Raw genomic sequence first — 121,896 nt, forward strand, 5'->3', positions numbered from 1 at the left:
TTGCTGTGGTTCTATTTCACCAAACAAGAGGGGGTTTTCATGCCAAACTGGCTCCCAGAATCTATTGGCCCTCTAATAATGAAAATCCCTGGAGCCGAGGTAGACTGTTTCTAAGGTGCAACACAAACATTCCAAGTGTTTTAGCCAGGGCAAAATTAAATTCCTCAAATGATTATTGCTCAAGTCTTTTTTTCTCTTCTGGTGCACTCATAAAAGAAAAGGCTTGCAGGTGCAGGAAGAACATTCTTCTATCATGCTATCGTTTTGAAAAGGGAGTTGTTTTCCATGATTTCTCAGTACTCTATTCCTGTAGTCTACGGAGTCCGAGCCAGATGGAAGGGTGGCGTTCCACCACGCGGCGATCCAAACCAAACATCTGCCTGGCAACGGACGAGGCCCTTTCACTGAGACAAAACACAGGCTTGCTCAGTGCGATACTATTACAAATGTTTTCTCTGTTTGATGGGGAAGTGCTGATGCATGATGCTTGTGACAGCATGAGGATGGACGTGTGTGGGTTTCACAGGAGTGGTTGTTTCACCTCACAGAGCATTCGTACAGATAAAATCCTGTAACCCAGCCATCAGTCGCCCCGCTCTCTCCTCTACACACTGTAACAAGCACCCCACAGCCTCATTCACAAGTGTGCTGCTCATCTGCTCTCTAGAGGTTAGTGGTGGGAGTTTCAGCTCTCTTCTGTGATCCGGCTCATTTGGCTCGGCTCAGCAAAAAGAGCCGGCTCTTTATTCCCCAAACTGCTCTTCATTCAGGTACCAGTTTCGCTCCATTTGACCTGCCAGTTTGAGCGATTTTATTGCATATGATTGATAATTGGGCAAGTATTTTACCCCAACTATGCTCAGTTTATAAAACTGATGAAAATATCACCCCCAAAACACCTTGTTGGTCTGATAACATCTGCTCACTGGCTGAGATGTTTGACAAACCTAACAGAAGACATGAGTCCTTAATGCATGGTGTGTCTGTGGTAGAGGGTAAAAGATCATCCCTAATAATCAATCCGATATCACAGACACACACAAACCTGTATACAATGATAACAGTAATAATTGTACTAATAATAATGAATGAAAAAATATAAAACAGCTCTATAACTGGATCTGGCTCTTATCGTTCACATAAATGAGCCGGCTCTTAGAACCGGCTCGTTCATGAACAACCCATCACTACTAGAGGTGAACTCTAAGTCAGGGGTTCTCAACCTTGGGGTCGGGACTAGGGGTGCAACAATACATGTATCTGTGTCGAACTGTTCAATACAGTGGTGAACCGAACCGAGACCACTGGATCCAACAATACGCAACTTTATATTTATTTTATCAACTTCTGATGAGGCGCTCTGTGCTGAAAGCTCCGTGGATATGCTCTGCAAAGCAGAACATGTGTCAGGTATAGCTGCACCAGGTACATTTAATTTTTCATAAGATGTTTTTTAAAATATTCTTATAGAATCGACACCACAGAACAGTGGTTCTAAAATTGTTTTCATGTCAGGGATTGTCAGGGAATGATACAGTCCTGTGTTTGGTTGATACCGTGTTGTTAGGATGTTTCAAATGTTTCAAAAATATTTAGGGAGCAATTTATTTGTAACATATACTCTGCTGCGAAGAATGCACCACATAAGATGGGTGATTTCTCCATTAGATACATTTGTTTATTTAATATCATTCTTATTTTTACATGCTGCTGTTTTTTTTATATGGTGCTAAGTATGCACGGCAGAACATGTGTCAGGTATAGCTGCACCACATACATTTAATTTTCAATAAACAATTCAAAAAGGCATGAAAATTTCTCTATTTTTGTATCAAAAAGTATCGAACTGTGACAAAAACGTATCGAACCGAACCAAACTGTGAATTTTGTGTATCGTTGCACCCCTAGTCCGGACCCCCTTGAGGGTCGCGAGACACTGAGAGGGGGTCTCCAGATGGCTTTAGAAATTAAGAGCGTTTTTGAATTACACTGTTGCCACTTTACACCAATTTTTACCCAATTTTAACCCGTCTTCATCACTTTTTTCCACCAATTATGCCAATTTTAACCCATTTTTGCAACTTAAAACCCATTTTTTGTCAATTTGAAACCCTTTCCACCACTTTTTTCTGCCTGTTTTTGCCACTTCTAAACCAAATCTTGCAACTCTCCGCCTATTGTTGCCTCTATTTACACATTTTTCCACTGTTAAAGGTGCAGTGTGTAGAAGTTGGCAGCATTTCGATGAACAGAAACGGTGTACATGGGATATAATGTTTATATATCTATGTGAAGTATGTTAAAATAAGTGCAAAATCATCCCCTTTAAACTTTCGTTTTCTTTTTACAAAATTAGAAAAAGCTTTTTAAATTTACATTACCGCGGGTCGCCCTCACGCAGGCTGACATAACGAACCGCCATGTTGTCTACGGCAACATTTTGGGGACAGAAAGGGCGAAACGTGTTTTTTAAATACGAACCTGCCCGCCGGTCCTGAAATCTACCTGGAAGGCAGGTGGAGAAGAAGACTGACCTATAATCTATAAAAATAATGGTTAATAAACCCTCACCTCATCACTGCTGTGAATGATGTCCGGCTCATGATCCTGTCTGGTCTTCACAGGCTCTCGTCGCTTAGTGATGGTAACAGATCAGCTCATTCTAAAATCTGAGCGCTAGATGTCGCTAAAATTCCAATTTCTACACACTTTTTAACCCTTTTACTACTTTTTAAGCCACATTTCACAATTTGATATGCCCATTTTTGCCAGTCTATGAGTTTTTCTTCCTCAGCTAATCGTTTTTTAGCCAGTTTACCAGTTTATATCAATTTTCATCCCATTTCACTGGATTTTCACCTATTTTTGGCACTTTAACACCATTTCAGCCTTTTTTAATCCCTTTTTACCACTTAATATGCCCATTTTTGCCACCTTAACCAATTTTTGTCATCTTTTGTTTTTTGCCACTTTTATCTAATTTTTGGCATTTCCAGCCCATTTCTGCTACTTTTAAAATCTAATTCCACCTCCTTTCCACCAGTTTTTGCCATTATTAACCCATTTTAGCTCTTTTCAACATAATTTAATTCTGTTTTCAACAAAAGCATCTCTTTTAAGAGGGCTACTTACTACACAAATGAATTAAAATGTGTTTCTTTGATAAGAGTGGTTTTTATTCAGGTTAAACAGAAAACACCACAGCTTAACTTTACAATAGACCAGGATTTTGCTGGCCCCCAGTTTGGCTGGGCCCCAGAGAGCTCTCTCATTTCCCCCCTCATGGACGGCCTTGTCTCCAGATGGCTGTTCTTGAATGTTCATGGCTGTGTTCAGCCACGTTCAGGTTCAGTGGGGGTCCCGATCTCTGGCACCTTTATTTAGGGGGTCCTGGGCTGAAAAGGTTGAGAACCCCTGCTCTAAGTCATGATTAAAATGTCTCTACTTTGGACCTCACAGATTTAACATGGCTCATTACTCTTGATTAATGATTTCAAAGAGCTTAATATTATAATCCCTGTGTTTTCAAAAGTAAAAGCAGTAGAAGAAGGGATGGGGGTTGACTGATTTCTTCTTATCAGCTCAATTCTTTATGGATTCCTTCCTGTGAATTTTCTACTTGGAGGAGGTTTTCACTGTTAACTTAAATTCTATTGACTAACTGCTGGGGTCAGCCCTACTCAGGAGTCTGTATGTGACTGAGTGACTGACTCTACTTTCAGAGCCATACATTCATGATTTCACCCATGATGTCATGTGGGGAGTTAGCCCCGCCCCCAGGTTCAGCTGGCCCTTCCCGCTTGGAAGAACGCTCCACCCTCCTCTCCTGAGCCTCCTCTCAGCTGTTGAGAGGAGGCTCAGGAGAGCCACATCCATTTCCTGAGAGGGGCGGAGTCAGACAGCTCATTAACATTTAAAGACACAGAAACAGCTCGTTCTGAGCGGGGCTGAAACAGAGACATGCAAAAATCCAATACTGGAGTGTTTTTACAGCAACAGACTTCACGGGCATGTTTTGGGGACCTCTGAGAACGATGTAAACTTGTCTTAAAGGGTGAAATATGTGACCTTTAAATCCTAATGGAGCTCAGGTTTAGCTGACCCTGCTAACGAAACACCAAACTCCCAAACATTTGACAAATCTAAAATGTCAAACTTTAGTATATCTTTACATTGCATGCACACATCTGGAAAATTCTGACTAAGTGTGAATAATTGGTATTTTTCTTTAACAGATGATAGCTGCTGCCTGGCATCCCCCAGTTTTAAAGGAGTGCCCTCTTCTGTTATACAGCGTCATGGTTCTATTGATTCTGCTGCGATCAGATTTAGTCCCTACTCTCTGTTCACTAATGACATACAGTGAAATGCAGTATATTCCACTCTACACATGCAGAAAGGAACATCATGACTAACACCACACTGATGTTGCATTAGGGCACAAAACTTTAACACATTTTACATGATGCACCATTCTGTCAAATATAACAGATCCAGAGATTTTAGTGGCTGTGATTAGTGCCCTGCAGAGTTCTGGTCTTAGGACCATGTGTTGGTGCGGCTGCAGAGGCTTGGTGGCACTGACGTACCAGGAGCCAGAATGAAAAGAATGTTCTGTTATTAGTGGAAAAGCTCCTGTTATGTGGATTAATCTACAGCTTCGACTTTGATCTCTTGACTCACTCTAAGCCACTTTGCTTTGGAGAGGAATTGGGGCCAGTGCAATTTTCAGACACACACAGCGTACATGCTGAATGAAACGTCCATCATGAGTCACATAATCTAAGTTGAAACTTTAATTAAGTTTCAGAAAACAAGTCAAAATAATCAGCCAGTTCCTCATTATTAAGTTAATTTGGTGCCAAAATGTTGACTAATCTCTGTGACTCTCTGACACTGATACTTAAAATCAGTTAAATAAAACCAAACACACTTCACTGAAACTACACATAAATGTTCAGTTGTTAAATCCTAAGTCTGATTAATGATAGATTTAGAATTTAAACCATTTAATTGTAGTTTTCTGCATGTATACACAAACATACACATATATAATGAAGAGCTTTTTAAAAGAACTCAAATCTTTGAATCCCAACACTGTCCTGAGCTTTTAATAGGATTGAAGTTTGTAATGTAGATGTTTGATTATATCCAAATCCCATGTGGAGGCAAAAGACAGAAAAAAAACACTTGATTCCTAATATAGATCTAATCATTACTGAGGTGTTGAAGGATTAATGATGCTTAAAAATACTGTACTTGTAGTCAGGGTTCATTTTGTCGACTAAAACTATGAACTAGAAATGTTCGACAGCCTTTTGCTTTGCTGGTTATCTGCACAGAAAAGGTCCTGACTTGCTCGTTGTCCCTCACAGCAGGAGGCGTTTCCTATAGACCTTGTCTTCACGGAGACCAAAACGATATATTTCCATTTTGAAAACGTTTTCTGTGAGCACGGATCGTTTCAGGAAATGTCCGCATAACCACCGAACACGCTGTAGTATATATTCCAAGCCTGTAAGTGGCGCTGTGATGCTGATGCAAGCAACAACCTCTGAACCTGAAAAATGAAGCCAATGCGGAAGTGCAAAAAATTGCAATACTGTGAGTGTCCACTTGAGGCTGCAGGAACACCAGAGGTCCCATCTGGACGCATGTTAAACAGCCGGTTTTTACACTAGAAATAAACTGGTTTACAGCCTGGTTCAAAAAACCAAACGTGTCTCATTAACTAAGGTCTTCTTGTGCTCTCACTGTACGGGGATGAAGTTTTTTGTAGATTATATTTAGGAAAAACCTCACTGAGCACTGACTGGCGCGTCTCATTTGATTGACAGATAGCTCGACAGGCAGAAGCTACCTTTCTGTCAACCAGAATGCTAGCTAGCTAGCTGACAGGAAGTTGCGCTTCGTGGGCGGGCCGTTAGGTTGATCCAAAGTTCAGTCGAGACCGCAATTTCAATATGGAAGCCTCCATGGACTGGCTTCAAGCGCTGTTTGAGTCCGCCTATTGTAAGCAGACGACTGACGTCTCACAGGCTTTGTCCAATTCTTTCTACAGTCTGCGGTAAACAGCTTTTGTGCTCTACACAGACACATGTAAGAACATCTGGTGTCTGCTGTTCTCTGTGGTGGTAAAGAAGCATCAGATTTAGTTGTAAACGCCTGAATAAGCTCAGTAGCTTCTACTGCACCAACAACCCTGTAATCTGCCATTGATGTTTTGGTTCGACATGTGCATGAGGCGTAAGTGGGCTATGCTTTGACGCAGTCGCTTCAAGAAAGATGCGGCTGGCTGTCCACACGGAGACAAAACGGTAGACGTTTACAGATTTGTTCACTCTGGGACCCGGTTTCAAAAGGTAACGTTTACTGCCTCCTAAAACACTGTTTCCGTGTGGATGAAATGTGGATATGACAAAAAACTTTTGCATATACTCCTGAATTCATCTCCATGTGGACGGGGCCTTAGTTTGCCTGTAAATCATGGGAGGGGTGGCTGAGGTGAAAATATGAGGGGGACAGCAGGGAAATTTCAGGGTGAAGTTTGGGTAAAAAAGCTTGTCTGTTTGCATTCACACATGCAATCCACACAGGAAAGAAAACTTTCCAAAGTTTTGTGCAAGTGTGAAAAAGGCTGTAGAGATGCACATACAGCTGTATGCAGAGAGAGCCAGAGATTAAGAGGATTGCAACAAAATGTTGATAAATCATTAAAGCAAACCTACAGCCTACAGGATTCAAAGAGACTCTTCACCAACCTAATAACTGCCCTTAAACAATGTTTAAATAAATGCAAAAAAAAAAAAACATAAAACATTGTGGAAAAATGGGCAGTCTTATCACAGAAAAATCTGAAGCTTGAACATCAAAGTTTATTTCTCTTTCTACAGATGAAACCGTGCTGGATGTGGCACATCTGATCAGCCTGGATAAACTTCAGACCCTCCAGAATGTGAGCTTGATTGTTTCTAAAGAGCTCTCATGTTGTAAAGAGATGAAACTGAACCAGTCTGTCCACCGTTCAGGGTAAGTACGAGCACACATCCAGGTACAACACCGCCGAGCCTTCAGGCCTAGCCTCAGTAATGACTGATAGTTTAAAGTCAGCAGGAGGTGGGCTCTGCATCACTTACTTTGTGTATAAAGATTGAGATTGTTAAAAATGCACTGCAGTTATCTTTGTGGCTATCAGCTAAGATTCAAGTTTGATATCATTTTGCAAAGAGGATAAAATTAAAGTCATGGAACTGAGGATGAATGAGAGTAGACCCAGCTCTTCTCTAACCTTGCAAAGCAGACGGATCTGCCCTTTTCCTTGTTTCTCATTGGTGAATCCATCTTGTAAAGCTCCTGTCTGAACTGTTTGGGCCTGGTTAGAAGGTGACAGGACCAATCAGCGACGAGGGGCAGTACTTTCAGTCGTGACGTAAGCAAGCAGCAACAAGAGGCCGGTGCAGTTATGGTGGATGCTGCTAAAGCACCAGTTTTATCAGAACTTGATGATATTTCTTCGTTAAAAGAAGAACAAAGAACAGCAGTGGGTTGTTTTGTTTTCAAAAACCACAAAAGTCGTGTACTGACACGTCTACAGTCGCCATGGTTCGTGGTATGCAGTTCTCCATGGAGTTTACTCCTTCTGTTGGGGCACACCTCTGTCGCGGCTACGTCACGTGTTTTGTTGCTCTGATTGGCCCGTAAAGATGTGACAGACAGAATGTTCATCCAATCACCCTCCGAGTTTTTTTTTCAAAGAGTCTGCCCTTTCCCAGACTCTGTCTATGGGAGGTTTCCCAGATGGATGTGTGAAACTAATCCATCTGGCGTGCCAGGTTAGCGCTTCTCAGCTCCACCAATCTTCACTGTTGGACTTTTTGTTTTGAATGAGGACTCTGGTCATATACTAAACAGTAAACCAGCTCTGATTTTATTGATGAATTTCACATACTGAGGGAGAAATTCCACATGTAGTGCACTACCGTGCTTGCAACGCTACTCGCAAAGCAAGCAGGCTTTCCTCCCCAATGGCAGACACTTTCCTTTACAGTTACACAAACTAAGAATTTCTCTGTTTTTTAAAGATAACTGAGGAAATGTAGAAACTCAAGTAGGAGTAGTTTTTTAAACTAATATAGACATTTTACAGCAAAAATTCTACATATTGTAGCTTAAAATCAAGCTATAGCCATGGCTTGACTTCACTGTGCATGTAAATGTGTACAACTGGAGACAATTTATCCCATGGTGATGTTTCAAATACTGGCATGTTTCATTCGCATGTCTGAGTTGACCTCCCAAGGCCGACTCAGATTCCTCCACATCTGGGAATGCCTAACTATTTCCCAACAAGAGTCAGAGGAATTTTTATGTAACGGCCACGCTTCTCCTGTGTTGTCAAAACACTGTGCATGTCCATGTGTTTGTGTGGCTGACCCATTTCAGTGGGAATCATCAAGCTGTTTCTGTTGTCAATTGCATAACTCTATTACACATAAGCTATGAATGCAAACAAACATAGCAGTGGGACTTAGCGGTCATCAGACCAAGCAAAGGCCTATGCCTCTAGAGTTTGTTGGCTTTCCTAGAAGGCCCTCTCTGAAAAAAAAGGTTTCTACCAGCACACCGAGACTTTCAGGAGAAATCCTCGGTCCAAATAAAGTCAAGGTGGACTTTCAGACATCAGACGTTTGTAAAAGCCTGAAGAAGAGCTTTTTTTAGGACATTAACTCAAACAGCAAGCTGGAGTGAAAATAACTTTTAAAGCAACAAGATCAGCTGCTTCTCAGACTCAGTGTCCAAGTACACCACACCTCTGCCAGAGTAGTTAGAAGTGAGTTCATGTGTATGCATGGACGTGGTCGTACTGTAGAGCAGTGGTTCTCAACCTTGGTGTCGGGACCCCCTTTGGGGTCGTGAGACACTGAGAGGGGGTCTCCAGATGCCCTAAACAAAACCTAAGAATATTTTTTATATTACACTGTTGCCACTTTACACAAATAAAGCCAAATTTTAACCCATTTTCATCATTTTTCAACCAATTTTTACATACTTTTGCCAGTTAAAAACCTATTTTTTTGCCAATTTTAAACCCTTTCCACCATTTTTAAATCTATGTTTTTGCCACTTCTAAACCAATTCTTGCCACTTTCTGCCTATTGTTGTCTCTGTTGACCCATTATTGCCTCTATCAATCCCTTTTACAACCCTTTTTTGCCCATTTTAACTACAGTAATCCATTTTTGCCAGTTTAAATCAAATTTTTATCCCAATCCACCTAATTTCCATCAATTTTTTGCTCTTTAAAGCCATTTCAGCCACTTTTTTATCCCCTCTTACCACTTGTTTTGCCTGTTTTTTTCCACTTTATCCCAAATATATTCTTTAGAAATCTAATTTCACCATCTTTTCCAACTTAAGCCAAATGTTGCCTCTGTTTACACATTATTACGTCCGGAGGCGGAGGTCTGCTTTTCTAGTTACCAATGTTAACCCCATTTTAACAGTTTTTACGCCCAGTTTTTCCCATTTTAACCACATTTCACTAATACGCCCATTTTTTTTGCCAGTTTAACCAATTTCTGCCAATATCTGCCTTTTTTTCTCAGTTAACACTTTTTTCACAGTCTATATCCATTTTTATCCCATTTTATCAAATTTCCACCCATTTTTGCTCATTTGAAGCCTTTTCAGCCACTTTTAGCTCCCTTTTACCGCTATGTATGCCAATTTTTGCCTTTTTCTTTTTCAATTTTAATCTATTTTTTGCCACTTCTAACCCATTTCTTCTACTTTTTAAATCCATTTTCACCTCCTTTTCTGCTATTTTTTGCCATTATTAACCTATTTTTGCAATTTTAAACCCATTTTAATTTTTTTTTAACAAAAGGGGTTTGCATTTTTAAGACTTTGTACTACACAAACGATTAAAAAGATAATTGTTTCTTTGATAATAGTGGTTCATTTTCAGGTTAAATATAACATTTGGATACCACAGCTTAACTTTACAGTGGACCATGGTTTTGCTGACCTCCATGGGTCCCCAGTTTGGTCTGAGCCCCAGAAAGCTCCACCCTTTTCCCCTCTTATGGACAGCCTTGTCTGCACATGACTATTCCTGAATGTTCATACCTGTTCAACCACCTTCAGGTACGGTGGGGGTCCCCGGTCTCTGGCACCTTTATTTTGGGGGTCGTGGGCTGAAAAACTTGAGAACCCTTGCTGTAGAGGGAGGGAACAGCCGTTAACTTTGTCCTGACACATCTCTGCTTACCAATTACCCAGCTGTCTGAGATTTTCTGCATACTCTATTTCTGACCTCGTTTTACTGCGGGGCAAAACTGACTAAATGTTCACAGAAAAGCAACCGTGACGCTTGAAATCAGCTGTAATCTGGCTAAAAATGGCTGAATGCTCACATTTGTTTTGCTTGAAGAAAGCTTCTGTGCTCGTGCACTGATGTCAAAAATACTATGTCTTGTTTAAAATGTTGTTTGAAGCCAGGGTTGGCAACTACTGTGCACAAAAAAACAAAGAAAGACAAACACTACACTGTAAAAAAAATTCCGTTAAATTTACGGTAAAACGCTGGCAGCTGTGGTTACCAGAGATTTACTGTAAAAATTACGGTGAGAATGTATGAGAAAAAACGGTGTTTTCATTCTACAACTGTAAATATTACAGTTCAAACCTGTTTTTTTTTAACTGTAAATTTCTGTTAAAAAAATACAATATTGTAACCGTTTATACAAGGATTTGCTGTAAAAATAACAGTTATACTGTAACCATATTTACGGTAATTTGCTGTACAACTTACTGTAATTTGATGTAGAAGTTACAGCTCTATTACAACATTTTCTACAGGGATTGGCTGTAAAAATAACGATAATGAAACAAACCTGTTTACGGTAAATTACTGTAAAAACACCAGAAATCCTGTAAACCTAAATACAATCTATCTCAGTAATAAAAACAGTAGACCCGTATAATGTTAAACGGTATTTTATTATAACTACTTAAATTTTACAGTAAATTACTGGCAGCTGTGGTTACCAGAAATTTACCGTAAAAAATACAGTACAAAACATGAGAAATTACAGCTGATGTTTGCAGATTTTACGGTAGTAGCAAAATACTGCCCAACTTTAAATTTTACAGTAAATTACTGGCAGCTGTGGTTACCAGAAATTTACTGTAAAAAATACAGTACAAAACATGAGAAATTACAGCTGATGTTTGCAGATTTTACAGTAGTAGCTTAATACTGCCTTACTTTAAATTTTACGGTAAATTACCAGCAGCTGTGGTTGCCAGAAATTTACTGTAAAAAATACAGTACAAAACATGTGAAATTTCAGTTAATTTGCTAGATTTTTGTAGTAGTGCCCTAATACTCCTACTTTTAACAAAAGATTCAAGCTCTCTGATAAACAATAAGAAACTCTGCAGTTATATGTTTGCTATAAAAAACCTTTCAACACATCTGATAACTTGTCTGTAAACTCACAAAGCAGTTTAGATCTTGGAAAAAAAAGCTTGTGTCCATATGTATGACAGGTAGTCCTTGGTGTAATGCATGAAGATGAAACAAAGTCACTTGCCCCTAAATGATTCAAGAGTAATGAGTCCAGTCTTGACTGAAGAAGGCCTTCCACTTGGGAAGCTTCACATGGCCAAGAAACTTCATCTTCTTGAAGACTCGAGCACAGTTCATCAGGTGTTCTACTTTGGACTGGCTCCATCCTCTCTGCAGGAAGTACATATACAAAACAAAGTTAGAGTGATTCAGTGCTTCAGTTTAATGCCTACACAGATGTAAATTTGAAAAAACTAGGCTCTAATAAGCCATGCTTACAATCAGCACAACAGAATAAAATAAACAGTGTGTACAGTACATACAGATCATTTCTATAATAGAATATGGTGAAGAAACGCAAATGTACCCACAAGTGACAGCTATTAAGTCAGCAATCACCTAACAACAGCCAATTACTTTTTCCGTTATTGATTATAATGAGACAGTTATGACATATTAATTGCAATTTGCTTTTCCTTTATAGTTTAGAGCTGTGGTGCCCAGGCTTGTATCCACTGAGCTCCCCCCTCCTTCACATATCCAAGAAGATATGGACCCACACAAAAAAGTGACATAGCTATTGCTGTAAAAACTAAACATAAATTTGAATTGATGTCATTATTTAAAGCAGTTTTAATTTTGGCAGATATTTTTAATTTTAGTCTTAGTTTTAGTCTTTAAGTGAAATGAATTTTAGTTTCAGTCACATTTTAGTAATTTCTGTCCATTTAGTTTTAGTCCATAAAAAGTCCTCACATTTTAGGTTTTACTTTTAGTCCAAGCATTTATTGTCTTACTGAAATCTGGTACCAAGTCATAGTGGGATGTTCTCTGCACCCTGCCAAACCTGGGGTCCCTGCTTTCTACAGCTGAGAGACAGAAGAGCTACAGCTGCATTGTTTTTTGACAGAATTACCCACAGTGGAGAGATATCATGGATTTTGAATGTCCGACGAAAACTACAATACATTCTAGTCAAAAACTAAACTTAGTTTTTGTCAGTTTTAGTCATCACAGATCTATTTTTGTTAGTCTTAGTCTAGTTTTTGTCATGGAAAACAAAGCTGTCGATGAACATTTTTAGTCATAGTTTTAGTCGAAAATTAACACTGGTTTAAAGCTACACACCATAGCCCAAACCACAAGTGTTAGCAAAAGACCTTGTATGAACCATTCATAAGGGTTATATTGTGATTTTAGGTAGTTGAACCACAAGATAAATATTTGCAAACTATGCTCTTTATTTATATATTTACTTGTAAGACCACCCAAATAAATATAGAATTTGCTTTTACATGTAAATATAATATATAGTTTTATATATAATTTCTATATAATTTCCCTTCGGGGATGAATAAAGTTATTATTGTATTGTATTAGGGTAAGCCTACCCATTAAGCCCAGGCACCATTTAAGCCCACTTGTGACTTTGAAGTCAATTTAAAAAAAAAAAAAAGAGGGCCCTGTCTTATGCTATACATTATTTTGTCCAATCACACAATTTCTTAATTATATGTCAGTTTTTGTTTGACACAATCACATTTGTAGATATTGAAAAAGGCCCGCCTACATTTGTGCAGTCTCAAGGAGGCTCAGATAAAGTCGCCTCAAAACTTTGGTGTTTTGGGACCCCTCAGAAAGAACCTCTTTTCAACCATTTTCAGCCACTGACTTGTTAAGTACATTCATATTATGTAATTTGAGAGATTATTGATTTGTTTTTTTGTGTATAAACAGGTAGTTTTTTGTAATTTCTTACTATTTAGTTTTATGTGAAAAGATGAGTCATGCTAGCTAGCGTAGCGAGCTAATCACTAGTCAATACATGTAGCCCTACTGATAGATAGACTGCTTAATGATTAAAAATGATAAGTACACAAACTAAGTGTTTTCTGATTCATTTTACATAAATCTTACATAAAACTTTGAACAAGAATTCCTTGATAATTCAGAAAGTTTGGCAGAAGAGGAATAACTGTGATGGCAAGTTTTGCAGCATATTTAGCCTACAGGCATTTCTTTAAACATTTGTTTCATTTTGGTGAGAACATATTATCTTCATTTCCCTGGTAGTCACTGTAGAACCATTTAAGCCCAGTGTGTTCCATTTAAGCCCATCTTATGTGTTTCAATAGAAAAAAATGAAATTTTGAGGTTTGATAGCTTTTTGCTGTAATCCTGTGTTGGATGTTGTTATACTAACTTCATTAACATGAGTACATCACAGATCACACACTGACCAGAAGAATTGTTATGTCAGTTAATTTTGCATAATCATTTGTTTATAGTGAGAAAAATGCCAACAAAAAAGAGGAATTACAGCAACTGTCCTAAAATCATCATTGTTACAGCCAAACATTAAATCCAAGTTCAATAAGATATTGTTGATTCACTGTAATGTCATTTAATACTTTTAAAAACAAACACATTTTTTTATTTTGTCAATATTGAATCAAATTTTGTCAATATTAAATAAAATGTTCAATGAAATGTTAAATACTGAAGCCAATGAAAATTAGGTTTAGGCCTACTTAGTCATGTTTGTGGTGGTCCATTGTTACAAGCCAAACATTAAAGCCAAGTTCAAAAAATAAATTGTGTTTAACATGTATAACATGTTACTGAATTAATATATGTTTACTACTTGAAAAATGTAATAATTTTTTAAATTTCTGTCAATAAACGTGGTTGTGGGCTTATTTGGAACACACGTGGGCTTAAATGGTACTTAGGTACCAATTAAGCCCATGCCAGACTTTGACTTTATTCATAACATTTCTTTAATTTGTTCTCTAAAATATGCATAAGTAAATAAATATACCTTCAAATGAGGATTAATCCTTCATTCTAACAAATGATCATGTTTATAAACCATCTTAGTATCTATGAAAAATACGTGAACTTAGATTTTGGTGGGCCTAATGGGTACACTTACCTAAATGCTACAAAGGATTTTGCTGTAACAAAGATGATGGGCGCTGAATTTTAAATCAATCATAATGAAAACATATGACTCACACAGAAAACTGTATTGGCCCCCATATGGTGTGATCATCAGAACACTGAGAACAAGCTGGACAAAGCAGTGGCATGGCAGTATTCTGGGTATTTCTACATGACCAGATTAATGCAGTGCTTGGTGTAAACTACATAAAATAAACATAAAATGGCTTCATGTTGCTTAAAGAAAGATTAATCTAAAGAATTTATTGAGGTATGTACAAATGCTGTGCAAGGCTTACCATTATTTTTCCTTGATAACTGGCGTCTTTTTAGAAGAGTGGAATACCGGAGACAGTATAAAGTAATGGAGTCCTAGTCACTACTAGCAGAAGAAACAGGACCTTAAAAAAGAGTAAGGAAAAATAGAAAGACAAGGTAAAGCACCAAATCATGTCAACTTAGAAGTTTTGAACACTCATGTATGCACTGATTGCAAAGTACTATCCAATTTTTGAATTCACTCAAAAAGGAGGGACCCAATCTCTTCTTGTCCCGTGAGCTGAATGTCTTGTCACATCCCTTGTGTTTTGTGGCAGAAGCTACAGCAGACACAAAATGCAGACATACATGTAGAGTGATCCAGCTGTTAAGCAGTTATCAGACGGGTGTTGCTGTGTTTATATGTTCTTCTAAAATCAACACTAAGCTGTGACTGGTGCTACCCTCTCCACTTAGAGTGTGTGTTGATCCCACAGCTCTGTATGTCATCTTGCTTGCCCTTGCGCTTTTTCTGCTCACAACAGTTTTGGTTTAGAAAAAAATGCTGCACATCTATTTCTTTTTTGTTTTTTAAATTTGAAAATTTGGATACCATCAAACCTAAAAATCTGAACCAGAATCTTTATTGTCATTGTACACAAGTACAACGAAATTTTGCACAGTTCCATTCAGTGCAATTATTATTACCTCTGCCAAGGAGGTCATGTGATCGCAGGGTTTGTTAGTTTGTTTGTTGGCAACATAACCCAAAAAGTTATGGATAGATTCTGATGAAATTTCCAGGAATGTCAGAAATGGCAAAAGGAAGAACTGATTTGATTTTGGGACTGATCCAGATCATCGTCTGGATCTAGGAATTTAAAGGACTTTTCACTATTGGGAGATAGGGCTAATGGCGGAGGTCTGCGCTCTCTGAGTGCTTTTCTAGTTTATTATTGCAACTGCTCTGGGATATGTGCTGTTTTTCAGTCTGTTAGTTTTGGCTCTTATTGTTCTGAACCGTCTTCCTCAGGATAGCAGTTGTTACAGGTGATAACACAGTTATAAAAATAACTGATATTGTATCATATGATGCACACGGCTGGAAGGAAATAAAACATTTTGCCAGCATTACACTATACCATATAACTACCTCTAAAGAGGAAAAATTATTACCTCTGTAGGAACTCCTGAGTGGATCCCAATGCTGGTCAATGCATAGCATGAGCTGCCTTGAAGCCTAGCAAGAGGCTCCTGGGAGGATGATAAAAGTAGAAAAGAATTACAAGCAAATCATCCATTACCATCCAAATGAGTCTTTAAAGTGTTTCTGAGATCCACTTACTACAAAAAACAATACATGGGGCAGGCTTTCCACTGGTACCCCATCTGGCAAGAATGTTTCAACAAGGCAAAAGAGGTTGTCTTCTTTTTTGTCGAAACAGGAGAGAAGCCCTTTATGTCCTCTGAGCAGCCCTCCAACTGTCCTCTCTGAATCTTGAGCTTTGTGGCATCCTGCAAAAATCAAGTGAGCTATTAAATCTTTAGTGCCATGACACTGACGTGCACATATCCCCATTGTGCATTTAGGAGGTGCTGGAGCCAACAGGTAGTGCCCAGGACCACCACAGTCCACCACCACACTATCCCCCTTATTCCTGGGGCCGCTACTGCAAATGTGAATATGGGCGAAACTTCCGGTGCCAAAACGGAAGTAGGCTACATTAAATACATGTATTCTAGTACAGCAGCTAACTATAGACGCTAACAAAGAACCACAGTTGTTTCAATAGGAATTCTTCTGGAATTTGTAAATATTTATATTTTTGTTATCACATGTTCACATTGTTTGTATTATAAGCTGTAGATAAGTAAATAAGGTGGATACCACATTATTCCTGGGGGTCTACTGTAGCTATGAATGGAAGTGGAACTTCCAGTACAGTAACAATAATAGCAAAAACATGATTTTTCCAAAGGCTTACTAAAGTGATTTAGTGTCAACAGTGGTTGTTCTGAAATAAATAAATATTTGCTGTAATAAATACTGCGTTTTTGTTAAATCAATGAGCTGAAATGTTTTAATCATATTTTCTGTAATGCTCAGTACCTGTTGCTATGTTCATGGTACTAATATTATGACAAAGTTAAATATGTCTCTCACAACATGCTGTCCACTGTCTAAGTGCATCAGGGATGTGATTCTTTTAGTATTAATTTATCATTAATTCTTAATACAAAACTTGACATTTACCAAAATGAAGAGCTGGCAACTTGAGTCATGGATAATTTTATAAATATAATTCCCATATTTAAGAGGATTAGTTTGTAAAATGAGAATTTCAACAACTCCACAAACTAGAAATGTATCTTTTTATACCGATATAAAGCTACTAAAGTTAGCTAAATATGCCCTTGTAGGTTATCTAAAGTAATGTCATCAATTTGAACTCTCCAGTAGAGGCTAGAGAAATAATAATAATATTATCCCGTCTGAGGTGAAGCAGTCTTAGTTTATGTAGTTTGGTATTAAAATTGCTTTAATAGTCACGTTTAGCATCTGGTTTCTATGCAAAGTCCCATTTAGATAGAACGGAGCGGAAGTTGCGCCCATATCCATGGAAGGGTAGGAATAAGCTGGAAAGCCTGCCTCAGGGGACTCTGAACACAGATATGAATATGACTCTGAACACAGATATGAATGTGACTCTGAACACAGATATGAATGTGACTCTGAACACAGATATGAATGTGACTCTGAACACAGATATGAATGTGACTCTGAACACAGATATGAATATGACTCTGAACACAGATATGAATGTGACTCTGAACACAGATATGAATGTGACTCTGAACACAGATATGAATATGACTCTGAAGGGGAAAAATCCTTCATCTGAAGCATCAGTGCTGCGGTGGGACTCTCACTTTTTGGCTAGGGGACATCACGGTCCTCACGGTCACTCCCACCTCATCTGGAAAACTCCGTCCTTTTTCTTTCCCTCTTCCCAGTGTTCCCAGTATCCAACCGCCCATTTTTTGTGCATTTTTCAAAAGTCTGAAGTGGGCGGAGTTAGCTCTGAGCTTGGGGTTCACTTATGGACCCCAACAAAGCAAGTGTTAAACGTTCTCCACGCTAAAATGACAGCAAAAAATACAAATCAGACAGCAATGTTGGCTGGTCTAGAATTGAAACAAAATGCCTCCTGACCCATTTAACTTCTACCTATAAACACGTGGTGTTACTGAATGAAAAGAACTCAAGAAATATTTGACACTACGACAAAAGAGGTTCTACATACCTTACCAATAGCTCGTAGGCTGATGCTCCGGGTGACGTCGAATTAATACACGCCAATGTCCTGCTTTGTATTCCATCTTCGTTTGCAGCCCGTTCTGCGAGCAGACAGCAACTTTATGAAATATTTCGCGCACGAGACCACAGAAGACACGAAAACGCTGTAGTTTACCAGGCAGCCGTTGGCGGTTTGATTTTCCAACGAACCACACACGCATGCGTATAAGGTCCATTCTTTCCCGCGCCTGCGCGAAACCGTGTCGCGCATGGCAATTGACTGCAACCACAGTGCGCAAACGCATTTCGAGAAAGCAGCACTGTTTGTGTGCGTGGAGGAGGTGACTGAAAACTGTTCACTCTGTAGCTCGTTTCCAAATTGTTCCATTTTTAAACACCCAAATCGCTGTTCTAGTACAGACAGAATAGAAAACGTTCCTGTGTAGACAGGGTTGAATGGCGATGGGAAACAGTTTTTCAAAATTATTTTTATATATTTATTTTTTATATTGATACAACTTTATTGAACAGATTCCAATAGTTAATACAGCACTGGCACATGAAACAAAACGTATTTTCTAGACATAAATAACCCCACATACAGGTAAAGAGAAGTTTAGATTAAATTACATAAGGTATGAGAAGTAAATTAAAATTTCAGAAACTAAACCATGGTTTCATATTGTTTTTTTTTTAAGAATTTTTTTTCCCTTAGAAATCAATTTGATAGACTATATGTACAGTTCCCATTCATTTTTAAAACTGATTATGGAGGGTTTCTTGTCATTCTATTTGCATTCATGTTTAAGTTATTTAACCAGTAAAAATAACTATTGTATTTATATAATGTATATACTATATATTCAACTGTATTATATACATATTATATATACAGTATGTATCTCTCTCTCTCTCTCTTTATGTATATATAAAATAGTTCTTTCCAATTACCTTGTTATATTTCCTATCGGTAATATGTGTCATCCAATTTCAGTTCTGAAAGATTGACTGAAACATTAAAGTACATCAATGTATTTTGTGTTAGATGCATTAAAGGAAGTGGAATGGCTTTACAAATGCAATGGCATTCTTTGTGAGAGCAATTAACATCATTCTTTTCCAATAAATCAGTTAAACTAAAATAATTGACCACTTTCATCCATCAAATTAAGAACAAACAAAATGATTTTTGGTACCATTCTTGTTTCAATAAGGTTTTCATATTCACTGTAACTGTCCGTTTATTTCACAAGGCAGCATCATGTGGTGTAGCACTGAGAAACAAATGTGAACATAACAACAAATTGGTGCTTGTTCACAGGTTTTGCAGGTTGACAGGTTTTTACTGTATTTTCTACAGAACTTTCCTGATCATGCAGTATTTTTAACCTCTTGTCCCTGCTAAAATTACGGTATGTGATTGCAATTTTTTTCACAGATTTTACTGTGAATTTAAATGTACATGAGAGAAAAGTCTGTAATTTTAACAAAATACTACTGTAATTTTTAGAGTAATTGCCCGTCTTGAAGATTACAGTATTTTTCCTTTATTTTCACAATCTTCTTTCGTTTAAACGGTACAATTTTGTAATTATTACGTACTTTAATTGTAAAAATTTATGTTTCATACCGTTGCTTGATTTACAGCAATTCTGTGTATTTTATACAGTAATATATGTTTATTTGTTTTACGGTCTTTTACTGTTGCTATTTGACAGTCTTTTGCCGTATTTTCTACGGACATTTTTTACAGTGTATTGATTTATGTCCTTTTGGACAGATTTCTTTTTTTCTGGACTCCCAGAATAAATCTACATGGCTTCCTGGTAAGTTTGAACAAATCTGACAATATCTTGCCCATTACAATTGTTCAGTGTCTTTGGTTTTCATCTGTTGGTGATAATGAAACATTACGCTACTGATGCCATTTTCTGTTTTGTACTCATGGAAAGAACTGCTTCAAGAACATTTACAGGTGCATCTCAGTAAATTAGAACATCATCAAAATGCCAGTTTATTTCAGTAATTCAATCCTGCTCATGAAAACCCAAAATTCAGGATCTTAGTGAATTTGAAAGTTGTGAAAAAGTTGAATATTGGAGACTCATGTCGTCACACTCTCATCAGCTAACTCCAGACAGGTTTCCTGAGCCTTTAATGGTCTCTCAGTCTGGGTCAAAAAGGACCGGGCTGTTGCTCAGTGGTCCAGAGTCCTCTTTTCAAGTGTAAGTGAATTTTGCATGTCATTTGAAAACCAAAGTCTCAGAGTCTGGAGGAAAAGAAGAGAGGACCAGAATCCATTGCTTGAGGTCCAGTGTACAGTCTCCCCAGTCAGGGCTGCCATGTCATCAGCGGCTGTTGGTCCGCTGTGTTTTATCAAGTCCAGAGTCAACGCTGTCAGCTGTCTACCAGAATATTTTAGAGCACTTCATGCTTCCGTCTGCTGAAGCTTTATAGAAATACTGATTTTTTTTCCAGCAGGACTTGGCACCTGCCCACAGTGAAGCCAGAATTGCCAGGAACTGGTCTGCTGACCATGGTGTTACTGTGTTTGACTGGCCAGCCAACTGGTCTGACTTGAACCGCATAGTGCCTTCAGACAGACATGGTTCTGGTTCTGTCCTGGTTTTCAGAGCCTTGCGAACCAGCCCGTGTTCAGACGAGTTTAAGCAGAACCAAAGAGGGAGGACATGATGGTCATGTATCACCACGTCCAGCTCTACTTTCGCCGAGTCTTTCCTGCTGTCCCGGTATCCCTTCTTCAGTTTCTTGAGCTAATTAATCGTTTGGTGTGGCGTTCAGGTGAACCCAGCCTTTGCTATCTCTTCTACGAGTTCGGTATTGTACTACTCTCCAGCTTCACCCAGAAGTCTGTCAATGCCCAGGTCACGACCAAAGCAGACCACTTTTTCACCCACTGATGATGTCACGGTTCCCATGTAAGAACCAGCTAGAACCGTCGTTTCATCGGACGGCTGGTTCAAAATTAGGTTCAGGAACCGGAACTGGCACAGAGCCCTGCCAGTCTGAAAGGCCTTAATAGAGAATCTCTGTGGAAGTGTCAAGAGGAAGATGAGAGATCCCAGACTCAACAATCCAGACGAGCTGAAGGCTGCTCTCAGAGAAACCTGATCTTCATAACACCACGGACTGATGGCTCCATGACGCGCAGAGATGCACTAACGTGCAAAAGGAGCTCCAACCAAGTACTGAGTGCATAAATGAGCATCATTTTCCAGGTCAGTATTTCTGTGTTATAAATCCAGTTATTGGACTGAAGTTTTGTGATATTTTAATATTTTAGGATTGTGGATTTTTGATTTGTGTAAGCTGAAAACCGTAATCATCAACATTTAAACCAAAAAGTCTTGAAACATTTGACTACATAAAAGATGAATGTTGAGTAAAAGCAAGTTTCACTTCTTGAATGAAATAATAAGGACAACTTCTTAGTGATATTCTAATTTATTTTAGAAGCACAAAACAGCTAAACTGATATTTTCAGTGGCTTTGGGGTATGAGTTAATGTTGGCCAAATAATGACAATATTTCAATTCAAACAAGAGCTGATCAAATAACCATGAGAAAAACACACAGCAGTGCTGGATTTGAGGACATGAACTAGTCTCTCTGACATGTTTGCAGTGATAGTGAGATAATGCATGTAACTATGGTTTTAGAGCTAACATCTTGTGTTAGCATTCTCACACACGTTAGCTTTCATATGAGCGTCATCAACTCTGCATTTGTTTCATTAAACATATTTCCCTGAGTATTGTAATTTATCAAAGCTAGGGGAACATAAAGCCAATTAAAATTAGGGATGTTCTACCACTTTTTCTTTCCCGATACGATTCCGATACCAAGGTGCTGGGTATCGGCCGATTCCGAGTATTGATCCGATACCAGTGTGAACTTTCTGGACTGACTGTGCAGACTGGCAAATCATTTTAGACCTAAATTTGACTCAACAACTAGAATCATAATGTACAGCATCTCTGTGAGCCAAAGCTGTTTTTCTGCTAAATATTAAAGTAACAATAATACAGAGGGCTGCATCACAGGCTCTCTATCCCTCTGTATATCATGCTGTATCCAGGCAGCATCACGTGATTACAGAACAGCCTGCTATTGGCTGACGACCCCCACAAAGAGTACACAATATGGCGGTTAGCATTCGAGCTAGCGGTAATAAACGCTCATAATTTGATTAGATTAATCTCAATGTCGCGTTTTCTGATGTGGATTTTATCATTAAAGTCCCCAAAAGTCACAGGAGTTCCAGGCTCTCTGAAAATGCTGATACCGTGTTTCTTTTTTTAACTACTACTATTATTAGTAGTAGTAGTGGTATCATTTGTGTACAGATGGTGTGTGTCTGTGTGTTATTTGTTGATTATTAGAGATGATCTTTTGTCCTCTACCACAGGCACACCATGCATTCAGGACTCATGTTGGGTTAATGTTTACGGTCAGGTGTGTTATACACCCCAGCCAGTGGGCAGATTTCATTGACATTAGAGTTTGAAAAATTACATGATACTGACGAAATACCTGACGAAATATCAATCATATGTTATAGCACTGCTGAAATTAGCAGGTCAAATGAAGCCAGACTGCTACCTAAGTGAAGAGCCGTTTGGGAGCCGAAAGAACCGGGTCTTTTTGCTGAGGTGAACCAAGTGAGCCGGATCACTGGAAAGAGCTGAAATTCCCATCACTAGGTCCCCCACACTGAGAACCACTGCTCTAGGCTACCCTTCAGATGGACAGAATTCTCCTCTATAGGGTCTGTAAGTGTAGACTGTACAATAATGATAATAATAATAAGAAGAAAAAGAATATGTGTTATTAAATCTTAATCAGAATGTCTATTTCACTAGAAATGTATGAAAATGTTTGTGCTAGGGTGCGCCACAGCAAACAGTAGGTTTTTTTGGGGGCACCAGAAAGAAATTTCTCAGGTGACCCCTTAGTTGGCCAGCCAATGAAAAGCTATTTTATGAAAATCGATGAATTTTGATGAATTTTTGAACTAAAATTTCCCTAATAAGCATTTGTTTTACTATGGTTGAATTAAATGTGCTTGTATTATTTCCTCACATTTGTTAATGTGTTCATTAGCCTGTTCCAAAAATATGAGAAAATAAGCCCCATATTAGAAAAATGCCTTAAATACTGCATAATGTTCTTTTTCACTTCTAACTTTATCCAGCTAACACTGTGGTACTTTAGAATTTATTTTCCCTGCTAAAATAAAGGATAAAAAAAAAAAAATCATAAAAAAAAATACACTTGGCTCTTTACAGTGCTTTCCACATTATTATGCAAATGACATTTTTCTCTTATTTTCCGAAATATTCATGCAAATGACAGAGTATTTTTCAAGTCATCAGCCATTAGAGCATGATATAAATGTTTTTGAAAAAATCTCACAATGAAAACCATTATTTAAAAAATAAAATAAAAACCTCAAAATGCTCTGTTCCACATTATTAAGCAGGACAGAGTTTCAGAACATTTTATAGGTTGTAAAGAACTGAAAATGCTCATGTGTTGAATTTACAGCATCAGGAGGTCATATTTACTGAAATCAAAGCTATTTCAATCAAAAACATCTTAACAGGACAAGTTCCATGTTAACATAGGAGCCCTTCTCTGATATCACCTTCACTATTCTTGCATCCATTGAACTTGTGAGTTTTTGGAGAGTTTCTGCTTGAATTTCTTTGCAGGATGTCAGAATATCCTCCCAGAGCTGCTGTTTTGATGTGAACTGCCTCCCACCCTCATAGATCTTTAGCTTGAGGATGCTCCAAAGGTTCTCAGTAGGGTTAAAGGTCAGGGGAGGATGGGGGCCACACCATGAGTTTCTCTCCTTTTATGCCCATAGCAGCCAATGACACAGAGGGATTCTTTGCAGCATGAGATGGTTCATTGTCATGCATGAAGATCATTTTGCTACAGAAGGCACTGTTCTTCTTTTTGTACCATGGAAGAAAGTGGTCAGTCAGAAACTCTCTATACCCTTCAGGGACCCTAAAGGGGCCTACCAGCTCTCTCCTCATGATTCCTGCCCAAAACATGACTCCACCCCCTCCTTGCTGACATCACAGCCTTGTTAGGACATGGTGGCCATCCACCAACCATCCACTACTCCTCCATCTGGGCCATCCAGGGTTGCACAGCACTCATCAGTCAACAAGACTGTTTGAAAATGAGTCTTCATGTATTTCTGGGCCCACTGCAACCGTTTCTGCTTGTGAGCATTGGTTAGGGGGGGCTGAATAGTAGGTTTATACACGACTGCAAGCCTCTGGAGGATCCTACACCTTGAGGTTGGTGGGACTCCAGAGGCACCAGCAGCTTCAAATACCTGTTTGCTGCTTTGTAATGGCATTTTAGCATCTGCTCTCTTAAGGCCCATTTATACTCCCTTTATGTATGAAAATGTGTACATCCTTTTCAAACAATGTTACCGTCATTGCTCTCACATACTTCCATGCGTCCTTTACGCTGGCATGGATGTTAACCAATCCATAAGCTTTATGGAAACTATGCAGAAATACGGACGAAATGCACGGACAGAAGGCTCCGTCTGGATCTGGATCTGGATCCGGATCCGTATTTAACGTTGAGCATAAATGGGCTTTTAGTCTGATGAATTTGTCTTCAGAAACCTTCCTCATTATGCCTTTACCTGCATCAACCTGTCTGTGCTCTGAATCAGACACTAATTTCTTCACAGTACGATGATCACAATTAATTTTTTGTGAAATATCTCATGTTTTCATTCCCTGTCCAAGGCATTAGACTAGCTGACACACTTCAGCAGCAGAGATCCTTTTTCTTTCCCATGTTGCTGAAACCTGTGGCCTGCTTAATAATGTGGAACAGTGCATTTTGAGGTTTTTATTTTTGAAAAAATAACGCTTATCATTATGAAGTTTGTTCAAAAGCATTTGAATTATGCTTTAACGGCTATAAAATAAGCGTAAATGTCATTTGCAAAATAATGTGGAAAGCCATGTAATGTTTGAACAAGATGCCAACTGTTCAGTTTTATTCGTCTTGTTTTCTCGTGCTCACTGACATTTAGGTGCTCTGGTTCAATTGTGACACAAATAAGACATTTAAAATAATAAATAAAATCTTTTTTATTCCAGGCTTCTGTAGGGCCCACCCCCCGTTGGCCCCTCTTATTACGCCCATGCACCTTCACATTTAGACTAAACATAAATGAATTAACCAAACGAGCATATTATTGCTGTAGGAAGTATTTGTGCCTAGCTCTAGTCCTGACTTTCTCCTGCTAAAACAGTTTAACATCGATCTCATCGATGGCTGCTTGATTGGAGGAAAGCCTCCCCAACGACAGAGTCCTGCTCGTTATCTCGGATCAAATCTTCCCATATAACTGACAGTCGATGACTGCCCAGCTCTAAGATAGATTAGTGCTTCTTGTGCAACACGTGAGACTCCAGCTGACCAGCTGCATGTTAAAAAAAGTAGATTTTTTGCAGTGTGTGGCTAAGAGCAGGGCGGGGCGGAGAGAGGAGGGTTCGTTCAGAGAGAGAGAGAGTGTGTTTGTGAGAGAGAGAGAGAGAGGTGTCAGCTGGTCGAAAAGTGCGGGTTGAGATCAGCGCATGTATGCGTGTGTTTGGATGTGTGTAAGTGTGCGTTGACGTGTGGGTGTGTGTGTGCAAGGAAAGCATTTCGGGGGTGGGGGGTGGGGGGACAAGGTGTAGACAACAGAAGAGAGTTTTTGGGGTGAAGCAGTGTGAGTGGAGATCCAGACGGGGACAGTCGAAGCGCCGGGTGCTGCTGGACTCGTGCTGCCCTTTGATTACAGTAAGCACTCTTCTTTCCTTGTTTTGAAACTCAGCACTGAACGTTCCTACTGAAAGTCTAATGCTCCTCCTGCATGCTAGTATCCATGCCTGGGGATGCACAGGAGACTGCTGGCACCTTTAACTCCACTCAGTGAAGGGGGTTTTGTGTAATTTGGCTTTGGAAGATAGAGGGTTTCTTCAGCCCACAAGAATATTTACTTACACATCCTGAAAATCTGCACCTGGAGCCCTGATTACTCTCTTATACTAAGTCCGTGCAGTCAGTGAAATATTTTTTAGAAATGCTGGTTTTGTCTTTTAGGCAAACACAAACAAACTCATTCTTTAACATATTGATCCAAGCCGGAGTGATTCATTCTTTCCAGAAAGCCTTTGCAGCTACCGTTTTATTCCCTCTCTGTAGCTGTACTTCAGTTTCTTCCACTACTTGCTATCTCAACATGCTGCACTTAAAGGAGCCTCAAAGAGGATAAGCTGGCTGAGTGTGTGTACGTGGGCATGCTAGTGTGTGTGTGATGGTCTGTCATAAAGCTCCATTAGCTGTGACTTAATGTAGGCTAATCTCTGCATGCAGTTAAACTTCTTCCTTCCTTCCTGGTGCATAAAGAAGACTACAGGTCTGTTCAGGATCAGGTAACATGAAGGCCTCTGAGAGCTTCTAATGTGTGAGAGCTAGGCTACAGGCGCAGAAGTGCATCATTAGACTAAACCTGCACTGTACCGTCAGCATCTGAGCCCATGAAAGATATAGGTAGGGGTGTGACGTGCCAAATCCACACGTGGTATTATTAACTTGTTCACAACCCCTTTTAATTTTCTAGAGCCCCCCTGTATGACCAGTAAAGCTCCCTTTCTCTGCAGGAGGAACCACAAATGTCAGCAAATGTCAAGCAGTTGGAGCTTTGGCTTTGCTTTCAGGCTTATTAGCCTCACATACAGCCAGCCCTACTTGCCCCTTTAGCAGCGCTTAGATTGTTGTAAGCATACAAGTCAAGTAAGCCTTTGCAATAATATGTGAGATATAAAAACTGTTGGGGGGGGGGGCAATTATCAGCAGCTGAGAGGCTGGCATTTCACTGTGCACACACATTTAGACACAGATTCTCAGTCAGCAGAGTGACCTAAAGATAGCAGAGCCCCAGTGGAAACAGTAATTAGTGGGGTGAAAAAGAGGGAGAGGGAGAAGAGAGCAGGAGGAGGAGGAGGAGGAGATATTGTTTGAACCATCTGATATCTGTTATATAATGACCTGTACAATGGAGACATGCTGGGAGAGAAAGTGAAGAGAAACCAGCAGAGTCAAAGAGTGAGAGGAGCTGAGGGATTGTGTGTATGTGTGCAGTTTGCAGAACCTTTGTTGGGAGCAGTATTGGTTGCAGCACATCCCTCGAATTTGAAGTGGGCTGGAGAAATCTTGAAAAATTTCCTCCTGCATTCCATTTTCTACACAGACAAGTGAAATCTTCTTCATTGAGCTGAATATAACTGAAATAATTTTGCAGCATTTTCATCCTAAAGGAAGCAGTCAGGTATATTTTGTAGGGGTGGGTGAAAAAATCGATACAATATAGTATCGCAATATTTTGTCTGGTGATATGTCGAATTATCTCTTCCATCAAGTATTGATTTTTTCAAATTAATTACTGATATGAACTGGAGTCTATGATAATGGAAAAATTACCCAGGGAAGGACATTAGGATTATAAGTAGGGATGGGACTGATCCGATGCAATATCGGTATCGGGTCCAATATGGACGTAATTTATAGATCGGATATCTGACTGATGGGGCCGATCCAAGTGACCGATCCAAATCCATCCTACAGTTTGTGGTAGACCATGAACGCACCGCGGTCTAACACGAGACAGTCTGTGTAGCTGAGCTAGTATTAGATGGGACGTTCTTAACCGTATAATTACCGAGTAGATTAAACGTAAACCTATATTTAGGGTCAAAACTAGTCTAGAGATGAGAGAACACAAAGAAGAGTGGGTGTGACGTTAGCCTGATGACGGGCGGCGCTAGCATTGAAAGCTGACTTCGTTCCTCTTAACAGATTAATATGGTGCTTTGATATTTGGCCTCTTTTCACTTTGGGTGAGTAGTCATAGGTGAGCTTATCCCTCGACAGCCCACATACCACTTTATTTCTATTTACTACTTGGAAAACTGTCGTACCGCGGTCTTTCTACTATACGCTAACAGCTTAGCCACCGCCGTCCTTCTCATTGTTTATATCCGGCGGTGAAGGGTCAGAGAGGAAGGCTGTGGCCATTAACTGAAGCTATGGCGGTCTCTAGTGGCGGGAGGTTCATTAAAGAGCATTATAGACAGGGATTTATAACTTATACCCAGTTGTTGTTGTTTTTTGGATAATGATGATATTTTTTAGTAGTAGTAGTAGTTTTAGTAGAGCTGGGTGGTTTACTACAGCCTCATGTAACCTCACACATTATACCAACAACAATAATAATTGTTAAAAAAAAAAACAAATATATATATATATATATATATACACACACGTCGGAATCAGTATCGGTATCAGCACATATTTATCGGAAACAGATTGGAACTGAAACAAAAGTGGATCGGTGCGTCCCTAATTGCAAGCAGGGCATGAATGAGATGGACATGACACATGAGGTTTGCAAGAAGAACATGAAAATAAAATACTGTGGAAATAGGACCAGCATAAGAGCAAGGCCAATGCTAAATCAGCTAAACAGTTGAAAAAACATGGTCTAGATCGCAACACATGATATCTCAATACTCGCTGTATTGCAAAATGTTTAAAATCGCAATATCAAATGGTGGCCCAAGTACCGTGATAATATCGTATCGTGAGGCCACTAGTGATTCCCACCCCTAGTATTTTGCTGTTGATTCTGGATTTTCATCAACAGGAGGATGAGTTTTTGTAGCCAAACCGATGAAACAAGATGGAAATTGTGCACCAAACACTGGTAAAGGTCTTGTCAAATATTAATTTTGTTGACTCAAAGTATGATTAAAGTTGTTTAGGCTCAACTGATGAGACTAAGACTGGCTAAAAACAGATCTTTGCTTCCTTCAACTCTAACCAAAAGTACATTTAGAGTTCGTCAAGGAGACTATAACGAGACTGAACTAGTGCTGCAGTTAACTTGTCACAATCACACAATCAGGCTGTGCCATTACATAATCGCATCAATTATTTTTGTAGTAAATAGAGATTGAAAGGTTTTACAAAAGTGCCTTTAAAGTTTACAATAGTTCCACTATTGCATGTTATAGAACTTTGATTTAAAAAAGGAAACACCTTTTAAAAAATAAAACATCAAGTTATTTTGAAAGCAGTACTGTAAAAACTTAATGTAATGCACATTTTTATGCTAGTTTAGGTTTGTATGTTTAGAATTGAGAAATACACACTTTCAATTAGTGCGTAACGATTTGCAAAAATGGTATAATTATGATTTTTTAAAATAATAATATTAATATTACGATTGCAATTTAATACCCAGTTTTTCTTTGGTTCGTCATCGTATGTGTTTTTCAACAAATTCAAGCAATACATCATTCTATATCAGGGGTGTCCAAGCTTTTTCCATTGGGGGCCACATGGAGAAATATACATGGATGGTGGGGCCACTTTCATTTACCTCACCTTGATATTAGAGTGAGTAAAACCAGTCTCATACAGGTTAAGATATGCTCAGTGATTGGGTATGCTTAAATGGCTAATTGATGGCTGACAAGGCAAATAGCCGGTCATTTTTAAGTATTTTTTAAGTAGTAGCTCTGGCTACCACTGGCTCCGCCCCTAGAACATCATTTGTGCAGCTCTTTGCTGCTGTAATCCATTAGGATGTTATGAATCAAGATATCTTTATTATTTAATTTAGTTGCCAATATGTGGAGTGGAGTGGAGTTTTAGGCTGGACCAACAGACCTATGGCAGTTGAGATCTTTTTCTTTATTCCTTCTCATTCTTTGAATTTTAAAGTGTTTTTTAAGAAAAAAAGTTTGTTTCTTTTTTCATCCTCAAACCTGAAATAGTGTCCGGGGCGCGCCGGTAGTCGAGTGGTTAAGGCACGCACCATGAGCGCAGGCGACCCGGGCTCGAATCCGGCCCGTAGCACTATTTCCTGCATCTCTCTTCCCTGTTTCTGACTCTATCCACTCTCCTCTCTCTAATAAAGGCACGAAAAAGCCCAAAAATAAATCTTGAAAAAAAAAAAACTAAAATAGTGTTCAAAGGACTGAATTTTTTGTTATGTAAACATATTTAAATGTCAGTATCAATATCTGTATCTGCCAAAATGAATCTGTAAATATCGGCATAACAGCTATCGGCAAAAATCCAATATCATGCATCTCTAATGACAGCGTGTACTGAATACAATAAAATTAGTTCAAAAGCAATTCATCTATAGCAGCATGAATCTGAAAATGAGGGTGCAACAAGCTTTAAGCTATAAAAGAGGCGGCTGGGGTGGAGGAGGTGAGGCTGGCTATCAGCTGATCACAGCTGGGGTATAACTTTAGTGAACTAACACTGAGCTCCATCAGTTTTAGACTGAACTAATTATGTTTGTTCATATTGAAAATCTGATGTCAGTTTCCTTATTGAAGGGCATTCTCATTTTTATGTCACTCATTTTGATTAAGGAAAGTAGGATTTTTGTACACCATTGTAAGATATTATACACTTGAATGTTTAAAATCTCTGCCGCTGCAAAAATGATTTGTTAAACTGTTATTTTGACACATTTCAGGTTAAAGAAATTTTGCAACTTGTGCGATTTGTAAATTGCAGCAGGCCATATTGTTATTTAATCTAATTTGCCATTTATTGCCCGCCCTGCTTCAAAACTATCATCATTCTCTGCATTCTCCTTTATCAAAGCAGCTAGACTCCTGACACCATTTATGTATTTTTTCGCAATTTTGTCCAGTAAAATCACAATTGCACATCATTACAAAATCACATCACACGAGACTGAAATGCAATTAAGTTTACATTAGACAGGATATTTCTCTAATGTGGGTAAATCCATTGAAACAAAACGCATCTGAAGCTCTTTTGCCTCTCAGTTGTGGAAAGCAGGGACCCCAGGTTTAAGGGGCTGCACAGAATGCAGATTTAAGGCAAAGAGAATAAATGTATTTGTCGGACAAAACTATACTATAAAACTTTGAAGGAAAATGTGACAAAAACTAATGGGCATTTTAATTCTACAAGAATATCTTTTTCACCTTTGCATGCAACTGAAAGGTTGTTCTTTGCAGCACAGTCTCAAAATAAGTGCCCATCTATACATCCAGTGCTTTATTACTCTAAGCACCAGTTAAAGTTGTTGTAATGTATAATTACTGCATGTCATGTCTCTAAACATGCACAGATACACATCTCTCTCTGCTCACTCACAGCAGACAATGCAGCCACAATGGCCGACTCCTATTTCACGCTCCTTTAGAAGAGCTCCTCTCTCCTTTTACTCTCTCCATTGGTCTGCAGGTGCCGAGTGCTCATGTGTGTTGCCAGCTTGGAGACGTTTTCTTGTTTAGTCTTAAGCCCCAGGCTTTGTTTGGGAACTGGCGAGTGTGTGCGTGTGCATGTGTGTGTGTGTTGTACACAATGGCTGTGTTTACACTGGATTTGGTGTGCACAAGCTCGTCCATGCACGCACATTCATTTGAGCGTACAAGCTTTGTTTTCTTGTAAGCAGAGAGGTGGGTGTTGGGTTTTTTCTATCTCAAGCAGATAGGAGTATTAAGAAAAGGTATGTAGCACAGATCATTAAACTCAATCAACAAATCACTTTAAAACTTCCACCTGCTAGTTTTCTTCAAGTGACTTTTTTCTTTTGTGCTAAACACCAAAATCTCTATGTGCATCTTTATCATTCAGTTCATTGTCAGCTACTTTTGTTACCTCCTGTACTTTATCTTTAGTCTAGATAGAGATCAGTTCTTCTTTCTGTATTCAGTCTCTGTGTCTTCTGTCATGTTCAGGGTGCTGGTGAGACCAGTGGGTGACATCCCCCTCAGAGGGAACCCTTAAGGAACACCATGGCCCTGGCGGAATGCCCTGACTACTTTTTACGGCACTCAAACTACCAGGTAAATGCTTTGTGGTGTGTGTATTTGGGTTTACCCATGTGAATGTATAGCTGGTTTCACACTCACACAGAACTCCTGAAAAACTCCTGAAGTTTCAGCAGGAGCTGAACAGCCAACTTTTTTACTCAAGACTTTATCCAAAGTTTCCCCTGCCAGCCCCCTGGGAAATTTTCCGCCTGAAGTCCAAGTAAGCTGATGTGAGAACAGCAGGGTATAATCAGGAAAATTCACTGCAGGCTATAAGGAGGGGTGACCATGGTGTTAATTCCCTGTGATCAAAGCGTGGTCATAGACTGTATGCACGCAACAGGTACGATCTCTGCTCATAATGATATTGCGTTATATTTTCTGTTCACCAGTATGCTCTTTTCTGCTCTTTTGTGATTATGTCCAAAGACTTGTTGAATAGATGTTAAGATGTAAAGTGGACTGTATTGCTTCTTCTGCCACCTCTGTGTCGTTCGTCCACATCTGGCCTCATACCCACACCCCACATCCAAAAATCCTGGTTGGAAGCTCCATGAAGCAGTGTGGCCTTCTGACAGTAAAGCAATGAACTAAAAGATATTTAAGCACAGTTTACGCTAAGATTGGCATTGCTTTTAGGTCGACATTCTCATGATCAGCTCAAAAACATGGTACAAGCAGTGGTGCAGTGCAGGATGAATGTAGTATACACACTTATTTTTTAGTCTTCACCGAGTAAACCAACCTCTAAATACAGAATATACCCAAAAACAGAGCACATTAATTAAGGGTATACACACTTCTGCACTCACCACTACACACTAGGGCTGAACCATTTGCAAAAATAGTCTTATTGCGATTTTTTCCCCAAATATTGCAATTTGATAATCTTATGTATTTTTTTACAAATTCAAGCAATAAATAATTCCATAAATAAGACCATGTGTATTTAAAAATATGAAATTATTTCTGAAGCAATTAATCCATAGCAGTATGAATCTGAATATGAGGGTGCAACAAGCTTTAAGCTATAAAGGAGGCAGCTGGGGTGGAGGAGGTGAGGCTGGCTACCAGCTGATCACAGCTGGGGTTAAAATTTGGTGAAGTAACGCTAGGCTTCATCCGTTTTATTTAGAATGAGCTAACTATTTTTGCTCATATTGCAAATGTGACATCCTTTGCTTTGTTTAAGGGCATTATCTTTTTTATGTCACTCATTTTGATTAAGAGAAACATACATAAAACACAAAAAGGAGGATTTTTGTAAACCATTGGTATGAATTTCCCATATGACCAAACAAAAATATTATTGTGTTTGGCCTACTAGTCAAAAGTCAAACAAATACATTCTGTCAACCAGCGTCACACTGCAATGGTGCAACGATGTCACGGCATAACTGTGCAAATTTGGTTTGCAGCATGTGTAAAGTCTATGGTCTACAGTCTACGAACAACTTTGTCCCCACAGTCTAGATCAACCATCTGTTTTCTGCACAGCTTATCCCGTTGTGGGGGGGGGGGGTGACTGGAGCCTATCCCAGCTGTCATTGGGCGAGAGGCAGGGTTCACCCTGGACTGTTCGCAGGTCTGACATATAAAGACAGACAACCAGGTACACTCACACTCACACCTATGGCAAATTCAGAGTTACAAATTAAAGGGATACTTCAACATTTTGGCAAATTTGCCCATTGCCATAATCCCTATAGTCTAAGTAACATGTTTGTTTCTTTTAGTGTCAGTGCAAGCTATTTTTGCTAGAGGTGCACGATATTGGATTTTTGCCAACCTCCTATATGCTGGTATTTACAGATTCATTTTAGCCGATATCGATACGATATTTAAATATGCTTTTCGGACAAATAATTTCAGTCCTTTTGGACACTTTAACGTTTAAGGATGACCAAGAAAACAAACTTTAGTCCTTAAAAAACACATTAGGGTTTAAAGAATGAGGATGAATAAAGAAAAAGATCTCACCTGACATAGGTCTGTTGGTTCAGACTAAAGCTCCACTAATTAATTAGTATATATGGACAAAATTAACAGTCGATAAATGCTGAAATACACAGGCAAAATATCGGCAGAAATTTTGATATCTGCCGATACCAATATTTGCCTTTTTAAGCTAATATCTGCCGATACCAGGGCCGAGAATATCGTGCATCCCTAATATTTACAACTCCAAAACGCTCTCATGGACAAGTTGTAACCTGCACATTCACCACGCTATAAAATAGTAACATATAATTATGTAACATTAAGACACATGAAGCAAATACTCAGAACTATTTCTTGAGTAAACCACTGGGCCGAGTGACACAGTGCAGCAGCCATGTCTGGAGTGTAGTTCCAGCTTTGCATTTAACTTTAAAACATCTCCGTCTCGTAATGTTCCATGATTATTTCATAGCGTGGTGAATGTGCAGGTCACAACTTGTCCACAAAAGTGTTTTGAAGTTGTTGGATTGTGTGTTTGATGAGTTTAATGAGGAAAATCCATAATACCGTAAGACTCCATTGAGTTGGCACAGCAACTCCGAACTTGGCAGCGCAGATCTAAAAATAGCTTGCAGGGACAACTAAAGGTAATGACAATGGGCAAATTTGCCAAAATGTTGAAGTATCCCTTTAACCTAACTGGCATGTTTTTGGTGGTGGGAGGAAGCCGGAGTACCTGGAGAGGACCCACACATGCACAGGGAGACATGCAAACTCTGCACAGAAAGGCAGGGAACCAAACCCCTGCACCACCGTGCAGCCCTTATCTAGTTCAAAACAGAGCTAAACCTGAAAAATTCTCCATACACCTAAAGGAAAAACATTTTGAGGAACTATTGAGAGTTTGTGAAGTAGTTTGTAAGTTTTTCTGTGTGGTATGTTCATATCACACGCAGTGAGAAACTTTGAATCAGCTTACTAGTTGACGAGTAGACGAGTTAAATGTTTAGTTTCGGGATGAGGAAAACCTGGAGTTGGAGGAAAATCTGATGCAATTTAGTTCAGAAATCTGTGTGTGTGTCACCATGTGTACAGTGGCCCTGTGAGTCTATTGCCTCACAGTGAATGACTCCCAGCCTAGTTGGGTGAACCAGGGTGTCTCTGCAACACAACAGACCCACTTCCACTGTCCAACTCCTGCAGAATGAGCCCTTTGTTTCTCGGCTCAGATTTTCTCCTCTCCGGCTCTCCAGTAACCTAAAGAATTTGGGCAAAGAGCATCATGGAGGTCTATAAATAGAGCGCTAAACAAACAACAATAACAAGCAGGGGGCTTTATTGTGTGACAGGCCTGAAAGCATGGGATTGATGGCATGACGTCTTACTGGGACCGATGGGGCGATGGAGGTGACGTAGCCTCAGCTGCCTTATTCCTCTTAGTGGAGGTACAAGAATGCAGCTCTCTACTAACCCAAACCGTGGGACCAATGAGCCCCTGTCGAGCTGACATGAAGTTGGATTGGTTCACATTAGCTTCCAGGAAAAGGTTTTGCACCAGCAGAACTGCACTGAATAGTGAATTGAATCCCCATAGAAAACAACATTCCTCCACCCTGCATCTAGCAAAGAAAAAAACAGAGTTTGATAGTTCGAGGGAGAGAAGTGGGTTACAACATTTGTGTGTCTGTGTGTGTTACGTAAAGCTTACCAGTTGACATGACACAGCATGACACACACTCACACCCCATGGAGTCTTCCAGCAGGCAGTTACTGTAGGTTTAGTGTGTATAGATAAGGTGCAAATGAGCTCTCTTTTCTGCATACTTATATAACGCTATACATAATGCGGGGCATGTGTGTGAATCTGGGCAGTGTTCCAGACCCGTCTTCCAAAGTCTGTGTGTAGATGTGTGTGCGTGTCTGTCTATCTTAGTAAAACGTTGGATCCTCGCCAAAGATGTCTCAGAGTAAGCAGCCTGCAACTCTCACTTTCTTTCTCCCTTTTCCAATCTATCTGCAAGAGTTAATGATTGTGTTTTTCAAAGTGTGCTGGATGTAGAAGTACTGAGCACAAAGACTTCCACGTCCTAAGACTCCAAGCTCAGTTGTGTTATCACTTGAACCAGTCTGAGGAGCAGAATAAATGAAGCATTTAACAGAGCTTCTCCCTCAGACATGAGTCCTAAACATGACTGTTTCATCTGAAAACATGCAACATGCATGCCATTAAATTCATAAAGGTAAATGGTGAGGGGCTGCATGCAGCAGTTATCACTTGGCATGCTCTGTCAGTCAAGCTCAGTGCTTTCGAGGAAACGCAGCCTTTGATGCTCTGAGGGAAAGAATGTTGAAATGCTGAGATCTTAATGCTGAGGGCCATATGGAGTGAAAGAGAAGTTTTTTCACGATGAAAGAAACTGTCAAGATATGGATCTTGAAAACTCAAAGCCTTTTTCCCACGGTTCTGATGATCTGAATTCTAATTTCTCCAAAGAAGTGCATCTTCTGGACCATTTTATTAAGAGAAATGACTCACTGGATACCAAGAGCCCTGGAGTAGGGATGTTCTTAAGAGTACAATTTCCCATCAGATCAAATGCAAATTATCATGGTGTCTAAAGTCAAATAAATAATTCCTCTTCACTCTAAAATGGTAAAACCATAACAATGCGAAGTTGGTTATCAGGATCTTGCTAACATTAGCAGGGCTAGTTTTGCCGGTCTTCAGTCCTTTTTGCAGGTCAGTTTCCACAATCCTTAGCTGAATATCGTCACTCGCTTTAGATGTGAGCTTTAGCAATGTAGGCTTTAGCAAACAAAGCTAAAGCTAACGTAGCTTTGAGATAACATACCTACGTAGCTTACATAGCTGCTTTGTGAGCTTAGCTTTAGTTAGCTTTAGCAATGTAAGCTTTACCAAACAGCCATAACTAACAGAGCTTTGAGATAAAGTACCTCCGTAGTAAACATAGCCGTAGCTAACGTAGCTTTGAATTATTATACCTGTGTAGCTTACATAACTGCTTTGTGAGCTTAGCTTTAGTTAGCACTAACAATGTGAGCTTTAGCAAACACAGCCAAAGCTAATGTAGCTTTGAGTTATTATACTTGTGTAGCTCACGTAGCTGCTTTTGGAGCTAAACTTTGCCAATGTTAGCTACATAGCTGCCTTAGTTACATAGCTACTTTATCTATGGCTAAGTTACCGTAAGCAACATGAGCTTCAGCAAATATAGCTAAGCTAACCTAGCTATGTAAACAATGGAGATACAAAGCTTGAATAGCTGCTTTGTGAGCTTAGCTTTAGATAGCTTTAGCAATGTGAGCTTTAGCAAACACAGCTATAGGTAATAGAGCTTTGAGATAACATACCTACATAGCTTACATACAGCTTTGTGAGCTTAGCTTTAGTTAGCTTTAGCAAAGTGAGCTTTAGCAAACAGCCATAACAGAGCTTTGAGATAAAGTATCTGCGTAGCTTACATAGCTGCTTTGTGAGCTTAGCTTCAGTTAGCTTTAGTAACGTGAACTTTAGCAAACAGCCACGGCTAAAAGAGCTTTGAGATAACGTACCTATGTAGCTTACATAGCTGCTTTGTGAGCTTAGCTTTAGTTTGCTTTAGCAACATGAACTTTAGCAAACAGCCATGGCTAACAGAGCTTTGAGATAACGTACCTATGTAGCTTACATAGCTGCTTTGTGAGCTTAGCTTCAGTTAGCTTTAGTAACGTGAACTTTAGCAAACAGCCACGGCTAAAAGAGCTTTGAGATAACGTACCTGTGTAGCTTACATAGCTGCTTTGTGAGCTTAGCTTTAGTTTGCTTTAGCAACATGAACTTTAGCAAACAGCCATGGCTAACAGAGCTTTGAGATAACGTACCTGTGTAGCTTACTTAGCTGCTTTGTGAGCTTAGCTTTAGTTTGCTTTAGCAACATGAACTTTAGCAAACAGCCATGGCTAACAGAGCTTTGAGATAACGTACCTGTGTAGCTTACTTAGCTGCTTTGTGAGCTTAGCTTTAATTAGCTCTAGCAAAATGAGCTTTAGCAGCCAGCCATAGCTAACAGAGCTTTGAGATAACATATCTATGTAGCTTACATGGCAGCTTTGTGAGCCTGGCTTTAGCTACGTTAGTTATGTAGCTCCGTTAGCTCCTGTTAGCAGATTGTTTACTCTGCTTTATTAAATGTTTTTTCAATCAAGTTTTGCAGGTCATGTTTTTGACCTTGATATTTTGCTATCCTAACCCTTACCTGAACGCTTACTGTCCCCTTAAATGGAGGGTCAGTCTATTGAATTTAAAAACTTTTAGCTGGTTATTTCCTTTCTGAGATATCTCAGATGAACTGTTTGTGAGAGAGGCCTTCAGAAATGAGTGGTCTGCAGCCAGACATCACTCAGCATCATTGTAAATGAGCGTTACCACCTCAATGGTATCTGAAGTATAAATAAAGGTTGATTGATTTATTGATCAAAGTGTTTATAAGCATTGTGGCTGTCATTATCTTCCTACAGTGGCTTTGTATAGTAGTGCTGCGTTCTTGAGAAAAACACAACAGAGAAAGAAAAAGTTCACTAACAGTTTTTTAGACAAACTGTCTTTTAATCCACAAGAATATTCCAACATATGTAAAAGGCATGCTGTTCATTTAGTGAGCGATGCAAAAGCACCTAATTAGTCCTCCATAACGCCCCCAGGGTTCATGTTGTCTCAGAGAGGCTTGGTCACAAACTTATTTTTAAAACATAGATTACGTTTTTTAGAAGATAAGCTTGATGGATGGATCTGTTTACCTCTTTTTCAGCGTATACTTTTCCATACAATACTTCAGTGCTGCATGCAGCACAAATCACGACAGACAGGGTAGTGTTGTTCAAAATTGTGCACCACAATTTTGCACTTAACCAGAGGAGACAATGATTTAAATGCCTCTTTTCCTAGCATGCCTCTTTTCCCATATTGTAGCTTTGTGAAGTAACTTCATACTATAGCTTTGTGAAGTAGTTTTATATTGTAGCTTATTAAAGTAGCTTCGTATTGTAGCTTTGTGAAGTAGTTTTGTGAGCTTTATATTATAGCTTTGTAAAGTAGCTTCATATTGTAGCTTTGTGAAGTAGTTTTGTGAGCTTTATATTATAGCTTTGTAAAGTAGCTTCATATTATAGCTTTGTGAAGTAGTTTTGTGAGCTTTATATTATAGCTTTGTAAAGTAGCTTCATATTGTAGCTTTGTGAAGTAGTTTTGTGAGCTTTATATTATAGCTTTGTAAAGTAGTTACGTTGGGTGATTATCACATGAGATTGATAGTTGTTTTTACCCAATATTAAATTCATTAACTTCCATTTTATTTCAACATGAAGACCTCGAAGTAAATAAAAATATTTTTGTGGCTGTTACACCTAAAACTTCAACAACATACTCCCTCCTCATACAGGCTTAATACACCATGGTATGGTAGCTTCACAGTTTCTGTATATTTTCAGTATATGTACCATGCTTTAAGCAGAATCTTATATAGTGAATTATATAATATATTATTAGCTAATATATTCACAGTAGCCAGGTTGATATTGTTCCCTGCTTCCACTGTGAAATTGAGAAGTTTGTGATGAGTCTTCCACTGATATAGCATTTGTTGAAGATGGCTCCACGATCAAGTCGTGGATGGTTCTGAGTGACCAGTAATATACGACATGTTTACATGCCTCTCAGGTGAATGCACTCTTAAAATTTTTCTGTATTTAGTACTTAGTTAAAATTCTACTATACTGTGTTAACACATTTCAATAAAACACAAAGGACACTGTTATGAACTAATTGTAGCTTTGTGAAGGAGTTTTGTAAAGCTTTATATTCCAGCTTTGTAAAGTAGCTTTGTGTTGTAGTTTTGTAAATCTAAATAGTGCAGCTTTGTAGAGTAGTTTTAAAAGCATAATATTGTACCTTTGTAAAGTAGCTTTATATTGTAGCTTTGTAAAGTAGCTTCATATTGTAGATTTGTAAAGTAGCTTTATATTATAGCTTTGTAAAGTAGCTTTATATTGTAGCTTTGTAAAGTAGCTTCATATTGTAGCTTTGTAAAGTAGCTTTATATTGTAGCTTTGTAAAGTAGCTTCATATTGTAGATTTGTAAAGTAGCTTTATATTGTAGCTTTGTAAAGTAGCTTCATATTGTAGATTTGTAAAGTAGCTTTATATTGTAGCTTTGTAAAGTAGCTTCATATTGTAGCTTTGTAAAGTAGCTTTATATTGTAGCTTTGTAAAGTAGCTTCATATTGTAACTTTGTGAAGTAGCTTTATATTACGGCTTTGTAAAGTAGCGTCATATTGTAGCTTTGTAAAGTAACGTCATATTGTAGCTTTGTAAAGTAGCTTTATATAGTAGCTTTGTAGAGTAGCTTTATATTGTAGCTTTGTAAAATAGCTTTATATTATAGCTTTGTAAAGTAACTTTATATTATAGCTTTGTAAAGTTGCTTCATATTGTAACTTTGTGAAGTAGCTTTATATTATAGCTTTGTAAAGTAACTTTATATTATAGCTTTGTAAAGTAGCTTTATGTATAGCTTTGTAAAGTAGCTTATATTGTAGCTTTGTAAAGTAACTTTATATTATAGCTTTGTGAAGAAGCTTTATTTTGTAGCTTTGTAAAGTAGCTTTATATTAGAGCTTTGTAAAGTAGCTTTATATTATAGCTTTGTGAAGTAGCTTCATATTGTAGCTTTGTAAAGTAGCTTTATATTATAGCTTTGTAAAGTAGCTTTATATTATAGGTCTGTAAAGTAGCTTTATGTTGTAGCTTTGTAAAGTAGCTTTATATTGCAGCTTTGTAAAGTAGCTTTATGTTATAGCTTTGTGAAGTAGCTTTATATTATAGCTTTGTAAAGTAGCTTCATATTATAGCTTTGTAAAGTAGCTTCATATTGTAACTTTGTGACGTAGCTTTATATTGTAGCTTTGTAAAGTAGCTTTATATTATAGCTTTGTAAAGTAGCTTTATGTATAGCTTTGTAAAGTAGCTTTATGTTAAGCTGAGTAAAGTAGCTTTATATTGTAGCTTTGTGAAGTAACTTTATATTGTAGCATATTAAAGTAGCTTCATATTGTAACTTTGTAAAGTATCTTCATATTATAGCTTTGTAAAATAGTTTTATATTGTAGTTTTGTAAATCTTAATAGCGTAGTTTTTTTAAGCTTTATATTGTAGCTTTGTAAAGTAGCTTTATATTGTAGCTTTGTAAAGTAGCTTCATATTGTAGATTTGTAAAGTAGCTTTATATTATAGCTTTGTAAAGTAGCTTTATATTGTAGCTTTGTAAAGTAGCTTCATATTGTAGCTTTGTAAAGTAGCTTTATATTGTAGCTTTGTAAAGTAGCTTCATATTGTAGATTTGTAAAGTAGCTTTATATTGTAGCTTTGTAAAGTAGCTTCATATTGTAGATTTGTAAAGTAGCTTTATATTGTAGCTTTGTAAAGTAGCTTCATATTGTAGCTTTGTAAAGTAGCTTTATATTGTAGCTTTGTAAAGTAGCTTCATATTGTAACTTTGTGAAGTAGCTTTATATTACGGCTTTGTAAAGTAGCGTCATATTGTAGCTTTGTAAAGTAACGTCATATTGTAGCTTTGTAAAGTAGCTTTATATAGTAGCTTTGTAGAGTAGCTTTATATTGTAGCTTTGTAAAATAGCTTTATATTATAGCTTTGTAAAGTAACTTTATATTATAGCTTTGTAAAGTTGCTTCATATTGTAACTTTGTGAAGTAGCTTTATATTATAGCTTTGTAAAGTAACTTTATATTATAGCTTTGTAAAGTAGCTTTATGTATAGCTTTGTAAAGTAGCTTATATTGTAGCTTTGTAAAGTAACTTTATATTATAGCTTTGTGAAGAAGCTTTATGTTGTAGCTTTGTAAAGTAGCTTTATATTAGAGCTTTGTAAAGTAGCTTTATATTATAGCTTTGTGAAGTAGCTTCATATTGTAGCTTTGTAAAGTAGCTTTATATTATAGCTTTGTAAAGTAGCTTTATATTATAGGTCTGTAAAGTAGCTTTATGTTGTAGCTTTGTAAAGTAGCTTTATATTGCAGCTTTGTAAAGTAGCTTTATGTTATAGCTTTGTGAAGTAGCTTTATATTATAGCTTTGTAAAGTAGCTTCATATTATAGCTTTGTAAAGTAGCTTCATATTGTAACTTTGTGACGTAGCTTTATATTGTAGCTTTGTAAAGTAGCTTTATATTATAGCTTTGTAAAGTAGCTTTATGTATAGCTTTGTAAAGTAGCTTTATGTTAAGCTGAGTAAAGTAGCTTTATATTGTAGCTTTGTGAAGTAACTTTATATTGTAGCATATTAAAGTAGCTTCATATTGTAACTTTGTAAAGTATCTTCATATTATAGCTTTGTAAAATAGTTTTATATTGTAGTTTTGTAAATCTTAATAGCGTAGTTTTTTTAAGCTTTATATTGTAGCTTTGTAAAGTAGCTTTATATTGTAGCTTTGTAAAGAAGCTTTATATAGTAGCTCTGTTAAGTAGCCTTATATTGTAGCTTTGTAAAATAGCTTTATATTGAAGCTTCATTAAGTAGTTTTGTAATCTTTATATTATAGCTTTGTGAAGTAGTTTTATATTGTAGCTTTGTGAAGTAGCTTTATATTGTAGCTTTGTGAAGTAGGTTTATATTGTGGCTTTGTGAAGTAGCTTTATATTGTAGCTTTGTGAAGTAGTTTTATATTGTAGCTTTGTAAAGTAGCTTTATATTATAGCTTTGTAAAGTAGCTTAATATTATAGCTTTGTAAAGTAGCTTCATATTGTAACTTTGTGAAGTAGCTTATATTATAGCTTTATAAAGTAGCTTTATATTATAGCTCTGTAAAGTAGCTTTATGTTATAGCTTTATAAAGTAGCTTTATATTGTAGCTTTGTAAAGTAATTTTATATTATAGCTTTGAGAAGTAGCTTTATATTGTAGCTTTGTGAAGTAGCTTTATATTATAGCTCTGTAAAGTAGCTTTATATAGTAGCTTTGTAAAGTAGCTTTATATTATAGCTCTGTAAAGTAACTTTATATTATAGCTTTGTGAAGTAGCTTTATATTATAGCTTTGTAAAGTAGCTTTATATTACAGCTTTGTAAAGTAGCTTTATATTATAGCTCTGTAAAGTAGCTTTATATAGTAGCTTTGTAAAGTAGCTTTATATTATAGCTCTGTAAAGTAACTTTATATTATAGCTTTGTGAAGTAGCTTTATATTATAGCTTTGTAAAGTAGCTTTATATTATAGCTTTGTAAAGTAGCTTTATATTGTAGCTTTGTAAAGTAGCTTTATTTTGTAGCTTTGTAAAGTAGCTTTATATTGTAGCTTTGTGAAGTAGCTTTATATTATAGCTTTGTAAAGTAGCTTTATATTATAGCTTTGTAAAGTAGCTTTATATTATAGCTCTGTAAAGTAGCTTTATATTGTAGCTTTGTAAAGTAGCTTTATATTGTAGCTTTGTAAAGTAGCTTTATATTATAGCTCTGTAAAGTAGCTTTATATAGTAGCTTTGTAAAGTAGCTTTATATTATAGCTCTGTAAAGTAACTTTATATTGTAGCTTTGTAAAGTAGCTTTATATTATAGCTTTGTAAAGTAGCTTTATATTATAGCTTTGTAAAGTAGCTTTATATTGTAGCTTTGTAAAGTAGCTTTATTTTGTAGCTTTGTAAAGTAGCTTTATATTGTAGCTTTGTAAAGTAGCTTTATATTGTAGCTTTGTGAAGTAGCTTTATATTATATTTTGTAAAGTAGCTTTATATTATAGCTTTGTAAAGTAGCTTTATATTATAGCTCTGTAAAGTAGCTTTATATAGTAGCTTTGTAAAGTAGCTTTATTTTGTAGCTTTGTAAAGTAGCTTTATATTGTAGCTTTGTAAAGTAGCTTTATATTGTAGCTTTGTGAAGTAGCTTTATATTATATTTTTGTAAAGTAGCTTTATATTATAGCTTTGTAAAGTAGCTTTATATTATAGCTCTGTAAAGTAGCTTTATATAGTAGCTTTGTAAAGTAGCTTTATATTATAGCTTTGATGATCTTTATTTCCTAGCTTTGTTGAAGTAGCAGAGCTTTCAAACACTAAATTCCAGTATTGCAGTCACCCTTGTCTGGATTGCCACAGTGTTTTTTATTAACATTTACAGTCAATAGAAGATGAAGCCTGCTGGCTCTGATGTTCTCCTGATTCTCCCAGTTGTGCAACAGGCAAAAGGACATTTGTGGCATTTAGTTAAATGTCTTAACTATTGAAGGGATTGAAAAAATGTAACTGGCATTCGTACCCCACTGTAAAATATATTGTTACGTAATTTAATCATGTTACTTAATAATAGAGATCTATCAGATATCAGTTACATAAGGACCCATTCATGACCTTTCTGGCCAACCAGATATGCTGAATGATGCTGTTGTGAAAGTTAAAAAACACAAGACTACAAGACTGACTCACAAGCCAAAAGATTTCTAGAACAAAGCCGCCCTTCATTTACGGCACCGCTTTTACCCTTTGGAAGCGTAATAATAAGTTGTGTCTCTTTTGTGTTTATAAGATTCTGTCCCTAAAGACCTAATGAGCAGCGGTGCCCGTTTATTTCAGGCTGAATAGTTTGAGAGGGATGTGTTCACAATATTGTTCTCATAAGACTGTAGACTTTACTGTCAGAGAGTTGCTGAGGGGAGGGGAATTTCCCCGAGTTTACATATTAACACTGCTGCTACAGATATCTGTCACTAGAACTAGGACACCATCCTGCCTCCAAGTTGTTACTGTGTACACAATCACACTCTTGTGTTCAGGCAAAGGCACTTTCCAAAACAGTACCAGATCCTCAAACCCTTGTAGTTTCTTAAAACCTCTAGGCAATGACACATGATCTCTACTTGTCAGTGCAGCTACATTTGCAGAAGAGAGAGTGATCAGGATACTTCATGTCTCCATTATAGTACTTACCATCAAATATCTCTCCAGCATATCTCCCTTTATTAATGTAGCTGGATTCTTCTGTTGTCTTCTGGGATCTGTGAGACAAATTCTGATATGTACAAAAATCAATACCACTCTCATCTCCAGGTGAAGGTTAAATGACTTGCCAAATGTGTGACACTTTTCCTGCAACAGTATGTGCAGCTTAAGAGGTTAAAGCAAGATTCCCTCATTAGTTTGTGCAGGAGTCAACTCTTGAGTTGCATAATGCTTATTGTCATAGTGCATGCTGGTCTGCATTGTTTCACATGAAGAGAAAGATATTCTCCATATCACAGAAGGATTAGTGGACAAGTTGCTCCAGCTAGTCAGCTCTAGCTGAAGCCTGCAGACTTTCTTTGTCAGCCCTCAGGCCCTTCATCCAAGTTGCCTTCCTTGGAAAGCTTTTGGCTGTTGCTTCTCAGAGCTATAAATCTTACTCAGGGCATTTATGGATGTTTTCGTAGCACAGAGGGGAGCTGTGAGTGTGTGTGTGTGTGTGTGTGTGTGTGTGTGTGTGTGTATGTGCATACATGCACAACAGGACCCCTGGCCAAGAGCAGTTCCTGGAAGCAATGCTTCCGCGTTCTTCTTTTCCTAGAAAAGATTGAAAATTTGTTTGGCCTTTTTCCCTCCCTTTCTCTTGTGCAGTTTTTCTTTTTCTTTTTTCTTTTCTTTTTTTTTTTTTTTTTTTTTTTTTTTTTACCTCGAGGCTGCTTCAAATTAGACAATGTGTGAGGAACTTGGCAGTGTCTGTGTGCATCTCCAGACGTGTGAGATTGTATAAGTGTTCCTGAGCTGGTATGTTTTTGCTCTGGAAATGGATTGATCTGTATTTTTTAAATCAGTACCGAATGTGTTTTGCATTTAAAGGTTTGAAAAATGAGAATGTTAGAGAGAGAGAGAGAGAGAGAGAGAGGCCAGGGGGTCATTAAGGCACCGTGCCACGGGGTCAAAGTGTCTGAACTTGATGCCTGGTGTTCCTCAAGAGCAGAGGCATGAACCCAACCTCTGTCTGACCCTCTGAACTCTGGAAAATAACACATCTTGGTGCTAACTAACATTTCTGACATCTTGAATACACTGCATGTTTTTATTGCATGGTCTCTGCCTTCTTATAGAAAGATTTTTTTTCTGACTTTCTTGACAGGAAAGCGTGGACCGCACTTCTTCACGCAGGCCTGAAGAGCTGATAGTTCCAGGCTTTCAGAGCTCAGCCAATCAAAATTTGCCTCATCAACATGGTAATTCACCTTTCCTCACCGAAACTATACTACAAAACTGTTCACAGATCTCAACCAGACAATGTTTTCATAGTACTGTTCAGTGATTTTTTATCTTTATTTTTAAGTTGCTAAAAACTTTGATGCATGTTATTCATGTTTTTAGATTTCCCGTTTTACTCTTTCTAAATGGAATCTGCCCCCAGCCAACTACTGGGCCTCTGAATGCTCGTTCTGTCTTCCTAGAAATCTCCCCCTCCTCATTCCTATCGCCATCTTCATCTAGGACATTTTCTCCCTTCATCACTACAAGCTGGGCTCTTCGTGTAACCTCCCCCCCACCTTCCCTTTTTTCAGCACTGCTCAGCACTTTTTGAAAAACCCCTCTCCTGATATGCACACACATGCGTTAACCTGCTCCTAATATATTCCCAGAAATCCCTTCAGCCATCATGGAAAGTCATGGGAATCCTTTTGGAAAGCAGCCAACTTGAGGAGAGGAGATGTTGTAAATTTTCCCTCCCTGGCCTCATTTTTTCTCCCTTTGGTCGGTGGTTAAGTTGTCTGCTGGGCTGATGTGTGGTGGTCATGCTCGTGTAAGAGAATTAAATATGGCTTCACGTGAATGGGGTGAGTGGTTGGGGTGTTTTATATAGGCCTGTGGGTCAGTCAGTGCCAGGCAGAGGGGAGTTTATAGAAAGTAGGCCACAGGCCTGTGAGGCAGGGTTGGAGAGTTAAAGGTATGCAAGTTGGTACTCAGAATGCAGGCAGCCACAGATGATCTCAGGGTTATTAAAGGGAGTTTTCTACTTTTCTACACTAATATTTAGACATTATTAACTATCTAGATTATTAAGTGAGCTATAGTTAGCAGCTCTTTGCTGATAGTTCTGTAAAGACCTCAATCAACACGGATGTGTCCGAACAGCTGAAGGTTTAAGATGGTTTCTGTATCTGTATAAAGACTCATCCTGCCTACCCTTTATTCATGCTAGCCCTCACTTTCTGTTATCTTTCTTAATACATAGCACAGTGATGACTGACGGTAAACAAACCAGTATACACTATATTGCCAAAAGTATTGCATCATCTGCCTTGACTGGCATATGAATTTAAAATACATCCCATTCTTAATCCATAGGGTTTAATATGACATCGGTCCAACCTTTGCAGCTATAACAGCTTCAACTCTTCTGGGAAGGCTTTCCACAAGGTTTAGGAGTGTGTTTATGGGAATTTTTCACCATTCTTCCAGAAGCACATTTGTGAGGTCACACACTGATGTTGGACCAGAAGGCCTGGCTCTCAGTCTCCACTCTCATTCATCCCAAAGGTGTTCTATGGGGTTGAGGTCAGGACTCTGTGCAGGCCAGTCAAGTTGATCCACACCAAACTCTCTCCTCCATGTCTTTATGGACCTTGCTTTGTGCACTGGTGCACAGTCATGTTGGAACAGGAAGGGGCCATCCCCAAACTGTTCCCACAAAGTTGGGAGCATGGAATTGTCCAAAATCTCTTGGTATGCTGAAGCATTCAGAGTTCCTTTGACTGGAACTAAGGGGCCAAGCCCAGCTCCTGAAAAACAAGCCCACACCATAATCCCCCCTCCACCAAACTTTACACTTGGCACAATGCAGTCAGACAAGTACCGTTCTCCTGGCAACCACCAAACCCAGACTGGTCCATCAGATTGCCAGATGGAGAAGCATGATTGGTCACTCCAGAGAAGGTGTCTCCACTGCTCTAGAGTCCAGAGGCGGCGTGCTTTACACCACTGCATCTGACGCTTTGCATTGCACTTGGTGATGTATGGCTTGGATGCAGCTGTTACCATGGAAACCCATTCATGAAGTTCTCTGCCACTGTTCTTGAGCTAATCTGAAGGCCACATGAAGTTTGGAGGTCTGTAGCCATTGACTCTGCAGAAAGTTGGTGACCTCTGCACACCATGACCTCAGCATCCACTGACCCTGCTCCGTCATTTTACGTGGCCTACCACTTGGTGGCTGAGTTGCTGTGGTTCCCAATGGCTTCCACTTTGTTATAATACCACTGACAGTTGACTGTGGAATATTTAGGAGCCAGGAAATTTCACCACTGGACTTGTTGTACAGTGTAACGGGATTTGCCGGACCAAAGGACCCAAAAGCAGACACAGGAATCAAGCACTTTCAAGTCCGTTTAATCAGGAAAAAGGTTCGATACACGGGAGGTCAAAACAAGCAGGCAGAGGTACAAAAAACGGCAGGCTAACTCGGAAACTAGGACGGGAAACTGGGTCAAATAAATCACGAAGGTCAATCAGAAGTAAGGCTCGAAGGAATTGGACACAAAGGAAACAAGACGATCTCGCACAGCAGACAGGGAGTGAATGAGCTAAATACACGAGGAGGGGAACACTCAGCCGGGGATCACCAGGTGCAGTCACTCGACAATCAACACAGGTGAGACACATGAGGATGATCAGGACACAGGGAAACAGGTAGGGATGGGCAGGAAGGAGTGATCTGGAAAAGAGACACAAGGTAAGTATCCAAAATAAAACAGGAAATGACAGACTAGAAACATGAGGGAAAAAGTAACTTAACTAGGTCAACCTGGAGATGTGACAGTACCCCCCCCTCCACGGCTGGCTCCAGACGGCCCAGGAACATCAGGATGTTCATTGTGGAAGTTTTGATGAGCTCTGGGTCCATGATGTCTCTAGCGGGGACCCAGGAGCGCTCTTCAGGGCCATAACCCTCCCAATCCACCAGATACTGATAGCCACGGCCTCTTCTTCTGGCGGCTAGCAACTTTTGACGGTGTAGACTCTTTCTCCATCAACTAAACGGGGAGGAGGGGGCTTGGTGGTGGGGACCAGAGGGCTGGATTTGGCGGGTTTAAGTTGACTGACGTGGAATGCAGGATGGACTCTCATGGTTCTGGGTAGTTTTAGTTGGACAGTTACAGGATTAATAACTTTGGAAATAGGAAGCGGACCAACGAACCTGGGAGCGAGCTTCTTAGAATCCAGACGCAGAGGCAGGTTTTTAGTGGATAGCCAAACTTTGTGTCCACAGTGATACTTGGGGCCTCAGACCTTTGCGATCAGCCGCCGCCTTGTGTCTGGCTGAAGCTCGGAGGAGGGCTTGTCTGGCTCGCTCCCAGGTCCGCGACAACGTCGCACCAGGGTCCAGGCAGAGGGACAGATACCTCCTTATCTAGGGCAGGAAAAAGAGGAGGTTGAAAGCCGTACACACACTGAAAGGGGGACATGCCAATTGATGAGTTAATAAGTGAGTTATGTGCATATTCTACCCACACGAGCTGGTTGGACCATGAGGAAGGGTTCTGGGAAGCCAGAATGCGCAGGCCCGTCTCCATTTCTTGATTCATCCGCTCAGTTTGTCCATTCGATTGAGGGTGAAATCCAGAGGAGAGGCTCACAGTGGCTCCAATCAGCGAACAGAATTCCTTCCAGAACCTGGAGGTGAACTGGGGCCCCGGTCCGACACCACATCTCTAGGGAGACCATGTAGACGAAAAACATGGTGCAGCATAGCCTCGGCTGTTTCCTTGGCAGAGGGCAACTTGGGTAAAGGGATAAAATGAGCCATTTTAGAAAATCTGTCCACCACTGTGAGAACAGTGGTGTTACCTTCTGAGGTGGGGAGTCCCGTGACAAAGTCCAGGGATATGTCGGACCAGGGCCTCTTGGGTACCGGAAGAGGATGGAGCAGACCTGCCGGATGCTGATGGGAGACCTTACTGGAGGCACAGGTGGGGCAGGCTGAGATGAATTCCGAAACCTCCTTGTCCATAGAGGGCCACCAGAAACGTTCTTTAAGGACCCCCAGAGTTCGGCTAACACCCGGGTGGCAGGAAAACCGAGAGGAGTGTGCCCATTGGATAACCTGGGAGCGGAGCTCAGGAACAACAAACAGGCTACCAGGTGGACAGTTCACAGGGGTTAACATTATGGATGGCCTCCTGGACTTTTCTCTCTATCTCCCAAGTAACATTAGCAACAACACAGGAACGTGGGAGGATCAGTTCAGGTTCTGCTTTTGCTCCTCATTAGAATGGATTCTAGAGAGAGCATCAGGCTTAACATTCTTATTACCAGGTCGATAGGATAGGGTAAAATTAAAACGATTAAAGAATAATGCCCACCTGGCTTGCCTGGCATTCAGTCTCTTGGCTGTTTGAAGATATTCTAAATTTTTGTGGTCAGTCCACACCAAGAAGGGTTGAGAAGTTCCTCCAGCCAATGCCTCCACTCCTCCAGTGCCACTTTGACTGCCAGCAGCTCCCGGTTGCCTACATCGTAGTTGCGTTCAGCTGCAGAAAGCTTGCGTGACAGGAAGGCACAGGGGTGGAGACGATCATCCTTGGAAGAACGTTGAGACAATACAGCTCCAATGCCTACATCAGATGCGTCTACCTCAACAACAAACTGATTGTTAGTGTCAGGCAGAATGAGGACAGGAGCAGAAGAAAAACAGTTCTTAAGTCTGACAAAAGCTGCATCAGCAGCAGAGTTCCACAAAAATTGCCTCTTAGAGGAGGTAAGCTCATGCAGGGGTGAGGCAATAATGCTAAAGTTCGAATGAATTTTCTATAAAAGTTGGCAAACCCCAGAAATCTTTGAAGTTCTTTATGGGAAGAAGGTACTGGCCAATCTTTGACAGCACTAACCTTTTCAGGGTCCATCTGGATCTGACCTTCTGCAATGATGTATCCTAAGAAGGTAACGGAAGGTCTGTGAAACTCACATTTCTCGGCTTTGAAAAAGCTGGTTCTGAAAGAGGCGCTCCAGGACCTTTCTGACATGGCTGATGTGGGTTTGCTCATCCGAGGAAAAAATTAGGATATCATCCAAGTAAACGAATACAAAGTCATTTAACATATCCCGCAGAACGTCATTGACCAGGGCTTGAAAAACTGCAGGAGCGTTAGTAAGGCCAAAGGGCATAACTAAATATTCGTAGTGACCCGTGGGAGTGTTAAATGCTGTCTTCCATTCATCCCCTCCCTTATTCTGACTAGGTGATAAGCATTTCGCAGATCCAGCTTAGTGAATATTTTAGCTTCACTTAAGTGTTCAAAAGCAGATGAGATCAAAGGGAGGGGGTACCTGTTTTTCACGGTGATGTTGTTAAGGCCCCGGTAGTCAATGCATGGCCGAAGCGATTTGTCCTTCTTGTCCACAAAGTAGAAACCAGCTCCTGCAGGTGAAGAGGACGGCCGAATTATCCCTGCCGCCAGAGACTCCTCCACATACTGCTCCATTGCCTGTCTTTCGGGAGCAGAGAGAGTAAAGTCTCCCTTGGGAGGAAACTCCAGGTAAGAGATCAATGGCACAGTCATAAAGTCTGTGTGGAGGTAGGGATTTAGCTTTAGCTTTGTTGAAAACTTCCTTCAGGTCATGGTAAAAGTCAGGAACTTGGGATAAGTCAGGATAATCAGAGTCAGGGTGAGGTACTGTTACCGGAACTTTCTGGGGTTTACTATGAAAACAAGTCAGACTGCAATTTATTCCCCAGTCAGTTATTTGTCCTGAAGCCCAATCAATCTTAGGGTTGTGAATCTCGAGCCAGGGTCTCCCTAAGATTATCTCATGATTGAGGGAGTCAAAAACATGAAAACTGATTTGTTCACTGTGTGAGTCAGGAAAACGAATGGTCACAGACTGGGTGCGGTGAGTAATTCTGCCCATTGAACTGCCATTAACCGCGCAGACCTCCAGGGGATGATTCAGGTTGAAAGTCGTAAGGCCGAGTCTCCTAACCAGGAGAGAGTTCATCAGATTAGCATCAGATCCTGAATCAATGAATGCTTTCACAGTCTTAATGTCTTTGGCTTCAATGGAGACTTCAGGGAGTAATTGGGCAGGATTGTTAAATATGAGGTTGCGACTCACCACAGTCTGTAGTCTAGGGGATCTCCGTCTGATAGGGCAGTCAACCAAAAGATGACCCAGTTGTCCACAATAGATGCAGCGCCCTCCTTCATTCGACGGAGACGCTCATCTGGAGTGAGCCTGGTGCGGCCTAGCTGCATGGGTTCCTCAGGTTGGGCATCGGTGACCAGCGGGAGTGAGGCAGGTCTTCTCCCGGCCTGGGGAAGATCAGCTGGGCTGGACCTCCTAGTGTAAGCAGGATAAAAACGTTCCCGCTGCCTGCCTCTATCCTTCTCTCTTTCTAAGAGTCTCTTATCAATTTTAATGGCCAGAGCAATCAAAGAATCTAAATCTTGAGGAAGATCAAAAGTCACTAGATGGTCCTTTAATTTCTCAGATAAGCCTTCAAAAAAGGCATCAAGCAGGGCAGTGGAATTCCAATCACTTTCAGCAGATAATGTTCTAAATTCAATGGCGTAGTCAGACACATTTCTACGCCCCTGCTTAATTCTAGTTAAGGCCCTGGCTGCTTCTCTGCCTGGCTGAATGTTTTGAAATACCTGAGTAAAGGCTTTAGTGAACGCCGCCAAGGAGTTACAGATGTCCGATCTCCTGCCCCACTCCGCAGTGGCCCAACGGCTGGCTCTGTCCGTCAGGTGAGAGACGATGAAGGCGATCTTGACCCGGTCCGAGGGGAAGGCAGCTGCGTTGAGTTCAAGTGAAGCTCACACTGTGTCAAGAACGTCTTGCAGTCGCCAGAATCCCCGGAGAATTTCTCTGGTCTGGAAAGCTGGGGAACGAGTGAGGGAGACGCTGCAGGCAGAGAAGGCTGGGTAGCCGGCTCAGGAGGCAGAGGAGGAGCGTTATCATTTTTCGACAGGTTGATCTGGATCATCTGCGTGATGGTGCTGAGCTGTGCTCCCAACTCAGCCGTGGTAGTCTCTTGTCGTCCGGCCAACTGCTGCACTAACTGTCCAAGCGCTTTAATTTGCTCATCCTGTTGAGCAAGGCGCTGACCCTGCGCTTTGAGCGCCTGTCGCAGCGGGTCAGAGTCTGCTGGATCCATTGTTGGCGAGATCGTACTGTAACGGGATTTGCCGGACCAAAGGACCCAAAAGCAGACACAGGAATCAAGCACTTTCAAGTCCGTTTAATCAGGAAAAAGGTTCGATACACGGGAGGTCAAAACAAGCAGGCAGAGGTACAAAAAACGGCAGGCTAACTCGGAAACTAGGACGGGAAACTGGGTCAAATAAATCACGAAGGTCAATCAGAAGTAAGGCTCGAAGGAATTGGACACAAAGGAAACAAGACGATCTCGCACAGCAGACAGGGAGTGAATGAGCTAAATACACGAGGAGGGGAACACTCAGCCGGGGATCACCAGGTGCAGTCACTCGACAATCAACACAGGTGAGACACATGAGGATGATCAGGACACAGGGAAACAGGTAGGGATGGGCAGGAAGGAGTGATCTGGAAAAGAGACACAAGGTAAGTATCCAAAATAAAACAGGAAATGACAGACTAGAAACATGAGGGAAAAAGTAACTTAACTAGGTCAACCTGGATATGTGACATACAGGTGGCATCCTATCACAGTACCACGCTGGAATTCACTGAGCTCCTGAGAGCGAGCCATTCTTTCACTAATGTTTGTAGAAACAGTCTGCATGCCTAGGTGATGATTTTATACACCTGTGGACATGGAAGAGATTGGAACACCTGATTTCACTGATTTGGATGGGTGAGTGAATACTTTTGGCAATATATTGTATCTATCCAAGATTTAAATACATTGTTAATTGTCATCTCTATGATTTCATTTTTGTGTGGTGTCCTCCAAAGTCACTCATATTAACTACTATAATTGTCTGTGTGTCTGTCTCAATTTGTCACACACTTGCTTTGCTCCAGTTGTCCTTGATTCCTCTCAGAAGACTTCTTGGGTGTACTGGTTCAAAACTGGTGCCATAGAAAAATCACAAATATGGACAGATTTTCCAAAAAAAAATCCAAAATCGTTGCGCCTTTTGCTTCAGTTTGCCCCTTTCCGCATTCCCCATGATGTCACTTCCCTTGTACGCATACGCTCACTCCACCACAAGGCCGAAGAACAGACAACACTCGCTTTCAAACAGGGGCGGACTTTACCATTAGGCTAAGGCAGGCGATTGTCTTGTGAAGACATAGTTCACTTACTCCTCTCTCCTGCACTGCCGGTATTCTGGATGTTTGAATTGAGGCGTTTCAAAGACAACACCTGCACACTGTCCAGCTTGCAAAGAAAAGGGGTATTTATTTGCAGTGTTTCAGTACTAGACCTTCATCAGGCGACCTGTGTTTAGTACCAAAGCTTTGCAAATAAACACCGCTTTTCTTTGCAAGTTGGACAATGTGCAGGTGTTGTCTTTGAAATGTTTGCTGGATACCTTGCCCGCCGATGCACCTGTCCTTAGAAATAGATGTACGAAATAGGGGTGCACGATAACTATCGGGCCGATAGTTATCGTGCCGATAACAGGAAATTATTATGTCATTCTTATCGGTCCGATATCATTACGCCGAGCCCCGATAACATATATATTTTTGTCAGCACGGCAGTGCTGGCGTTTGTTTTCTTTCTCAGAAGACTACACATTTCAAAACAGAAGGTGGCGCCGCAGTACACGACCTGCTATTAAAGCACCAAAGAAGAAGAGAAAGTAGCAGCCCCTGTGCTAAAATACTAACAACACGGTGGTGTTATTCAGTATTTACGGGGAGGATAACATGACCGTGTGTGTAGAATTTGCTCTGCAAAGGTCGCAAAGAGTAGAAAGAAGTCCTCGACGGATCTTATAAGTCACTTCAGAGTCATCATCCTAGCGACGTTAAAATGAAGCGGCAGCAGCCACTAGCCTTAGCGGCGAGCATTAGCAGCGAGCATTAGCAGGCATTGAAAACTGCAGAAAGTTTACCAGAGCCAAAAGGCGCAACGCTATAATAACAAAATCAGTCTGACAGTCTCCTGATCCATCGCTACTTTCAAAGACGTGTACCTGCCTGCTCTGTTTGACGTGGTTTCATTCAGTCTGATCGACGTTAGGGACAGAAGTTTAGCCACAGACCACGGTGGACTTTACATTCTTAACCTATCTCTGATATGACTTATGTCAGTGCATATTTTTAATCTTTATGTAAAACATCAGCTCGCTTTAATTCTGGCTTAAGCAAAAAAAAACAAAAAAAAAAAACAGACCCCCAAATATCTCCATTTGTTAAGCATAACAGCCTGTTATCATTTGGTTTTATGTCAGTTGTTTGTGTATGTTGTACTTGGTACTCAAATGTTTAACTAAAAAAAGTGAACTATAATGACAGTTATAAAGTCAGAATGGTTCTTCGTGTTTTGAAAAACATGAGTGATATTAGTTAAAATTAGTTATAAATATCTTTGCTCTCTACATAGTAACCCCTTCTTACCCCCAGATGTGCATAAACACATCAAATAAACTTCTTTTGTTAAATCAACAATTGAAAAAAATATATCAGTTATTATCGGTTATCAGCCATCAGGAGTAGGAAATTATCGGTTATCGGTATCGGTTCAGAAAAATAGTTATCGTGCATCACTAGTACAAAGTAACCTTTCAAATGTGAATTTAAGCGTTTAACACTTATTAAAATCATTAAATACTGAGTAAACTTTCACATTAAAGATTGTTACAAAGTCCAGCAGTAACAAAGAAGACACTTTTTTAATCTGTGAAGGGAAATTCACACTTTACACTCCACATCTATTAATCGCAGGCTGAGTTACATGCAACCACACACTGACAGGACAGATGTCAGAGTGTTGGCCTTGCTGCTGGGCACTTCCATAGTACTTGGGAAATGAACTGGCACCTCTCTGGCTACCGGGCCAGTCCAGATATGATCTGAACGAGACTCAAACCGGCGACCCTTCGATTTCCAGCCCAAGTCCTTACAGACTGACTCACAGAAACAGAAACTAGTCATTTAGTTTGAGAAAAACACAGGACAAAATCAAACTGTACTGCCTGCCTTCTCTGTCAAATAGTGGTCTGAAAGTCAGGACTAATCCTGGTAATCCTGGTATCAGATTAGGGCAGGGCAATTAATCGTAATGCCAAATTTGTGTCAAAATACCAGTATAAAACTTTTTCTTTGCAGCAGAATGCTGTCATGCAATCATTCTATTGCCATATTTTTAGAATAGTGTACAAAAAAGTCAAATTTTCTTTATTTTTGTATGTTTATCTTATTAAATATGAGAATCATATAAAAAAATACCACTCCCATTAGTACAACAGTTCATATCCAATTGCTCGTTTTTGTTGTAAAATGCATGAGATGAGGAACTAAAGAAATAATCGCTTATTAAATCGCAATATTGGGTAAAAAAAGTCGCCATGAGATTATTTTCCCAAATCTGGAGCCTAATATCAGATGAAGATACAGGTCCAACAAACAAACCAGCAACTCATGACCTCATTTTGTCCGAAAAGCCAGCTAACTCTAACGTTTATAGAGAAAAACACCATAAAAACGCAGATTATCTTGTGTGTTTTGGTGTGTTTTGGCAGTAAAGCAATCAGGGCTTTGTTGGCTATCGGCAGGTCTGCTTACAGGTTTATTTGTTCATTGTAGTCTCTGCAAGTAATGTATAATTTATTACTCAGACCGTTTTGTTTATGTTCTTTTAAAAAAAAATTGTGCCTTCTGCAAAATACTATATACTATAGCAAAAAAAAACAAGAACAAATGCAAAATATAGCACAGTGAATTTTTATCAGACTGTTTTTAATTGCTAACAAAATAACCAAATACTTTCTTCGTAAAAATGTCAACCAGCTGTGTTTTATAAATGCTCGATTGTTGTCAGAGACAAATGATGGCAGGTTTTCATGAGACAAACTCACTCTGAGATCTTGCAGGAATTAATTTGCCATGGTTTTATTGTGAGTTATCATTGCCAGATGCTACCAAGAATTCCTTATCAGTTAATTTACACACAAAGTTGCAGAAGATAGGCTGGAAAATGTTGGCATGCTACACGCCCTCTGGCTTCACCAACAAATGCCAACATTGCAATGAGGCCAAGCCAGCAGACAGAGGAGGGGGAACGCCATCATATCACCATCGTCTCCTCTAGCCTAAAATACTGAATGGCTTATCAGAAGAAGCTTCCTCTCCCAGAGTTAAGAGGATAGAGGCTCAGCAGTAGAGTCCATCATCTTGAACGGTCCCAGGTTTGGTTCCCAGTGGTTGCATGTCAGCGACAGGCGTATGCCGTGCAGTTTCAAGCCAGCTCTACAGCAGTTGCGGTGGAATGTCGGCTCACGCTGTGTGACTGACACGTTTATGACGTTCACGAGCTGAAGCTCACACCGCAAGAGTGAACTCAGGACAGACTATGACATATGTCTATGGACTTAGCTTTGAAAAAGTCATAAAAAGGCATATCCTCTCTGTCTTTCTCTCTCTCTGGATTTAATTTACAGTTGGATTTATTCAACAGTTTCATTTCCAAAGAAATTTACAAAAGTATAATACTAATAATAGTAGAAAAAGTGTTAGAATTGGGATCAAAAATGGGTTTAACTTTAGTTTAACTTTAGATTGTACAGATTCTGTTTCTTTTTGAAATTTGCAGGAATCCATATCATGGTGATGTGGGGATTGAGGATCTTCAGCTCATCTAATGTGCTGCGGCATTTATACAGTGTTGACCTTCACCCAGCAGATATGGAAGCTTCTGTTCATTGCTCATGCAGGTGAATTATTTTAGTCTGCTGTTGAAGAGTGGAAAGAACTTTTCTCTGATGTACAACAGGCAGGTGGCTGGAAAGTGCAGCTCTGTTTCCACCTTCTGTTGGCTGCAGTGGGTGCACAGATCCAGCTTTGATTCAGATACATACATTGAGTCTGTGCATCGTCATACAGTTCCTCAGTCACAGTGTTTAAGGAATCTACAATTGCATATTCCCTATTTTGGGACAAATAGAATTCCAGTTTGCTTTGTTTTTGGTCAATTCTTGCCAATGAGTGAACTAGTTCTTTGTTGTTGAACATTTGGGTTTAAGCTGGTTGGTTTTGGTTCTAAGGACTCTGTGGGTGAGCAAAGTCTCTGTACTGGCTGTCTGAGGGGGGCGCTCTCAGCAGTCTCTGTGGAGGTCAGGGCTTTATTATGGAGCATTTCTTTCAGTACAAAATTTGAATGCTCTCTTTTGTATTTTGATGAGTAATGGGTATCATCCTTATTCTGCTCTGCATGCATTACTTGGTGTTTTCTGTTGGACACCAAGGATGGATTTACATAATTCTGCATGCAAAGTCCCAGTCTGATGTTTGCCCTATTTTGTAAAGTCTAGGTTTGCCCTCACAACCATCTCTCTCTTTCTCGATATCTCTCACCACCCCTCTAACCATCTCTCAGTCAAACACACAAACAGCATCACTATCCCTGTCAACCGAAGGTCTGCAGGTAGGCCTATTTCCTGCTCGTTTATTTCCATTATTGTAGTCAGGGAAGGCACATTTTCAAGGCATGCCTTTGAGTGTGGGCAGGCAGTCAACCAAAATATCAAACATGCCAGAGATCCATCCGACCAGTCAGTGAGACTTCCAAGTGGGTGTTGTGACTCAAAATTTGTGTCTAAATTGGATGAAATTCACACAGTGGATGCCAGGCTTTAGCGTTCTTGGGCAAGACACTGAAACTGCTCCCAATGCTTTAAATACTCATGGACACTTGACGTAGAGGCCTCTGCCACCAGTGTGTGAATGAGTGAATGGGACCTGCAGTGTAAAAAGTGCTATGCATGCTCTGGTCCATTCACCAATTCCATTTCTGCCCTCACTAAATTGCAGAACCCAGGTGAAACTACTTCTGATATATGCACAGAGACTGATCAGCTGGTAATCCAGGGTGAAACAAGACCATTCCCTAAAGGTGATTGGAGGAATGTTCTGCCTGTCACATTCATGACGGGCCAATCAGAGCGAGACAAAATAACATTGTGTGCATGTGCTACTCTTAAGCTGACAGGCTTCCACTCACCTTAGATAGTTAAGAGCAGAGCTTCTCTGTGAATAAAAGTGATGTGCAGAAACATTTTCTCTGCCAAGACAAGCTTTAGGTGTGGCTCTCTGCTCTTGTTTTAAAGAATCGGTTCCAGTTCTGATTAAACTGCTGCTTTCCTACAGCTACATCCGAGCTAATAGCTACCGGCTAACCCCACCTGTCATGATCGCATACCTAGACCGAAGCAGACCAGCAGAAGATTCTTGTCGTCCTTACAAATAAAGAATGAGGACTGCGAATGACGGCATAAGTCATGCTCATTTGGTCCATTAGCTGCTCTGTCTCAGTGTCTGATTTAAAAAACATACCACACTAATAATCTTCAAGCTCCAACATTCCTATAGAGCGTGGCGGCTTCATGCAGTTTGCTCTTGACTTGTGTCTGAATGTAGAGATGAGCTATCAGCGCAGAGGTGAAACGTCAAAATCCTTAACATTAATGGGATATTTTCCTTTGTTGGCCATTCATGTTTATTAATGAAGGCTGTTTGTTTTCTTTGAGCATATTCACCTATAAAGCATGTATTATTCTGCCTTGGATTAGTCTAACTCAGTGGTCCTCAACCTTGTGGTCCGGACCCCCTTTGGGGGCGCAAGACACTCTTAAGGGGTCACCAGATGCCTTAAAAAAAACAAAGAATATTTTTTTAAAATTACACTGTTGGTACTTCACACCAGTTTTACCAAATGTCAACCCTTTTTCATCACTTTTTAACATCAATTTAGCCAATTTTAGAACATTTCTGCCACTTAAAACCCATTTTTATCCATTTTAAACCCTTTCCGTCACTTTTTTCTGCCTCTTCTAAACCAATTCTTGTCACTTTCTGCCTATTGTTGCCACTGTTGATCCATTATTGCCTCTATCAATCCTTTTACAGCCCATTTTTGCCAGTTTATATCAGATTTTCATCCCATTCCACCTACTTTCCATCAATCTTTTGTACTTAAAGACCATTTCAGCCACTTTTAATCCCCTCTTACCACTTTTGTGCCTGTTTTTGCCACTTTAACCCAAATCTATTTTTCAGAAATCTAATTTTACCTCCTTTTCCACCTTTTTTTTGCCATTATCAACCAATTTTAGCATTGTTTAAACAATTTTAATTATGTTTGTAAAAAAAGTTATTTTCACTTAAAGTTTATTCACTACACAAAGAATAAATAAAGATATTTGTTCCATTGATAAGAGTGGTTATTATTCAGGTCAAATATAAAATATGGTTTTCACAGCTTAACTTCACAATCAACCATGATTTTGCTGACTTCCATGGGCCCCCAGTTTGGCTGGGTCCCAGAGACCTCCCCCTTTTTCCCCCCTTATGGACACCCTTGTCTGCAATATTCTTGAGTGTGCATGGCTGTGTCCAACCACCTTCAGGAACAGTAGGGGTCCCCGGGCTCTGGCACCTTTATTTTGGGGGTTGCAGGCTGAAAAGGTTGAGGTACCCTGGTCTACCTAACACTAAAGGTGGCCTACCAGAGAATCTCACAAAGACAACCCAAGTAAATACAAAATTCAGTTTCTAGATGATGATTTTATTTATTCAGGTAAATAAATCCAAACCTATCTGTCCCTGTGTGAAACAGTAATTTCCCCCTGATCCTAATAACTGGTTGTTCCATCCTTGGCAGCAACAACTGAAATCAAGCGTTTGTGATAACTGCTGATGAGTCTTTCTCATCTCTGTGGAGGAATGTTGTCCCACTCTTCTTCACAGAATTGTTGTAACTCAGCCATATTGGAGGGTTTTCCAGCATGAACTGCCCGTTCAAGGTCACACCACAGCATCTCAGTTGGATTTAAGTCCAGACTTTGACTCGGCCACTCCAGACTTGCTGGTGTGTTTCAGGTCGTTGTCCTGCTGTATAACCCAAGAGTGCTTGAGCTTGGGGTCATATACTGATGTCCAGACGTTGGCCTTCAGGATTTTCTAGTAGACAGCAGAATTCATGGTTCTATCAATCACAGCAAGTGGTCCAGGTCCTGAAGCAGCAAAGCAGCCCCAGACCATCACACTGACACCACCATGTCTGACTGTTGGCATGATGTTCTTTTTATCAGATGCTGTTATTTTTACTCCAGATGTAATGGGACACACACCTTCCAGAAAGTTCTACTTTTGTCTGGTCAGTCCACAGAATATTTCCTAGAAGTCTTGGGAATCATCAGGATGTTTTTAGTCAAATGTGAGATGAGCCTTTGTGTTCTTTTTTGTCAGCAGTGGTTTTGGCCTTTGAACTCTCCCATGATGCCATTGTTGCCCAGTGTCTTTCTGATGGTTGAGTCATGAACTCTGACCTTAACTGAAGCCAGTGGGGCCTGCAGGTCTTTGGATGTGGTTCTGGGTTCTTTTGGGACCTCCTGGATGAGTCGTCATTGCACTCTTGGAGTCATTTTGGTTGGCTGACCACTCCTGGGAAGGTCCACCACCGTTCACAGTTTTCTCCATTTGTGGATAATGGCTCTGACCGTGGTTCTCTGGAGTCTCAAAGCCTTGGAAATGTCTCTGTAACCTTTTCCAGACTGACAGATTTCAATCACTTTGTTTCTCATGTGTTCTTGAATTTCTTTGGATGGTGGCATGATGCGTTTCCTTCTGAGATCTTGTTGCCAAGATCTGACAGCTTCTATTTAAGGGATTTCTACATTCAACTAATCTGGAGGTAATCAGGCCTGGGTGTGGCCAGTGAAACTGAACTCAGCTTTCCAAGAACTGTAGTTAATCACAGTTAACTCATGATTTAACAAGTGGGGAATTACTTTTTCACACAGGGACAAATAGGTTTGGATTTTTCCCCTTAATAAATAAAATCATCATTTAGAAACTGAATTTTCTATTTACTTGGGTTGTCTTTGTGAGATATTAGAATTAGTTTGAAGATCGGAAACATTTAAGTGTGATAAATATGCGAAAACATCAGAAATCAGAGAGGGGGCAGATACTTTTTCACGGCACTGTAAATGCTGGCTCACTGTGACATTGCTATGACTTACAGATAGCCATGGTTAATGTTGTTAGTTACGATGGAGCTTTTTCTGCCATGATGAGTCAATATGTCTGTTGTCAGAAAGGCACAGTGTATTTTTGTGCTTGCGTAAGAACCATCTCTGGCTGTCCCCATGTGCTCTCCTCGTCTCTTCCAACTGTGTCTGCTCCCCCTCTGTGTCACCCCAACCCTTGCCCTACTCATGAACCCCAGCATCACATGACCTTGTGTCCCAGACTGTCCTTTATGTGTGCATATGTCAGTGTGTGTCTTGCATAGCTCTTTGTGATTTGAGATCAGGTGGTCAGTTCCTGCTGTTTTGTGAAGTGAGTGGTGTATGTGTTTAAAAGTAAACAGAGTGCTGTGCACTTCATCTTTATGATTAAATACACATGCTCATCAGTGCTGCATAGCGTACATGGTGTCCTAGGCTCTCCTGTCTGAGTGCATGCGTATGTTTGGGTGTCCTACTTTGTCCTGATCATTTGGTCACCATATGCCATGAACAGGCTGGTGAACGCTCCCAGAGTGCTGTAATTTCTTCCTGCAGGAATGTCAGGAATTCTGTGTGTGGTGTTGGGGTGGGACGCACATAGGACCAAAGGGCTTTGGACACACATATCCACACACAGATTCAGGAGGACAGCACGTACTGCGCTCCACTTGAGAGGAGCTTTAACAAACCTACTGGCCAAGACTTATTTTAATTTTGCCTTCAAGCTTTGAAAGAGGGATTTCTATCCTGCTTCTGCACTTTTTATTGAACTCTGGTTCTTAAAGCGTTAGTGTAGGCCACATTTAGCCCTCCAAAGTTTAGTTAAAGAACGATTCGATTAGTTGGAATACCAACACTGCCTTGCAACAGCCTTATTTGGTGCTGACAGAGAGCCATATGAAGGCATATACTCAGCAGCCCTCATGAGCAGAATGCTGGGGCGACGTAGAGGCAGTTACAGAGGCATGATGAGTGGAATGAGATGGTAATGTGTGAAGCTCCTGCAGTATGCTAACTAACATGCCGTGCCTCTCGTGCTTCCCAATCCCCATTGATTATAGTGAATTTATACCCTTGGGCACAAGCATTGCACCGTTAGAGATCGAACATTTACAGTTTTTTAATGATGATTTTTATTCAGTGAAAAACGCCATCCAAACTTACTTGGCCCCATGTGAAAATGTCATGGCCCTCTTAACCTAATAACTGGTTGTGCCATTCTTGGTGGCAACCACTGCAGGTAAGCATTGGTGAAAATGTCTTTCCCATCAATGTGGGGGAATTTTAGCCCTCTCTTCTTTGCAGAATTGTTTTAATTCAGCCACATTGGAGGGTTTTCCAGCATGAACGGCCTGTTTAAGGTCATGCCAAAGCATCTCAGTGGAATTAAAGTCTGGACTTTGAGTCGGCCGCTCCATTATTTGAGCATATGGAGTACAAAAGTAGAAAACATGACAGTTCTGTATAAACACTGAAAAAGTAAAGTGCATGTAAACTTAAATAGTATTTCTGTCCTCTTGGAAATTGTGATAAACCTCACATAACCTGGTTATGGTTGGTTGTTGTTTGGTCAGTGCGGCCTCCGTCCATACAATGCGAATCACACGCACAGCGGCCCCCACTGGCCAGGAGGTGAATCGATTCAGAGGATTTGCTGAATCGATATTGAATTGGGGGAGGAAATATTGCAATGCATCGATTAATCGATATTTTTACCCACCCCTAGTTCTGGGTTCTTCTGTGACCTCCTGGATGAGTCGTCATTGCACTCTTGGAGTCATTTTGGTTGGCCAACCACTCCTCGGAAGGTTCACCACTGTTCCAAGTTTTCTCCATTTGTGGATAATGGCTCTCACTGTGGTTTTCTTGCATCCCAAAGCCTTAGATATAGTTTAGTAACCCTTTCAGGACTCTCGGTTTCAGTGGCTTTGTTTCTCATCTGTTCTTGTATTCCTTTGGATGGTGGCATGATGCATTGCTTTTTGAGATCTTGTAGCCTACTTCACCTGGTCAGATAGCTTCTATTTAAGGGATTTCTCCATTTAAAGGCTCTGGCAATAATCAGGTCTTGGTGTGGCTAGTGAAACTGAACTACAAGTGCTCATTTTTAATTTTAAACATTAGATCAAACCTAATTAAAGGAACTTGTCATTAAGTCAGGGGTGTTCAAACTATAGCTTAGAGGCCAAATTTGGCCCACTGTCCACTAGGGGTGTAAAGGTACGTGTATTGTACCGTACTGATTCAGTACGGGCCTATTGGTACCACAGAAAATGACAGCAACAGCCTGAATATTCCCAGATACAAGTGTCCTGTTTAGGAACACTTTGTTTCCCAGTCAAATACAACAGTGGACAAAGACAACAACTGTAGCGCTGACAATATTCAGCAGCTGTGTCGCTGACAGCACGTCATCCAGCGGACCAATCAAAGCATCTGAAAAGCTCCACTCACACAAGAACATCACTGTAATGAGGAGGAACAATAAAAAGTCTCACCAGCCAGTTATGAACTTCCCATAATTTTAGATCTTTTTATTATAACAATGGTGCTCTGGTTTTATGAATCAAATTAATTCTACCTTCAACTATCAGCCTGAGAGGAGGGGGAGAGGGGACTCCATCATGTCTGCAGCTACGTCATAGGTAAAGTTATCCTCAGATTTCACAGGGCTCTAACCTCTTAAACCACCTAGACGGGCTATGAAAAGTTCTCCCAAACTTTGTAGTAGGTCCCATTGGTTAAAAAAGTAATCCAGTGCTGAAGTCCGTGTTAAAATCGGCAGGAAATATGCTAATTAGCATACTTAAAAAGCTAAAGCACGGTTGTATGATGATACGTTCAAGTTGGCTGGGAAATTTTAGTGTTGAAAGAATGGGTATAAATATGTCAATATATCAATGAAAATAACCTAGTAATTCAAAATGTGTTTATTTATTTATTAGTATTTTCATTTATTGAAGACCTTTTGGAAGGATGTTGCAGCATTATTGATAATTTAAATGTAATTTATTCAGCCTATTTATTGTAATACAATTTAATACACTTAAAAAATTGTAATCTGGGGGTGCGCCGGTAGTCGAGTGGTAAAGGTGCGCGCCATGTACACAGGCAACCCAGGTTCAAATCTGGCCCGTGGCACCATTCCCTGCATGTCTCTCCCCGCTCTCTTCCCTGTTTTCGACTCTCACCGCTGTCCTATCAAATAAAGGCATAAAGGCCAAAAATAGATCTTAAAAAACATATAATCTGTCATTTACTTGCTTTAATCGTACTGAAAATGTACCAAACCGTGACTTCAAAACCGAGGTAGGTACTGAACTGAAATTTTCCCATTCTGTTACACCCCTACGGTCCACTATTGAATGGCCCACAGGTAAAATTTTACAGGTAAAATGAATCTGGCCCACGTTAGAACATGAAACTTTCGCCTGACCCGACTGTACTTCTTTGTTTCAGTGCGGCCATGCTAATTCTCTAGACAAACATTCTGACAAGAAGAATTTTTCTTGATGTTTTTTTTACATTTCTGATTAAACTAAGAATAAACTGTAAATGGTAAATATATTGGAGACCAAAATAAAAATATCTTTATTATAACGCCCTAGTTGATTACCACAGCAGATAGCACAACCAGTAGAGTTCCAGGTACGTAGCCAGTGCTAGCCGGGGCCAATTAGGGCCCTGAAATCTGATTGGCTTCCCTAAAATCCTGAAATTGGTTGGCTTCTTGTCTTTTCAATCACTAATTAGACATGTGGGCATACTTAATCACTGAGAATATCTTAACCTGTATCAGATTGGTTTTTCTCACTTTGATATTGTCATAGAGCGTTAAAAAGTTTGGACACCCCTACAGTAGGCTACAGTAAATACAGGAGCAGCAGATTAATGCAAAATCAGCATTAGAATAAACAGATTTCAAAGTCTGAATTCATTGCTATGATAAGAAAGAATATGTGCATGGTTCACCTGCTGAATGAAGACCATCATTACAAATTTCTTTTAGCAGACTCTTTAGTCTTGTTTGACCTTTTCTATCAACTTCCCAGATCAAGGAAATGATACGTTGTTTTTCTTCTTTAGAGCTGTTTCATAACTCAGCAAATTCACTTATGTCTAATCTGATTTGCGGAGAATGTTACAGGCATGCTCGATTGAGAATGAGTTTTAATGCTGATCAGCCGCTGAACACTGGATTCACCAAGGCAACACCTTTGGGATATTTCTGCCCTGTAGCTTTGATTGTGACCGCCATTCACTTTCTCCTTTCACCCCCCCACAGACGATGACGTGGACCTGGAGCAGCTGGTGAACGACATGAACTCCTCCATGGAGAGCGTGTACTTGACGCAGGCAGATACTGCTCTGCTCCTCAATAACGGACACATGCACACCCAGCATCACCACCACCAGCACGTGCACCCTGTCTACCCAGGACATGGGCAGGCCCAGCGCCGTCATACCCCACCCTTACCGCCTTCCTCCCCCTCCAAAGAGAGACCTCGGCACTCCCAGCCAATGCACATTCAAGCTGTCAGGTAGATGCCCCTGCACCTTGCACTGATATCATTGTTTTATTCTTGAAGAGCTCAAAATTCTACCTGGCTAAGTGAAAAACACTAAAGAAGACCTTTGTATCACCTCAGGGAGAATACTCTAGAGCAGTGATACTCAACCTGTGGCTCTGGAGCCACATGTGGCTCTTTTGTGATTATTTGAGCCTCTTTTATGTCTTCATTTTAAATGATATTCCCCAAGAAAATCTTAAAAAAAGGGAAACTTTTCTGCCTTTTTTCACCATTTTTTGCCATTCTTCACCTATTTAAGCTACCTTTTGCCATTAAATACCACTTTTTTTGCCACGTTTTACCCATTTTTTGCCACTTTTTTCAATTTTTGCCACTTTTATTCAGTTTTTGCCCATTTAAGCTAGCTTCAGTCATTAAATACCACTTTTTTCCTAGTTTTTGCTCATTTTATCCACTTCTTTTCGACACTTTTATCCCATTTTTGCCCCTTTTCACCATTTTTTTGCCACTTTTTGCCCATTTAAGCTACCTTTTGCCAGTAAATACCACTTGTTTCCTCTTTTTTGACCCATTTATCCTGCTACTTTTTGCCACTTTTCACCAATTTCAGCTACCTTCTGCCATGAAATACCGCTTTTTTGCCCATTTTTGCAACTTTTTTTCAATTTTTGCCACTTTTATCCCATTTTTGCAACTTTTTTTCAATTTTTGCCACTTTTATCCCATTTTTGCCCTTTTTTCCACTTTTTTCTTCCCATTGTTACCCATTTAAGCTACCTTTTGCCATAAAATATCACATGTTTTCTATTTTTGCCACTCTAGACTGCTTTTTGCTCATCTGAGTCATTTTTTACTGATTTTTTTGCCCTGTTTTTGCCACTTTTGGGCCATTTCATTCTACCTGGTACTCAGTTTTTTTGTCACTTCTAACCCATTCTTGCTTCTTTCTGACCCTTTTTGCACCTTTCCTCCCCATTTTCACCCCTTTTTATTGCTTTTTGACCATCTTTGCTACCTTTCACTTATTGTTATTGCTACTTCAAGCTGTTTTTTGCCACTTCTCACCACTGAGATTGTGGCTCTTGCAAAGGTATTCTTCAACAGTTTGGCTCTTTGGCTGAGCAGGGTTGAGTAACACTGCTCTAGAATGTCTTTTGCCCTGTATGCTTCTGTTAGTTTTTTACCATCTCAAACATAATTTAACAACCCTAAAAAGTTTGCTGCATTGCAGACTTTTTAGAGTAGAATGATAGCCTTCATCAAGCACTCACAGTGTTATCTTTCTTTCCCTGGCTACAGTCTGTAACGGTGTGTCTCCCTCTGCAGGTGCTTGCAGGAAGAGCAGCATCTGCGTCCAGCATCCCTGCCGGCCATTCCCAACCCTTTTCCTGAGCTCTGCAGCCCAGCTGGCTCTCCCATTCTCAGCCCCATACAGACATCCGACAACTACGTAAGCACACCCACCCTCACTATCTGCCATGAAACACAATCTCTCTATACAACCAACTGGAGAATATCTGCCCGTAAGTCTTCAATGCTTTCTAAATACATGGGTACCCTTCAGGCAGTGTGTGAGGGCGAGAAAGATACAAAAGGGTACCTGCTGTATGTGGCGGGACACCAGTACACTCAAATTGCAGAACAGCTGTAATAAAGTTAGCTTAATATGGACGACCTTATGACACAATTTTGCATTTCCTTCAGTATTGGACACATGACTTCAGGGGCAATTTGTTTTGTTTTGTTTTGTTTTTTTTTACTTTCAGGGCACCAGAAATAGCACTTTACCAACCTAGAGGGCACAAAAAAGGGTACTTAATTATTTTTTCCTGATTATAGAACACCATAGAAGGTGCTTTGTCAAATATGCCCACTAAGAAAGTCCTCAGTAAAACTGTGTCCACTAGTAGGGCCTCCTTGAGGGTATTTTATCGCATTATTTTACCATAAAATGTTTTAAATAGATGCTTTCCCTATGCGTTTTCAAATGTTGGGGCCAATCTCTGTGTCCCTCTGTGCTTTCAGGGCTAGTAGAGGTTACAAAGAGCCTAAAACTATTCTTAATGAACATGCTTAACCCTCTGAGGGTGGCGCACACTGCTGTGTTTTACTTTGTTTTTAATAATATCTTTGTTGTTTTACGCCACAGAAATACGTCATTTAAACACTTCTGTGAACTGAATTATCTCATCTTTTACTTCCGTCGTTATTTGCCATCCCACGTGATTCCCCCATGGAGTTACAGGGCCAATAATAGAGCAACAGGCACATGTCACCTCTCACTTCGTGCCATTGTCCGTAAACTTTTGCCAACCAATTGACACTCTGGAATCCTAAGGCCCTCCCTATCACAGTTTTTGCTGAAGAGGCTAGGAGAGAGAATTAGACCTGTTGATCTCTGATGATGGTGAAGTGAAGCTGAAGTTATTATTCAGCCTCATTTATCTCATCTGAGACATTAGTAGAAAAATAGAATGACAGAAAACATTTACGCTCAAAAAACAACAACATGACAAAACGTCACTTTAGACATGTTCTCTGAACTTACCTATTATTTTATTTATATATTCTGCTACTTTTGTGAAGCTCAGACTTTGGTAAACCTATTTCAAACACCAAAACATTCGAGAGGGACCTGGATGCAGCCGAGGACCTCCACTTCACCTCCAGAGGTCAGACGAGCGCCGCCATATCTCATCTTCTAATACCAGAAGTCAGTTGAACTGAACATCTTCTTCATTATCTTCTTTGTGCATTGCCACCATATTGATAGAGGAGTTTTCAGATTAACAAGCCCAGTGATTACATAAGATTAGTTTTTATAAATCGATGTATGATCCAAATTCACGTATCACTGAGCAACATGGCGGCTACATCGGCTCCCTGCCAGCCAGCCAATTATGTCTGTGCTCAGTGATATGTGAATTTGGATCATAAATAGATTCATTAAAATAAATGTAACGTTATCGCTGTTAGTATGAAATCTTGCATGATTTCATTTACTAGTATTTCTTTATCTGGCGTACTTTCCTCTATTAACATGGCGGCGACACACAGAGAAAACAACAAAGAAGGTGGTCAGTTCAAGTGACTTCTGGTATTAAAAGACGAGATATGGCGGCGATTTTCCGACTTCCGGTGTGAAGTGGAGGCCCTCGGCTGCATCCAGGTGTGTTTCCTCAAGAGAGTCAAACATTTTCAGCTGACAGATCTCAAAATTCAGCATTTGGGCTGAAATAACTCTTCACACAGTCCTCTAAGACAACAATGGGCCTCAGTATGCATAAAGCTGAGAGTGTCCTTAAAAAGGTGAATGACAAAAATAAAGTAAGTATTGAGGAAATACCTTTAGACCTCGGGGAGTCTAGACATACCAACATAGCTTTTATGGCATTTACAGAAATGCACTAGGTTTTTTTTTTGTTTACTGGACAAGGAATGGTCTGATAATGTGATAATACGTTATCCTGTTGTATTAAAAGATAGCTATGGGGTTTTTTTTTTATTACCATGATGCAGACAGTGCTGTTTAATGAGCAGATACTAATGATAAATTCCTGAAGAATGTGTGTGTTTTCACCAGCTGCCCCACTGTCTGTGTGTGAAGATGCTTAAAGAGTAGACAGAATTCCTGTCTACTGCCTACACGCCAATTTGTCTGTTTTGACCATCTCAAAAAAATTTGAATATCTTAGAAGTTCACTTTTTCTAGTGATTTAATTCAAGAAGTGAAACTTCCCATACAATGTCAAATATTTCAAGACTTTATTTGTTTTAATGTTGATGATTAAAGCTCACAAAAAATCCCCTGTCGCAGAATATTAAAATATTTCAGAGCTCAAGTCTAAAAAATGAACATATGAACATGTGCAGACATTGACCTTCCATAAACACAGGAAGTTTGAGTCAGATTGGACAAGGCACAGCTGAGTTATAAACAACTTCCTGTTTGGCCAAAAATATGCTAATTTGAGGGCTCGCCACGGCCACACCTTTCAACTGATGATAAAGTCCCGTACATCTTTTCATCATTCATGTCTCATCTAGCAGTATGCCAAAGTACAAGTCGATGGGATGTAATCCCTCGGAGGAGTTCTTCCAGATATGACCTCTGGAACAGGCCAAAAACGCCTCCTTTTTGGGATAATTTATTCAAAATGGCAGATATCCTGTTGGAGATAGAGATTTGCTACAGGAGACTTTTTTGTCGAGCTCCCTGAGCCGAATCTACACACCAAAATTCATGACTCTAGGTCAAAATCCCTTTTGGGGCTGTTCCATAGAAGCACAAAAAGTGGGGCAAATGGGGCAATTCCTGAGGGTCATCTGTGAAACCTACATCAACCTCGCATTTCGCACACCCTTCATATGTGTGCCAAATTTCTTTTTTTGAGGATGATAAGGGGACCAAAAAGCCTCAAAATGCATAAAAAAATTAATAATGACAAACCCTACCAGTTTCAACAGGGTCCTCGCACCCTCTGTGCCACCTTCTGTGGCTTACCCTCCTTGTGGAGGATGGCAACAATTGTTTCCTGGACTAGAGTCCAGTCAGCAGTCTTCTCAATGATTATGGTTGTGTGTACCGACAGAGTGAGAGATTGAAGGCTCAGGAAACCTTCCAACCACATTATTCTAATGCTTAGAGAGTGAATTTTTGTTTTTCATGATCTGTAAGCTGTGATCATCAAGATTCAAACAAAAAAGCTTGAAATATTTCACTTTGTATTAGATTTATCTAGATCAGCGGTTTTCAAACTTTTTTCACCCAAGGCACACCTAAGATTGAGCCAAAATCTCAAGGCACACCATATTCATATCAATACAAAATAGACTTTTTAAATAATAAAATGGTCAATGTGGCCCATAAGGGGGATAAAGGGGGCAACTGGGGGTGGCAAAAGGTGGCAAAATTTGGTTCAAAGTGATGAAAAAAAACATGGCAATATTGGTCAAAAAGTGACAAGACAGAGTCAAAAATGGGTAACAATTGGCATTTGGGGCAGAAAAAAGGGTGAAAAGTGGCAAAAACATGTTGAAAGTGGCAAAAAAGTGGCAAAAAATGTGTTACAAGTGGCCAAAAAGGGTTAAATGTTTTAAAAAGGTAGCAAAAAAGGGGTTGAATGTGGCAAAAAAGTATTTTAAAAAGTTGCAAAATTGCAAAAAATGCAGCAAAATAAGTGGGGTAATAGGTAGAAAAATTGGTTAACTCTGTTAAAAGCAGCATGAATTATTAATTTCAACACCAATTTCAACTCAATAATAGCTTGCCAAATGAGGTAACTGTTAGCCAGGATGCTACTGATCCAACACTCATACACTGATATCAATAAATCACAGCTGGAGAGGACCCGTTCTCTGGGGTTTTTTCAGGGGCCCAGCCAGATCCCCGCGGCACGCCTTGACTTGCCTCAGGGCACACTGGTGTGCCTTGACACGCCATTTGAGAACCACTGGTCTAGATATATAGAAGTGTAACTTTCTGACATGAATCATCTGAGAGGAAGGGAGGGAAGGAAAAGAGAGGGTCCTTGTGCCATAGAAGGAGAGGAAAATATCCAGAAGCATCATGTGACCCTCTGCGCTGATGCAAGTCAGTTCACCTGTGAAGTCTGAAAATAATGCTGCTACTTTAAACTCCAGCGTCTGTAAATGTTGCCTTATAAACATCCGTTTTAGAGCTGAAGCATTGTGTCGAATGAAGCCCCTGTGTCCTGTGGTTTTTAAACACCTGGGGTAATACTGTATACCCCGGTAAAATCTGGGGAGGCTTTGACAGTATCAAAAAATGACAACCACAACCATAAAGAACGTGTAGGTGTGTGTGCATGTGTGTATGGGCGTGCTTTATGTGCTGACAGGCCTGTTAGGTTCAGGTCAGATCAGCATTTGGCTGGAAGCTGCCTTTCCTTTTATTACACAACAGCTCACCCTGGGTTATCTGGCTTTATTTGTGTGTGTGTGTGTGTGTGGGTGTGTGGGTGTGTGTGTGTGTGTGTGTGTGTTACTGTGGCATCATTATCTCATGCACATACACACTCATACAGGATGACAGACATGTTTTGTTGTGGAAGGAGGTAAGCAATGTCTCCAGGATGCTGCAGACAGAACGCAGACTTCCTCAGCGGAGCTGGGAACACGGCTGGGAACGTCTGTTGGTCGGATCTCTCTGAACCCTCTGAATCCGTCTGCTAGCCCAGCAAGACAGGCGCCCATTTCCGGTTCACACGCTTCAACCCGGGCCTCGCCGCGTCACTGTGTGCATGTGTGTGTGTCACAGCCGTGCCCTTCCTTTCCCGGTAAAGCCTCCTGTCCCAGGAATGTTCCATCCCTCCCAAAGATGTTTTCAGGATGCCCATCCTGAACAATAAAAGTTATTTTAGACACTCTTTCTTGCCTTTTAGTTGCTCAGGTGCCTTTCTTCACTTCACACTCACATGTTCCCTTGTGATAAAGCGAAGCATTATTTTCACATTTTGTTGACATCATCTCACAAGGTTTGGAGTCAGAGAGCAAGTTTGCAGTTTGTACAAAGGGGCTTTTGTGTGTTTGAGTGTCTGAGACTTGACTCCATGTTGCATCATGTCTTGCTCCCAGAAAGTCTTCATTTTGTTCACTTTGGTTGTTTAGTTAGAGGTTTGTGTGTCTTTAGAGACTTTAATCTACCAGTTCTGGCTTTAGAGAGGGTTTGTCTGGACTTTCTTAGAGCTACTGAACTTTTGTATTTTACTTTGATACCTCATTTTAGCTCTCGTTTTTACAGTGGGGAAAAATTTGGCTTAAAGTTAACGACTTTTTGAGATGATTTGTGGTTCTTTTATGTCTAAATTTGAAATATGATTCCCCCAGAAAACTTTGACCTTAGAAATTATCCGTTACAAGTCATTTTAATCAGTTTGCACTTTGAACAGTAGGATTTAATTGTCAACCTTTATTTTTTATTTTTTTGTATCTTTCCATTGCCCTTGTTTGCTGTTTTTGCCCCTTTTCTCATTTTCTGCCATTTTTAATCTATTTTATTCCCATGTAAGCAACTTTTGCCATTACATTTATTTTTTTCCTATTTTGCCAATCTCTGCTGGGTTTTTATAGCTAATATTTCCACTTTTTTGCTGATTTTTGCTCATTTTAGTCATCAGTGACTCATTTTTCATCACTTCTCACCCATTTTTTCCACTCTCGGCCCTTTTTGCCGCTTCTTCTCCCCACTTTTGCAACTTTTCACTGAGGTTTTGCCATGTAATGCCTATTTTGCTCCATTCACCCATCTTAGACACTTTTTTGCCGCTTTTGGACAAATGTTGCCACCTTAAACTTGTTTTTATTGCCCCTTAAATGCATTTTCACCTCTTTCCACCCATTTTTACCTCCGCCAAGGAGGTTATGTGGTCGGCAGGGTTTGTTTGTTAGTTTGTTTGTTAGCAACGTAACTCAAAAAGTTGTGGTTGGATTTTGATGAAATTTTCAGGAAATGTCAGAAATGGCATAAGGAAGAACTGATTAGATTTTGGGAGTGATCTGGATTTTTTTAAAGGACTCTTATATTGGGAGATAGGGCTAATGGTGGAGGTCTGTGCTCTTCGAGTGCTTTTCTAGTTGACACTTTTTTGCCACTTTTTAACCATTTTTGCCACCTTTAACTTATTTTTATTGCCACTTAAACCCATGTTTGCCACTTCCCACCACTTAGATTGTGGCTTTTACAGATGTTTTTTTCACAAATGTGGCTCTTTGGTTGAGCAGGGTTGAGTAAAACTGGCCTAGAAGCACAAAAATATCAGTCCAGCAGTTAAGTGGTGTCTTGTTTCTTAAGGGAAGGTTTTCACCCCTACCTCTTACAGCTCTGTTTCAAGGGGAAGGGTTAAGGGGTAAAATGGGATTGGCCCTTAGACTAGCAAAAAATTGCTTCTTGATAATAAAAAATGAAGTTTTAGGTTTAATCAAGGAGACTAAAACGTTAGAGCTGGACTGTTGGACATTTAGAACCCATGATAATTCTCTAATGCGCATCTAAGGTGGCTTTCACCCTAGGGGCCCGGTCCTGGACCTGAGTGCACTTGAGACCAAAGTCTGAATTGTTTTGGTGAGTGTGAATGCAAACGAACCGCGCCGGGACACCGGGCCCACTTGAGGAGATGTTCTCGGGTGCAACTCTGGCACGGTTCGGATTAGATGTGAATGCAACCGCACCCAGATATGGGACAGAGCGCCGTATCAGCTTTATGATGTCATTGTAAAAACGTAACTTCTTTCCACAACGCAGCAGTTTGTTCATATTTTTCCTCAATAAAATTTGGAAATCATAAGAATCCAGTCAGTAAACGGTCTGTTGTGGAGTAAGATGAGATGCAAAGGCAATAAAGGTGGTCTGTCACCTCAAAAGCTGCTGTATCCACGCACTGCAAGCCCATTAATCCTCTGAGCTGTACGGGGATGGGAAGATATGAAGAGCGACGTTACTGGCATCTTAAAAGTGAATTTAAATCATCCATGGCTGCAGGATGAACTTTTTGTCAGGTTAAAACAAAAACAATCTTCACTCAGGTCATGACCCCAGTGGTTGCCATGGCAGCTTCTTCTTTCTCCTCCTTGGCAGGTTGTAAACCAGCTACGTGCATACTGCCACCTGCTGTTTCAGACTGAGTAAATACAGAAGTAGGCCAGGCATGGATGGATGTTGCTAGTGTGAAAGCACCCTTAGGTATCCCACTATTTTCATCAGTGTAATTTGAATCAAAGTTTTGATAGTGCATTAATCTGAGTGTTTTTCATTGTGGTGTGAGCCAGATAGACTAGTGAGATGTTATTGTTTTGTCCTCCATTACTTGGATTTTGAGGTGTACTGCCTTTTTTGAAACTCTTGTTTTACACTGATATTGATTCTACAGTTTGGCTGATCACAATACAAAGAGAATAACTACTTTCCATTCATACAGGGTTGCACTATGGGCGGATTTTAGTTGTACAGAAAGCCGTCTTTAATGGCTGCCTCCACTGTGGTGATTACCTCAGGTAAAGCTTAGGCACTGCAGCTGTTTTACTAGAACAGGACCACGTTTCTGTAAGAAATAAAGAAAAACAAAACTTAAAGCTTTTTTTTATGCTTTTTGTTTTCGCTCTTCTGCCGACCTGCTTCGGCATGAGTCTGTGAAAGAGTTAGTTGTTGCGAGTCTGCAAGGCCTGCAAGTGGAGGGATTAGCTCGGACTTAGCCACAGCGGCACTTTGGTCAGAACTGGACAGCATTTCTTTATCAAAACAAGGGCAGAGAGCCACACTGAAAGCTTGTCAGGTTAGCTGTTTCCTGCCTTACAGGGCTTTATATTTTAAACTTTAAAGGTCCTTCAATTCTCAATCCACAGACATAAGAGACAGCACAGTTACACAGCCTGAAAACCAATCACTCTGCCAGAACACACACTTCAGACGGGCATTTCAAAAGGTATCCCAGGTAGATGCGGTCGGTCATATGCTAGGTTTAACCTAGTCTTGTTGTATGATGCCAGAGGTGTCAAGTAACCAAGTACAAATACTTCATTACCTTACTTAAGTAGAAATTTTGGGTATCTATACTTCACTGGAGTAATTATTTTTCAGCCGACTTTTTACTTCTACTCCTTACATTTTCATGCAATTATCTGTACTTTCTACTCCTTACATTTTAAAAATAGCCTCGTTACTCCTATTTCATTTCATCTTGTTTTCATTCCGGCTTGTCATCGTTCAGAAAAAAAAAAAACTGTCCGGATAAATATAGAGTGAATTTGATTGTGGTTGGATGAGAAGTATAAACATAACACCATTCTGACACCCTATTGGTTTGTATGTGACCACGTCACACTCCAGCAAGGAAATAGCAGACGTATGCTTGGATGAACATTTACATTCCAACAAAAGCTATTGATAACATGCCTCTGACGTTTGACTTTATGCACCATTACAACACTTACAGTAATTAGGCAACTAGTCATCATATCTTCTGCTCCATAAACACACGTTAATGCTCAGTAGTTCACATATATGGTTCTTGAATGTATTTGCATTGTACTAAAATGCGTTCATTTTCGATGGGCATAAATGAAACAGGTGCATCCCAAATGTTTCAACATTAACATTTTAATATAACATTATAGTCATTATGGCCTTTAGAAACATGTTTTTGGGGAGGTGGGGTAGTGCTCTATAGGCTCCTGTGGCATGGCCTAAGCTTTTGTCTTTAATGGCGTTTTTTCCCCTTTACATGACTTTTACTTTTATACTTCAAGTAGCTTTAGAACCAGTACTTTTACAATTTTACTTGAGTAAAAAGCTTGAGTTGATACTTCAGCTTCTGCAGAAGTCTTTTTAAACCCTAGTATCTATACTTCTACCTGAGGAATGAATGTGAATACTTTTGACCCCTCTGTATGATGCATCACAAGATCAAAATTTTATTTGCTCAACATTTGAGGCAAGGCCAAAGCCTGAAAATCCAAGATAGTCCCATCAGACACATCTAAACTTGGCATTTTTTGCCAGTTAGAACAAGATCCTTAGCTTGCCCGTACTGTGGTACTCGTCCAACATTAACATGTTTACAGCATGATTGAACACAGATTAGATCCTTCGCCGCATGCGTGAGGACCCATGTTGTACTTTTATCCACTCTAATGCTTAAAATGAGTCTGACTAGTCTTGGGCTGATTAAATAAAACCTTCACTGATCTGATAACTGAAGTTCAGCAAGACAAGCAGCAGACTGGCCAAGATGTGGCCTTTAGCTCCAGTGCTACTGCTGACATGCAGTGTTGTGTAATGTCATATGTAAGCTAACATACAAGCTATGGGAGAGGAAGGCTGTGAAGTGTATGCATGCATGGTCACTTCAGTCATTGTCTGAAAAGCATTGAGAACGGCTTACACAACAGCGCAGACAAGACTTTCAGACATGCCGTGCGTTGGTCTGCAGAGATAGTTGCATTGTATTTGCATTGGCATGGTTTTATCAGAGGATCTCTCTCCCTGCAGCTGTAGAGCTGGAATCTGAACATTCTTCACTAAGCTCCAGTCTTTCTCAAAGCTTACATTATGAGTCAGTAAAACTGTGTATGTGCGTGACATGACAGGTTTATGGCCTGCTCTGCCTTTGATGACATAAATGGATAAGTCCTTAGGGTATAATGAACAGGCTACCATGAATAGATGTGACTCTGCATTTCTGTCAGGTTTTAGAAGCAGTCCAGTACAGTAGTAGATTACATATGTGTCTTTATAGTGGCTCCAGCAGATGCTCATGCTAAAGCTTATTCAGTCCATCATCACTGGCCTATTAGATTTGCTTTGGCAGCCGTTTACATTTCCTGATTTTATTAGTAGCATTATTAACATGAGGGATGATGGTGAGCTCTGAGTGGTTAGAGCAGTGTTACTCAGCCTGCTCCACCAGAGAGCCAAATTGTTGAAAAATACCTTTGCAAGAGCCACAAACTAAGTGAAAGTGGCAAAAACAGCTTAAGTAGCATTAAAAATAAGTTAAAGATGGGAAAAATGGTCAAAAAGCAACAAAAATGGATGAAAAGGGGCTAAAATGGGGAGGAAAAGTGGAAAAAGGGTCAGAAAATAGCAAAAATGGATGAGAAGTGAGAAAAAAATGAGTTACAGGTGGCAAAAAATGATTGAAAAGTGACTAAAATGGGCAAAAGCAGTGAAGAGTGGCAGAAATGGGCAAAAAAATAGGAAACTAGTGGTATCTAGTGGCATAAGGTAGATGAAATGGGTGAAAAGGGCAAAAATGGGATAAAAGTGCCTTAAAGAAGTGGCAAAACGGGCAACAAAAGGGAAACAAGTGGTATTTAATGGCAAAAGGTAGCTTCAATAGGCAAAAAGTGGCAAAAATGGTGATAAGTGGCAGAAAGACGTGGCATAAACAGGCAAAATGTAGGCAAAAAGTGGTTTTAAATGACAAAAGGTAGCTTAAATGGGTGAAAAGTGGGAAAAATGGTAAAAAGGGGCAAAAAGTTTCTCTTTTTTAAGGTTTTCTGGGTGAATAATATTAAAATTAAGACAAAAAGAGCCAAAAATAATCACAAAAGAGCCACACGTTGAGTATCACTGGGTTAGAGACTTTTCTCAAGCAGAGGACTAATGTTCAGACCTTCTCTGTTAATTGTTGGCCCTACAAAGTTATAACTGTCTTTCCATTTAGCAATATTGTGTATATGCAGATAGAAAAGATGCAGAAATGTCCCTTGTATTTTCATTAATTCTGTAACTAAATGACCTCCCTAACTGACTCAACTTCCTTTACTTTAACTTACTTTAATTTAAATGCCTTACCTCTTGCGCCTTTGCATCACCATGCAGGCATAGAGATGACCAATTAGAGCTTAAAGATTAGATATTCCTTTATTAGTCATACAACCGGAAATTTTGACAAAAGCTGACAGCAGCAAAAAGTGGTGTAGACAGAGCAAGAAATAGAAATAGAGGACAAATTAAAATAGTGTAAAAGAGAGCATACTATTGAAAACAATGAATTATTATTGTATTGAATATAAAATGTCAGCTTAAAAATACATATTGGAAATAAATCTGTATTCAGGCCACTGTGTTATGAACCCCTAAATCAAATTTCAGTCAACTGAAACATCTCTAAGTTTATAAAATTAAGCTTCAAAATCATGAAAAATGAGGCAGTAAAATCTGCTCCAGGATGGTGTGGGTGTGTCTGTTGAATGAGCTGAAGCCACGCCCACTCAGGACACTACAATCTGACTGGAGGAAACACCATTATTCTGACCCTTGACCTCATGTTGACTTCATGATCCGAGCCTGGCTGCCTGGCTCTGGTCCAGAGAAGAGACAAAGTCAGTTTCTGTCTCAGATCCCTGTTCTGATGCTTTTAATGATCCATAGACCACTGTGGCTGATAGACGGGGTAAATTTACCTCACAGTGAACAGAAAAACAGCATTTAACTGACTGTTAACTTTCAATGAAGGCACATACACATTTTTGGTTTCCACTGAAATATCTGAACAGCTAGTAGACAGAGGCCCAAACATTTGGTACAGATAATAATTACTACTACTACAGTAGTAGTCATATTTAGTCATTTCTACCCTTTTTAGGATTAGTCTAGTTTTAGTCGATGAAAACTCAAAATGATTTGAGTCCAGTTTTAGTCCATTAAAAGTCCTCACATTTAGTCTTATCTTTTAGTCCAAGCATTTATTTTCTTGTCTAAATCTGGTACCAAATCATGGTAGTGTGTTCTCTGCCAAACCTGGGGTCCCTGCTTTCTACAGCTGAGGGGCAGAACTACTGTTAGACTCAAGATCACACTATCAGACACCAAGACCTGCACGAGACCAGAGCGCACCAAGACCATAAAAATCCATTTTAAAAAACCATGACAAGTTTGAACAGTTAAAGAGCATTCTCTCTTTAGTTTTAGTTTTCTTTTAAATCAATTTAACAGATAAAAAATAGACGTCTGCAACTCTTTCAAGTACAACATGCAAAAATCTCATCCATTCATTTTCTATACCACTTATCCCATTCAGGGTCATGGGGGGATGGGAGGGTGGGCCATCCCCGCTGTCATTGGGCGAGAGGCGGGGTACACCCTGGACTGGTCACCAGCCAATCACAGGGATGACATACAGAGACAGACAACCAGGCACGCTCACACTCACACCTATGGGCAATTTTAGTGTCATCCGTTAACCTAATGAGCATGTTTTTGGTGGTGGGAGGAAGCTGGAGAACCTGGAGAGAACCCACACATGCACAGGGAGAACATGCAAACTCTGCCCAGAAAGGCCCTGACCGGTAAGCGAACCAGGGACCTTCTTGCTGTGAGGCAACAGCGCTAACCACTGCACCACCATGCAGCCTGCAAAAATCTGAAATCTTAGCAAATTTGTTCAACTAACTTGTAAAAAATCAATCCTTGTATGTATTTAAAAGCCACTGACAATTCTGGAATTATTCTAAATATGTGAAACTGAGATGTTTATCTAGATTTTTCAGGTGTATGAGGCCTAAAGTGAGTGTTCAGAGGTATTTTTGACTAGAAATAAGATGGACTGATGTCTGAGTTTTTGTTGTTTTAGCAAGTGCTTCTTCTTATGATCAGATTAATAAAGTTGAAGAATAGCAGATCAGTGCTGGTCTGGAGCGGTCACGACCACTTCGAGACTGAGAGAAGACCAAGACATTCAAAATGCGGTCTTGAGACTGTTCTTGAATACTACAACACTAGGCAGAAGAGCTACAGATGCAGGGGCGTAGCACAGGGGGGAAAAGAGGACTGATTACCTGGGCCCACAGTAGGGAGGGGCCCTTAAGAAGCCTGCAATGGTGTTTTCGTATATTTTTCCTTAGCATTTAGTGTCATTATTGATTCAAAAGTCACTAAATAAATCGGTCAACAGACTGAAATTAGTATCAAATAGAGTAAAATACAGTACTGGGGGCTCCTAACCTTGCAAAGCAGATGGATACGCCCGTTTCCTTGTTTTTCACTGGCGAATCAGCTAGATAGCAGCTACGTCACGCGTTTTGTTGCTCTGATTGGCCTGTAGAGATGTGACAGACAGAACGTTCATCCAATCACACTCCGAGTTTTTTCAAAGCCTCTGCCTTTTCTCAAACTATTTCTGTTGAAGCTTTCCCAGATGGACGTGTGAAACAAATCCATCTGGCATGTCAGGTTAGGGGGCCCCTGCTCTTCCCTTAAAAATGTCCAAATGGTGTGGTCCAGTGCTGCAGAGTAATACAAGTAAATTTAGTAAAAATATTGTCAAAAATGGGGAAATTATGGTTCAAAAATACATTAAATGCAAAGATATTTGTAAAAATGATGCAACATTTGCTGCTTGGCTAGCTGGTTAAGGGGGGCCCTGTGTAATATTCTTTCCAGGGGCCCTAAATCCCTTAGCTACGCCCCTGTACAGATGTATTGTGTTTTGACAGATTTGACTGGTTTTGACGAAAACTAAATTACATTTTAGACTAGTATTTGTCATTTTGACAGAACTAAACTTACATTTAGTTGGTTTTAGTCATCAAATATTTGGTTCGCCTTAGTCTAGTCTTTCTAATGGTAAAAAGGCTGTTGACAAACAGTTTTAGTCATCCTTTTGGTCAACGTAATAAACACTGGTGGGCGGGACCAAGTGTCGGGGTCAGCCACGTGGGCTCAGGAGGGAGAGGTGGAGGTGGCCCTGATGCAGGCCTGGATGATGGCCAGCAGGAGGCCAAAGCAGTACGGGGCCAAGGATGGCGTGGCAAGTGCCAAACCTTGTATATGCTCCCATACCTGACCTGACTCCTAAAAAATCATAGTAAAGTGATAAAAATGTGAAGGCAATATAAATGATAAAAACCATGTGATTACCAAAGGTGCAATGGGGGAGCAGTGGAGTTATGAAGGTGTATGCAAAAAAAGCAAACCAAAGACATAGGTAAGCCTCATGGCTAGTTTGGTTGGTTATAGATCAGTGTTAGGAGTTGATTGTCTCTCAGTTGAATGGTTGGGGGTCCGATCCCCCAGCTCCTGCAGACACATGTTGGGCTAAAACACTGAGCCACTGCAGCGTCACAGCAGTGTGTGAATGTGTATGAATGAGATTATTCTGAGGGACTCTTTGCATAGCTGCCGCTGCCATCAGTGTGTAAATGTAGTTGAACAGGTATGTGTGGTCTGTGGTGTAAAAGGGCTTCTAGTTGACAGACAACCAGAAAAGTTCTGTATAAGCTCAAGGCTATTTCCCATTTAGCTGCTAAAAAGGCCGGTGGTGTCAGTGTGCTGGTTAACACACTGATGTGAATCTCACGGAGAGATTGTCTGATTGTCGTATTCTTTTCTAATCATCATATGTTTAAGGGTAAAGTTCAATGGTGTAAAAACTATGAGTTAAAGTGAATTTTCTATTTCAAGTTTTAATAACTAATAAAGATGTAGACATTAGTTCTTGCATGTTCTTAGATAATATAACCTGTAACTGTGTCATGAAAACAAATGGAGGGCTGAAGCCCTGAGTCACACACTCTCTGTTTAAGACTCCTACCTCCCTCTGTGTCTGTGGTCAGCTGATGTGCCTCTGCACGCAATGGTCTGCTGACCCACTGCAATCAGATCAGGTGCATGTCTGTGTGTGTGTCTGTGTGTGTGTGTTTGAAGATGACATGCAGAGTATGTTGAACAGAGCAGGATTATAATTTAATAGATATAGCAGATGAATTAACGCAGGCAGAAACTAGATTACAGTTATGAGTTGTCAGTACAGTCCAGGATGTTTTTGTTTACTCAAAGGGAGAAGGATTTACCTGGGCAGAGAGCTTGATCATCAGAAATGAGGTGAAAGTATTAATAAGACCGTGCATGTGCGTGTGGTGTATATGTGAGTGAGTCAGAAGGATTTACTTTTGAGTTTCTGCCAAGAACTAAATGTTTAACATTCCCCGCTGATGCGATGATGTAATTTAGCGGTTTCTTAGCCAGTGTGTGGGGCTTTGAGACTCACATGCATGAATGTAGTAAGAGCTAGACCTTGAGACCACTCTACTACAAAATACAAACCCAACTCCAGAAAAGTTGGGACGCTGTGGGAAATGTTAATAAAAACGCAATGCAATGATTGGCATAGCTCATATTCTCAGTAGAGCATAAACAACATTTTAGAGACAATGAGACATTTTACCATGTCATAAAAAATATCAGCTCATTTCGAATGTGTTGGCAGCACTACATCTTGAAAAAGTCAGGACAGGGCCATGTTTACCGTTATGTAGCATCCCCTTTTCACTTTAATACATTGATGTTTTTGCAGCAGCTTTACAAGTTTAACCTCCTCCACCCCAGCTGTCTCCTTCATAGCTTAAAGCATGTTGCACCCTCATATTCAGATTCATGCTACTATGGATTAATTGCGTCTGAAGGAATTTCATTTTCTTCAGTACACATTGTCATTTATGTTTCCATCCATATGGGGGTTTCTGCTCCCTGGAAAGTCAAAGCAGCTGCTTGACTAACCCAGGTAACATCTTTAGAGCAGAGCCTTCTCTGCCAACTAAACCTGTAGTAGATCCATTTTGCAGTAAAATGGCTAAATGTATGATGAGTGTTCCTGGCTGAATGCAGGTTAAAATACTGATTTATTGATTGAATTTGTTCAAAAATACAGTGATCTTATAATGATCACATAATAAAGGGCAATCGCAATATCGGTAAAAAAATTTGCAATTTTGCAAAAATCGTTCAGCCCTATATGTAACACATAACACCTCTGATGCTGCAAAAAAGTTTTAAATCAGTATTTGGACGCAAATTTCAGGTTAAGAAATATTGTAACTTCTGCAGTTTGAAAATTGCAGCAGGATATATTGCGATTTAACCTAATTTGCAATTAATTTCCCAGCCCTAGACTGCAGGCAGGTCAGTTTGGTTTAGCATTATCTTGCTGAAATCTGCAGGGCCTTCCTTGCAGAGATGTCGTCTAGGTGGGAGCATATGTTACTGGAAAACCTCTCCCTGCTTTTCAGCATTGATGTGTAAACCATAGGCACTGAATAGGCAACCCCATACCATCAGAGATGCAGGCTTTAGAACAGTACATGGTCTTTCCTCTTTAGAACATCAGAACAGTTTTCCATGTTTCCTCAGTCCATGTTAAATGAGCTTTGGTCCAGTGAAGACGGCGGTGTTTCTGGATCCTGTTCACATATGGCTTCTTCTCTCCATGATCCAGCTTTGACTGTCATTGGTGGATGGCACGGCCAACTGTGTTGACAGACGATGATTTCTGGAAATGTTCCTGAGCCCATGCAGTGATTTACAGTACAGAATCATGCCTGTTTTTCCTTTTTTTTTTTTTTTTCTTTTTTTAAAGATTCATTTTTTGGCCTTTACATGCCTTTATTAAATAGAGGAGGACAGTGGATAGACTCGGAAACAGGGAAGAGAGCGGGGAGAGACATGTGGGATAGGGTGCCTGTTTTTAATGCAGTGCAGCCTGATCATGAGCATCTAATAAATCTTTGCAACTTCGAGGTAACGATCATTTTTTCCTGAAATTGTTGCACAATTTTTAGACACGTTTTTCCAGATTGGTGAACCTGACTTTACTTCTGAGAGACTCTGCCTTTCTGAAAATGCAGTCATGTTACTGGCTTGTTGCCATTTAACCTAATTAGCTGCATAATGCCCCTCCAGCTGTTCTTCATCAGTAACACTTTCTTTTCCAGCCTTTTTTGCCCCATCCTTACTTTTTTGAGATATGTTCTTTTGTGAATGAAACATATCATTGCATTCTGTTTCAATTACATTTTAGACAGTGCCCCAACCTCTTTGCAATAGGAATTGCACAATCAGATAATTCAAAGGTCCTCAGAATAAAAGGTGCATTAATGTCCAAGTGTACTCCTGCTGTAGACCAGGGGTCATCAACTCCATGTTGACAAGGGCCAGCGTTTTCCTGACCAATGCTGTGGGGGCCAGGCATTGACATAAACACAAATAAAATCAACATTTTTGTCCAATTAACATATTCTTGTAAAAATATCATTCCACAATGAATGGAACTTAAAGCCTTTAACAGTGAGATCAGTCCCTATCACCTTTACTGCAGCCCGCCACAAGGGGGCGATTGAGATATTTTTAGCCTAGAGCCCTGCACTGGAGCCCTGGGCCCGAGGGGCCCGACAGCCCGACTGCCCGAGGGCCAGGCTTCGGGCCAATGATCATATCATTACCTCGGACACGGGCCGGGCTCGGGCTCTTTTGTTTTAAACCTGCCAATTAGAGCAATGTGTCGTGTTTGTGTTTAACCAATTTAAATGGCAACACTTGAACGCAGCAGCCGCTCTGCCCCCTCCCTTCCTGCTCTACGTGTCTCAGCCAGCGGTAGCAGCAGCGAGTGTGCTTTCAGCGCAGCTGGAAGAGTGATGAAAGAAAGGAGGACTGGACTTGCCTCTGAAACTGTGGATGCTATTCTTTTTTCTGCATGATACCAAGTAAACAGACTGTTCTTCTTGTGGTGTTTAAAGAACAGAGTTTGCCATGTTAAGCAGCTCACTGTTGTTGAATTGGACGTTGCCATGTTCAGAATTGATTAATAGTTCTACTATAGAATAGAATAGAAGTGTTTATTTGTTAAAAGGCCTACAATTGCTGCGATATGCAGCAAGTCAGGCTTGATACGGGTTGGGGGCTGATAATTCTGAAAACCTGTCAGGCTGGGCCGGGCTAGGGCTCCACCCCCTCGGGCCCGGGCCGGACTTGGGCCCAGATAATAGGCCTGTGCAGGGCACTATTTTAGCCACATATTTCTGTAGCCATCTTGATGTCTGTCACTGAGTTTGATGCAAATATGCTGTGTCGTGATTGGCCAAAAACATGCACAGGAAACGGATGGTCTGTGAAGGTTCTAAGAAAGGAAAATTGCACTTTTAAAGAGCTTTTTGTGGAAAGTTGATGCCAAAAACTGCAACTTTAAACAAGATAACAATGATAAGTATGTGTTTACCGTGGAAGATTACAGAAATACTACTGTGCTATTTGTCTGGTAAGCTGCTGGGTTAAAGCAGCGGTTTTTAACCTTTTCAGCCTGCGACCCCCAAAATAAAGGTACCAGAGACCGGGGACCTCCACTGTACCTGAAGGTGTTTGAACACAGCATGATTTGGAATAGACAGGGCTGTCCATAAAGGGGGATAAATGGGAGAGCTTTTTGGTGCCCAGCCAAACTGGGGGACCATGGAGGTCAGCAAAACCATGGTCCATTGTAAAGTTAAGCTGTGATAACCCTATTTCATATTTAACCTGAAAAAATAACCACTCTTATCAAAGAAAAAAAAGTTTTTTAATCATTCGTGTAGTAAATAGCCTACTTAAACATGTATATCCCCTTTGTTAAAAAAGAAATGGGTTAATAATGGACAAAAAATGCTGGAAAAGGTGGAGAGATTGAATTTTAAAAGTAGCAGAAATGGGTTCTAAATGGCAAAAATTAGATAACAATGGCAAAAAATGGGTTAAAGTGGCAGCAATGGGCATGAATAGTGGTAAAAGGGAGTTTGAAAGTGGCTGAAATGGCTTTGAAATGGCAAAAATGGTTGGAAATTTGGTGAAATGGGATGAAAAAAATTATAAATTGGCAAAAAATGGTTAACTGAGAAAGGAAAAATAGATATTGGCAGAAACTGGTTAAACAAGCAAAAATGGGCATATCAAATGCTGAAATGTGGTTAAAATGGGAAAAAAATGGGCGTAAAAAGTGGTTAGGAGTAGCAATGATGGGTCAACCGAGCCAACATTAAGCTTAAATGGCAAGAACTGGTCGAGAAGTGGCAAAAACAGGCAGAAAAAAGTGATGTAAAGGGTTTAAAATGGACAAAAATAAGTGTAAAACTGCAAAAAATGTGTTAAAATTGGTGTGGAAAAAATGATGAAAAAGGTTAAAAGCAAATGTGACAAAATTGGTGTAAAGTGGCAACACTGTAATTTGAAAAATATTCTTAGCTTTTTTAGGGCAACTGGAGACCCCCTCTCAGTGTCTCGTGACCCCCAAGGGGGTCCAAACCCCAACGTTGAGAACCACTGGGTTAAAGGTTTTATTTAAACTTCAGGGAAAACAAAGTTAAACAAAAGCACAGCATATTTTGCCCTCTGGGGGCCAGATGGGAAGCCGTGAGGGGCCTGATGTGGCCCCCGGGCCTCCAGTTGATGATCACTGCTGTGGACTATTATGTTAAAGTTTTGGTGCCCAGTTTTTAAATAGAACACTGTTGCTGTAAACACGAGTATATTGTTTTTCCTTGCATTTTATCAAATAAGATCAATGACCTCCTCTTCGCTGCCATATATGCAGCAGTGGTTAATGCTGCTGTGGATTTGGGGATGAGAGCTTGGAGTTTCCTGCACTGGCAAATAAGATGAAAGATAATAAGTGGATGAGATCCTTGCATGGAAAAATAAATCACTGTGTTAACATTGCTGCCTTATCTACTCCAGTTTGTTTTGCTTTAATATTAATATCTACCCAGTTTAAATGTAGTTTATTTTGCGTTTAAATGGATTGATCTGGCCCACACCCACATGACTTTATTTAGTCAAATGTTCAGGTGATAACACTCCTGACATGCGTGGGTGTGAGTGTGTGTTTAAGTGAGACGGTGGCCCGTCAGCGTCGGGAGGTGAGCCGCTCAGTGAGGCTTTGTGGTGGCGCTCCTCTGAGGTGAAATTGAGTTTGGCCTGTCTGCAGAGCTAATCAGCTCTGTCTGGTTTGAAACCTGACCACTCGCAGACATGAAAGACGGCTGATGATGTAAGACAATGGTGGGAAGTCAAACAGCACTCAGAAGCTGACGTTAGTGATGGCTGGGTTCATCTGGAAACTTTCAGCCAGCTGTGGCATTAGTTTGACTTCTTTAAGTGTTTAATAATGTTGTAGAGTTGCAGAATAATCTAAGAACTGTCAGTGTGTTTAAAAATCTACAGCCACACTGAAAAAGTTATCATGAAATGACCTGCAGATTGACTTTTGATTCTCCATATTTATGTTCTTCCTTGCAAAGCAGAGGGTGAGGGAGTGTGCTGTGGCGGATACTGAAGAGTGTTTGATAGCTCTGACTGTGAGGGCTTTAAACACATGTACAGTAGTTACCATAGCGTCCTCATAGGGGAGACGTAAATACTAAGTAAGCATTTCTATTGGATTAAACCTGAGAGGCACTCTGTGTCATATATTCTTTACATAATCCAGCTTCTAAAGTGACACATTAGAAGCTGTTAGGATTTTTAACTGAAATTTTTGGCTTCTGGTGCCCAGACAATGCAGGAAGTCTTTTATTTCTTTACTTTTTTTTTTTAAATGAGTGTAAATGCTTCCTAGCAAGCCTTTATTTACATTCTATAAAGTAAGGACTTGGAGAGTATACCGAGCATTGGTTTGGCCTAGTCAGTAGAACAGGTGTCCATAAACAGAGACTGTTTAATTCCCAGTCCCAGCATGTTTGGTGCATGTCTTCCCCCAAATCTGTCTCCCTATATTTCAGCGACCATCAACAGGCGGCCTGGGGGCCACATAAGGCCCGCAACAGCTTCCCATCCGGCCCCCAGAAGATTTTCAAAATCAGTAAATGTGCAAAGGAAAAATATGGTGTGGTATTTAGGGTATGGTATTATTTTAAATCCTGATAGGCTTTGATGTTGGCTCAGTGTTTGAACCATTTTACAGAAATCCACCCGTCAGTCATTATTAGTGAATATGATGCATGATAAAGACACAGTCATGAATTTGTTCTTGATTAAAGCGGCCGTTCGCTAACCTTGTAAAGTGTCACTGGCGAATCCATCTTGCAAAGCTCCCATCTGAACCGTTTGGGCCGGTTAGAAAATGACAGGACCAATCAGCGTTGAGGGGCGGTACTTTCAGGTGTGGTGGCTGTCTATGAGAGGTTTACCAGATGGATGTGTGACACAAATCCATCTAGCGTGTCAGGTTAGCTGTTTGCCATTTTCAACTTTCCAATTCAGGCACAGAACCTCCAGGATGGACCGGTGTTTGGGCCATTTTCCCCTCCAATCACAACAAAGCATTTTAGCATCCAACCCAGTGATGCCAGCCCCAGGAATATATAGCCAAAATATGGCAATTGCCCCTTAGTGGCAGCTGCAGTTTAGGCCTTTGGCACTGATCTCACTGCCAAAGGCAAAGACTTATTTACAAAATTAAACAGTTATATGTTAACTGGGCCAAAACATTAAGTTAAATTTAGTTTTTGGGAAACCCGGCCCCTTCAGTGTCTTCATTATAAAAAATGGCCCTTGTTCAAATGTAGCTGATGACCCATGCTGTATTTCCTGTCTCTCCTCAGCTGTCCTATCAAAATAAAGCCCCCAAAATAAACTTATAACAAAGAAAGCAGGATGACTTTTATACATGTGCAGCATAAGATCAGCAAAGTGTGAACTATATCCACAGGTGGCACCACTCTCAAACTTCCTCCTAAGAGCTCTGAAATCTTTGTATTAGCCTCTAAGTCTGACACTAAATCTGTGCCAGTGGTTTTCAGGCAGTTACAGAAAAATGCCAAACTTCACAAAAAACTTCATTTGTAGTTTCTTTGTTTTGACTCCTTCTAGGGTATTTGTATTTAGTTGGGATGCTGAGTAAGCATCCACACTATTGATATTCGTGTCGGCCATTTTTTTTTCTTTATTTTTCTTTATATTCTTCCGTATGTTTTTTGCCACATCTCCTCTCTCACACTTTGAGCTATACTCATCATTCTATCATTCTGTTCAGCTCTTTCAGGACGTGATGGCTATGACTTTTCTCATTTATAACTTTTGTAATTTTAAAAATATTTAACTTTTTCTAAAAAATTTTTCATACAAATGAATGGGGCTTTTCTGAAAATTTGCACTTTCCTCAACTCTTCATAATGTTGGAACTCCTTGTGCAATTTTCATTATTCTACTTTCATACTCTTCAGCTTCTTGTGCCATTTTCAGCTACTTTTAGGCTATTTTCAGCTATTTTTCTGCTATCTTCAGCTATTTTTAGGCTATTTTTAGCTATTCTTAAGCTATTTTCAGCTATTTTTAGGCTACTTTCAGCTATTTTCGGCTTTTTTGGATACTTTCTGCTATTTTTTTCCTCTTTTAGCTACTTTTATGTCATTTTATGCTATTTTTATGCTATTTTTTATCTATTTCAAGGCTACTTTCAGCTATTCTTAAGCTATTTTTATGCTAGTTTCAGCTATTTTTGGGCTATTTTCAGTTTTGTTTTTTGTTTTTTTTTGGCGACTTAAACTATTTTTATCCTTTTCAGCAATTTTTGTGCTTTTGGCTATTTTCAGCAGTTTGTCCACAATTCAGCTCTCAGCATCCCTATGTAATTTCAGCTAAAATTGCAATTTTGATCTAGTTTTCTATAATATCTGTCTCTTTTATTCTAACTTTATGTGATATTTAATGTTTTTTTTACCTTAAGACAATGAATAAAACATCCAAAAGCTGATCAGATGTGAAGACAAACACTTCCTATGATAACAAAAGGCGTTGGTGGTCAGCGGGGCTAACCTCCGCTCACGCTGAATGGATGAGGATTGCTTTTCCCATGACTGGGTCGTGTTACTGTCGGACAGATCTGCTCAGGGTTAGAACAACCAGATCACTTATGTCAGTGTGTGTGTGTGTGTGTGTGTGTGTGTGTTTGGTGTGTGTGCTAGCTTGTGTACTTAAAAGTGTGTGTATTTGTTGTGTGTGTTGCCTGATAGGTTTAGGGGCCCATAAACCTCTTGGTCAAGTGGGCCTGACCCAGGCGCAGATTATTGTGTTTGACCTCTGACCCGTACATACTGTGCCTGTGTGCATGTGTGCCTTTGTTTATAGGCATGCAGGTGTCTGTCCATGACCCTTCAATCCAATCTGCCGTGGCTCCAAGCCCTCTTTACTCCGTGTGTGTGTGTGTGTGTGTGCATGTTGCTGTGAGCAGCACAGGAGACCAATAACCCTGTACATTTCTACCCCTCACCCTCCTCTGGAGGAGACATGGAAGGAAGTGGGGGAAGGGAAAAAAGAGGGGGGAGGAACGCGCCAAGGTGTGTTGAATTTCATCATGTTAAGATAAAAGCTTGTGGAGGACGTATGGCAAAGGATGCTGGGAGTTAAAGGAAAAGAATAAAGAAAACTACAGGCAAATGTACACACAGTCATGACTTCTTCACATAAATGAACCAGCATTGTTCTCAGAAACACTCAGCAGTGTTCATTTTGTTTTCATTTTAGTCTCAAAATTCAAATGTTCAATAGTTTTACTCACATTCTGGACTTTTCTAGCCTTTATAGTTTCAGTCCAAAGAAAGCATTTGTTCATTTCAGTCTGCAGGTTCAATCAAGGCCTTTATTCTCTTTAAAGCAGGGGTGTCAAACTATTTCACCAGTAATAAAATGTGAAGAAAAAACTTAACACTGATGATAAATGATTTTGACATTTAAAAAGTTAAAAAGATAAGTTTAAAGGCTCAAAAAAGTAAATTTATTAGTTCAAACAGATCAAAACATGAAATTGATAAATGATGTTTTAAAAGGCAAATATATTATAAAGAAAGTCAAAATCATGAGTTTAAAAGGTCAAAATGTGATTAAAAAATTTAAATTGTGAGTCTAAAAGGTCAAACTTTGGGATTATGAAGTCGAAGTTAGGAGATAAAAATATGAGATAAAATACAAAATAATTAGTCAAAAAGGTCAATTTATGACTTAAATTTTAAATTATCAATCTTAAAGCTTAAAATATTTTATAAGATGTAAAAATTATCAGTTGAAATGTATGAAATTAAAGTATGAAAGTATGAAATTAAAAGTCAAAATCCTCAGTTTGAGTCCTGATTGTGAGATGCTAAAATGAAAATGTGAAATTAAAACACAAATTAATTTCTTTTCCAACATTCCTGACTTCTTATCTAAATATTTTTACTCCTTACTTTTTCAGATTTTGTGACTGAACAAGGATATCTGAAATCATCTGGATAAGTTCACATTTTTATACTTGAGGAAATCTGCAGACCTCAAACTGATGGGCAGAAATATTTGTCTTGGAGGCTGGATTTAACTGTTCCACATGCCGGATTTGGCCCCGGGCCTTGAGTTTGACACCCCTGCTTTAAAGTGATATAATCAGCCAAGTTATAGAATTAATAGAAATGTAAAAACCTTAGGTTATGCGCTATAAATACACTATCAGTGTTACTGATTTAAAGTTCACTCATGAAAATCCTGAAAAATCGTAGATGCACAATAGAAAATAATTATGGATGTTTAATGTGCAACAATTCTGCTCCAACATTTTAGCCTGAAAAACTCATTGAACTTTTTATCAGAGTTTTTATTTTCAAGGATACATTTTTAGCCAGTCTTAGTCTTGTCATTCTAGGGTTGGGTTTTGTTTTCCTGATTCTGGTGCTAAATTGCTATTTTTTATACAGTGCCTAAATTGATTCTTTTTAGAGAAAAGGTGTTGATAATCAGCAGGAGAATAAAAGCTGTCTGGGTATCGTGATGATTTGCAGAAACATCTTTATAAGACGTCGAGAAAGGAACCCTGTAACTTCCAGAGCATTTTTCTCTTGGTACCAGAACCATGTCTTGGTACCAGATTTTGATACTCATCCCTATGTCTTCTAACCTGGCATGCCAGATGGATGTGTGAAACACATCCATCTGGCAAACCACTCATAGACAGCGTCTGGGAAAGGGCAGAGCCTTAGAAAAAAAATTTGGAGGTTGATTGAATGAACGTTCTGTCACATCTTTACGGGCCAACCAGAGCAACAAAACACGTGACGTAGCCACTACCGAGGAGTAAACGCCATGGAGAACTGCATAATGTGAGCCATGGCGACTGTAGACATGTCAGTACACGACTTTTGTCGTTTTTGAAAAGAAAACAACTCACTGCTGTTCTTTGTTCTTCTTTTAGCAAAGAAATATCATCAAGTTCTGATAAAACTGGCCCTTTAGCAGCCTCCACGCTAATCTCTTGTGCCATAATTGCACCCGCCTCTTGTTGCTGCTTGGTTACGTCACAACTCCGCCGCGGCAAAAGTTCTGCCCCTCATCGCTGATTGGTCCTGTCACTTTCTAACCGGGCCCAAACTGTTCAGACGGGAGCTTTGCAAGATGGATTCGCCAGTGAGAATTCCCACTTTTAGTTGGAGCTTTGCCATAAGAATGCCAGTAAAAAGCCAAATTCGGCCGAATCTCAATCTCCTCCCTAAACCCTGAGCCCTGTCGGACTTAACTGACTGCACCTGGAAAGTGACTGAATGCATGAGGCTGCAAGGGCTCAAAGCGGTAGAAACAGGAATGGGACAGTCGGCATCCATCAGAGATAAAAACAGGCGTGCCCCACCTATAGACAGATTTACTGAGTGGATGAAAGCTGTTTTATAAAATATACTTACAGAAAAAAAACTTATCTTTTTTGTGTGGCGTCCACACTTTTTGTGCCTTCCATGTTTTTTGTTTACTATTTTTGCTCTTTTCACTTTGGTTTTATAGTGTTTACTATCTGGCTTCTCCAGGGAATCTTTGTCATATGTCACAATGCTATGAACTATGGGTAATTCTCTCACGCTAAGTCTGCAGATATGCCCACTCAGGGGAAGGTTGCATGAAGGGCTCAGAAAGTCTATAAGAGATCCCTCACAGACTGGGACAGCCCTAAGCACACATGAGCCGTGTTTCCATCAGGGGGTCCGGTTTGACTCAGTTTGGTTTGGTATGGTTTGGTACGATAAACCCCCAAACAGTTTGCGTTTCCACAGACACCTGTGCTCTCACTTGGTGGGCGGGGCTGTAAAAGCATGCATGTAAAGTCACAGACAGCACGAGTCAGCTGTTGCAGCAGCAGAGTTATAGAAAGGATGAGTGACAGAAATCAGTAGGGAATAAGCAGTAAACAGCTTTATTTCAGCTGAAAGTGCTTTTAAAAAAATAACTACGTCTTAATGATGTTAACATCTGTCAGTACAGATCCTCAGCTGATGGAATACGTGTACAGAGACGGTTTGAGTCGTAACGCTACGTTAATATGTGAATATATCTAGTCTAGAACAGTTTATACGACAAAATATGAAAGTTTAGAGCTGTACTGTGAGAATTCGCCGCATTAAATATAAAGTAAAAGTTCAGCTGGTGTTAAAATCAAACTAGATTAAGTCAAAAATCCGGGATGCGCTGATCTCCCTTTAAAATAGTCTGCAGCCTGAAGTTTTACGAGCACATTCAACAACCACAGAGTGATGTTTCACAGGTTATCTAATGTAAGAAGTAGATTAATAACTAGTTACAGATGAGAATGAACTGTTCTAAGGCTTCATATTCACAAAACTTCTGCATTAATTTAGTTTCTCATCCATCGCAAATGGATCAGGCTGATGTGAGCCTTCAGGCTCTGCTTTGTGTTTTTAAAATCATCCAGATAAACGTCAGGAAACTTGATTTGTGGCCAGATATCAATATTCATACACTAGGAAACATTCTGGATATCCGTTGAGTCCAAATATTTCCCATTTAGGCAGATACTGGTCCATTTTTCTCCCATTTTCGCCTGCTTCTCACAGCAGACTTCTGTGTTTGAAGCCCAGAGGCGAGCAGCTGAATCGCGTGCTGACTTGACATCAGTGCGGCCCCTATTGTTGTGTGTGTAGCTCCACCTTTTTGGTACGGTTAGGTAAGATTGGCACCCCTACGGAAGGGTGCCGAAAAGTGGGACGGTACAGGTCGTTTTTTTGGGACCTTTTCTTTATGGAAACGCCAAAAAAAGTGTGCCGTACTGCACCGAACTGGGCCAGACCACTCGGTGGAAACGACCTAATGGACTTAGCTATGGACTGGGCCTCTGCCCCAATCTTAAAATGAGAGCTAGGATGAGGCATCAGTGTAAAAAACAAAAAACAAGTACAGTAGCTTTAAGAAACTCCTGACACAACTTTAACACAGAAATTTTCACTCAAGAACTGGTTTATTACTCTGGTGCCAAAATTACACCAGTGTGTTCTTTGCATCAGTGCTCCACAGTTCATCTACCTGTAGAATAACAGACTGTACATTAGCATAATCACAGTAAAGGCTGCAATTATTTTAGTGTTAAGAATACTTGAAAGATTTACCAACATGCAGTTCACAATAGTGGCACTGTTGCACTCTGGAGAAGTACCCTCAAGAAAGAGACTTTTATTTTTTAGAAAATATGAAACTATTTTAAATCAGTACTGTAAAAACCTGAGGTTTTATTTTTGTTCTGCATCTTAACATTTGTTTGTTTTGAGTTAAGACATTCACACTTTAAAACTACTATTGTTCTCTGTATTTTCCTAGATGACCATGTAAGTAGACTCATGATACCATACACAGTCATGGAGTAAGTATTGGCACCCCTGGAATTTCTCCAGAAAATACACCATTTCTCCAAGAATTTGTTGCAATAACAAATGTTTTTGGTATACACATGTTTATTTCCTTTATGTGCATTGGAACAACCCAAAAAAACAGAAGAAAAAAGCCAAAATTGATGTAATTTTGGCTTACAATGAAAAGAAAACAGTACCTACAGTCAAACATGGTGGAAGTTCAAGGATGTTTTGGGGTTGTTTTGCTGCCTCTGGCACTGGGTGCCTTGACTGTCTGCAAGGAATCATGAAATCTGGAGACTATCAAAAGATTTTGGGCCACAATGTAGGGCCTAGTGTCAGAAAGCTGGGTCTGGGTCAGATGTCATGGGTGTTCCAGCAGGACAGTGACCCCAAACATACCTGAAAAAGCACCAAGAAATGGTTGGAGACAAAGCTGGAGAGTTCTGAAGTGGCCAGCAATGAGTCCAGATCTAAATCCCATTGAACACCTATGGAGAGATCTCAGAACTGCTGTTGCAAGAAGCATCCTTCAAATCTGAGAGACCTGGAGCAGTTTGCAAAAGAAGAGTGGTCCAAAATTCCAGCTGAGAGGTGTAAGAAGCTTTTTGATGGTTATAGGAAGCGACTGGTTTCAGTTATTTTTTTCCCAAGGGTGTGAAACCAAATATTAAATTGAGGGTGCCAATAATTTTGTCCAGCCCATTTTTTTGAGTTTTGTGTAAAATTATGTCAATTTTGTCTTTTTCTTCAGATTTTTGTGTTGTTCCAATGCACATGAAGGAAATAAACACATGTATACCAAAAACATTTGTAACTGCAACAATTTCTTGGAGAAATGGTGTATTTTCTAGAAAGATTCCAGGGGTGCTAATACTTTCGTCCATGGCTGTATGTATTATATCATAATCACAAATGCAAATTGGAATTATCCCATCCATCTATTTTCTACAGTGCTTATCCCGTTGGGGGTCATGGGGGGCTGGAGGCTATCCCAGCCGTCATTGGGCGAGAGGCGGGGTACACCCTGGACAGGTCGCCACATGAAGAGACAGGCATGCTTACACTCACACCTACGGCCAGTTTAGAGTCATCAGTTAAGCTAACGAGTGGTGGGAGGAAGCTGGAGTACCTGGAGAGAACCCACACATGCACGGGGAGAACATGCAAACTCCACACAGAAAGGCCCAGGAACCTGCGCTCAGCCCGGGTTCACCATGCAGCCCAAATTGCAATATGACCCAGTACAATTACAATCGCACATCATTCCCAAATCATGCAGCGCTATATGCACTCTAAACCTGGGGTCCCTGATTTCTGCAGCTGGGAGGCAGAAGAGCTACAGATGCTTTGTGTTCTGACAGAATAACCCACGGTGGAGAAGTATGGATTTGACAACAATGAAATTACAAAGAACTAAACATACTTTTTCTTGAGTAAAGATCTTAGTCTGATCTTTCTCATGTGAAAAGGTTGCTGACTAACACATTAGTAGTGGATGACAAACAGCCCCAGGACCCTGAAGGTCTCGCTGTTAGTGAACTCACTGCTGGAGCCGGTCGTCATGACTTACATGTAGTCTACATCTTTGGAGAATCTGTGGGCATTTGTGTTTGTGTGTATTGGGCTCAAAGTTCTCATGCACACTGTATTAGGGGCCAGCTGGACTGGTCTGCGCTCTACACATGAGCCTGATTATGACTCAGTATTGCATTACTGACATTCCTCCATGGCGCTCTCTTTGCTCTCTTCTATTCCCCTTTCTTTCCCTCCTCTCTTTATCTTCATCTCCCTTTCTCTCGTCTCTCTCTCCCTCTCTAGAGGTTTGGCAGATTTGCTGAGCAACCACCTCCCCCTATCCCTCCCTTGCTACCCCTCCCTTGACCCCCTCAGCAGAGCTCAAACGCCTGACACGTGATCCGTACAGCTTCAGATCGAATCACCCCACTGTTTTCTTTCAACTGCCCTTTCTGTAAACCTTAACCGTCATTGTGTGATACACATGTTGCTCTGGTCCTAGCACTCATGCTTAGTATTTCACATAGAGCTGAGGAGCAGCAGGAGGAGGAGAAAGAAGATAAGGGGGGATAAAGGAAGGGGGGTTGACATTCAAATCGTCGGGCAGCTTGTAGATTTTTGGATGCTGTGTGGTTTTAGTGATCGTAGTTTGCTCTTTCTACTCATGTGTGTGAGTGTGGGTGGAGGGGTGGGTTGTGGGCGTGTTTTGGGGGGAAAGACTGTTACTTTTGGTGCGGCGCCATCAGTAAAAGGAGCTGACAGGGATCGTTTTTTGGGGAGGGGGGGGATTAGAAGGCAGCCCTGAAGATAAGAGCACAGAGTACGTGACAGGTAGCAGCTCACCGTTTAAAAATCCCACACTGGGTTAATCCAGAGAGGAGGTGAGGGAGGAGGGAGGGAGGAGAGGAGCGGCGGCTCATACCACTCCTCGCAGCTCAGCCTTTATGCTGCCCAGCACGAGAAGAAGGGGCAGGCTGTCTCTCCCTCTCTCACTCTCGTCCTTCCTCTGTCCCTTCCTCCGTCCCCCCCCCCCCCCCTTTTACCTCTCTTGCATTCTCCTTGCCAATCTGTCCCTCCCTCTCTCTTCCTGACTTCCTTCCCTCCTCTCCTGTCCTTCTCCCCTCCCTCTTTCTCCCTCTCTCTCTGTCTCTCTGTGTCACTGGAGAGCGTCTCAGTGTGAAAATGCCATCCTGCTCTCCAGACTGTTGCCTCTTTCGGGCTGTGGAGGTAAGAGACTTGTGTGCATCTGTGTATTTCTTTCTTTCAAGGATGGTTGTCTCGTGCTGTCTGTGTTTGAGAGTGCATGTGTGTAGGAGTGTGTGTGTGAGTGTGTGAATGGTTGTCAGCTTGCAGCATAAAGGACCTCTGCAGTTTTCCTCTTACATGTTTTGGAAACTTTTCTCAAACAAAACTCCTGCGTCATGAGATGACTTTTTTCTTTTTATCGTGGGCGTGTAAGGAGAGAGGAGGGATTCTTCTGGCTTTGCAGTGGCAGAGAGTGCTGTGACGTTGTTTCTTGGTTGCATTTGGAGTCTCTCTTTGCGTTGCTGTGCTGGTCGTTGAGGTATTTTGTGTTATTCCTAGGCCACTGTAGGTCTTGTTTTTTGTTGTTTTGTATGTTTGATTGAATTTTCTGTAATGCTCCACCCCTATCCGGCCGTTGCCCATCACCAGCTTTGTGCTTTGTTTCTGTAGTTTCCAACTGTTGTTTCCTGGAGGTCTGGAGTGTGCAGGGCAGCAGAATCCCTGCTGGGCACATGGATGTCATTAGGATATATATGATAATATACATGGGGCTTTTTCCGATAGAGTTACGCACACTGGCTTCATGTTTTTGGTCTTTTTAGTGTTCTTGGGTGTTTGTGTTGTGCTACATGTAGGGGTAAATCTCCTTATAAGCAGCGGGTGTATGGTTATCTCTGCAATAACAGAATTGCACCCGGTTGTTTTGTGCCCCTTTACAAAATGGCTCAAAATGGCGCAACAATGGGAGGTACTCCCGCTTTAAACCGCTGCTTCAAGATGTGACATTTTTAACGACAAGATGTAAAGTGCAACGCGACGTTTTCTAAGTGTGAATATGTCACTCACACATATTTGCATGTGAAAGGGATTGCGTGCACATGCAGGTAGATTTGTTATTGCAAATATGCGTGAGAACAAATTCAGTTGAACTGTGAAGAGAAGTGAGAGCCTGGCCGGCCGCCCTTTCCTGGACGTCATTTGTCTTTTTTTAAAGGCGTTTTCATGTTGGAGTTTGGAGCGAGGACTTTTCATGAATGGACTTAACATGGAGGTAAAACTTGCATCAGATGCGCTCCAATATCCATTCTATTGTTCCGATTCACATGACCTGAAATCAGGTCATCATGCCTTCTGTGCACTTTTACACTTTCTCAACATTACCTGTACTGCATGTATGTGCAAACTCTGACCATTTTCCCATTTGTATTCAGATAGTGAAGGTGTGGAGCGAGGATGGAGCCGGCAAAGTGGTGGAGATCCCAGCGGACATGACAGCAAAAGACGTATGCCAGCTCCTGGTCTACAAGAGTCACTGCCTGGACGATAACGCCTGGACGCTGGTGGAGCACCACCCTGTCCTTGGCCTTGGTAAGGATCTATGTGTATGTAGAGGATAACTGGTCGTCTATAATCATGTGATTCATGGAAGGAATAGAAATGATTCTTCTAAGGGCATCTGTGTTTGTGCAGTGGTTGCACTGACCTAGTGCTGTATGTAAGCTGGTTAAACAGCAGTACAAATCTAATCAGAAGCCTTTCATTGTGTACATTTTTGCAGTTTTTCCATGGCGCAGACTTTGATACTAACTTATCATAGATCTCAAAGCTTCATAAGGTTACCTGAGAGTGTGAAAAGGGCATTTTGCAAGTTTAAAAGTAGGTGAAATGAGTTCTTAGCCTCTGTATGTCTCTGTACGTCTACAATGGAGGGTTTTTAGAGGTATCTCTTCATCGCAGGTGCGTTTCAGTCTTCCAGTTGTGTGTTGTGAGTCTTTATTTCCTTTTGTGTGTCTTTGCATGGGTGTGGATACTCTCTTGTGTGTGCCCTCTGTGTATGTTCACTTGGGCATGGCACAAGTGCTTGTATGCCTTCTATACAGCTCAGGAAGGGGAGTGTGGAAGCCGTAGGATTAAGCCTTTTCCATGTTCTGCTTGCGTGCTCGTTCCCTGCCAGAGTTCGTCTGGAGGAAAAAGTAAGAGTAATGCTCTGCTCCTTCACCTTATCTGTGCAAAGATTAATTAATTTATTTATTTCTCCCTCTCTCTCTCTGGGTCTGCCTTTGTCCTCGGTGAGGTTTTCCTACGCCCAAGTCTTATTTTTAGAGTCAAAGGATTGCTTTGTGCTTTGCTGCTTGATCTGCGATTCTGAAAAAAAAAAAGAAAAAAAAAAAAAAAAAAGTGCACTGTAGAGATGGAATGTGAGGTGAGGAGAGGAAGGGAGAGAAAGAGCGAGAGATGAAGGGAGAGAGACAGAGAGGGGGAGAGAGGGAAAGATTGGGGGGAAGGGTGGAGAGGCCTGGACTAAAGCGTCATACCAGAGCCACAAGGAACCAATCACGGCTCTCCGTTGGACGAGCCCCTAGCCTTCCTAACCAATCAATCTTTTCTTAACCCTCTACAGGAAATTCCCCAGCTTGCAGCCAGCGTGCACACATTCACCTACACACCCATACACACTCTGTCACACACACACATAGCTCATACTTATAAAGAACTCACACATTTCCACCCTGTAACTGCAGCCAGAACATTTTTCTCTGCAAGAGAAGTCCTCACAGTTTAGCCGGAATATTCCCGTGTGTGGGTTTGTGTGTGTGCTGTTTGATAAAACATGAACGATAAAGTCATGTGAGAGAGAATCAGAGCTACAGCCTGTGTGCTAGCATTTCACGTGAGTAAGAGAAGATATTTCTTTATTAGTCCCACAAGGTAACCATCCAAGCTGAGTTTGAACATCCTGCCACTATCAATTTCTAATCTGTTTCACTCTGAGATCACATGACTTCAGCTTCAAAGAAGAGGAGAGTCTCTCTCACACACACACACACACACACCCACCCACACACACACCCAAATGTATACCAGTGATGCACAGCGAGCAGGTCAGCCTCTGTGTGAGCTCTTAATGTGTGGTTTTGTGTTTGACTGTGGCTTGTACTTTACTTATGGCCGTGCCACTCAGCAATCAGCCTGAATACATGACATCATCTTCCTGCATTCCCCCCAACGCCGCGACTAGCTCGTCCTCTTCCTCCTCCTTCATCTCTCAGCACTTCTTCACCTTTACCTCATCCTCTCCTGCTTCTCCCCTCACAGCCCCTCCTCACTTAACCTCTCACTCCTTCAGCAGCAGTCCTTGCTGTGTCATTCTCGTAGGGCTGTCAAAAGATAACCATTTTAATCATGATTATCCTAGGATTTCTGTAGTTAATCATGATTTATCACATTCTTTTTATGGCATTTTAAAAGCCCACTATTTTGCATTTAGAACTATTTTAGTATCATTTTGGGTTTTTCTACATACTTAACCCTAAAAACCTACAGGATCGCCGGCGCTCCATTTGCATATCGATTTTTAACCTTGGGTAGAATTGTAACCAAATGAGATAGAGCAATAATTCTTTTTGCATATAAAACCAAAGGAGTAACACTAACATATCACACATTCAATGTGTTCCTGAGTACCACTTCCCTCTAGAAATATCCTTCCTTCTTTTGCAGAAATGTAGTATAAAGAGCACACATCAAAAACAACATAATATGATATAATCCTGGATATAATTGTGTTGTTTTCTTGCAGGCTATAAGTCACACTTGTGATTGTTTCAACATGGTCTTCCACAAACATACATAGGCTCAACAGTATCTGGCACACTTAGAGATTTGATTGCACTACTGTAAATAGTTATTTTTTTAAAAAGATGCTGTCTTTTTGCACATTGAGCACAAATTAATTTTATTTTTATTTCTGCGACAGTTCATAAAGATGAGTGTATTTCAAAAATGACGTTATGAACACACTCAAAATCATTTTTTTGTGGTTTGAAATGATCTTCTGCAAATTTTTCACAATCACAATTTTGAGGGATACAGCTATGATGTCTCTGTGTTAATTAAAATGTGTTTTTTTTTTTTTTGCTCTTTTGAGCAATTTAATTTTTACTATAGACTTAATCACATCCATATAAAAATTTGGGTTCTAAGGGTTGTTGGCACTACAGCGTGTAAAAATGTAAAGATATGCTCTGGCGGACTTGTTGTATGACAGGTCATAAAGGGTTAAACTAAGTGTAATGGACTTCCTGTTTGGACACAGAGCTGCTTTTATAGGTAGCTTGGAGATTTAACTGTAACTTAACCGTGGAAGAAGGAACTTGTTATGGATTGAAAACAAAAGAAAGTGAAAAGTAAAAAGGTAAATGTTTAATAACAGGCTACAGATGACTTTTGACATGTCCACTAAGGCAGTGGTTCTCAACATGGGCGTCACGAGACACTGAGAAGGGGTCTCAGATGCCTTTAGAAAACTAAGAACTAGGGGTGCACCGATCGATCAGCTAAGATTGGAATCGGCGCCGATTTCCTTAATTTGGGGGGATCGGTGATCAGCTGATACTTGGATAAGATTGGTGGATAAGGTCGGTTTCATATATGCCTCTACCTACTAAGATGTGAAAAATGAAAGACTAATGGAACTGATATAATTTAGTAGTTTGGGCAGCAATGCTCTAAACTTTTCATTTATATTTGAGAGAACTACCTCATGTGCAGTTAAAACAACAAGTTTGTATTGTTTCACTGGTATTGTTCAATGTTTTTCAATAAAATAAGATTGGAACATTGAAGGTGTATGCTGTCAGTCATAAAAAAAAATAGGTATCGGCCAAAATCGGAATCGGCAGGTCAGGCTTTTTAAAGATCGGTGATCGGTGATTGGCCAGAAAATTGCAATCAGTGCACCCCTATTAAGAACATTTTTACATTTTCCACTTTGCACTTTAATATTTACACTTTAAATTCATTTTTGCCACTTAAAAACCGTATTTGTGACTGTCAAACCCATTCTACCACTTTTTTCTGCCTGTTTTTGCCCCCTTTAAACCAGTCTGTGTCACTTAAGCTTAATGTCGCCTCTGTTGATCCATTATTGCCACTATTAACCATTTATTTATGCCCATTTTAAATAGATTTCACTATTTGTTATGCCCATTTCTTCCAGTTTAACCCATTCATCCATCCATTTTCTATACCGCTTATTCTGTTCCGGGTCGCGGGGGGCTGGAGCCTATGCCAGCTGTCATCGGGCGGGGGGGGGGGGTACACCCTGATTGGTCGCCAGTCAATCGCATGGTTGACATATAGAGACAGACAACCAGGCACACTCACATTCACACCTACAGGCAATTTAGAGTCATCAGTTAACCTAATGAGCATGTTTTTGGTGGTGGGAGGATGCCGGAGTACCCGGAGAGAACTCACGTGTGCTTGGGGAGAACATGCAAACTCTGCACAGAAAGGCCCTGGTCGGGAAGCGAACCAGCGATCTCTTCCTGTTAGGCAACAGTGCTAACCCCTGTGCCGCCGTGCCACCCGGTTGAACCCATTTCTGCAAATTTATGCCTGTTATTTGCCTCACTTAACCCATTTTTGCCAGTTTAAACTTACTTTCCTCCCATTTTCCACCTACTTTGCCACTGTAAACCCATTTCGGCCACTTTGTTAACCCCCTTTTACCACCTTTTATTCCCTTTTTTTGCCACTTTAACTCATTGCTTTCATTTTTCCTCTTTTCTAAATTTTTTTAACCATTTGAACCCATATCTGCTACTTTTAAATCCCATCCCACCACCTTCTTATCCAGTTTTTGCCATTTTTAACCCATTTTATTTCTGTTCTCAAAAAAAGGGATTTACATTTTTAAGAATGCTATTAACTACGGCACAAAAGAATAAAAAAATATTTTTTCTATTTGATAAGAGTTTTTATTATTCTGGTTGAATATAAAATATGGATATCACAGCTTAACTTTACAATAGACCATGGTTTTGCTGACCTCCATGGTCCCAGTTTGGCTGGGCCCTGGAAAGCTCTCCCATTTATCCTGCCTTATGGGTGGCCTTGTCTGCACATGACTGTAGAATGTTCAAGGCTGTGTTCACCCACCTTCAGCCACCTCTGGCACCTTTATTTTGGGGGTCACAAGCTGAGAAAGTTGAGAACCCTTGCACTAACAAACAGTAGCTTAAAGGAGATGTGGAAGTGGCTGAAAGGACAAGTGAACATGCGAATATCACGGTTAAATTAATTAATTAATGAATGCATTTTTGGATCTGAGTTAATGACAATTGCTGCAGTTAAGCTTGACGTCCCTAACAACTGAGGATAATTAGTGATGTAGCAGTAAATTCTAATAATGGGTTATATTTTACACCCAGTTGGCGAATCTTAAAAACACCATTGCAGTGCACAGCACCATCCAAATGTAATCCTCATCCAGCGGTTTGCAGGGAGGGCGTCCACTTCTAACTATCATAAATAAACCTAACACAGTTAACCTATTGGCACCATAAAAGATTACGAGATGAAGACTCATTTTCACAAGACAAGCAACAATTTCCTTTAAATCCAGTTTCTAAATAATATTTTCATTCCAGTAAATGACAGTAAAATAAAAACTGTGCTTGAATATTTTATGGCGTTTTTTCTCCTGCGGTGAGAGGGCAGTTTACAAAACCGATTACAGTGAACTGTAACAGTGAAGTGAAGGTCCTTTGCTGACAAGGGCATCTCAGAGAGTACGCCCTCAGTGTTAAAAGAGGAAGAAAGGGACAGGAAAACATGCTTATTCTGCAGCATAAGGAGCAGTAAAAAGAGGAGTTTCTTGAAATGTGTAATCTGAATGTTAGTAAAAATTTTCAAACCAGCAGCTGCACAGTGGTGCAGTGGTCACCACCATAGGAAGGTTCCTGGATTGATCCCCTCGGGACAGGGTCTTTCTGTGCAGATTTACTCTTGAATGTGTGGGTTCACTGCGGGTACTCCGGCCTCCTCCAAATCCAAAAAAGCTTTTAATGTTAATGGATGACTCTAGATTGGCCATTAGCATGAGTGTAGCTGCTTGTTTGTCTCTGTATGCCTGCCCTGAGTATAACTAGTCAACAGTCCAGGAGTTACCCACCTTACTTGCCAGGGATAGTTGGTATCACCTCCAGGGGTCAGCCTTCCCGTGCAACCTCCTCAGATATGAGTAGATAGATGATAGGAATTCACTTCCTGAATAAGTCTGGATGCCAAAATGTGTTGAGCTGTATGTTTCAAATCATGCTCTGTATAAAGAACATGCCAGTTTGATAAATATGTTTAAAAATATGTTTAAAATGTGTTTACCTTTGGGGAAATGTGAACACGGTTTTAGTGACTGAGATGATCTTTTCTTGTCCTCGTACAGAGAGATGTCTGGAGGATCACGAGCTGGTTGTTCAGGTTCAAGCCTCCATGAGCAGCGACAGTAAATTCCTCTTCAGGAAGAACTACGCCAAATATGAATTCTTCAGGAACCCCCTGGTGAGCCTCCTGCACCCCCAAGAACTAATTTCTGTGACTTCTTCAGTGAGCACTCAGACAGCTGGGATTCTGTTTCCAGCTTTGATCATTTTAGGATAGAGTTTCTGATAGCTGAAATCTCATGCTTACATCCAGAACCTTTGACATTTGAGTTTTTCATTCAAAATACACCTGGCAAACTGTTTTTCCAACTTAATATTTTCTTCGAGAGGATTGTAAACCCCTCTGTTACGCTGAAGTTTTTCTGTAAAGTCATGCTGGCATGTTAGTGGGGCCCAGTTTGTCAGAATGATCTACTGATTTGATCGTTTATGCCATCCCATCAGAGAATCATGTTTACACTCTACATTACAGCTAACCTCCTTAGAATGGGAACATTTGCTGTTCAACTCTCATCAAGCAGAGAAAAATGGAAATTTCATCAGTGTTTTAACAGTTAAATCAAGTATTATGACATCAAATATTCTCCTTAATCAGAAGACATCAATCTTTGAGAGAGGACTACACTAACCTGTTTAGTGTTCTCCTCTGCAGCTAAGCTAAGAGCTCTGTGGGGCTGTGTTTAGTCTAAGCAGGTGATGCCTGCTATCACGCTAAAAGTAGCAATGCTAACGTACTGAAAATAGCAATGCTAACAAGCTTAAAGTAGCAATGCTAACGTGCTGAAAGTAGCAATGCTAACATGCTGAAAGAAGCTATGCTTACATGCTGAAAGTAGCGATGCTAACATGCTGTAAGCAGAGATGCTAACATGCTGAAAGAAGCTATGCTAACATGCTGAAAGAAGCTATGCTAACATGCTGAAAGAAGCTATGCTTACATGCTGAAAGTAGCGATGCTAACATGCTGTAAGCAGAGATGCTAACATGCTGAAAGAAGCTATGCTAACATGCTGAAAGTAGCGATGCTAACATGCTGTAAGCAGAGATGCTAACATGCTGAAAGAAGCTATGCTAACATGCTGAAAGAAGCTATGCTAACATGCTGAAAGAAGCTATGCTAACATGCTGAAAGTAGCGATGCTAACGTGCTGTAAGCAGCGATGCTAACATGCTGAAATAAGCTATGCTAACATGCTGAAAGAAGCTATGCTAACATGCTGAAAGAAGCTATGCTAACGTGCTGTAAGCAGCGATGCTAACATGCTGAAAGAAGCTATGCTAACACGCTGAAAGTAGCGATGCTAACGTGCTGTAAGCAGCGATGCTAACATGCTGAAATAAGCTATGCTAACATGCTGAAAGTAGCAGTGCTAACATCCTGATGTTTATCAGATATTACAGTTTACTTTGTGCAGCATCTGTTTTTATGCTAACATCTAATAGCACTGATCCTACATTAGCAGCTGAAGCTGACAGGAATGACAGACGTTTATGACATATTTCTGGTGATAGGCTGGGTTGAGCTGGAGTCAACCACATAGAAGCAGTGAATATGATGCTATAACGCTAGCACTGTGAGAAACTTTTAGTGTCATACCTCGATCTGTTAAATCTAGTTCCATAGTTTTGTTGTGCTGTTTAGTTCTTTAGATTGTTTAGCTTTTTATAAGATTAACAAATGGGCATTCATTTCTGGATGAAAAGCCCAGCGTTGTTGTGTATCAGTCTAACTTCCTTAAGCAACGACCTCTTTGTGTTGTCTCAAAAATATCTGTCTGGTTTGCTACTTTCTCCTTTTGCTGGTGATTTAGAAGACTCTCCTCTCCTTTCACTCTCCTTTTTAGCTCCCTGTAAGTCTCTTTGAGTGTGAGCAAGAATATCGTATGCAAAGCTGGTCGTCATTTTCAGACCTGCATTTGACAACCAGCATGTCAGCGTCAGCGTTGTTTGCATGTAGAGTTTTGAGCTGATGTGGACTCAGCGTGAGGCTCTGATGTTACGTGCTGGCCGGATATACCATGACATTTTTGCTGTGGTGATTTAGGTGTGTGTCAGAGCCAGCAGGTGACCTCAGCTCTGTGGTAATGAGCACAGTAAAACACCAAAGTGCTGGCCACGGCCTGTCAATCAAGCTAAGAGTAGCACTGCTTGCTAAAGGGGATTACATCAGCGGGTGAGATCATACTGCATCTACTCCGAGGCTAGAGTGCTCTCTCTCTCTCTCTCTCTCTCTCTCTCTCTCTCTCTCTCTCTCTCTCTCACCCCCACCATCCTGCCTCTGAGCTCTTGTGCTCATCAGACACACTCACACACACATGCATGCACAGAACGTGAGCCGTATTCTGCAGAAAGAAACACGACCCCTCTCTGAGCTTGCATATGCACTAAGTGCTTTCTAGTGCCTGTCTCTCTCTCTCTCTCTCTCTCTCTCTCTCTCTCTCAGTCCGTTTTTCTCTGTGTTTTTTCTATCCAGAACTTCTTTCCTGAGCAGATGGTGGCTTGGTGTCAGGAGTCTGATGGCTCAATCCCTCAGTCACAGCTCTTACAGGTAACCTAAAGTAACCATCCTAATAAAGGAGAATACTTTTAATCTTGATCATACAGTCCAAATTCATTTTAGAAACATATATCCCCAAGTGTTTTACTGCTGACCTCCAGGGAAATAGAAACATTAGTACAAAGTTGTCAGAATTTGGCTGCAGACACATAAACATTTGTGAGATGTACATCCAGTTCCTTTGCTCAGAGTTTGTGAGAGAGATACTGCATGTTTGCTTTTTCAGAACTTTCTGAACTCCAGCAGCTGTCCAGAGATTCAGGGCTATCTCTACTTGAAGGAGCCGGGACGCAAGTCTTGGAAGAAACTTTACATGTTCCTGCGTCGCTCTGGACTCTACTACTCCACTAAAGGAACATCCAAGGTCACCATACTGATTACTCAATCTTTAGACTGTATGTAGGTCACCAGTGAACTTTGTGTGTTGAATAGTTTGGAGGGTTTTTCTGCACACTTTCAGAATATTTTGCTTTTTGTAACATTTCTTTGCTGCATGATAGTTTGAAAAAGTCATCTTTGAAAACCTTGCTTTATAAATCTGATCTCAGATATGTTTTTAAACATCAGATATCATTCTTAAAAAAAAAAAAAAAAATTTGTTTTCATGTTGCATCAGCGAAAGCCATTTTGGTATAAACGAACATAGAACAGATGAGGACAGGGACACATAGTACCCATAAACACAGCCAGACACACAGAACTGATGATAAAAAAGTGTCTGAATTTGTGTTAATACCATTTCCTCCAATATTTTCTTGTTTTGAATGTGTAAAGGTCATTCTCTCTGCACTGCAGAAAAGTCTATAATGTTTGTAAGAAGTTTCACAGACGGAGGATTCTAATAAAGCCAGCATTTGCAACCATGAATATCTTAAAGATATGCATCTATTTTACTGAGCAAATAAGAAATTAAATGGTGTTCAGATACAGACAAGACCAAAAAGCATGAAGATAGTCTGCAGACCCCCCACACCCCTCCAGCGAGAGAACTGTGTGCTCTGATTTCTGATTTGGGGTTTATTTTTCCCCATTTTAACACCATTACTCTCCTACAATTGAACAGGAGCCTCGACACCTGCAGCTGCTGTCGGATCTGGAAGACAGTAACATCTTCACCATCATCACAGGAAGAAAACTCCACAATGCTCCGATGGACTTTCAGTTCTGCATCAAGGTAATTCACGAGAGAGCACTGCAAATTTCAAGTATTTTCTGCTGATAATCGATCCAAACCAATAATTAAATCTGCAGGATTAAGTTTAGCTGATTCTGATTTTTAATGGTTAAAGGAAGTATTACAAGATCTATTTTTAAACATCATTGTAAAAGATGCTCCTGCTTCCTTCCAGCATATCCTCAGTCTTTTGCGTGTGCGTGGATATTGGCGTGTGTCTGTGAGTGTGTGAGCGTGTATCTCAGACCTGAGGGTTAAAAGTGTCCTGCAGGGTTTCATACACATACTCAGCACTGTGTGTCCCCCTCCAGGAGTTATCTGTGGTGGGTCACCTGCTGATCTGGGATAAGCCCAGCAGGATAAGCCAGGATGGTACAGGGAATCTGGCCTGACTAACCACCTCACCTCTCTCTAACGCTCACATACACACATGGACACACAACCACCGGTGTGTCAGATGCTGTCAGCGGGGGTGACAGTGCAGGATTTGGTAAAGGATTTTACTTGGCTAAAGGGGTGGCTGGATTGTTGCTATGGAGACATGAATTAATTTATCAGTGGGGTTGCATTTAAGGAGCCATTCGTCCTTGTTACTGATGGAGGGAAAGGAGAAAGTCTGTGCTGTGGCGCTGATAAAGCCGTACCTTTGGGACTACAGGAGGATATGTTATTTCTTTACAGAGACTGCTGTCAAAGACATTCTCATCTTAACGTTCCTCATTATTTACATATTCTCTTTCATGCATTTTAACTTTTAACAAAGACCAAACCTTTCAAGGATGCAATTTGACCGTTATGTCATTTAACTGAATTGGAATGATTATTCTGAATCTGCAGATGCTTGATGTCTGTAGCATTGATTTAATGAAGTCTGGTGGTCTGCCATTATACCCGGGTACAGTAAACCCTTTGGCCCTTAAAGATTAGAACCGTCGTCCTCAGCTGGTCCAGTCATAGAACCCACCACAGCCTCCGTAACGGGAAACTGCGACCCAGATTTCCAGAATGTTTAATGAAAATCATGCAGTTAGGACCTCAGATGAAATAAAACATGTGACCAAACAAAGAGATGAAACTTACAGTCGTTTTGTCCAAAGAATTTAAGACATTTCATAGGAAAACCAACTTTCTTGTAGACATTCCCATCTAAGGTAAGGACAACTAAGGCTGTCCGCACACTACAGGATTTTAAGCCCAATTCAAGGCCAGATTTGTCTCCCTGACTATAGTGGGGGTATCTCAAGTGGAGGGAAATGTTTGTTCGTCTGAATGATCCTCAAGTGTTTGGTGTCCAAACGCGTTTGATATTTACAATACTAGGTCCTAATGCCTTCATCATAATACCCTCAACAATCAGTGAGAGCGAGCAGATCAGGTAGCATCACCAGACGAATGAACCTCCACGACTGTACTTTAATTTCACCTCTGTGGTCTCCTGCATTTTTAGATCATTTAAGATTTGAAATTGTCTAGTACTCGGCCAGCCTTTAGGCCGGCTCAGACTACACGAATTCAACCAGGTTTTGGGCTGACTGCAATGTTGCTAACCTGACACGCCAGATGGATTGTTTTACACATCCATCTGGTAAGCGTTTGGGAAAAGGCAGACTTTGAAAAAAGACTTGGAGGGTGATTGGATGGACATTCTGTCTGTCACATCTTTACGGGCCAATCAGAACAACTAAACACGTGACGTAGCCGCTACCGAGGAGTAAACTCAATAGAGAGCAGCATAACGCGAACCATGGCGACTGTGGACATGTCAGTACTCGATTTTTGTTGTTTTTGAAATGAAAACAACTCACTGCTGTTCTTTGTTCTTCTTTTAACGAAGAAATGTTATCAACTTCTGATAAAGCTGGCACTTTAGCAGCATCCAAGCTAATCTCTTCCACCATAACAGCACAGGCCTCTTGTTTCTGCTGTGCCTGAAAGTACTGCCCCTTGACGCTGTTTGGTCCTGTCACTTTCTAACTGGGCCCAAACTGTTCAGACTGGAGCTTTGCAAGATGGATTCACCAGTGAGAAACACAGAAATGGGCGTATCTGTCTGCTTTGCAAGGTTACAACGTTGCAGCTCATCGTGAAACCTCGGGCCAGATTTAGAGCGTCCGGAACGACAAACTGTCTGGTAGCGGGACATAATTAACAACACGTCCAAGACGCTGCAACCACAATTCAACAAGACTAGCATATCAGAAATGTTCTTACATGGTCGTCTAGTTTGACACTCTGACCTGATGTAAATGATGTGAATCCTGACGTTTACCAACAAGAGAGCATTTGCTCCTTATCTTTGCATCATCATTTTAAAGTCCCTTCTTTTTCTCCCTCCGAGGAACTATTTTATTTTACTTCATTAATGCTATCACATGCATACCTTAAGTCCTAGCCCCATATAGTCCTCCTCTCCAGACATCCACCATTGTTATCCATGCTTGTTTCTGTGAACTGGTGTTGTCAGCATACGATGAGCGGTTGGGATCACTCTTGTTGTGTGGCCAGGCTGTCGGCCAAGACAGGGCAGGATTTTAGTCGCACAGTCTGACGTGGTGCCATCATCAGTGACCAAAAAATCATGTAGTCTGAGCCGGCCTGTGGTTTCAAGAAAACAACAAGAATTTACTCCCTGTCCAGCAAACCAGAGTAAAACACAGCATATCTACATGTCTGCCTATAGGACTTTTTTTTCCAGGAACCAGTTTGCACCCACTGAAAACTTCCCAGTAGCCCACTTTTGGGTCCTGACCCACCAGTTGAGAACCACTCGATTAGAGAAAAGAAAGAAATAGAGAAAGGGAGGGAGAGAAAAAGGGCTTTCCTAAAAGCATACCTGAAAGCTTGGATCTCAAAGCCTAAAATAAAAAGACCTTCTCAACAATAGCAGGAGTTTAGGCATGATTTAGTCTCTGTGGTACCTATCAGACCAAAATGAGAGGTGACGTTATTGTTGGAACACTTTGGTGAGCGTCACTGAGAGGGATTGATTAATCAGGTCTAATCATATTAAAGAGTCTGCTGTCAACTTGGCAATAGTGCTTTTGAATGCAATGCAACAATTTTGAGAAATAAAGCACTCCTTTTCACAGTTCAGAGACTAAATTTGTGAAATATTTAAATGCATGCTTTTGATTTAGCACACTCCCTTAATCTGATCTGTTTAGTCAAATCTTTGTTGGTTTTGATCCACATGTTTATGAATTTGTGTAGTTTATTGCACATTTGTAGTTTCCACTATGTTATGCTCTACTGCAGTGCTATTCTAATAGATTTTCTGCAGGTTTTAGAATCCTTACAGAGCTTTAACAGTGATTTAAAACCAAAGTAATGCTTTGTGCTTAGAGCTGAAGAGTAGATGTGATGTCCCACTGACCAGTCTGAAATAATCAGGGGTGTGTAGACTCTGTTGCCTTGACCTCATGTCCCAGAAGAGGATTTTCATGTTCAAGTTAAGGATGTGGATCTCATTAATTAAATGTTCTGCTGTGTCTGCTTTATGCTTGTCAGCCCAGTAAAGTGACGAGCGACTGTAAGGAGCTAAAGATGCTGTGTGCTGAGGACGAACAGAGCAGGACCTGCTGGATGACGGCCTTCAGACTGCTCAAAGTACGTCCCTCACTTTCATACGTTGTTCACATGGACTTGTTTGGCAGCGTTGTTAAATATTCCATCTCTTGTTTTCTCACAGTATGGGATCGTACTGTATCAGAGCTACAACGTTCCCCAGCAGAGAAAGTCTAATCTCCCGCCTTTCACAGCACCTGTGGTGAGGATCTGCTCTCTGACATCATCTTCTTACAACCCTGCTCTAATACCCCCTCTCAGCCCAGACCAATCCACATTGATCCATTAATTAGCTGATGGTTAATTGAAAACCAGTTCACTTTGTGGCCACCTTGTGCCTTCTTAAGAGAAAACACGCAACCCTGGGCTAGATTACCTTTTCCATTTTGCATAAGACGGATTTGCAGACATGACTTTCTGCTGAAACGATCGCAGCGCTGTTGACTTTTGTTAATGAGGTAAGAGTAGTGCTGTGTGGTGGAAGGTGTTTGGTCCAGATTCAGGTCACACCGGTCCGTGAAACAAACAGCAGTCTATGACAAAAGTACATCCCACAAGTTACAAGAAGGAACATTTATATAAGGCATGCCGTGTGTGCAATCTTAGAGGGAGGCATGCACCTGACCCTTTTCAATATTGAGCTACATTTAAGCTTTAATTGTTTAAAAAGATAACAAGTTTAAGTATATGTTTGTGAATTATTGTGTTAAGATTAACTGATTATTGATTTATATACTTGTTTTTTTTTTATTTTTATTCAGAAAAGTATGTTTTTCTTTTTTATAAATTATAAAATACTGTCTTTTCAGAGAGAGAGCCTGAAGCAAAGCTTAATTTTCATGAATTTGTATATGTGTATTTATAATTGTAATATAAAGGTAGAGCAAAGGCTGATGGGTAGATGGGGTTAAATTCCCTTTAGGTGTGCTAAAGAGGCCACAGAGCAGTGACACTCAACGTGAGGCTCTGGAGCCACATGTGGCTCTTCTGTTATAAATTGTGGCTCTTTTATGTCTAAATTTGAAATATTATTCCCCCAGGAAACCTTTGAAAGGGAAATTTTGACCTCATAAATTATCCACTGCAAGTCACATTAATCAGTTTGTTGCAACACTTCTACAGTAGGCTTTACTACTATTTTTTGCCTGTCTCCATTGCCCTTACTTGCAATTTTTGCTGCTTTAAATCAATTTTTGCTGCTTTAGCTGATTTTTGCCTCTTCTTTTTGCCACTTTCTGTCATTATTCGCCACTTTAATCTCATTTTTGCCATTTTCATCTCTTTTTGCCTCTTTTATCCTACTTTTTGCAATTTATATTTTCCCCCTTTTTCCCATTTAAGCTGACTCTTGCCATTAAATGTCACTTTTTCCCATTTTTGCCCATTTTTCCCACCTTTTTGCTGCTTTTTGCCCATTTTAAGCACTTTTCGATCATTTTTTTGCCACCTTATTTGCCACTTTATGACCTTTTTTGCCACCTTTAACACATTTTTTGTCACTTCTCACCCATTTCTGCCCCTTTTCGCTCCATTTTTGTGACTTTCCACTTAGTTTTTGCCATTTTATGCCTATTCTACCTTGGTCACCCATTTTAGCCACATTTTTTCTGCTTTTCAACTTTTTTTTTTTTTTTTTTTTTTTTACTAGTTTTAAATTATTTTATTGCCACTTTAACCCATGTTTTTAAACACTGTTCACCACTTTGATTGTTCTTCAACAACTGGGACAGTGGCTCTTAACTGGAGCAGGGGGGTTGGGTAACACTTAGATGCCTCAAAAAAAACTACAAATATTTTTTTAATCACAAATTTGCCACTTTACACCAATTTTTGCCATATTTTAGCACATTTTTGTCTCTTAAAACCCATTTTGTTCATTTTAGACCCTTTCCACAACTCTGTTTCTGCCACTTCTGAAAATTCTTGCCACTTTCTGCTTTTTGTCACCTCTGTTAACCCATTATTGCCGAACTTAAGGGGATATTTCAGGGTTTTTGAAGTTGGGTAGTATGAGGTGCTTGGCTATAGTAGTGGCGTTAGCCTCCAGTGATTTCTGTGAAAGTTGATCCTGTGGTTATTACGAGCTCAGAGAGATCCACGGCATAATAGTTGTAGATGGGAATGTTTTACCGTCGTTTAATTGACCCCTATTTTAAATACTGGACAGACTGAAGCAAACGAGTGTCATCTGAGCAGGAGAGGCAGCAGAGACTTGGGCATTTGTAGAGTGACTGAAGTGGGTCTGTGTGCAGACAGGATTTGTCATGCCCCAGTGAGTGTGTCTGGCTTGTTTGACCTCTCACCCTTGTCTACCCCCCTCCCCCACCCTCGTACACCCCCCTCCCCCTACTCTCGACCCACTACCGCCCTCCATCTATCATCCTGCCCCGTCACGTCACAACAGAGGAGCGTATCTGAAAACTCCCTGGTCGCCATGGACTTTTCCGGAAGGACTGGCCGCGTCATCGACAACCCTGTGGAGGCCCAGAGTGCTGCCGTTGAGGAGGGGCAGACATGGAGGGTAAGAACATGGATCCAGTTTAAACTTTAAGATAGATAAATCTTCAGGAAGGAGTCCAAATATGAGCAGATAGAAGTCTGGAGTTTACTAGAATCATCACAAAATAGCTTTAGCTTTCTGTCAGATTATTATACTTCATGTACTGTGACTTTCCTGGCCAGTCTATTTATCTGCCTCATTTATCAAAGATCCAATGAGGCCAAAGCAGTTGTTGAAAACTGCGATAGTTTGTAACTACTGAAAAGCGTCAACTCTCAGTGCTCCACTTAAAATAACATTTCCTTGTGTTTTAGTTTTATTGTGTTTCCCTGTATCTGAGGCTGGGTTTGAAGGACTCTTTTGCTAAATGTTGCTCATGTTTCCTTTCCTTCACATAGAAACGGAGCCAGCGTATGAATGTCCTGGGCAGTCCCAGCCCGCTGCACCCATCATCTCTGAGCACAGGTATGATATCTTAACCTCTTATAAAATACAGCCCTCACTAGGCAGGACAGAATTGTATATGCAGTATTTTCTCGTCAAAGGCAGCTGGAATGAAGAGGTACGTTTAAGCCCCAAAGAAAAGAGTAACGCTTCAATTGCAACAAACATGAGCGGCTGTTTAAAATTTCTTTTGGTTACATAGAGTTAGTAAAATTACTGAGCCATCAAAAGGAGTCAAAAATCTCTCAGCTGGGAAGGTTCAAAACCCCAGCTCCTGCAAGACACTGAATGCAAAATGACTTCCTGTAAAGGGAATAGTACTGTTGGGCACTTTCAGTAACAGCCTCTGCCTTCAGTCTCGAGGTAATCTGTTACTTTAAGGCTGTTAACATCCATGCATGCTTGACATGAATATGTGGACATTTGCAGAATTGGATATGCACATTATTAAACCAGCTCCTTGAGTAAGAGCAGCATAATACCATATAATGTGGTCTATTCAAACCAAAGACATACATTTTCAGAACACTAAACATTATGTACACATTGCCATGTGAAACCCAAACATACCGCCTGAATATAGAGCTATTATCTGCAAATGTATAAATAGTTTTGCAAATGTGTGCACAAATCCACAAATGTCTGAACAGAGCTGCAGATGCAGCAAATGAAGATTTGCAAATCTGTAAGAGATTGATCTTATTGCTAACATCCCACGGCTCATACAGCGTTGTTTTGGTGATTTTCTGTTCTGGAAAATTGGAGCACAATGAAACCCTGTCTAGTACAGATGGTAATTTAACCACCACTGTGATACAATTCTGGAGGAAATAAGTCATTATTTTCTTCACTCTTTCTATGAAAATATGAACAATAACAGTATAAAACAGCAATATATCTCCTTTCATGTTGACATTATATAGAGCTTTACTAGGTCTAACCCGCTGCCTTCCTGTGATGCTATGCGATGAGGAAGGCAGCCTTGCCTGTGAGCCTGCCCTAAGAGGCCAACAAAACCCAGTGCTTGAATTTATGGAGCTGAGTGCACATTTGCAGATCAGTTTTCTGAACCACAATAGACTAAGTTGACAATTACAGATTGTTCTTCACATGTGCAGATTAGTGCACACATTTATGGACCTTTGAAATCTTTTTACAGATTTGCAGATCCGTGCAAGCATTTACTGTTTTGTGCACACATTTGCAGATCTGTGCACGCATTTACTGATTTGTGCACACATTTGCAGATTTGTGCACACATTTGCAGATTTGTGCACACATTTGCGGATTTGTGCACACATTTGCAGATTTGTGCACACATTTGCGGATTTGTGCACACATTTGCAGATTTGTGCACATATTTGTGGATTTGTGCACACATTTGCAGATTTGGGCACACATTTGCAGATTTGTGCACACATTTGCGGATTTGTGCACACATTTTTGAATGTGTGTATGCATATTTGTGGATTTGTGCACACATATGTGGATGTGTGTACGTATATTTGTGGATTTGTGCACACATTTGTGGATGTGTGTATGCATATTTGTGGATTTGTGCACACATTTGTGGATGTGTGTATGAATATTTGTGGATTTGTGCACACATTTGTGGATGTGTGTATGAATATTTGTGGATTTGTGCACACATTTGTGGATGTGTGTACACATATTTTTGGATTTGTGCACACATTTGATAATCTATGCATTTGCATATTTGTGCACACATTTGCAGATTTGTGCACACATTTGCAGATTTGTGCACACATTTGCAGATTTGTGCACACATTTGTGGATTTGTGCACACATCTGCATATTTGTGCACACATTTGCAGATCTGTGCACACATTTGTGGATTTGTGCACACATTTCAGAATCCACCTATGCATTTCCAGATTTGTGTACAGATCTCTGTACGCATTTACGAATAGTTCTGCAACATTAATAGCTCCATACTGGAATGACAGTGATGATTTTAATCAGAATGGACAGAGTTTGAACATAACCATGGCTTTTTGTCTTTCCTTCAGTGATCCACAGGACGCAGGTTTGGTTTCATGGTCGTATCATGAGAGAGGAAGCCCACAAAATGATCATACAACAAGGTCAAGTGGATGGGTAAGTCAAAAGGCTTTACATTTCCAATTGGTTAGGTTTGCAGTTTCATCACAAATTGGTTTTGTCTGATATGCAGTAGAAGACTACAGGAAAAGGGAGAAAAGTAAGGAGAACCTTTAGACTAAAATTCCATGGATAAATTCAGAGAAAATAGAGACAGCACTGCTGCCAAGGATAGTTTAGCACTCTAAAAAGTCACTGTCTAAAATGTCCATTTCGCTAGACAGCTTTTACCCAGTGGATTAAGATAAGGTTCTCAAAAGGTCAGAGCTTCCTAAACTCAGGCAGTATGTCATCTAGACACCCACCAAAATGGAGTTAGAGCAGTCCTACATGTACAGAATATTTCCTCCTTTTCGTGAAGCAGGTGTATTTTTTCTCACCAGTGCTCTCTGTTTCAGGTTATTCTTGTTGCGGGACAGTCAGAGTAATCCAAAGGCATTCGTGCTCACCTTGTGCCACCACCAGAAGATCAAACACTTCCAGATCCTACCAGTAGGTCCCATTACTCAGTGCAGTTACATTACACAGCAGGACATATGCCATGCTGGCCTCTGAGAACAAAAGGCAGATCAAGCCCTCATCTTGAGTGAAATGACATATTTCACCACTGATGATGGTAAAACAACCTGATGTTAAGTTTCAAACTCCAATCCCTCTTTGTGCTTTCATACTGAGCTTTAAAATTTATGTTCAACAGACACTTTTTATATTTTACTGGAGATATGTCCAAAATATTAATTTTTTTCTTTCTTTCTTTCTTTCTTTCTTTTTTTGGGATGGAAGGTCCATAGAGCTGTATTTCTATCAGATATTAAGGAGGCTGACATACACTATATTGACAAAAGTATTCACTCACCTGCCTTGACTGTCACATGAAATTAAGTGACATCCCATTCTTAATCCAGAGGGTTTAATATGACGTGGGTCCACCCTTTGCAGCTGTAACAGCTTCAACTCTTCTGGGAAGGCTTTCCACAAGGTTTAGGAGTGTGTTTATGGGAATTTTTCACCATTCTTTCAGAAGTACATTTGTGAGGTCACACACTGATGTTGGACCAGAAGGCCTGGCTCTCAGTCTCCGCTCTAATTCATCCCAAAGGTGTTCTATGGGGTTCTGTCTCTAGTGCTCTAGAGTCCAGTGGCGGCATGCTTCACACCACTGCATCCGACACTTTGCATTGCATTTGGTGATGTATGGCTTGGATGCAGCTGCTCGGCCTCTGTGCACTCTGACCTCAGCATCAGGGCTTTCTGACTGCCATGATACACATCTCTCACATACGGAGAATCAAGAGAAGAGAGGGCCTGTCTCTTTTTCCACATGCGGTTCTTGCTGTAGCAAATAAATACATCCAAATCGGTAGAATAGAACTGTATCTAAATGACTCTGCTGAAGGCCAAGAGTTGAAATGTGTCTGTTTAATAAAGCTGTTCTCTAAGCTATTAGTGAAGTTTTCTGTTTCCACAGAGTTTGGCATTTCTTTGGAGAAATTCCCTTCTTCCAATTCTTCCAAGCACAGTTCCACTGAATTGAGTTTGTTGTAGGGAGATTTATTGACATGCAGCACGCCTGGTATGAAAGCCAGAGCGGACCAGCAGCAAAACATGCTTCCAGCTGAGGGATTTCTGATGATGACTAACTGATGAGATAGAGACTAACCTAAACTGTTTTAATGTTTATGTTTGAAGTCAACATGTCTGAAAATGTCACTGGTTCCTTTTAGTAGTCTTAACTGCCCTATCGTGGTAAACTAACCTCTCTCTCCATCCGTAGTGTGAGGAAGACGGCCAGGTGTTCTTCAGCCTTGATGATGGCGCCACAAAGTTCACAGACCTGATCCACCTGGTGGAGTTTTACCAGCTGAACAGAGGAGTGCTGCCCTGCAAGCTCAAACATCCTTGCACCGCTGTGGCCTTGTGATACTCCACAACCCTGACACCTTCACCCCTTTTTGCACACCTCTCACCCCAGAGATCCTAACCCCCTTCTGCCCCTCTCTTGCCACCACAAGGAAGACGAGGAGATAGAGAAAGACAAGTCAGGTTTGGGGTTTTTGAACTACTCGGCAAGAACCAGCACCGGGTGTTTGTTTTTAGTGCACCCGTGCTTTTCTCAGCCTTAGCGTGGTTGAGATGTTTGAATGGGACGTTTTTGGACCGCTGAAGCATTGCAGATTGTGGACCCAGCCGTCGCCCAAACTCCTTTGTTGCCATGGAGACGAAGGAGTTTGTCATTGCCATTTTGACCCTAAAAACAGACCAATAGTTGTGAAAACACAAGACATTTGAAATTCGTTCAGCAGGTGTGCTGTGGGTCTCCCTTCCTCAGAGTCCCTAACCCCCCCTCCTCCAGGCATGATAAGCTGTGGTGCTGGCCCCACCCTTGCCACTCTGTGGCCACGATGGGCACAGAGCGCCACCCTCTGACTTCCTCATTGATCATCAGGGATGGACGAGAACTTCACTGGGTCTTATCAAACCTGATCCAGGGGTATTCTCAACCTGTGCAGTCCAGTCTGGATAAGCTGACACCCTGCCCCCCCGCTCTCCCCTCTAAGGACTTGATGCTGCCACTCTGCTGTGTCCTGTCCCACAATCCAAGCTGGTGCAACCCTGACCCCGCTTCTCCTCCTCCTCCACAGAGGCTCCGAGAAAGTTGGGAGAGAAAGAGATGTAGCTGAAAGAAAGCTAGCAGAGCAGCGGAGAGGGTTTGCTAAAAGGACAGAGGAATGTTAACCAGGAGCGCCGTAACACGCCTCTCCTGTAGAGTTGATTACTTGATGTCATTTTAATGCTGTTTTATTACTGTTGATTCAATGCAGAACTAGTTTTGCACTCCCAAGCGGACAGACGACAGCTGTTCTCTCTAGCTAAATGAAGCTGCCTTCTCTCCGTTCATCTTTATCCAACGCCCCCACCGACCCCTCCCCTTCTGAAAAGCATGCATGTGAATTTCCTTCAGTTCTGATTGGATGATAGTGGCATGGGAGCAAAGAGAGCCACGGCTGATTATGCAGTGCCTTTCAGACAGGTTTGGGAACATCTTGGATCCCTGTGTGGCTTGAACCAACAAGACCATGTTTTGGTAAAACGAATGTGCTCATGAACCGCCTGCAGTGTGTTAAGACTATGAGGAGGAGGAGGCCGACTGTTATAGACTCCTCAAAGTTCATCCACCCCATGACTTCTACTATTACAGTTTTTTTTTGTTTTTTTTTAATTGAAAGGGTGAAATTGGTCGGTAAATTCGTCTTTGAATGTTATTTTCTTTCCCTAAGTCTGTCCTGGGCCTGCTGCTCACAGTTTATTGATCTTTATGTGATGTAAATGGGTTGGAGCAGTCGTTTTTCCAATTCCCCAAACACCAGAAAAGACAAATCAACAAAAGCACTCCTATTATGTTTTCTTTTGTATTAATATGTAAATGAACAAATGACTTGAAATGTGAACTCAGTCGACTGTGCATCCATGCACAGTTTATTGGGATTCACTCGCCTTAAAGTAAAAATTGGGAGCCTTGTGTTTGAAATCAAAGCTGTTTAAAAATGCACATACCCATCACAGATCACAAGCAGCGTTCAAGATTGAACATCTTTATTGACTATCTTGTTGAAAGTTTGAGATGAGAACATTGATCTCATGTCTCAGTGCTTAAACCAAAAATCAGATAGTCGCTATTTTCTTAGCTTAGCATGATGAACCAGCAAACCTGGCTCTGTACAAACAAGATCTTCATCCTAGCACCTCTGAAGCTCATCATCAGGGTTCAAACAGAGGGCTTCCTCTGTGAGGGACGCTGTGATTCCTTTAGCTAAGCTAAATAGCAGCTAAATGTTTGTGACTCTTTGTTTTCTTTGACACATCTCTCGTTTTATTAAGTAAAACGAACGAGGTATCGATCTTCTCATCAAACTTTTGGCAAGACAGTCGATGCCTCATCAAATCTCTCTCTCTTAAAAGCAGAAATCCCCTTCAGAAACCACC

General features: G+C 40.4%; 1 protein-coding gene and 1 long non-coding RNA gene across 3 annotated transcripts; one reads left to right on the top strand and one right to left on the bottom strand.

The window, feature by feature from the left end:
* The first annotated feature begins 25,755 nt into the window (after window positions 1-25,755).
* On the top strand, window positions 25,756-121,290 carry LOC121524148 (growth factor receptor-bound protein 10-like). Of its 2 annotated transcripts, XM_041809394.1 has the most exons (17): window positions 25,756-25,922; window positions 31,922-32,029; window positions 46,091-46,184; window positions 66,409-66,664; window positions 67,982-68,105; window positions 99,538-99,694; window positions 105,555-105,670; window positions 108,026-108,100; window positions 108,336-108,473; window positions 109,173-109,283; window positions 112,791-112,889; window positions 112,972-113,049; window positions 115,252-115,368; window positions 115,746-115,812; window positions 117,822-117,909; window positions 118,311-118,404; window positions 119,687-121,290. In XM_041809394.1, exons 2-17 carry the CDS (start codon window positions 31,979-31,981, stop codon window positions 119,831-119,833), a joined length of 1,812 nt encoding a protein of 603 aa, XP_041665328.1. In that variant the 5' UTR covers window positions 25,756-25,922; window positions 31,922-31,978; the 3' UTR covers window positions 119,834-121,290. The 2 variants fall into 2 exon arrangements, with proteins under 2 accessions (XP_041665328.1, XP_041665329.1); XM_041809395.1 differs by lacking the exons at window positions 25,756-25,922; window positions 46,091-46,184.
* LOC121524149 lies at window positions 48,325-48,956 on the bottom strand. The gene is made up of 2 exons (XR_005993097.1): window positions 48,761-48,956; window positions 48,325-48,670 (listed from the first exon to the last, which is right to left on the bottom strand). It is a non-coding gene; the product is annotated as an uncharacterized LOC121524149 (long non-coding RNA).
* Window positions 121,291-121,896: the final 606 nt, after the last annotated feature.

The sequence above is a fragment of the Cheilinus undulatus genome, linkage group 16, assembly GCF_018320785.1.
Source record: "Cheilinus undulatus linkage group 16, ASM1832078v1, whole genome shotgun sequence".
Taxonomy (NCBI): domain Eukaryota; kingdom Metazoa; phylum Chordata; class Actinopteri; order Labriformes; family Labridae; genus Cheilinus; species Cheilinus undulatus.

Coding starts and splice junctions, on each gene's coding strand:
- LOC121524148 (XM_041809394.1), top strand. CDS start 31,979: ATGGCCCTGGCGGAATGCCCTGACTACTTTTTACGGCACTCAAACTAC. Junction 112,890..112,971: donor CGGCCTTCAGACTGCTCAAA/GTACGTCCCTCA, acceptor GTTTTCTCACAG/TATGGGATCGTACTGTATCA. Junction 117,910..118,310: donor CAACAAGGTCAAGTGGATGG/GTAAGTCAAAAG, acceptor TCTCTGTTTCAG/GTTATTCTTGTTGCGGGACA.